The 144,179-nt window shown below is 42.8% G+C and overlaps 1 protein-coding gene across 1 annotated transcript; it reads right to left on the bottom strand.

Annotated features, from left to right (window-relative positions):
* Positions 1–50,300: 50,300 nt before the first annotated feature.
* Positions 50,301–118,592, bottom strand: LOC144797925 (vomeronasal type-2 receptor 26-like). The gene is made up of 3 exons (XM_078668727.1): positions 117,960–118,592; positions 51,329–51,452; positions 50,301–51,214 (listed from the first exon to the last, which is right to left on the bottom strand). The coding sequence occupies exons 1-3, from the start codon at positions 118,590–118,592 to the stop codon at positions 50,301–50,303; spliced, it is 1,671 nt and encodes a 556-aa protein (XP_078524853.1).
* Positions 118,593–144,179: the final 25,587 nt, after the last annotated feature.

Below are 144,179 nucleotides of genomic sequence, written 5' to 3'. Positions count from 1 at the left end.
TTGCCTTGAATGGTGAACTAAAAGAGTAAAAACAAGTATTGCAATAAATCCCTTGAAGGCGCATTTACCTGTTCCTTTGAGAAAGTGGACATTTGTCTGCTCTTACTGCTCTATGTGCCAGCAGCCTGTCTCCAATGTACATATGGTATGGGTGACAGTTACTCTTTGTGCATTCCTTCTAGACAGCTACAAACACAGGGAGGGTAGTTGTGACGGAGAACTCAGCTACATCCTAATGCCTCTTCCTGTGCAGGAAGTGGTGGAGCTGACACACCTAAATAGGCAGTGTCTTGTTTCCCATGCAAAGGGCTTATTACCCCGTAGTGATAGTCTGGAGCCAGGGCTGGGAATAAAGGGCCTACGTGCACTTGAAATACCCTTCTTTGAAGTCATCCTACTTCAAAGGCACAACTGGGTATACGTACTGAGCCTTTGGCCCTACCACAACAGCACACTACAGGACCTGTTGAAAACTCTACCAGTAGTAAAGACAGCTGTGCTACAAGAATTGTCACTCTGATTCACAGCTGGTCTGGAAGAACTGTTTTTTTGTTTTGCTGTGCTGCCCTGCTTCCTGCTGATCTTTTCCCTTCTGAGGGTAAGGACAGGACCCAACTCACTTAAACCCAGAGTGACGCCAAGGGCTTGCTGGCTTGCCCCCTGTTTTGAAGTCTCAGGGCCATCAAAGGCTTCTTTCAAACCCTAGAACACCACCTGGGGCCATATTTTCAAATATGACACACTCTCCTTGTTAGCGCCGAGTGCACCTTTCAAAAGGTGCGCTCAGCGCTAACAAGAAGAGTGTGCTGTTTTATGCTGAATGCGCTGCACCTAGGGCAGCGGCGAAGTCCTGCTGCCCTGGGGGCGGTGCATTCAAGTGAAATACGGTATGGCTGCTTCAAAGCTGCTCCGTGTTTCAGAGTGCAGGTGGCAACCCGCCTGCACTTTAAGGGGGGATTAGAGATCCCCTTGCAGGTGGGTGCAGTAAGTGACTGCACCTGCCTGCCAGCAGATTTCTGGGGGTTCCATAGAACCTCCTTTGCCCCCTCTAGAGGGCTACCATCAAGGGGTGCACTAACAGTGCACCACCTTTGAGGTGGCACACTATCAGTGTGCCTCCTGACAGCTTCTTTGCCTCTGCGTCTACATCTATGATGCGGTGCGGGCGCAGATACAAAGGAATTTCCTCATATGCATGGGGCCATGCCCCCACATAAATTAGGGAGCACCCTCTATTGACAGCGATGGTGCTGTATGTGTGCCAGAGCTAACTGTATTACAGAAAGGACTGCACAAGTATCTGCAGTCCTTTCTGTTATACCAAAGTGCCCCGCTCACGCATATTGCACCCCCAAGCACTTTGTAGAATACAACTCCTAGACTTTGCCATCTGAGAGTTCTGCCCTGCCAAGTGGTGCAAACCAGTCCTGCGCCCTTGAAAGTTGATTTCCGCTGAGCTCATCCATCAAAACTGATGCATCCACGCATTGATTGGAACCAAACGTATCACACTTCGACGCCGATGTAGCTGCCGCTTGACGACATCACTGCAATGGGCAGCTTGGCTTGAATATGACATACTGCTTGGCTCGAAGACAACGCATCACTAGTATCGAAAAGGGGTTCGTCGACAAAGCTTTGCCAACTGTGTTATTGAAGCAGACACATCACCAACATCCAAGGGATTAACGCCAACATCTCGCCTCCTACTCTACTCGCTTTGGTTCTTTGATGTCGATGCTTCCTCCATCCAAGGTACTTTCTTAGTTACTCAAGGTTTGTCTGTGTATCCGACCCCCGCTCATTCACAGTCAACCTTAACTTTGCATTCAACCCGGTCTTGCAGACCAGATGTCACCAATTGGCACCTTATGACTCTAAGCACTATAATTTGATATAATATTTAAAATTCGATAACTTATGTTCTACTTACTATAATTTGGTCATTTCAAGCTTGTCTTACTCTTAAAAGTATGATCTATTTTCCTAACCTTGTGTGTAGTATTTTTGTATTATTTTCATTGTGTTACTGTGTGTGTATGTTGCACTAATAACTTACAAATCATCTCTTTAGATATGCCTGACTGCTCTGTGCCAAGCTATTAGAGGGTGAGCACAGGTTATCATTTAGTGTGTATCTAGCTTCACCTGACTAGAGTGGTTGTTCCTGCTTGTACAGGGTGCATACTCTGACAACCGGAAACCCGATTTCTAACAACCAGTGTGCATGGTTTTTTTATGCAGGCATTTGCCAAAGATGATGAATGTTGTTTTACCTAAGTTCACTAACAGATTTGTGTCTCTAATATACATGTGGAATACACTGAGTGCTCTCTGTAGGCCTGGCTTTGTGTGGTCCATGATCTCAATATCATCTCTGTACTGCAGTATGGGGAGTCTTGATGTTCCCAACCTAGGTGTAATTTGGTTTGCCCCTTCTAGAGCTTTTCCCAGGTTGGCTATATAAAGACTGAAGAGCAGGTGGGGCCAGCAGTCACCAATGTTTGAGGCTGCTGTTAGTTGGAACTTTGGCAGTTGCTGTAGAGGGGTTAGTTTTTAGGAAAACCCAAGACCACTGGTATTGAGATATTATTGCCTTTAAAAGTAGGAGTGGGACCCTACTACCAACAGTTTCTTCCACAGCGTCCCTGGGTCCACCCTGTCGAAAAAGGTAATATAATTGATGAAACAGCAGAACGGTTATCTCCTGGTTGAATGATGTGTCAGGTGGGCAAGAGCAGTAATGTTGTCAGCAGTGGAAGCAGCAGCCTTGAACCCTGACTGGAGAAAGAGAAAATGTAGGGGCATATTAGCAAGAACCTCGTTAAAATTATCGCCGTTTTAGCGGCAGGAAAAGTCCGCTAAAACGGCAATAATGGGCTTGCTAATATGCGAAATAGAATTCCAATAGAAGCCCAGGTTAGATGTGCAGGACATCTAACCTGGGCTTCTATTGGAATTCTCCAATGCATATGAGCAAGCCCGTTTTAGCGGCACTTTCCTGCCGCTAAAACTGCGATAATGTTAATGAGGTTCTTGCTAATATGCACCATAGCCTTATGCCTAGCCTTCCCTTTCAGTTCCAGTAGGGCAATGAGCCGATATTTGGCAGGGTTTGACCTGGTCTCCCATTTTGTGCATTAGAAAGAGGATAGAGCCCCTCCAGGATTCAGGGTTTGTGGCTGTGGAAAATGAAAGATTGTAGAGCAAAACCAGTAGCCTTACCCAAAAATCTCACACTGTGGGGAGGCCATTCAGGCTGGGTCACCCCTGTCCCTAATTTTCGCTATTACTGTTAAAAAGACAGCTTCTGTAATGTAGTCAGTTGGCTGGTCGGTTGGATAAGGGACAATTACTGCCAAGTTGGAGGTTTGATCGCTTACTTGTGTGTTGATGTATAGTTGTTTCTACATAATTTGACCAGTCCCTTTCAGCCACTCCTTTTTCCTTTATCGGAGAAAATTTGTTTTGCTTATTTAAGGGCTCCTAGAAGTAGGATTGATGTTTCTCTCAAAGCAGTGCGAAGATCTTAAGTCATTCTTCCTCAGCTTTATTTTGTTTCCTATACTTTCTGTCTGCGGAGGGCTCTATATGTCCTGACTGCTTGTGCTGAACTTTGTGATTTTGCTTGTTTTTGGGCGAACAGGGCTCTTTGCACGTTACATTTGCTGACAGATAGTTCCTTGGAGTTTGTTTTGTAAGCAGTAGGTCAGCAGAGTTGTCTTTTTCACTAGGCTGCCCCAGATCCTTCGCTGAGGTCATTGCGAAGATATTTCATGATCTCATCCCAGTTTTGTAATAAGGATTGAGCTTTATGTGCAGCAACATTTGCCTGTTTTATCACAATCCAGCTATCCAGTCTTTTACCAGAGATGCCTTTCCACTTGATTCTAGGCAGGACTTAATGGAGTTGTTCGTCAATTGGTTCACCCAGAGGTAGTAACTAGGCTGATTACTTGGATGCAAGCTCCAGAGACAGTTGCAGGGATCTGCAGTCGCTTACAGTCTAATCTTTAACTTCAAAAATACTTAGTCTCAGGATGAATGTGTCGCTTATAAAAACATAGTTGATGGTGGATACATCCCTAAATTTTGGAAGAAAGGTGTGGAGTGGCTCAATTGCTTCCTTTAAGTTTTACTTGGAGACTAACTTATGGGTGCTGATGAGGCTCTAGAGTACGGTTCCATCTGTCACGTTGTGGCTGGTTGGGGTCAGATGGCCTAGGCCCCAGGTTTTAAAGTCACCCAGTAAGAAGGTTTCATGAGTTGAGTAGTGATTTAACACATTTTCAGTTGCCACACATAGTTCTTCCAGAATCTGCCTTTTTGCTTCTGTACCTCCTTGTGGTAACAATTTTGAAGCAGCAGTGACAGTAGTTTGTGCCTGCGTTTACGCCCTTAATGTGAATGGCTTGCAATGATGGCAGGTTGGTGCTGTTTGCTGTTACTTATAGATTGCAATCATGAGTCACATAAATCAGCAGACTGCCTGATGGGCGATCGATGATGTTGCATTTGATGGCTCACAGAAATTAATAGAATTCCGGCAATGACGTCATGCCTGTGGCCCAAGTGTACTGGAAACAAAGAATGTCCCCTGTGTCCAGTCTGTTACAGATTCTCCCTTCTTATCACGCAGAGAGCAGTAAAAAGGAGGGAAAAGGAGGAGAAGGCACATAAAAAGCAGGGGAAAAGCAAGGATAAGGCAGACAATATGAGGGAATAGCAAGGAGAAGGCTCTCAAAAATAGGAGAAGAGTAGGAGAAAACCGTGAAATTGAGGGAAAAACAGGAAGGCACTATAAAAACGGAGGGAAAAACAGGAAGGAACTATAAAAACGGAGGAAAAAGCCAGGAGAAAGCAGTGAAAATGAGGGAAAAGCAAGGAGAAGGACCTCAAAACACAGTAGGTAAAGCAATGAGCAGATGGGAGCAAGAGCAATGCAGCAGCATGGGGAGAGCTGGGTCTGGGCTCTGAACCGTAAATCCATACATATCTCCTTAGCCCTTTTCGTTATAATTAAGAGTTGACTGAAGATTGATGCACTTTCGACAGTAGAGTGAAAAACATGTAATAAGTAGGAAAAAAGGTGGAATCCTACTTCAAGAATTGGAAACAATACAAATTAAATAAAGGTCTTCAAATGCATGCTGGTAGTGAGTTCCTTAAGAAAGATGGTCATTGCAAGTTAGTCTTGGTAAAACTGAGAACTTAAAACCTCAGATGGCTCTTGAAAGGTGGCTCCTTTCACTTTTAATCACAGCCCGTTCATTGTACAAATGTGTCATGGATGATACACAGCTCTACTTGGAAGTATCTCTCACGTCAGAAATCCAATCGATCAAGTGCCAAAACCTGAAGCCTAGCACCTACCTGAAACTTAACACCAACAAGACAGAATTCCTATTATTTGGCAAGAATAAAAAGTAAGAAACTCTACCAACCTGACTCAATGACATGAACCTTGATGACACTGAACCCCAATTTCCACCAAATGCCAAGTCACTTGGATTTACCTAGGGCACGAAACTCATCCTTAAGGAACACATTACCAAAAACATAAAGACGGTCTCATACCAGCTGTCTCTTCTAAATTAAGTGGAACAGTTTCTCACAGAAAGCAACTTCACAATTGCATCTTTATGGTGATCAAGATCTGCTCTATGGTATCCCGGAGTCTACACTGGCCCACCTTAAGGGCATACAACACACTCCAGCACCTCTCATTTAGGGCCTGAAGAAATATGATCGCATCATACCTATTCTTACTGTACTCCACTTTCTCCTCTTGTTGTTCGCATTAGCCTAGAAACAAATCAGCTGTATCTCTTACAAGCTATCTGGCTTGCAAGCACCACATCTCTGGTGGCTATGTTTACACCAACCAACAGGAGACAAAGAAGTGTACAAAAGAAAGAGCAAGGCATCAGCTATTTACATCTATGCACCCTGGATCAGGGGCTATTTCTGCGTATCTTTCATTGCTGTGTCAGTCCTGATTTAATTTAGAAAAATGCTAAAGATGCACCTTTTAAAGAATACTACATTTCAATGCAATAACAGTGCACTTATTCTCCCAGAATACATCTCCTTCTCCAATCTCTTTCTCACTTCATTCCCACCCTTTTTTTTATTTATTTTTTATTAAGTTTTATTGAAATTAATACATAACAGACAACAAATACACTTCACAAGGCAAGAATCAGTGTCGGGATGCATGTAGGAGCGGGGAGCAATCACAGTTCTTATGCATACAGGATAACAAACATCAATTCCAGAATTAGGCGGGGGCAGCAAGGAAACCAGTGAATATATACATTTAAAGTGCGAGAACCAGGAATGTCACTTAGGGAGACAATGGGATATTAAGGGCAAAATCGAGAGGGGGAGCACATATATTCCCACAATAGGCATCCCATTGAGACGAAATTCTGTTCCACTTCTTAGGCCTGCCCCGGGACAAGTACACCGTCTTTCCTCTGAACATGCACCAGTCCATATTTTCCTTCCATGCAGATACAGTGGGCAGCCTGTGGGAACCCCATAATTGTGCAATGTCCCTTTTAGCAATCATGTTACCAAGGGTTGCCCAACAGATCTGTGCAGTATTATAATCATTCGGTTCCCATACATTGAGGAGACAGCGTCTGGCTTCAGGCAGGAGTGCGACCCCCGTAACCCTCTCCATGGTAGTATGCACTCGGGACCAGAACCTTGCCACCTCAGGGCATTCCCACAGTATATGAAGGAAGGTGCCACTCATACCACATCCACGTTTACACAGACCATCCACCGAGTGCCCCATACGTACCAGACTCGGACCAGTGACATACACTCGATGTAGGATCTTGAGCTGGACGAACCGAAGGCGAGCAGGGATAGCCACCTCTTTAGGGGAGGACACGGCCACTTGCCAGTCCTCAGCGTCCAGCTCCAACCCATCAGCAGTCCACAATGCCCTAAGGCGCACAAGCAAGTCGATTCTGTTGTTAATGAGCTTTTTATAAATCAGCGAAATTGTGCTGTCAGGTACGTAGCCATCAAGGATACGGTCCTCCAGAGGCGAGGACTCGGGAATCTCCGCCCCCTTGGGGAAGCCAGACAACAAGGCATGCCGTACCTGGACATACCGAAAAAATTCCCGATCGTCAAGCTCATATTCAATCTTAAGCGCCTCAAAAGTCTTAACATTCCCTTTGGACCAAAGATCATCAATCTTGCTTATACCTATCATGTCCCATTGAACAAAACCTTTCGACCTCCACAAATTGCCCAAACCATCCGAGTCATACAGCGAAGTTGCACGAGTCAATCTATCCTTCCAACCCAGAGCAGCATTCGCATCACGCCACACTCGCACAGCAATTTTAGTGGGACCGGCCAGAGTCTTATAGGGTTCTGTAGAGTACAGCGCCCTGGTGAAATTTCCACCAGGCAGAAGACACTTCTCCATTGCAAAGGCTGGCGTCAAACCGGGGGCATAGGTGGCGTGGTTAATAGCACTCAGTTGAGAGGCCCAGTAATAACGTCTAATGTCCGGGAGGGCGATACCCCCATCGTACCATGGAAGAGTGAGTTTGGAGAGGGCAATGCGCGCACGCCCATCCCAAATCAGCCGCCTCTGAAGGCCTTCCACTTCTCGAAAATAGCCAGGGGGAATAGGATGGTAGGAATTCTGGAGGGCATATTAAAATCGAGGTAGCGACATCATCTTAAAGAGAGCCGCAGGTCCCAAGGGTGACAGAGGGAGCCGGCGCCATCGAACAACATCAAGCTTAAGCCGCTGAAGGGGGCTCGAAGGATACGGTCGTATCGAACGGCGGGATCCAAGGAAACGTAAATACCCAAATATTTAAAGCCGGATGTAGCTAACTGGATCGGGAATCTACTGGGTAGCGGAGGAAGCTCTCCGGCCAAAACATAAACACAAGACTTGTTCCAGTTGATGACAAGGCCCGAGTTCTTCCCGAAGGAGGTAAGGACATCAAAGAGCACATTAAGGGACTTTCGAGGGCACGTGAGGTAGAGGAGGATATCATCCGCATATAGCGAAATTCGGTCCTCAAAGTCAGGAGTCCATCGGATGCCCTTCAACGAGGGCTCCCAGCGAAGCCATTCAGCTAACGGTTCCAAAGCAAGGGCAAAAAGCAATGGGGACAATGGACAGCCCTGCCTGGTACCTTGGCCGAGCGTGAAAGTGCCAGAGACCCTCCCGTTAACAACCACCTGGGCCAGCGGCCTCTCGTACAAAAGCTTGACCCAGGCGATGAATGTCGGACCGAACCCAAACTTAGCGAGAGTAGCCCAAAGGTACAGCCATTCGATGGTGTCGAAAGCCATAGTGGCATCAAGGGACGCCAAAATGGCCGGCTCAGTCAGAGTCCCAGCTCTTGCGAGGACTCCATGGAGCCTCCGGAGGTTAAGGGCGGTGTTCCGGTGCGGAATAAAACCGGATTGGTACGGATGAATCAGATCACCAATCACCCTTAACAAACGAGTGGCCAACAATTTAGCAAGTATTTTGGGCTCGGCGTAAAGCAACGAAATAGGCCTATATGAGGCACAACGATCACGTGGTTTACCCTCCTTGTGAATCACAACTATAGTGGCCAGACGCTGATCGACGGGGAGGACACCAGACTCAAGGGCCTCAAGGAACATGTTCCTTAAGTGAGGCGCCATTTCGTCCGGCCGCAGCTTATAGAGCTCAATGGGCAAGCCGTTAGGGCCCATGGCCTTACCCGACTGGAGGGCTCGGATGGAGACAGCGACCTCGTCCACCGTGAAAGGAGCATCCATTAAGGCCCTATCCTCATCAGAGAGGCAGGGTAAGGCAATATCGCGCAGCAATAACTGAGAGTCACGTTCATCCCTGTCACTGACCGAGGCATACACCGTCTGAAAGTGGTCCACAAAACACCCAACAATACCCAGCGGGTCAGTCACGCACTCACCAGTCAACTTCTCAATCAAAGGCACGACCCGATTCATCCTTTCTTTCTTATCCAACCATGCCATCAACTTACCCGCTTTGTCACCCACATCATAAATTCTACCCTGTTGCTCTCTATTCATGACTTTCGCAGCGTCAGTCACAAGGGCTCTATAGTCCGCCTGTTTCAAACTAAGGGAGTGCAATATAGCAGGGGAGACATCACCATCGAGATCGTTCTCAAGCACAGTAATTTCAGATTTGATGCGCGCAAGTTCTTCACATTTAGCCTTTTTAACAGCAGCAATCAATGACAATGAATGCCCACGAACCACAGTTTTGAACGCCTCCCACAAGGAGATAGAGGAAGAAACAGACCCCACATTTTCAGTAAAGTAACAATCAATAGCCTTCACCAAGGCGGAGCGGGTCGCAGGATTCCGAAGATACCACGGATTAATAGGAGCAACTCTACCTGCATAACCCACCCCAGCCTCAACACTACACCAAAGGGGGGAATGATCAGAGATGTCCCTGGGAAGATGGCGGATCTCCCTAATGGAGGACGCTTGCGATGCAGGCATAAGGAAATAATCAAGCCTGGAAAGGCAACCATGAGCCCCGGAATGGAACGTATATTGTAACTGCGTAGGGTGACCATCTGTTAATCCAAAGGTTTCAATCAGTTCAGTGAGCCACATTTGGGACCTAGGCAAGTCCCTGGGGGGTAACGATCAGAAGTGCCGGAGACCACAGAGTTAAAGTCCCCGCCAAGAATCAGAAAACCATCAGGCAGCCCCAGGAGAAGCCGCCCTAAGTCAGCGAAGGCAGTGGCCTTTAGGCCTGGAGGGACATATGCGGAGACTACAGAAAGCATCTTACCCTCCCATCTCCCAGAAAGCGCAGCATAGCGACCCCTATCATCAAGCATTACATCGTCGATTTTGAGGGGAAGAGAGGACCTTATCAGAAGCCCCACCCCTCTGGAGCCAGAGGTAAATCCGGCATGTGCGACCAATCGATACCCACGTCTATTCAACGCTTGGCAAGCATTCCCAATTAAGTGCGTTTCCTGCAGTAGGACAATATCAGGGGAGTGTCGTCGGAGGAACTGCAGCACCACCCCTCGTTTTATCCTGTCTCCCAAACCATTGACATTCCAGGATAGTATTCTCAACTCACTACCCCCATCCCAAGAAGGAACCAACGCCCCACCCCCACTAAGTCCCGCAGGCGAAGGAGCTAGGCAGATAATACAGTGCCTTGTGAAGGAAACAAAGGAACAAACACACCCATCCCCCACCCCCCAACAAAAGCCTGTTACAACACCCCCCACCCTGCACCCCTGCATACGAACTGGAAACCACCCTAACTTGCAGTGTGCCTGTCGCCCAATCGTTAAACTAGTCTACACAAAGAACCCCAGGAAGAGGAAAAGTCCCCTACACCCTCGCCACCCCTGGGCCCATTAGAAACAATAATAAAGGAGCAATTAGCAAAGCTCAGGCGAAAAACAAGAAAGAACAGACGTCGGGAATCATAATGTCACTCTTGATCCGACGCCCCCCTCGGTTCCACCGGGGTGCTCAGATCGATCATCCCTTTTCGGCAAAGAATCAAGCCAGTCACTGACACTGTCCGGACGGTCAAAGAAGAAGGTGCGTTCCCCATGTTCGATCCGGGGTCGAGCCGGAAACAGCATGTCATACTTGAGGCCCAGGTCTCGTAGGCGTTCCTTCACCCCTGAAACCCCTGTCGCTGTTGCTGGACCTGAGGAGTAAAGTCCGGATAAAAGTTAACGGTGTTATTGTCAAACTTCAAGGGGCCATGTTCCCGAAAATGGAAAATCCTAACAATCGGTCTCGAGGGGGCACCAAGCTTCACCTTCCCGCCCGGGATACGGTATGAACGATATGATACGGTATGAACGCTCAACCGCAAAGAACTTGCTGAGTCCGGCGGGAGCTAGATGATTCAGGACCAGGTCCTCCACCAGGAGATCGACAGCAGAGTTATCGGGATTTTCCGGCACGCCAATGATGCGCACGTTATTGCGCCTGGCCCTATTGTCATGTTCCTCGAGTCGACGGGCCATCGAGTTGTGTGACGATCTCAGGTTGCCGATCTCAGTCCGTACATCCGTGACATCAGCGATTAGGCTGGAGGTCTTTAAGTCCAACTCCTTCACTCTCTCATTAGTTTTGGCCATGTCCGCTCTAATCAGCGTGACATCCACCGCCACAGTGTCGATTTTAGATGCAAGAGCCTCATATTGCTGTCCCATAGAGGCCTGCATGCTGGTAATGGCAGTCATGACTTCTCGAAGAGAGACATCCGCAGGCACGGGCGGGTCAGCCCTGGGGTCGTCAAGAAATACGACCGGTACCACCGGGGGTTCCCATCGGTTGGGTGTATCTATCCATGACGTTAGTCTGGGTATGTCCCCCACGGACCGGCGTCTTTGTCTTGCGCTTCTCCAGCTCTGGTTTGGTGACCATATTGGAAGCAGTGCCCCGAAGGGGCCCCCTAGACCTGGTGAAAATGGCCGAACCTGGTGGGGCCAGTAAAGACAAGAAATGAGCCAAAAGTTGATCAAACGACAGCAGAGCAGGGGGGCCCAAACCCTGAGGAGAGGTAGAGGCCGACAACAAGGCAAAGCCACGCCAAGTCCGGAATTAGAGAGTGTCAGCAACTCGGAGCTCTTCATGTAAAGCGAAACCGAAAGTGGGGATGAGGCCGACCGGGGAGGATCCCTCCAGCCGTTGTTGTTCAACTACTCCCCGGCCAGTGAAACAGCACAGCACCCCGGCTCCGTCCGGGGCAGTCCGGAAAAATGGAAGTCGATATAAAAACAGCTCCCGACGTCCAAATTCAATTTTGAAAAGGATGTTGAGGTCCACGAGAGTTCGTCTTCAAAGGCCCATGGTCAAAATAAGGATATGATAAGGATATTTGCGGAGGGGCGGCACGGGTCTCGGGAGCCCCCTGCTCACGCGACCATCTTGGATGCCCGCGAAGCTCCTCCCTCCCATTCCCACCCTTCACTCTGTAAATCACTCCATTGTTATGGCTAGGTTGGAACCATACAAATACCTCAAACATACATGTTTCCTGGAAAGCATGAACATGAAATACACTGGGTCCTAAAGAAGAATCAGTGGGCTACTGGTAGCCATTCAAGTGCTACAGATTCCAGTGATCTAACATGAAGTACAGACACTGCAGGAGACTTGCAGCTGATGTATGAATCGTTTGCAAGTGAGGCACTAAGGGTGAGTCTGTTGCTAGAACTGAGGTATAAGAACACAAAGTTGATAGGGACTTGAGCCTAATTACAGCTTCCTAGAAAAGGGCATTTGATTTGCAGATGATAGAAGGATTTCACCAGCAATGCTAATGTTATTTATTTTTATTATTTATTTCTGCTTTTTTATATAGCACTCTCAAGAGCCAAGGGTATCAGGGCAGTTTACAACATTGTCAAAGGCAGTAATAGACAACAATTAGTTAAAGTAAATAACTGTGTCAAGAGTAGCATCCATGATTGAAGCTGGTTGAGGAGGAGATCCTTCAATTTTCTTTTAACGTTTGTGAAAGAGAGGTTAGTTCTGAGTTCTACTGGTAAGAAGTTCCAGATTTTGGGGGTATTGCCTGAGAAGGAGTGATCCAGGGCTTTTTGTTTATGTATTTTGTGAGGGATGAGAAGCAGGGTGTTGGTGCTTCTTAGGTTTCTCGTCTGGCCTGCCTTTGTGAGTTTGTCCGTCAGGTAGGCTGGTTTAACAGTGTGAAGAACTTTGTGAGTGAGACAAGAAGTTTTAAAGTAGCAGGGAGCTTCAATTGGAAGCCACGTTAGATCTTTCTGGGAAGAGGAGATGTGATGGTGTATTTTAACTCCTATGACCCTCCTTGCTGTTGCATTCAGAGTTGTTCTCAGGGGGGGGGCTACGTGGGAATTCACAGTGCCTGTGAGGGTAGCATTCCTGTAGTCTACTATGGACTGAACCAGAGTTTGCATTACAGTGTTGAGATCATTTGGATGGAGGAGGGGCTAGATTTTATTTATGAGTATTATATTGTAAAAGGCAGTCTTGGCTGTATTCTTTATGTGTTATCCCCAGGGATTTGGCAGAGCCAGCCAGGGACATTTTTCTTTTCAGAGAATTAATGAAATTAGGCCAATCGGGGGGAGGGGGGGTTGGAGGGAAGGGTCTGTCCGTTGTTGCACAGGAGAAGAATATCCGTATTTTCTTGGTTGAGTTTTAGATGATTGTGTAACAGCCAGTTTTGGATTTTTATGATTCTGACTTTTAGCCGTTGTATGTCATCTAGTGAGGATATATCCAGGTATAGTTGGATGATGTCAACATAGAGTGGGTAGGGCAATATTTGCATGTTTGAGTATGACGGTGAGGGGCTCCATGCTCATACTGAAAAATGAAAGTGAAAGGACTGAGCCTTGGGGGACACCTCTGGTTATATCAACTACAACAATGGCTTTCCATCAGTGACACAACAGCCTGCGATCTTGAATAAGCAGGAACAAGGCCCCCAGTGGACTTACAGCTGCCACACGGTGAGCTCTTCATCTGGTCTGTTGGCAGTGCGGGTGAGACTTCAGTTTGCCCAGGGAGCGCCTGTCGTGGTCCCACACTGGGACGTTTCTCTCTTGATGCCGGAGAACTTGGCTTGGTGGCCACAGATGAAGCTTCATCCCCACCTGCTTCCAGGGGGTGATATCAGAGACTCCACTGACAATGTGTTTTCGGCCAACTTCCCTCTGCTTGCTCGTTGGGGTCACCCACGCTTAGTGCAGCACCTCCCTCTTGCTAGCACTGATGTGGGAGCGCCAGCCCTCATTGGCTTGAGCCGTTGCTTCCCCTGTTGTCAAAAGCTGCTGCAGGGCCACACTTCGCCTCAGCAGGTTGCCCTGCAACCTCTTCCGGCTCAGGGCTGTGTCGGGAGACACCAACGCAACTCCTTCTTTCCACGGCTTGTCGCCCCGGGTGGGCGCATGTGCTAGAGGTGGGGAAGGGGACACAGCACCTTCAAGCTTGAGCTCTCCTCTTGCGGCACATAGCAGGCCTCTCGGGCTGCCACCTGGCTCAATTAGGAACACCTCATACGCTGATTGTAGAAGGTTACCCAATTAAAGCCCTCACCACAAGCTTCCTGGTACACTGTGCCTTTTTCCTCTCCTCCATTTGAGGAAATACAGCGCTCTTTATATGCCTTCCCTGTTTCCCCACCAACAGAAAGGTACCAAGACAGTCCAGTCCTATTCCTATTACAGGCAGGCACAAACACTACAGGCAGTCTAACCCCACACAATTTAGGGGCAGCGCTCCTCATACAACGCATCCTACTCTCCTCTCAGGCAGGTGTATTGTTCTCAGATTGAAGTCTTTTATTTTCCTGAAACTTCCAAGAGGAGGAGAGCATACACAAGCCCTTGGAGATTCTTCTCAAGCAGGATGTGACAGCAGGGCAAACAGAGTCTGTCCTTTTCCTCCACCACATAAGCAGCAACTGCTGGCCAACCCACCCCTCACTCAGAACAGGCAGTACTTCTCACACAGTATTCCTGCTCTTCTTCTTGGCAGTAATCAAATGTCCTGCAGTTTTAGGTGTAATACTTATACCCCAATTTGCCATTGTTCTCTTTGCTGTAAGTTTCTCTGAACCCAGTCCAAACCAGTCATGTCCTCCCTGGTGCAGCATGACCTAAGTGGGCTGAGACAGTATTGTGCAATATGAGACACAGCCTATTCACGTGCAAGCAAAACTCCTCCCACCACTCTAACTGCAGATCAGGCCTATTCAGCCCTGCAAAGAGTCACCCAGGCAAGGCAGAGGACACCTCAACCCCCTCCTGACTGTCTAGAGTGAATGCACATCCCGCTCCTGTCACTCAAACACCAGATGCTGAATTAACAAACAGCCAGAGGCACACAGAATGGTAAAGCAAAACAATGGCAACTTTTTAAAAGTGGCATTTTCAAACACAAAATTTAAAAACCACCTTCACAAAAAGGTGCATTCATAAATTCTAAGTTTAGAGAGCCTAAACTCTATTTTCCTATCTTGTCGCAATTGCACGTAACACATATACAAATGTCACAGTGTAACTCCAATGATAAGCGTATGAGGCAGAGAGCCTTTCAACAGTGAAAAAAAAGTACAGAGTATTTCACTATCAAGACATGTCACATACACCAGTTCATGTGCTACCTTTGACATACACTACTTCCCGCCCATGGGGGTACATTTGGCCTCCCTTAGTGGTGCCTTACATGTAGGGTATGGGAATGTTGGGCCTGGTAAGCGGGTGCACTTGCCAGGACAACATAGGAGTTTACAACTGCGCATGCAGACACAATAATGGTAGGTCTGATACATATGTGCAGGGCTACTCATGTGGATGGAACAACCAGTGCTGCAGGCCCACTAGTAGCATCTGATTTACAGGCCCTGGCACACAATGTGCACTTTACTAGGGACCTACCAGTAAATCAAATATGCCAATCATGGATAACAAATAAATGTCACAACTTATACAGACAGCATGTGCACTTTAGCATTGATCAGGGTAAGAAAAATAGGAGGCAAAAGTCAAAATGTTTTGGGGTGAACCTGTCTAAAAATTATGATATTTTGCATGCAGAGGCAAATTGCAAAGTTAAACTACCCATGGGATTGGTACAAATTATCCATGCTATCAAGTTTAGCGCAGCTGAAATACAGGGCTTGTGGTTTTGCTGTATTTATTCATACAAATAAGGTTTATGTTGTGGCAGCTAGGTACATTGGAAAGTGGTGAAGCATAAACGTTGGTTATGACTTTTAGGTAGCGAGCGAAGCAAGCAAACTTAATGGACAAATGTGGGGTCTGCAGGGGGTCCTCTGCCTGAGACAATATTGAAAAAATTGGCAAGTAGTGCATTTTAAAGCAACCTTTATAAAGCGTGGGAAAATAAAATCTTGAAATATTGAGCACATTAAAAAGTGTGTCATATCTTTCTGTATAATTATGTTCACTAGTTACGGTAATGTGCAAATTGTACAGCCCGACAACTTCAGGCCCTTTAAAGTGTGTGCTTGCCCGGTGTCTTGCACTGCATTCAGCAGTACCTTTGGATAAAAATGCTCTAACCAAGCTTTGGAAAGCACCCATAACTGCTGGCTGCAATCACTCGTATAAAGATGTGTGCAGACTAGTCTCTAAGTGGGATAAAAAAAGTGGGGGCTAAAAGAGAACATGTAAAATTAAACCTCTGCAATTCAGATAGGGTGCCACCCAACCGGTATTTTGGTTTCTCTCTGAGATGTTATTGCATCCAGACATATAAAACAACAACTGACATACACCTAAAACCTGCCAGTACTATTGGGTTTGTCAATGGTTGTTAGGTGTTCATGATAAATGAGCAGCAACAATAATTTGTGTTAAATATTTAACATTGGAAATGTTTCAATTCTGAAATTGTGAGGCTGTGAATTAAACATTATTGTGACTTGTGGAAGGAGCATTGGCCTTCAGTTATGTGTCTTTCTGGTAATACGTATGCCCCTTTTCTATGCACACCTCGCCCACATGCACGTCTTCAACTTCATCTCTTTCCTCTTCAGCACCCTCTTTTCACTCTTACCTGAATGCACTTCCTCGCATCTCCCACACTTCACCACCCAAAACATATGCTGCGCTCACTCACATTTAAAAGCTTTTTTTTGTTTTACTTTAGCCTTGTAAATATTTTGACATCTGTCTACCCCTTCACACACAGATTTACACAGAATTTCAATTGCAACTGGAATACCTTACTATTGTACTCTTTGGTCTGCTTAGAGGCCAACCCAATGACAGGCACTTTGCTTTGGCTTCAGACTCAAAATCAAAGCTCTCAATTAAAATGCCTCATAAACACCTGGAATGACTCATAGTATGCACTATACAAGAGTAATGAGATTCATGGAAAAAATACAGAAACATAACATGATGAAATAGCTAACAGATTTGGGGAAGGTACGCTTAAGTGAAACGTGAAAAAAAGAGGTACTAAATTGCTGACATGCTTTGTCTTAACAGTTTTAACATTCTTTGTTCATAAATCAATCCATGTTTTTAGCATTAATGTAAGGGCATGAAGATAGGGGATGTTTTAACACAATGTAGCAAGTAACTGTCTTTAGTATTAGCACATATTCATCGCTTTACGCTTATCTTGGATATTTGTACCAACTTCACAAAGGAACAAAAAACCTGCTCATCTTTTGGATCAACTTCACAGGTGAACAACAAATACAGCAGATCCACTTGTAAAGGGGCCAGCGACCTGGATCCAGTGCCTAGGTTGTCAAAATGGGTGGTTAGCATGACCAGGGGTCTCAGCACAGTATAGATAACACAGAAATAGCATTATAACACTTACCATTACTGAAGACAGGGAGCCAAATCACATATGCTTGCATCCAGTCCTACTGTGTGACAAATGGGAAGATGTGGGATCTATGCCTGTGAATGACAGACATCTGATCTCACGCATGGATGCAGACTCCAATGCCCGAAAGCGTGACACTGACAGCATCACTGGCCTTCATCGGATGCCACCATACATTACAATTGAAATGAAGGGCTTTAGAAAGTCAAGACATGTGTTGTGTGTCACATTGCAGAAAGTTGAAATACATCTTGGCTTCTGGCTCCTGCTTCATAGAAAGGAGGGGCAGGTGGCCTGGAACAGAAAGCCCAGACTTAAATCCACCAATTTGTTTTGAGATGTGATTTTATCTCTAAATAAATCAATCTATTTAATGTTTTCTTAGGTAAACGTGGGAATTTCAATGGGATGCATCCCCAGACCCCTGCTGGAGGCAGCACCCCTAGGTTTAGGAGAGTAAGAGAGGCCACAGCATGTATCTCCTACCTGACTTCCTCATCGCCAAGTCACAACACATCACTTGACCAGTCATAGTGTTCTGCTAATGTCTCACTTCTCCTGTGTCAATCAAAAAATAAAGGTTTGAGCACTCAGTTTTGTGGAGCTCCATTTGTTGTCCTGTTTCATGCTTATCTCATTCTGGACTCCACAGTTAGCAGTGTTGCACATTGGTGCTTAGGACTCTAAACAGCAAGCAGGAATGCCAGACAAGAATTTGCCATCCACATTAAACAGTTCACATTGAAGAATGACATTAAGATACGTATTTGCCTGTAGCATATGTTCACTGTGTTCCTAAAGATGATGGGTCTTCTCAATATACTGAACCAATTATTTTATGAACAAATTATTTGATAAATTATACATTTTATGGAAATAGGTTTAAGCAATTGATAATCACCTTGACAAACATGCTGGAGTATAACAATAATATTAGGAAAAGAAAAATGGGTTGCTGGATAAGAACTTTTAAATTCCATTTCAATACATGTTCTCTAACAGGTCACTAGCTCAATCAGAATGTAAAGGTGTCTGGATTTGAAAGAAAATGCATAAGTACAGGCTCAGAAAGTTGCACTATCAAGAATGATCTTTCCCTTTCCATGGGCACCAGTCCAGGACTGCAGGTATAGAGTCAATTGACAATGATATTGATCTTGACCCACAGGTCTAGGGATCAGAAGCCCTTGTCATTTGGTGGTTCGATCATTGGACTTTCTGATATAGGAACTGGTTACAGTGGGTGGGAACACGTGGTGCGTTTTCAAAAAGAATCAACTCTTGAAATAACATAAAACATTACCAAAACATACAGAGTCACTATATTATGTAAAGTAACAAAAAACACCAGAGAGATTACCAAAATCAGTTGAGCCCATAAGCAGCACAAGTCAAACTCAAGCACATCCACTGACAATGTTATCATCTGTAACACTGCACTGTACTTAGGCCTCCCTGACTATCTCCTCAGCAGGCTACAGGTGGTACAGATTTCCTCAACAAGACTGCTGCTCAGACTTCCTTCCAGGTCACACATGACCCCTCATCTAAGGGCCCTGCACTGGCTCCCGGTGAAACAGGAGGTCGTGTTTAAAGCCATGGTCCTTATGTTCAAGAGCTTGCATGGGACAGGGGCATCATATCTCAATGACAGAGTCAGTAACTACACCCCGCCTGCACCCTTCACTCTTCTTCGATGCGCCTGACTAAGGTGACCTGTACTGATCACCTCAGAATGGGAGGATAGTCCTTTTCCTATCTGGGTCCTCTCTCTTGGAACAGACTCTCAAAAGATCTTCAGCTTATACACATCCTTGATTTGTTTAAAAACAAGCTCAAAACCTGCCTTTTTAACAGGTAAACCCTTGGTTTGCCCATTTCCCCCTTCGCCAGCACCGGGACACACTTTTGAGTAGACATGCGCTTTATAAATTGCTAAATAAACTATACTGGCTGTTTGAAGCAATTCAAACTGGAAATGGATAAGGGAAGCAGGATTAGGTAGCAGATATTTGGGCCCAGACTAATATAGCAAACATCTGTATATGACGTATATGTATAAAGAAATGGAAAAAGGGCATAGAAATGCTGCAGAAGACCAATGGAACGAGAAAATGATGCAAAAGAAGACAGGATGGTGTGTTAATAAATTGCCACATTTAATCAAATTTCTTTTTTCAATTTAAAAACAATCTTAAAAGATACAAATTCCAATATTTTGCACATGTCAGACACGACAAGTGTGTGGTACAATAAAAATGGCCAAGGACCGCACATGTTATAACAAGGTTATTATCTAGCATCAGTGTTGGGTTTTGTTAAGATCTATCTAAAAAAAAGTATCAACATTAGCTGTGAAGTACAATCAGTGTATAAGACAGTGCAAATTAGATTAAAATAAACAACAGCCTAAAATGTATGAAGTGCAAATGCTTTCATAATTTCCTCCTTTTTCTATTAGTCATTTGTTCTTGGCATAAATGGCGATGCACCTGTTTTATTTGGGATGATAACGTGCATGATCAGTCATATAGATAATATAAGTGATGCAGTGCTAATGTCTCAGCCATGTACCTAGTTTATTTAAAGTCAGTAGAGTGCATGATCAATCATATGGTTGATAAAGTGCTAATGCATCTGCCACACTATCAATATCAAACACAAAATGTACTTTAATGTAAACAATAGATTTCATAAAAAGTGGACGGTACTAGAATCAATTATTAAAATGGTCATTAGTGATTTAAAATTCCAGTTCATATCTCTTACGTATTACATTTATGGCAAAGAAATATCTGCTAAGGCTAAAAACAATTTTCTTCTATGTGTCTGTTTTCAAGATTTGTAATGCTCCTAAGTGTAGACCAAGTACATGTTAATGTCGATAGGCTTGATCCATTTTTTTCGAGAAATTGTATATGCTGGGCAAATGAATAATGTATGCGGTTCATTTACTATGGCATTTAATGTGCCTAAGGTACACATGTCCTCTGTGTTATTAGAATTGTTGAACGTCCACTTAGATGTGTTGAAACTGGTCTGTAATACATCAAAACACAACTTCATATATAAAGTCTTTGTATTTCGTCCATAAAACCCTCAAACAAAGGAACCGGTATTTAGGAACTGCATGTTTAACCTTCCCACATTTGAGTTATGATGTATACTGTCCTAAATGTACTCTCAATATGAACTTTCCACAATTCTTTTTGAATGAAATGTCAGTGATTGGGGGTGATCCCTGTAACTATTTAAACGTAACTTATAAAACCAACAACGCACTCATCGAAACCATGGGAGTGTTACATTATGATCAAGAAACATTATCTCGAATAGCCCAGCTTTGTAATGTTTGAGCTCTTGTATGGTCCTCAGCCGAACCCAAAGTAACAGAGGTCTTAATATGGCAAATTTAAAAATGTTATTAGACAATTTTTTTCTCAGATTCAGTATTTGTGTCAATTTAATTCTGTTGCATTTCATAATTTATAAATTTACATTCCTGTTTCCTCATTTACAATTATCCTTATATTTATAGGGCTCATATAGTTCATCTCTGCCCTGAGCCGGATTTACAGTAGTGAAACTTTTTGCCACTCTCCAGTGCATTTAATCCTTGCTCTTTGCCCTCACTGGCCTTGCACATAACATATATTTATCGTTGCAAACAATCTGATTCAGACATTGAATGAATGCGACCCTATATCGATTCGGTATTTACAAGGGACTTGTTGTGGGCATTCCTTTTAAGTACCGAATCAGTATGCAATTCATCAATAATTTGTAACCAAAATAAAGTCGCAAAACAATGAAAAATTACTGATGTCCGAGATGGGATGGTTATACTTTTGCTAAAGGGAATGGGTTCAGTTGTACCCCTTTTCTTTTGTGCATGTAAAACATAAATTGGGGAGTGGGCAGTAGTCAAGATGACCAGTGGCAACTCTCAACTAACTTTAAAAAAAAGAAACCTTTTCTTTTTCAAAAGGAGCAAATTTCCTTTAAGAATAACAGGTTGCTTTTAAATAAAAAAGTTTATTTATTGAAAGGCAATAATAAACATGGCTATCTGCTGACTCTAGCAGGCCAATATCCTGGTAATGCCCACCAATGAGTTTCAATTTTTGAACTACCTCATTAATATCCATGAGATAGGTCGAATTGTAACCAACGCTGAATTAGAAAATAGCAAACTGAACTATTAGTCAATAGGTTAATTTGGTAAATTCTTTAAGGGGCACAAAAATGTTCGTTGCAAATTGGGGCTGAATTTCTGCAACCAGATCTTTGTGCGTTTGGTCCCTAACCTTTCACATTGGCATCCAGAAGAGCAAAAGGTGGTCTGCATCCTGTCCACAGGTAAGTATTTTGATCCTGAACTAACTGTACAGCATGTTGAACATGTGAATCAGCCTGGCTCCTAATTCTAGGTTTTCTTTAGTAAAAAGGTGCAGGAACAAGCGAATCAGTGTATCCGTAGGGTAAGGTGATCCTGAAGGCACATGTACTGGGCAATGTTAAAGCAGGAATTGTTAGATGAAAACTAATACGTGGTGTCTAATACAATACTGTTCTCATGTATATTCACTTATACACCTGCCTCTTTTCTCATAGGGGGAGGATCCAATTGTTTATGCTTCTTTGGAGCTGGAAACCAGGACAGAAGGGAAGCCCAGCCCCAAATCGGGCCAGAAGAATGACATTGTGTATTCAGCAGTGACGTTCAAATAGAATGACCACAAGCTGATGATTTCCCTTCTTGTTGGACTCTATGGTGTGTGTTGTAAATATGCAGTAAGGCGAGCTCAGGGTGGTCAGTAGCCCTGTGGGCAGGAAGGCAGATCCCATACTCGGTTCAGGTGAATGTTTACAGCTGTATTTGACTGAGAGCATTTTTCATAGCTGATACCACTGAATACTACTAACCTTGCTGATAACTTTGGTGAAACCTTTATATATAATCCTTGTTTTTGCGAATATGTTTATCCTACTTTAAGTTACTTTGTAGCTGCTTTCTAACTATCAAGCGTAGGCAAAGCCAAAAGGTCTGGCTTTAATATGGCAAAGCATATAAACACAGACATTCATAAATGCTGTTTACAAGCATTGCATGCACAAATGCTGCTTAGTATCTTAAACTGTTCCCTGTTGCCTTAGTCAATGCAGGGAAAAGTAGCAACACATCATTATTTTCTCTTTAAAATGCATGCAGGAGATAAAGAGTTAAAGGTGACAAGCACCTACATAATTGAACCCACACTTCATGTGTAAAACAGACTCCAGAGGAAGTGTATCATGAAAGGTGGATAAATAAACCAAATACACAGCAGTTTGAGGTGAGAGAGGGACACTATGGAAACACCCAAACATGACTCTATTTATATTGTAAAGAGTTGTTACCAATATGCTACTCTGTCAACTTAGACTTAAAGAGGTAGTAAAATGGTGTTTCTTTTCAGGGGAGAATAACACTTTGCTTGAGTAGAAGGATGGAATCCTTCTACTTGCATGGGCAAGCAACTACATAGTCTATATGGTGGAGTGCCCATGCAAGTCATGCTACATACATTGGGAGTACCATCTTTGAAGCCAAGAAGAGGATTCTGGAGCACATTCGAGCCACCAAAAACAAAGATCGCTCCAACGCAATAGCAAAACATATAGAGAATCCGCAAACACGCTGAATTGAGAAGTTACCATAGATGAAAAAGAAAACGAAATTAAGAGAACTAATGGGATGACTCACCAGAGAGTCAACAACACGGACATATAAGCAGGACTATCCTCTATGTTTGTTTAAATTATATTCACTACATTAACCACAATGCACCAAATTGATTAAGCAGGAAGTAGCTATGTGCAAACAGAAATAAAAGAAGAACTTTTCTCTGTATCACTTGCTCCCGTGCACAAGGTCAGAGTAACCTGACCGAAACACATAGGGCATGGCAAATAACTACTTTATAAATCCACCTAAACTCAGGAGACGAGTGAGTGCTTTCTTCAATTTTGCTGGAAGGCAAACAACTGGTTCATTGATACTGGCGTGGCTATGCCGGAAATAAGCACAACGCCCCAGTGAGCTGAGCGCCAGTGTCATAATCCTTGGGATGAAAACCGTTGAGATATATACATGTGATCAAGGGAGGGATCTCCCGAAACGCGTTATTGCGGCACTGGCTAAATAAAAAAAATGCACTAAGTTACCGGGTCCACGCGCATCTGTTTGTGTGGGAATAGAAGTGAAGGCGGGTTAGGAGTGATAATATATATATATATATATATATATATATATATTAAGGTATTGTATTAATGATGCTGAGGTTCTACTAACTCACATGAGGTCGAAATTTCCAGGCACTAAATGTCCCAAGAGGCCAGGAGCCACGCCCACTGGGCAGGACTATATGTGATTTAAGTGCAATTTAACAGAACGAACATTTGGCTCACAGCACACAACCATTGATAAAGGGGATTGGAGTCCCAGAAACGCGTCTGGTGTTTGTGCAAGAACTTAATGAAGCTGTTGGTGCACTGCAATTCACAAGCAGTTGGAGTCCAAATAAAAGGAGCTATGAATTTTGCCTGTGGATTCCTTTCTTAAGGGCAACCTGTCGAATGTATATATTAAGGTCTATATATATATATATGGGGAGTAATTTAAAGTAAAACTTTGCTTACCTATAAAAACTTACCTTCACAATATTTTCCTAAATCTACTTAACACGATATAATGTCCCACAATATTTTTTGTTAGATAGTCTGTCTAAACACCTATTTGAGCACTCTTACATGGGGTTAAGATAAACTTCTTAGGTGCACACGTAGAGATCTCAGGAATATAGTAGGACTAAAGAAAAGTGTTGACTAGACAGAACTGAACAATAGTAAAATTCAGGTTTTATATATCTGCTTATTAACTATGAGGAAAAAAAGTAAAGAACCAATAGAGTGTTTCATAGCATAATAAGTCAGATAGAGCTTATGGTTTCCATTTACCTAATGTTTTAGTTGCATGAGGATTTTTGCAAACTTAGAAACAAAAGCGATGAATGGAACGGTTTACTTAATCTTAGCCAGTGATAATGTCTTAAAGACATATTTTTATCTACATTGTTTTGAGTACCATGCTGCTACAGATGGGGATGAACCCTACACAATATTTGGTCCTACTTCAATAGGAAAAGTCCAGTCTATACTGCTAGGTTGAGCTTCAGCCATGTTTGGCATGATCAGTGTGGTACAGCTTGAATGCTAGGCACAATGAGATACAATACTCTAGTCCACCATATCTATTATAATTATGGTGTCTGACTGAGCAAAACAAATAAACTTTTGGCGGAATCTTCAATTAATGTGGTTTAATCTGAATAGAGTGTGGCAACACAAGTTTAGTGAATAGCATACACTGACTGTTTTTGGCAACGTACCCTATCTAGCAAATTCTAAATGATACTCTACTCTTTTACGTAGGTGTATTTAAAACCTGCAAACTTACCACTGTTATGTAACATTGTTATAGTTTTATTTAACAAAACAATAACGTTTCTACTACTACTATTCGCAGTGCACCCAATATTGAATCTTGTCCCTGGATGTATATTTGATTATTTTCTAGTTTGCAACGTATTAAAACAATTTATTCCAAAAGAGATTCATCTGTATACTTGATAATTAGCAAATGCAGAAAAATGTAGCTAAGGCTCTTTGGTTTTCAAATCAATAAATATATATAATAAAACATGGACAGGAAAGGTTTTTGAATTGTCCATATTCATTTTAATAAAAAAAACTCACCTGTTTTAGTCTGTCTTTGGCTGAATGATGCAGATATCTGATGGTTGACTGCAGTATATGCTGAGTCTATTACAGCAAACTACATGTCCAATTTTCACAGTGTTTAAAAATAACAGTGCTTTCTGTGCTTAAAAAACTTTCCTTTGTAGAGACAATAAGTGTCAATGAGGCAGTAAACACAAACACCTATTATGAGAAGGTACACATGAACAGATATGGAAAAATTCCTCAAACTAATATGCATAGCAGGATTTTATTGCAAAAAGATTTGTAACATTCTCTAACAAATGAATTGTAGGTGCCAATACAACTACAACCCTACATAGCTCCTCGAGAAGAAGAACACATTATTAAGATCCTTAGAAGATATTTGTTGTTCGAGGACGCACCTAAATCACACACTAACCCATCACCAACTCTAATTGATAAATTAGAAACATGTAGGAGGTAATTTATTTGGACCTAGCTTCATGCAAAAATGATGGATGAGTTCCAGAAGAGCATTACCATCTCTTTGGGCCTAGATGTGCATAACATCCCTGCGCTTTTTGTAAATGACAAACCTTATTGCCACACTGGCAGTAACAAGCCTAGGGTTTAGCCACATAGCCACTACCAATTCACATCAGTGGATAGTAGTGCCCACAGATACAGCACTTGGGCAGTGTAAAAACAATAGCAAGACATAGCATACATGGGAAAAACAAATTAATGATTGAGACACTCAAGAGAAAGTAAAAAAGACAATCTTCGAATTTATTCATGTCTAAAAACAGAAATCATATACGGTGACTAACGACACACAAAACTATAAAATTGAGAAGATCTATTCTTACGTATCTGACACTCTGTTCTTCTGCAACCAAATTCATTACTAATCAGGGATACAGCTGTCCCTGGGATTGTTTTAATAAACAATACAAATGGGTACTTTTTCTGAATCTATTATTTTAACCCACACGTGTATGTGTAGATGAGGAGAGTGAGACAATTTTCAATGAGAACCAAAGGATTCAGTCTCCCTAGCCAAAAAGAATTCTATCATGCCTTGTTCTTTGCCTAAATATGTTATCTATCTCCAGGTTCTAAAATACAGATGAGCCTGCATTAAATAATTCTTCCTTATCCCTGTTATGAGCATCATGAACATGAATCAAATAAGCACCAATAGGGACATCTCCAGCCAAAGTACAGACAAGTAGGCCTGTCCTCTGCACTAATGCATGTTTATATGAATGAATGTTCATCTATGTGATCACAAAGGGCAGTTGTCTGACTGAAAACGTAGATAGGAAACCAGAAATACTGCAGGCGAATACGAGCATCCAAGGTTGCCCGGATGAAAGCCCATGGCTGTTGAGAAGGGCTGAAACATGTCAACATGCATTAGGGTACAAGGGTGGTAACGTTCCTCTAGATAATACCAACAGAAAAGAAGCATATCACCAATAAGGTGTGTGAAGGTCTATAAAGAACGAGCTTGAGAAAAGGCAGACGCGCACTTCTAAGGCAAATAAGGGTACTTTTGATGATGTACATTTTCTAAATCATCAGCAGAACCAACTGACAACTATTGTATTGGACAGTCCAATTTCTGGTTCCCCAAGAAGCTGCTCCCCAACATTTTCAGGGGCAGGTGAAAAGCGTGGCATAATTTCCTACAGTGGACTGCCAGATCAGGCAGGGTCCTCCAGAATGAGGATTAACTCTGAAACAATTCACATTCTTAACCTTTCCTCCCACATTTTGTTACCCACAGAAATAGCTATTCTCTTTGTCTTTTGTTCCCGTTGAAATAATTATGTTTGGACCTCCAGATTGAACTCCGACAGCTTTTCTCAATTATAATTCCATCCACCCCTCTAATGACACAACATGCCTCTTGTTTCCCTCTACTTTCAACTCTCCCTTTTCAAAAATATTTGAGGAAGTACATACCTCCAAAACTTGTCTCTAATACTGCAGGAGAAAAAACAAAGAAAATGTAATCTCTTTAAATATATGTGTAGGCGAACTCTAGTGGTACAAACAGTGATCTTGGCTTGACTGAATTACTGTAACTTCTTTTATCCTGATCTTTCCAAACCCCTACTGCACTTACTTGTTTACATTCAACTTGCTGCAGCTCACTTGATTCTCAGCTTACCTTAACATTCCTGCTTTTATCAACATATAAAAACACTACACTGGTTTCCTGCACCATCACATATCATGTCCAAATCAATATGTATTGTCCTTTGTGGTGTCCATATCCTGGCTCCAATCTTCTTGCTCCTCAAATTTAAATATTACTCCCTACATGTCATTTGCACTCTGCTGGTTTGAAACTGTTCAAAGTACAAATCATAAAAAAGTTAACATGGAGAAATACTTTTGAAACGTATTTTTTTTCAGAGACATCATTCATAGTACGCAGTCTATACATTCATTCATCATCAACACTTGGTACTACAGAGTTTGTGGGTAGAAATGATCTAGTAATTAAGCTGATATGGGAGGTCGGATTGCATTTCAGAGGATCAACAAATACAAACTCAAAAGTCAATTGAATAACACACAGCATCATACCAAGTTAGGGGGTACTCTTAAAGGAATTATTGGATACTATTTTCCAATTTACTTCAGTAACAAAAGATGTTTTGATTAACTGATGAACTTGACTTCCGAAACAAGTAACATTCTAGTGACACCTATACTTTACATCCTGCCTGTAGCCTAACGACTAGGGCAGTCAATTGCAAATCTTGGGACCCAGGTTTGAGTCTCGGCATCCTGTTATTCTACGCAAGTCACCTAATCTCCTTGTGCCTAACAAAAACAATGAATGCAACTGGTGCTCCTGTAAAAGCGCTCTGATATGCTTCTGGTCAACTTTGTTCTATATAACAGTATGCAAACACAAATGGATTAGCATTTTTGTTACCCTTCACGAAGACCATTTATCTCTGATTGCGGGTTTGAACTGGAGCCCCTAAGTAGATGCATAGAACACTTCATTAGAAATGTTCTAAAACTGACAGAAACCTATATTTGTGATATTATGCTTTGCAATAATATCATAGAAGACCAGTTCTTTGACCTTCCACTGAATTACTGGTGAACCTTGACATTGAGTAACTATTTACCACTATACCCCAAGGAGATGGCATTTTAGTCATCCAAGGTATTTTGAATTCCAGACATTTACCTGTTCAATTGCCGCCCAATTTTATCATCTCTCGTTTACATTTGGTTCTGACCAAACCCAATTTTCAGTTTGACAATCAATATTACCTCCAAATCAAGGGTATGTTTGTCTGGGAAGACTTTCTCCCCAATTTTGTTGAACTGTTTGTTGAGAACATAAAAAAACACTTTATCCTGAATCCATGAGTCTATAAAAAGATCAGGATCATATTTGGAAACCAAATATAGATGATAACTTTATTATTAGGGAAGGAACTGAAGTTGTGCTTACTAAGTTCATTATTTGTTTAAATTATCATTCACACTCCATTGTACTAATTCAACCATTGGGTTCCCTGATTTGAAAGTTAAAATTAACATTACAACCAATATACTAAAAAATACTAAAAGTCAATGGACAGCAAAAATTTGTTACAGTATTCAAGTTATCACCCTAAGTCCATTTGTAAAGAACCAAATTTGCTGCAGTTCAGGAAATCTCTAAAAACACTCCTGTTTAGGGAAGCCCTAGGCTCCACCTAGTGCCATGGCTTTACGTATCTGCTCATCTTGTTTGTATAGTTCTCTTCTGTCAAAAGAGCCTAGAGACCTGACGGTGATTTGGCGCTATACAAGCTGTAGTTAACAATAACAATAACAATAACAATTTGTGAGTCACTTCCCAACACTTCCTTGCAGTCAGTTGCTATGGATCTGGTGTAATTGTAAGCAAACAAAAGGGGCGTTTTCATGAGGTACAACATCTTTGCACTAAGTTGTTGGAGCAATGGTAAACTGGTTGATTAATTTACTGGTCAATCAAGGTGTTGTATGTAGTTTTGCCCTGGAGAATGTCTTTTGACGCCCGTACCCAAAAACCCTGTTTATAATTCGGAGTGTTTTTATACTTTCTGCCTTTTCTTGAACTTTATCACAGACTGCATCAAATATTCATTATAATTGTTCACAGGGAAACTTGCCTTAGCAATCCCTATGTTTGCATTCAGAATGGCAGAATTTGAAATATATTCTCATCTAAGGCTCACTTCCTAACCACACATAATGTACCACCTGTCGTTTGGTATTTCAAATGTAGGAATCGCAATACGTTTAATTTAACAGTGGAAACAAATTTGTTTGTCTTTGTGAATGTATGCATTTCCCTATCTAAATTCGTCAGCTATAACTCACAAAAGGCATTTATGGCACATGGTGTCCTTGTGCCTACTTTGCATTGGACAAACCCACCAGAAAGTTAAAAGGAGAATAGGAGCAGGACTAGGTGCAAGAATCTGAATGCCCTCTTATATCCCACGTTCTATAATGCAATTCGTCTGAGAACAATCTGTTTGGCAAGTGGTTGAGGTTCTAAACACTCCTTTGAGTACAAACTGCTCTACAAGTTGGAACTATGAATATTTTGTGACGCAACACTATCAATGCAGGCGTTAATGCAGCTGAGGATTGGCACACACTACGCTAACAGTCTGGTATGTTTTCTTGCAATAAATTGTATTTCATATGCCTATTGATATAGATTCCTGGATGTGTCTGCGACACTGTATTCTTTAGAGCTGCTACTACTCACAGGATGATTTATAATGATAACTGGATATTGTTCCTGTATTTTTTTAGACTTGTGGTGACATTTTGATTCTGCTTCCCAAATATGATTGTGGAGGAATTTTATTATGTGCCACTGCTGGCAGGTCTTTTCCATATGTGAATAATGGCCTGCATTTCTCAGATTGCTATCCATATAATTCTCTGCTTTAAAATTCCATCTCAAAGTTTGATTAGCCTGGGCTATTGTTTCCTATGCTTGCTAAATATGTAGCTGTGTCTTTTGTCTTGACTAATAAGATCCAAGGAAGAATAAAAATCATCTTGGTACTGTGCTTTTTCAATTTGTTTGGCCACATCACTAAGCCTGACATATACTTTACACTAGTTAGAGTATGTTTTAAATGTATTATATCAATTCCTATTGGCATGATGCTTGTGTTTGAATTACTCCCACAGTACTCTATGATATTTCATATTGCTTGGACCGTTCTCTCTTCCTATGTCCTTCTCACTCTACCCTATGACGTTTCCTATTTTTGAGTGTCATTGATACATGCAATTGCATGAGACTGTATTTGTTCTGATTATCCAAATAGGTAAGAGTCTTCAATATGAGATTCACTACTATATTCGTCGCTTGGGAAGAGACGCTCTCTCTCACACCCATGATCCCACACACACATCAACCTCTGCATCCATTGACATGCTTTGTTCATTACAGGATTACATTATTCAAGTGTTTTCTCTACACATGCACAGATGGCAACAATTGTGGTCTGAGTGCACAAAGTCTGATTTACTCTATGGAAACATGCATCCTGATGCTGACAGATGCTTGTAATACAGCATAACAGTTATTGAAATGTGCGGTTTCATTTTCATTTGACCATCACTTTCCAGACCCACTTAGACGCCAGTGCTTCTCTTGAGGAATTTGTCAAGTGGGCATGCATAGCTCCTGATTGGACTCCCTCTACTTCAAGATCTGTCTCCACGGGTCCTATCTCAACAGTGAGAAACCTTATGATTTGTCACTACCTACATATATGTGGTTTCCATTGTACTTGCAGCCTTCTACTTATTGCTTTTGAGACCCAATTACCTTCAGGAGGCTCTCTTATTGTTAGTATTGCACTACTGTGCATTTCACTCCTGCAACAGTACCCATTCTTTCTCTTCATTTCTACATATTTCGCTCTCCTATAATTATGATTTGGAATCATTGGCCCATTCCTTTTTATGTGTTCTCTACCTTGGTTCTATTTGTCTCTTTAAAATATTTTGAAATAAAAGCCTGTATTTTAGCATGAGGTATTTTCCTCTATATGTTCATATATACAATTGTAACCTGTCAAACTATGTATCTGTGAACCAGTGTTGTTTTGATACTATAATTGCCCTTAGTTCCTCGGTCAAACCACTGGTTACACTATTCTGTTGTATTACACTATATTTGCAGTGGGCATTAAAATAGTATGTGGAAATGTAATTGTCATTATCTATGTACTTTGAATAAATAAAAGTAAAGGCGGACAAACATTACTTTACTTTAATTTGACAAAGTCAAATACAAATGAGGAATGCACTTTTTTAACTAAATAAATATATATTTAAAATATATATGTGGGGGGCATGGAAAAGATTGGGAGCCCCTGCAATAGAACTTGATCATGAATGTGACATGTAATGAGGTCTATTGTAGATAGTCACCATTCTGATCTGAAAAGACGAAATAAACAAACATTGTAAAAGTACCTATATTTATATATTACAGTTACATTTAGCACATAGTAGATATAGAGATGTCAAAGTGCTTTACAAATGTTTGAAGGAGTCAAAGAAAAGAGTCTACAGTGTCCTAAGAGCAAGTGTTAGCGTATATATACAAACAAATGAGTAGGAATGCAGTTTCTAAGACATTATTTGGAGAGTAGAAGCATGGAGTCCTAACTCTTTCTATAGGAAAAAAAAGTATATGCCTTTTACATGGTTTGTAGTATATGTATTTGTTTGCAACATGTTGTTTTACAACTCATTAAGCATTGTCACAACTGATACACACATACATATATATATATAGAGTAAAGAAGGTATAGTTAGTTCAGTAAACTATTGCTTGTGAATTCTAGTGTGTTTTGTTTGAAATTGTAGTTTTTATGTTATCACATGTGTAAATGTATCATTAGTACATTGTTATATACTATATACGGTGCTCAAGTGGAAAAGTCATGTGGGGGCCGCATTAAGTCCCTTGGTCCCAAAATGGTGGCTGCAACATTACTGTTGATGTTGCAGCGAGCATCTCAGATTGTTAATGTCCCACAGTACCAAAGGGCAGACACAAAAAAGCCGTCTTGACCAATCAGATTTTACTATCTATTTAATTTGCGATAATACAATAGTACTTTGGTACTCCTGCGGTATCAACCATTGAAACAACTCAACGGATGTGCCAAATCACAAAAAGCTTGCTTCCTATATAATGCTAGCCATTTTTTCTGCTTCATTTCCCAAAATTCCTATGGAAAGTTGCGAGGGAAATACGCATTTTTAGACACCTCCGCCTCACCACCTCCAGTGAAACCTTCCCCTCCGACTAACACCTGCACTTCCAGATCCAGACCAGATCCGAAGCCACATGACGAGGAACCCTCCTCTACAGACCCCCCGGCCCTGGAATACACTTCGCCACCACCATTACCGACTTCATCACACCCCATGCCATCACCTTAACAAATTATATACTCATTGGAGACCTGAACTTTCACCTCGACAACCCAAGCAACCCCAGCTCCCCTATCCTTCGTGACAACCTCGCCAGCATCGGACTTAAACAACTCATAAACACACAAACCCACAGAGAAGGACAGACCCTCGACCCCACCTTCACGGCAAGAAACAGCGTCCAATTCAGCCACACAATGCTGCCGCCATGGACCGACCACCACTGCTTACACTTTGCCATCAACAAACCCAAGGCACACAAACCAGCCCCACGCCCACCATGAAGGAACTGGAGCAAGGTTACAGATAAGCAACTTAACTCCACCTTCACCCGAGACAACCACACCTGGGCACCCGTTGCAAACGACGCAGACAGAGACCTCCACACCTGGATCTCCAACTGCGCAGACAAGCTCGCTCCGTTACGCAACCCCAACAGACAATGCCCCAGGAAAGCTGTCTGGTTCACCACCACTCTCCAAGAAGCCGGAGGCACCTGCAGATGCCTGGAGAAGAACTGGAGAAACACCAAGACAACCAGAACCACTCCACCTACAAGGACGCCATGACAGACTACCACAACCAGATCAGAGCCACAAAGAGGAACTTCATCCACAACAAAATTCAGGCCAACTCCACCAACTCCAAGGAACTTTTCAGTGTCATTCAAGAATTATCCAACCCATGCAGCAAAGCCTCAGACATCACCCCATCCCAAGACCTCTGCGACAAGCTTGGAACCTATTTCCACCTCAAGATCAAAAACCTCCACAAGAACTTCATCGACCATCCACCAGGCACCACCGATGGCCCACCTGCCCCCCAGAAACACCAGCCAGCCCACCATCTCGAACTGGACATTGATCACAGCTGAAGACACCGCCTCGACCACGAAAAGCATCCACTCGGAGCCCCCACTGACCCCTGACCCCCTCACATCTACCACAGAGCTGCGGCCGCCATCGCACCGGACTACAATGCACCATCAACACCTCCTTCAAAACAGGTACCTTCCCAGATGACTGTAAGCGTGCAGAAGTCAGACCCCTGCTCAAGAAGCCCCCAGATGACCCCACCAACCTCAAGAACTATCGGCCCATCTTGCTCCACCCCCTCGGAGCCAAAGTTGCAGAGAAAACAGCCAATAGGAAACTGACACGATTCATTGAAGAGAATTCTGTCCTCTACCTGTCCCAATCTGGATTTCGAAGCAACCACAGCACAGAGACCACCCTTGTTGATTGGTGCCAAAGTTGTCAGCAAAACTGTTTTCCTTTAGAAACCATAACTACATAGTGGCGATGCCAGTATGTAATGTATTTGTACTCAATATTAAGTTTATATAAGTGTGGACTTGGGTTGTTGCCATGCACTGCTTATGAACTCATATATCACACCACTCATGAAATGTTCTTTGAGATCTCTAATATATTCACTGATGACATGTAAAATGGCATCATTGATGACAACACTGTGCTTTGCCAGGGCACCTCAGTTAACTGTAACCGTTGAATTTCAGTGTCTTTTAATGTTAAAATGTTACGTTTAAACTGACATTTTCACTAAACTATAGGGTCACTTTTCACCTATGGTATTTCAGTGAATATATATTTATATATATTCACTGAAAAGGTAAGTTTAAAGTGACATTATAGTTAAGTGAAATGGAAATGTTTTAAACTCTAAAAACTGCTGAAATTCACCAGTTATAGTTAACAGAAGTAACTATAACTCACACCCCTGCCACACATAGTGTTGTCATCAATGATATAATTTCAGATGTAATAGTCATTTTATCAATGATGTCATAGAACATGTCATGAGTGATGTAAGGTCATAAGCAGTGCATGGCAAGGGTGTGTGTTATAGTTACTTTATTTAACTATAAGTGGTGAATTTTAGTAGTTTAAAACATTACAATTCAACTAATTATATAAGCTCAATGTAATCTTTGTTTTTGCAGTACATTTCTAAGGTTCTTATGAATACCTAAATACAACTGTCTGTAAAAAATTGGGCTATTTGTTGGCAGGGTTGTGAGCCCAGGTCAAGCAGCAACCACAATCTTTATTAGTGTAAGGCACAAGCAGCCCCCAAAGTAACCTGTGCTCATCCCCTTAATAGCTTGGCACAGAGCAGTCAGGCTTAACTTAGAGGCAATTTGTAAAGCATTTGTACAGCACTTCAAACAATAGAAAAGTGACAACGTGCAACAAAGGGAAGCCAGTGTTAGAAAAACAGTGTACGGTTTAACAAATAAAACAAGACCAAAGCAGCAAAAATCCAAATAGTAGAACCGGAGATATTAAATGAAAAACATTTAGGTAAAATAGCGCAAAAAACATGAAGTGGCAACTGGGGATATCTCGTTGCGCCAGACCGGGACAAAGTCACAAGTTCAGGCCAACTACAATGGAGCATGAGCCAACTACAGAGACCCAATTAGGTCTGCTGAAAAGATCACCTTACATTCTGGTTGCGAAGCTTGCATGGATCCACCCCAAACATGCACCCCACAGCGTAAAACAGCCCAGTGATGGGGCTTGCACTGCGAAGGCCAGCGGCTGGGAAGCTTTATGCTGTCTGGGCGATGCATTGGTTCAGAAGGCGCTGTGAGTCTATAATGCGAAGTTTGGAGTCAATTCAAAATATCTTTATTCGATTGTTTAGTGCAATCATAAAAATACAAATAAAATATCAGAAATACATTGTTACATAAATACAGTGTCATTATATTCATTTAAAACCAATTAATTAAAAAGCTAAAAATAATTTCATATGTAAAGTGCAGATTGAGTGTCCCTACGTTTCCTGATAGTTATGACATTTTTTAGGAACATAATTGTTCTTGATACAGATACATGGTTATCTAGAGCTTGAATGCTAATCATCGCCACACGACAATGACGAAGTCCTAGCTCTCTTAATAAAGGTAATAAAACAATTTTCCTCATTTCATCATAAAATTTACAGAAAAGAAATACATGTATCGTACTCTGGGGGGAGGTGTTATCACAGGGCAGAGAGGTAGCTCATGTGTCCAGTTGTTGATCGTGGGAAAGCTAACCAGTCTGTGGAAGATGTTGAATCTGAAACGTGTGAGCAGAAATCGCTCATAGATGCTTGTTACATAAATTAAATAGGGCTGAATCTTAAAAGTTACTAAAATCAGTTGGTGCTGCTGTGTAGAGGATTTTAGGACCTCCGCAGCAGTCCTATTGGAATCCAGAAGGGCTAAACACTCTTTCTTCAGATCTTTCCGAGAAATTACTGGGATATCAGAGGGATTCTGAAAATATTCTTCTCTCCCGATATCTTTAAGAAAGTTATAAACATACTTCACCCATTGGATTTTTGTAGCACCGTCCAATTTCAAAATATCTGTCAGGACATCTCTATTTAAATGTGTCGCTTCTTGGGTCCAGACTCTATGCCATAGTAGAACTGGCTCTATTTTAATAAGATCAGTAATATAAGATAGGCCAAGTTCTGAGTGACAATTGAAATTGGAAGAGCTTTTAGGGAGTGCCAGTATGTATTTTAAGAAAGAATTTTCAGGCACCTGGATGGGTGCGGGGTTAGCAAGACCCCAAACCCCACTGCCATAGATGGTACCAGTTACACATTTAGCTTTATAGATTTTAATCAATTCCACAGGGGGTCTTGTTCCTAACTTGCTAGAAAAGATTTTGAGAGTGGCAGTAGATCTTGAGTTCTCTAGCTTTTTAACAGAAATAGCGTGGGACCACATCTCATTTGAGCAAAATGTAACCCCAGATAGTGTTTAGCAGATTCCAATTTTTGCCCTGCTATAAAAATTGGTCTCTTAGATTTATTTTGCTTACCACAATACATAGTAAAAGTTTTTGATGTATTGACTTTCAGGCCCAACTCCTTCATAAAGCGGCAAAAGCTGTTGACCACACGCTGTAGGCCCACCTGAGTACGTGACATAAGTACAGCGTCGTCAGCGTACAAAAGTGCTGGTATTGGGCGGCCGCCTACAAAGGGGGGATCCGAACTGTCTTTGCACAAGACACCTTCCATCCAGTTAATGTATAAGTTAGAAAGGAAGGGGGCCAGGACACAACCCTGCCTGACCCCGCTCCTGATGGGTATTGTGTCAGTGCGTTCTCCGTTTAGACCAAAGCGTAAGCGGGCCATCGCATTACTGTAAAAACGTTTAAGATAATAAATAATATTATTAGATTCAACCCCAAGATGTTCCAGTATAGACCACAGCTTGGAGTGTACCACGCAGTCAAAAGCAGACGAGAGATCCACAAAGGTCAAAAACAAGTTACCCTGTTTTGCCCTCGTGTATTTCCCGATCAACAGGAGCAAATTCAAACCCTGCTCTACTGTCCCCAGACCTGAGCGAAAGCCATACTGGAGATCGGATAGGACAGAGTTTTCCTCAGCTAATACCAGAAGTCGGTCTAGAATAATTCTGCCCGCTATTTTAGTAAAGGAATCCAGCAGGGAAATAGGCCTATAACAGGCGGGATCCTGTCTATATCCCTTTTTATAAATCGGGACAATTACGGATTACACCCATGTGGGCAAGAATTCGGCAACACAGCTAGCATTGAGCACCTGAACCAGAAGGGGCGCCCACAGGGCTGGGATACTCTTAAAAAGGTCTATGGGTACCCCATCTGGCCCAGGCGCTTTTGCGCCCTTGCTTTTACTCAGCGCCTTTTCCACCTCCTCCAGTGTAAAATACAAATTGCTGTTAAAAGGACAGTTGTCAAGGGAGATCAATGACTCCACTTGGCTTTCTTTATGTTCTTCTCCTTCGTAAACTCTTTTGAAGTGTCTGACCCAATCTGAGTTACAAATAGCAATATCTATTTTCGGACCAGTCTCTTCAGTGAGGAAAGGAGTTCTCACAATTTTCCAGAAATTCACACTGTCGTTAGTTATTGAGGCTGTGTGGAGAGCTTCCCAAGCTTCGGCTTTCAGAGTGTTTTTCCTAGCTTTAATTGCCTTTTTATAATCTTTCCTAAGTCTACGAATTTCCTCTGCTGATCTAGGGTTATTATGCAAAGCCTTTTTTAGCGTTGCATAAGCCTTAGTACATCTAGTATCAAACCATCCTCCCTCTTTCTTTCTGTTCTTAAATTGTCTAGTTAGGGAGTTTTTAATTTTGTTTGATATTACTAGGAAGGATGCGAGGCAAGTATTAGGTGATAAATCTATATCTAAACACTTTTTAATTTCCCCGCAACATTTTTCAACCACTGTTTTGATTATCTCAGCCTCATTTATCATAGCCCATTTTAGAGAATAACCATTGGTTTTACCGATTGTCAAATCGGTATCTAAGCTATTACATTCTCTGTTATTAGTTAGTAATGGGACAGTGGGCAAGAAAATAGACAGACATAATGGAAAATGGTCACTCAACGTTATATCAAGAACATCAAAGGTATTAATTCTGTTCCTACTGTTATTAGAAATAGTAATAAAATCTATGGTTGTAGAACAACCTCTACCATAAAATGTTGGGACTACTATAGGAGCAGAAGTGCACATTTCATTAACAAAGCCTAAATCAAAAATGGCTAACAGATTATTCAATTGATCCCCTAGGAAGTTGTGCTTAAAATGAAGATGTCCCTCGCCTTCATCCTAAGCTAGACCACACCTGTTATCCATAGTTGATTCACACAGGTTGCAATTAAAATCTCCTAACATGATTACCAGCAATTTCTGTTTGAAGACTTTTTCTTGCTTTAGTAAAACCTTAGTCAATTTCCTCGAAATACTCATAACATCATCAGCAGGAATGTTGTTATATATATTAACCACAGCAATCGGAAAGTCACAACCCATATCAAGAACCAGCATTTGAAAATATATATCTTTGACAGGTTCAATAACCTTTCCACACTTAAGTTTGTTGGATAAATAGATACACAGACCACCTTCAGGTCTCCCATGAGGGACGGCTACAGCTGGGGTACAAAATGTTCTATAGCCGTTCAAGTGCACTGGGTCCAAGGTCCATGTTTCTTGAAAGCACAATAAGTCTTGTGATTCAATAAAATCCATCCAAACGGGGTGGTCAATTTTAGATCTAATACCAGCAATGTTCCAAGATGAAATGTTGAGAACCGGTAGATCTTTCAAGGGGGTGGACAAAACTACTGTAGTAGACTGAACTGTTGGAGACAGGATCGTATGAGTAACATGTGGAGGGGGGGCTAACTGAATGTCCTCCCGCCCCATATACTCCTTTGTTGCCAGACCTCCCTCCCCAAGCTCCCCATCTTTACACATAATTGGTATTAATAGCGGGGTATTCTCCCCAGATATAGCTATACTTTCCCTCATACAAGGTTTGTAATGGCGGTCTTTATCTTTACCTTTGACAGTGGAATTAGCAGTAGTTGACTTCAGTCAGTCAATATTTTCCAAACCACTGAGTGTGTCAAAATAGTTAAACGTAGGAATCCCATAGTTTCTAGCCCATGGCTCTTCCAAATTCCTAATCGGATGGCAGACAGGGGGAATACGTCTGTTTGGTCGAAAAGGAGGATAAAAGTAGCCAAGGGGAAGAATGTTGACAACATGTGGGTCATGAGTTGACATGGCCGCTCTCTCCATCACGTTATTCACCAATTGCGGGGACCGAAATGATAGGACTACACAGTCACCTCTCAGTGTTTTAGTTGAAGTGCCTATCCATCTTGCTCGTATAACCATTTTAAACTCGGTGAAGAGATGGCTTTTGAGTCCTACCCTAGATGACAGAAAGTGAAGGGATTTATTTTTCAGAGTTGTCCAGTTTTCGTCAGTATTAGATGAAAGTGGAGGTACTTTTGCCAAGACCACAGTATACTGTGTTGCTTCTGGTGGGAGATTTAAATTAAAAAGGTTAGGCGTTACTCCTTCCTCAAAATGATCTTCTGGTGTTCTATGTTTATGAGATGGTAAAAGCGAAGATGCATTCGGGGCTACAGAGGGTGAATCAACAGGCCCCTTTTCATGAGTAACGTTATCTCCTCTTAAAATACTGTGCTCTGGTCGATCTGTGATTTTTGGGTTAATGTTTTTAGTTTTGGCTATCGCTTTAGATGGAACTGATGTTTTGACCGGAACAGCCACTTTGGGTGGAACTGGCACTTTAGCCGTAGCTGGGGTGCCAGTTTTGGAGCAAGTAGCACAAGGGTGAGATTGGGGCTTGGTCTTACTTGGTGACAACTGTTTAACAAACTTACCCTCGATGTTGGTTAACCTCAGTTCTATATTTGTAACCTTTGAGGAAATTGGTTCCAGGAAAGTCATGAGAAGAGTTTCCATTCATTGCCAAAAAGATTCATCAATTAGGTCCCTATTAGCGTCTAAGTGAGGGACAATCACTGACTGACCATTATCTTCACTTACACTAATCCCGTTTAAATTTCCCGGAACTTTGTTCTCTTTCACTTTAGTGTTCTTTTTATGAGTTTTGTTGGGTTTACTATGTTGCCTTACTCTAGCGGAGTGTTTTTGCTTAGATCTGGCCTTCTGTCCTCTCGTCCTTACAAATGGACTATCACTAATATTTAAAATAGAGGTTGGACTCTCTATATTGTGACTCTCATTATCTATATTCTCCTTGTTCAAGGGAGTAGAGTCATCGTTGTTATGGATACTAGGATGTAGAGAAGGAGTTACAGATAGTCGGGTAGTTGAGGGCAATAGGATACTAACATCTGTTAGGTCACTAATAGGCCTACCTGTCATTGGTGTTATGCTATTTCTCCTGGGTAAAGCAACAAAAGATGGAGCTAGCAGGGATTCCTGGGAATTAGTAGTTAACATAGACATATTGGGATTGGGTAGAAGGGGGTGGGGGTGAAGACCAGGTGGCAAAGACATACGTCTTTCAGTACTTTCGATAGCTGAGGCAACCACCCCAATTGTCTGCTGCAGCATTCGATCAATTGCTGTGAGTGTCGGTAAAGGGGGGTTGACAATAGCTTTAGTCTTTCCAGTTATAGGAGTACTTTTCCCCATGATTTTCGGTGGACGGTCTAAATGTGTATACGAAGGCAATACACTAAGGAGATTATGTCTAAAACCTTGAACAGAAAAGGAGCAAGTTACTACAATGATTGCATCGAATAAATGTTCACAAAATCAAAACAATGATAAAACAGTACAAAGAACAATAAATAAAAACTAGTTACTTGATTTAGGCACAAACAGAGGCTTGTAGGATTATAGGGCGAAAGGGGGGTAGCCCAGCCCAGCCTCGGCCAGCCCCGGACGGCCACAGACGGCCCGCCCTTTGCCCGGGCTTGGCCCGGCGCAGACCCTCGCGCGATCCCGCGACGCGGGACCTGCAGGTGTTTTAACAGTCCTCCGGGCGCAGGGATGCGGTCATCAGGCGGCGCCCGGGTAAAGGATCCTGGGAAATGGAGTCCCCAGCTTGGCGGCCGCAGATAGCAAAGAGCGGCGGCGGGGGGTCTCTCCAGTCAGCGTCAGGTATTTTCGCTGACCTCCAGGCACAGGAACCAGGTTGAGAGAACTAGCACTCAGGGCACCACGAGTTAGGGAGAAGGAGAAGACGCCACCCACTCCGCCGGAACTACACACAGAGCCCCCCCCACACACACAGAGCCCCACACACACACATACAGAGAGCCCCCTCCACACACACAGAGTCCCCCCCACACACACATACAGAGAACCCCACACACACACACACACAAAGAGCCCCCCCACACACACAGAGCCCCACACACACACACACACAGAGCCCCCCCACACACACACAGAGTCCCCCCCACACACACAGCCCCACTCACACACACACAGAGCCCCCACACACAGAGAGCCCCACACACACAGAGAGCCCCACACACACAGAGAGCCCCACACACACAGAGCCCCACACACACACATACAGAGCCCCACACACACACACAGAGCCCCCCACACACACAAACACAACAAGGAACAGGGGGGGTCAGAAAAGCAAGCACAACTAGGAAACAGGGGGGTGGGGGGTCAGAAAAGCGAGCGGAACGAGGAACAGGGGGTGGGGGTCAGAAAAGCAAGCGGAATGAGGAACAGGGGGCTGGGGGGTCAGAAAAGCGAACGGGACGAGGAACAGGGGGTGGGGGGTCAGAAAAGCGAGCGGGACGAGGAACAGGGCGGTGGGGGGTCAGCAAAGCGAGCGGGACGAGGAACAAGGGGGTGGGGGGTCAGAAAAGCGAGCAGGCGAGGAACAGGGGGGTGGGGGGTCAGAAAAGCGAGCGGAACGAGGAACGGGGGGTCAGAAAAGCGAGCGGGACGAGGAACATGGGGTGGTGGGGGGGCAGAAAAGCGAGCACAACGAGGAACAGGGGGCTGGGGGGTCTGACAAGCGACAGTTTGGAGTCGATGTCAAGGAGAGTTTCCTGGGCTGTGGACATGCCATGCTGTTGGGGTGATGCGTTGGTTCTGAAGGATGTGGAGGTGATGCGAGTCTTTGCAACGGGTCAGATTCACTCAGCAGGAGCCACTCAGCAGAGGAGATGTATCGATCCTGATCGGTACACATTGCTCATCAGAGAAGAGGCATTGGTATGGCTGACAAGCACTTTAGGTCCACTTACAAGGGTCCAGGACTAGGGTGGCACCATCTGCCCGGGTAGACTCACAGAAGGCCGAGCCCTGGTGTGGGTACAAAGTTGTCGAAAGCCTTTATTGTCCCTGAGGTTTCACAAAGGCAAGAGAGAACAGGCAGCTGATCAGCACAGCAAGCAGCAGTTGCATCAGAGCAGCAGTCCTACAGAGTGGCAGTCCTTCAGCAGCACAGCATCTTTCTTCCAGGCAGAGTATTCACAGGTCCAGAAGTGGACTGAAGTGGTGGTGAAACTTAAACCTTTATCAGGAGGTGAGCACAATAACATATATAAAGCATACCTATGGACCGTTACCAAAAATGTCAACAATAACTATAATCAAATATTCATTTTATAAATACTCACATTGCAATGTTTATTAATAGTGATTGCAACACAATAATTCCAATAAGGCATTCTTTTAAAAAAACATAAAATGTTTTTAAGATATTTATCACTTTTCAGGACACACAATGCAGCCATAGAATCAACTACAAGTGGTCCCTGCACAACACCTGAAGAGCATGTAGCTCCAACTCTCAGTGCTTTGCAAAAAGTGGTAAGCTCTTCTGGGGTCACAGAGTAAATGACCCAGGAGACCTACTTCATTAAAAAAATATTGCTAAGAGGGCTACTGTGCTCAGGTGTAGCTCTACATGCCTTTACAACATACCCTGTGTGCCCTACTGCATACAATCCTTCAGTACCCCTCTCTGCCTAATACTAATATGGCAGAACCTTTCTTCCCAGAGCTTCTGTGCGCACCCTAGAGATGTGGCCAGGGACAAGAACAGCCCCACCTCTATGGTCACTCTAAACCAGTTCTAGGGGAAGCTCTTCTATCTCTAGGATTGATGCCTGTCTGACCTGGGGAACAGAGAATGACACTGCCAATGTGTCAGCTAACATTTTCCTGTGAAATGGTAGACCTCTTTGACGTTAATAAAGAACATAGCACAACCTAGAGAAACAGAACACCTCGCACACAGCTTAGGCTTCTTTTCTACTCTGGGAGCAGTTTTCACAGCTCATCAAAGAGTGCTATTCTGTTGCCACGTGCCAGTTAGAACTGATGCAAATGGGCCTCCAAAAGCTTTAGGTAGGGAAAAGGTAACTTCTTATTAGTACCATTTACAAATTATTGATAAAAAGTAACTTTTTAGTTTGCTGCCTTTCTGTCTGTCTTAAAAGCTGGAATTTATCTAAAAACTGCTCCTTGAATTTGAGTGTGGTGTTGTTGTTTGTACACTGCGTCTTGCCTGTGACAGAATTCACTTCTGTGCTGCAATTAATGATGACATTTTTTTTGTTTAAACATGTTTTTGCTTCTGTGCTTTTTTCCTCGGCCCTTCAAAGCATTTTACAAAAGAAAGTATCTTCCCAGTCAGCTAGTCTGGTTTGTCTCTGGCAAAAATATGTTTATTTTTTATTTTTGATGTAAATATGTGTATTCTATTCTGCATCGATTCTTCAAAACATCTAGTAGGCTACTGTTCATTAGGTTTGGATAGTTCCTATTCTATTTCGGCTACCTGTTTTAGGATGTTTTCTCTAACACTCCAAGTGCATTTCACTAAAAAACCTAACATTCCTTAATAACTTGCAGTGTGCTGCCCATTCTTATCCATCCAGTATTTATGGATTCGGATTTTGTAGGGAATTCTGATATTCACAGTCCTCTTGTGTTGGACTTGGCCCTTTCTGCAGGGTCAGGCACATTATTAAATTAGGAACGAAGGATGCCAACATTTTTAACATGGAAAATGAGCTAGCAGTGAGTACTAATAGATGAAGTAATGAATTGAGTGAAATAACTCTCCGGTAGTATATCAACTGATAGGAGTCCTGTGGATGATGTAGATATTTGGTTGTATTTATTATTATGATGTATTTGTATTTCTTTCTAATTTGTTTATGGGTTGTGGGAATCATTATGGTGGGACCTATGCAAAGTGTGATACATGCCCACTGTGGGAGGCAAATATTAAATGGGGAGATAACACTTGCAGGAAATTTGAAACTAAATGCAATATACAAAACGGGGTTCTTTATAATGATCTGGCTGATTTGAATGGATGGGTGAGTTTGCCATTGCATTATAGGGTTGTGAAGGGTAAACGCCGTTTACAATGCAATGTTTACACCGCAGGACGTTTAGCATGCTGCCTGAGGAGAATCCCAAGAATAAAGGGATTTGAAACGCGCAGACCACAGATTCTGCCAAACAGTGGGTTTTGTAAATTAGATTTGCTTGTGTTATGCCCAATGTTTGTAAATATTCCATTGACTGTATAGTTGTGTAAATATTGTTTAGGGTGTACATAGAAGAAAAATCCTTTTTTAAAAAGGTTTACCACAGTTTTGTTTGGTTTTCAAGGTGCTTCTTAGGTGAGATAACTGTTACCCCTTGTTGTTTCGCACCAAGTAGGTCAGGTGTGTCTTTTGTGTTTTTGAGAGAGTGGGTTGTGGTAGATTGAATGTGTTTTGAATGTATGTGAATTAGATTTATAATTAGGCTTTGTATTTAAATGTATTTATATGTTATGTTTGTTCATCACTTGTAGCTATGTGTTCCTTGTAAAAAAAACATTTGTGCTATTGAAATAAAAGCTACTAATGAGCTTTTGGGTGTATTGTACTGTGGTCTATGCACCTTTGGTCAAATCAATTTAATCAATGGATCAGTAGTGGCATTTTTCTTGTTGTTTACCATTATTTAGTAGCATGGCATTGCTGTAAGATATGCCCTGTTCATGGTGTGAAAGAGAACCAGCAGCATGGCTGGCGCCGGCTGCCTCTGGAATGCTGGTGGGCACAGAAGGGCTTGCCTTAGGCGCTCATTCGGCAAGCCAGCATCACGTGCCCGAGCAGCGCCATGCCTTTAATTTGCCAGAGCTGAACAAGTGGAGCGCTCACCCATCAAGATGGTGGCCCTCCGTGTCAGCGTTTGAACTCACTAAGCATGGTTCAATTCCTGCCCTCCCACTCCTCAGTCAATTTCCATATCAAAGTATCACAGTTATCAGCACAGTTTTAATAGCAGCACAGGTGAGCACTATTAAAACAATTAAAATAGGATTAAAGTGCAAAGTGTCTATTTAAAATAGTAGTGAATTCAGCAATGATGAGCTAGTGCAAAAGTCCAAATAGGTCCCTTAGTATCAAACTCTGCTTTTGGGAAATATCATTAATGAAAACTACTGTGTTTAATATGAGTGTGTCACCTTCTAGGATAGCCTCCAGTGCCAGATTTACGGAAAAAGTGGGGTGTTGGGGTGTAGACCACCCCTCTATGTCCATGGTGATGGCCCATATACAACCTTTAAAGTTAATACACACTTTAAAAACTGTAATTTGATTTCATGACATTGCAACCTACTATGTGTTGATTTTCAGTCAGATTTAAAACAGAATTAAACTGTTGTACAGGGCTCGGGCTATCATGTGACTAGAACACAACATTTAGGGGCCCATTAGGATGGCGGGCAGATTGCCCCGCCAGGCTGGCAGTAGCCACCGCCGGCCTGGCGGGGGCGAACCGCCTGCCATCCTTGCTGCAATGACCCCCCGCCATATTAAGATGGCTGCGGGGTCCGCCGCTTTTCCGCCTTGCTACCGGGGCAGGAGAGGGTTGTTATGGTCTATCAGACACCGCCAGCCATATTAGTATGGGCTGTAAACAATGCCTTTCCGTGGCGGCAATGCCGCCACAGAAAGGCATGTGGTGACTCCCTGCGGGGGCCCGATGCGGGCCCCCAAGGACTCCGGGGGATGGGGGGTGCACATGGGGGGTACCTATGGTACCCCCCTGCATTTCAAATTACAATGTTGCAGGCAACACGTGGTGCTTGTCACGTTGGGCTTTGAAATGCACAACATGCATTTTTACCATTGCGGCGGGCAATGGTAAAAATACAGGATGCTCCCGCCACTGTGGCGGGTGCATCCTAATTCAAAGTCCGCCCTTCATCCAAATAGATCCCTTAGTATCAAATTCTGCTTTTGGGAAATATCATTAATGAAAACTACTGTGTTTAATATGAGTGTGTCACCTTCTAGGATAGCCTCCAGTGCCAGATTTTTCGGAAAAAGTGGGGTGTTGGGGTGTAGGCCACCCCTCTATGTCCATGGTGATGTTGATATTTAGAAGTATGTGTCCCAAGATTTATTAGTGAATATACCATATGATCATGTCACTGATCCCACAGGCTATTCATGCTGTTGCAATCATTAGTTATAATGATCTACTATCACTCACAAAATAATTTCAAGCTCCAGTATGTTCATGTACATTGCGTTTAATCCCTGTGATAGTGTAAAATACGTGTTTTTGCTAAATCAGGATTCAAAGGATATGCAGCAAATCTTTTAGATGGGGCTGTAATTTAAATAACAATCCACATATGTGTCCGTTGATAGTTAGCCCCACTAGGAGGAATGGAGCCAGGACTATTCACAGAAAGGGGCCCTATGAGCAATAGGTATTCTTTCAAGTTGGGACTATGAATGGGCATACATGTTGATGACAATGTAGGCAGTTGTAACATAGGACATTTTTAGGGAAGTAAATGGAAGGATGGCTGTGCATGAGGTTTTTCTGTTAGATATTATTATTTGGTTGTACAATAAAAAACTCCCTATCCAATTTATGTTAATGTATTTTAGGTGTGATAATTCCAAATATAGAAAATACTCTATTGGTAATTTTTCATACTAAACTACACTGATAATCATTAAAAACATCTTCTTAAATGGTGTGCACATACTGAGAGAACAGTGCAACATCTTAGTTTTTATTGCAAGCCTTCCTGTCATTCATGTATTGCCAGCTAAGCTACACGATTGTAGGCTTAGCTGGCAAGTTTTCAGTGTCTTCATGTGTGACATTACCGTTTTCAGTGTGACATTTCACTTCCTTGAAAGTACAGTGTCCACATGAGAGCAAGCACCCCAACTGCCTGTGATGACTCTGCATAGGGCTAAGCCATCTTACTACAAGATGGCAGATATTTGCATTACATAGGCAGCACTGTCGCTGATGCACAACTGTCAAAGGGAGGTAGGCAATCAACTGCAAAGATGATGGAACAGGACTGTTGTCTTCATTAGGCAAGAACCCACTACCCACCTATGGGTGGAAGAACTTTCTTCCTACCGTAGGTGTACAAATGGAATTGGGAGACACACTTATGCTGAAAGGTACATAGAAAAGCAGTATTGCATTCTAATCAGATCCCAGACAGCTTGGCACCCATTGCAGGCATCAGAGGCATCATGAAATTGCTGGCTCCCACCAGAGAGTGCAAGGTAGCCTAATAAACAATGGAGGAAGCAGAAATCGACTTAGCGATTATTATATTTGTTTCAATACTGCCAAGTAGACTTATGTCATGTGTCCAGACCTAGACTCAATATTATTGCACCCTTCCCCGCACCTCCAAACACCCTTGTATTGGATTACATTTGCATTCTGAATCAACAACACTGTCCATTGTCAGTCCATAGAAAATTCAAATGTTAAAAAGTATTCAAGTCTCTTTTCTGCAAAACATTGGTCCACCAATCTGGTATAGAATATGTAAATGATTTGTTTTTCAAATTTAGTGCACACTAGTTAAGAAGTAATTTGTATGGGAGTACACATTAAAACATGTTTACAACTTTGTAACAAGTGTGTATCATGCCAGCAAACAAATATTTTATTTTTCATTGTTCTAAGAATCCAGAACCTGTGGAGTCTGAAGACCTCATTTACAAGCCCTTGTGTGCCAAAGGAACATTACTTTATCTTCACTGAGTTGGCACTCAGTGAAGCGTCATAATTAGAAGTCCACGTAAAGCCAATCTGCATGGCTTTTCATGGCCTTGTAGATATGGTGTGACATTGCAGTGCAAGTCGCTGCGTTGCCTCACACTGTGATGGGGAGGCGTGCCATGGGTGTTACGGTAGTGCTCCCAGATAACACCGATGGCATTGGACACATTCTCAGATTTTCAACATTCTGTAAACCTGGAAAGCGGTATACAGCCTTTACAACAAAACTTTTACAATGAACTACCATTACAACGCAACTTTTACAACGCAAACCATTACAACGCATAGCGCTGGGGGGCGCTCTAGGATAGGGAATAGGTTTAATGTACTATCCAACACCTTCCCTACTATCCACGGGGACTGGAGTTGGAATAGTAAATTAAACTATTCACTATCCAGCGCCCAAAAGCATTATGCGTTGTAATGGTATGCGTTGTAAAACTTGCGATGTAAAGGTAGGCGTTGTAAAAGTATGCGTTGTAACGTCATACATCCCTGGAAAGCGTCAAAAGCATACTCCTCCCCGTGTTCTATGTGTGGTGCATTCAGAAGTACACATAGAAGGAGGAAATCACCTCCTTTGATTTATTTTGTGCCCCTTACTGCACAAAAACAATCATTCCCACAATGCAGTGCCTGGGTTGGCGCATGGCAGTCAATTCCTCACCAACTCTGGAGGAGAAGCAGCAATGCAGCCTATCTGATATGGCACATTCCTGCCCTTTTCTTTTCTTGTACGGCAGTGCAGCAAGAAGGCTTGCGGTGCTGCCCTACGTCAAAAGTTAGTAAACGAGGTCCTGAGAGTTCTAGGAGCTTAGTGACTGGCATGTGCACTGATGTCATTGTAATAGAGGCATCCATTGATTTTTAGCTAAAAAACCTTAATGTAACCTAATCTTTCCTCAAGATACAGTCCCTGGTTTACTCAGAATTGAGCTTCCCTCACATTAGAGACCCCTACTGTGGTTGTCACTTAGGAAGAAAATAATTTGAAAAGCTCTGGTCATTGTTCACTACCTTATTCAGTCCACATTTATTGCATATAAGTTATGTGTCTATACCCTGACACAATACTTATGTTCTTATGGCAAATTACTTCCGGAAAAACTGTTCAGTTTAGCGATAGAGCTTTCTCTACTGCATTGTTAAGAGAGTGGTACAGCTTTTCCTTGATCATACAGGCACTTTCTTCTTTGATGTATTTATTTCCGAAGGAAATTGAAAACATTTAATTTCTAAATGTTCCTCTTTTTTGTCTTGCTCTGTGGGTTTTAGATTTCAACTTACAAATAGAATATGACATAACATAGCATAACATACAAAGATTGCCTGTTGTTGCTCATGCACCTTGCTCATTCTCAAGTCACACCACTGTACGGATGTATGACGTTACAACGCATACTTTTACAACGCCTACCTTTACAACACATTTTTTACAACGCAACATCCATTACAACGCATTCCATTACAACGCATGCATTTACAACGAATTTTTAAAAACTACCTTTACAACGCATTCCATTACATCGCATACTACCTTTACAACGCATACCATTACAACGCATAACATTACTTTGCATGTAAGGTAAGTATTGGATAATGTAGGGGTAATAATTACTTTTCTAACTCCAGGGGTTGCAACAGTAGGGTAAGTGTTGGATAGTGTGGGGGTAAAAATTACTATTCTAACTCCAGGGTGTGCAACAGTAGGGTAAGTGTTGGATAGTGTAGGGGTAAAAATTACTATTCTAACTCCAGGGGGTGCAACAGTAGGGTAAGTGTTGCATAGTGTAGGGGTAAAAATTACTATTCTAACTCCAGGGGGTGCAACAGTAGGGTAAGTGTAGGATAGTGTAAGGGTACTATGTGTTGTAATGCTATGCGTTGTAATGGTATGCGTTGTAATGACTGCGTTGTAATGACATGCGTTGTAGTGTCATGCGTTGTAATGGTTGCGTTGTAAATGTATGCGTTGTAATGGATGTTGCGTTGTAAAAGTTTCGTTGTAATGGTAGTGCGTTGTAAAAGTTGCGTTGTAAAGGTTGTTCCCCCCAATGTATCTAAAGTATTGAGGGCAAACTGAATCTCAATTCTTTTTTCCTTAGAGCAATGTTGTGCCTGATGAGAAGACAATAAACCCATGTTCCCAGCTGGTAAAACTGTCTTGTAAATACAATGAATAAGCAGGATGCATGCAGACCTTTTTAGAATGGATGCATCACATATTGTTAGCTACACTACATTTATACTGACATCCAGTTTGCCTACATTCTCTGGGCTTTTTCTCTGCCCAACAGATGATGCTTTGTGTTAGTCTCTGGTCGGAGAAGAATGGTGTAACACTTTGTGAAAAATATGCAAGAAACCATAGACCAACTGGAAGTCAAGATTGCAAATATCTCCATGGCTGCCATGTACTTGCCACGAGTGCTCAGATAAGCTGGAATAAATGAAAGCCAGACACTGAGAAAGGCGAGCATGCTGAAGGTGATACATTTAGCCTCATTGAAGCTGTCAGGCAGTTTTCTGGCTAGGAAAGCTACAATGAAACTGATGGCGGACAGAAGTCCAAGATATCCCAGCATGCACCAGAAAGCAACAGGAGACCCTTCATTACATTCAAGTATTATCTTTCCAGGTTGACTGTGGGTGTTATATTCTGATATAGGGGGAGCAATAAGTAGCCAGGTGGCACACATCAGAGTTGGAATGAGTGTTCCGATGCAGATAACCATGTAAGATAATTTGGGTCCAGCCCATGCCCTTAAGTCACTGTTGGGTTTGGTGGCATTGAAGGCGATAACCACTGTAATCGTCTTGGCCAAGACACAGGAAACACATAAGGAAAAAGTAATGCCAAAAGCCACCTGTCGTAGAAGGCATTTCTCAGAGGATGGATAACCAATGAAAGTCAGCGAGCAGAGAAAGCACAATGTAAGAGACACAAGTAGGAGGTAGCTGAGGGAGCAGTTGTTGGCCCGGACAATAGGAGTATTTCTATAGTGGATAAAGAGTGCCAGAATGACTACAGGGATTGCCGAGGAGGATATACTCATAGTAGCTAAAGTGGCTCCAAGAGGATCTTCATAGGAAAAGAACTCAATAGTCTTCTGGACGCAACGTTCTCTACTTTCATTGGGCCACTGATCCCAGGGGCATCTCAAGCACTCACTTGAACCTGAAAAAGAAAGCATCAATCACTTTGCCAAAGAGTTCTAGGTTTTTTTGTATTCATTGTCTTCCTCTCTAGAAACCAATTACAAGCCCCACAAAATTATGCTTGTCATCTTACCTGTTTCATTGGTAATCTCTCCTGGTGGACAGGTGATGCAGTGAAAGCAGCACAATTGCTCTCCTGGAATTGCTACTTTTCTGAACCCTGGTTGACAGCCCGGACTGCATACCGAAACAGGGATCTGAGAAGGAGATGACAGCAAACAAAGAAGAATATGAAATGAAGTTAACCCATGCATATACTTGTTCTACTTATTGGGAATTAAGTGTATGTTCTTACACAGATAGTATGGAGCTGAACTAACAATATGCTATTATGTTCTATTCTGCTAAACCTGTAAAAGCAGTTCACTGAAAGAACAGTGCAATTTTACGTTTGTCTTCTGTATCCCTCCATTTGCCAAACTATGGAAAGATATGCTATCGTTCTGAATCTCACCTGCTTCTCCTGCAGACGTTTATCATGGAATAATGTCAATGCCTCATCCATCTACAGAAGTCTGATGCAATTCTCTCAGAGTACACAACTGGGCATGCCAGAGGGAAGGGGATATTTGGACAAACAGAAACTCTCCTAGGCAGTATAGTAGATACTGAACCAGCTTTTGATTGTGACTCACACAGGGCACTTTACTGACTACTAACTTGGAAGCTGGTACATATACACAAAATAAAACAAGCTCCCTAATAATACTCTGATTTATATATACGGATGACAGTATAACAAATGGACTGACTTTATTTAATTGAATACCTGTCAGATTTCCTCTTTTAACTCAGCGTGGGTTTCTCGGACATCTGACATATTTTTAGAATTGTTTCTAGAAAAAGGTGAATATAAATGTAGGTGTCTGTGTAGAATGTGTATCTATTTCTATTTTAGAAAATTAAATGTGCAATCTTGTTTGAACACAAACCCTTTGTAATAGGAAAGACAACAAGAGCAAACCAAACTTCCAATTTTAAGTGAAGAGTTAAATCTTTCACAAAGGAAGCCTTAAAAAAAGCTTGCTTCAGAGCCTAATTTAGCTCTAGTAAACATGAATTACTGAAATGCTAATCTCCAGCTTTTGCTATACATCATGTCACATAAACCTTTCAGCAGATTAAGAAAGCAATTAAACAAAATAAAATGGTTTCTTCTCTTGAAGAAAAATAACTATAACAAACTGCAACAAGAGCTTCCATAATTTGGGTGTTTCCAAACAAGAAATGTCTGTATACAAGCTGCTTAACCACTTCGGTGCTCATGATGGCTCAAGGCCATCATGAGTCACAGTAGTTGTGTGCTCATTATGGCCTGGAGCCGTCAGAATGTTGCCGCTCCACCCACGCGCAATTAATTCCCCGCCTGTGCGGGCGAATGAATCAGTGGGCAGAGTTCTGACGAGTCCAGGCTGTCATGAGCACACGCCTACCATGACTCACGACGGCAACGCACCCACCCATTCCCCCGCACCGCGGTGAAATTCGCAGTGAAGGGGTTAAATATCTGGAGGTGTAATGAAGTGAGTATTATCTCTCCTTGGTAGACGTCTCAGTGGTATATCTTCACTGAGCTCTACAGAGGCTATGTGATGATTCATACACTCTATTTGTATATTTGGCTGACGGAATAGCAACGTATTGTTTAAAACTTTATTGATATTTCCGAACCTGCCCTGTGCCACTGCCTGTATGCTTGTATTAGCTTGCTTTTTAATTTGTTGTAACACCTTATCTTTTATCTTGCAAACCATCATTCTGCAATTTTTGACTATTTCTCCCTGTGACACTAAGAGCCTGATGAAGATCTGGACAGACGGGTTACTCCGTCACAACGATGACGGGCATCTTGTCCACCGAAATATAAATCCTATAGGATATAATGTAATTTATATGCTATATGATATTCATCATGGTTGTGACAGAGTAACCAGTCCACCAAGATCTAAATCAGGCCCTAAGTTTGCAAAATGTTTTCTAATGCTTAACCTGGCAGTTGTGTTCATGAATCTTTGACTCTAATAGCTATCACATGAAAGGTAATTGATAAGAAAAGGCCGGTGAATAGGGTATCCATTGCCAAAGGTCAATCGCATGTCTTGGGAATTCTTGAATACAATGTGTGCCTCTCCCCAGGAAGCATCAAGACAGTAGTTTTAAGAGACTACCTGTGTTTTACTAATGATGCCTCAGAAAGGCACGGGCCAGTAAGACATCAAACATGTTGTATTTTCTATTCGTGAATGTGCCTGGATTTGAAAAAGGTTGTACAGGTTGTAATTGTTCTTGAAATGGTGACCATGTAGGCTGGCAATGCAGTTAAACATTCTCGTTGGTAAGAGATATATAAAATAAGATGTTCTGTTCATACAAAAACATGTAATGAGCTTCAGTTCTATACTTTTCAGGCCCTGCTTGGCCAAGGAATTGGACAGATGAGGGAAGAAAACGTATCTCTCCATTGAGATAGCATTTTTCGAATTCCACATGATTCATGTTCGTAGACTACATAATACCCTATTTTCCTAATTAAAAATAAACATATATTTCAGATTTATAAAAAGGATTGAAGCATTCCTATGTGCCTGATGGTATCAGTGATTACTATATTGGTAATTCAGTTAATGTGATCATCCAAATTGTGAAGTCAATATTTGCCAAAATTGGATCAATACCATTTCTGAGTCCTAATAGTGATAATGATCAATTGCACAAGTGTGATGTAATGCTCTTAGATTCCTCACAAAGGCCCTCATTATGAGTGCATTGAAAATCATTGAGGAGATACTAGAGCACTAAAAGCTCTGATGCAGGCTAATAACTCTCCACTCACCAAATTCCCAGCAGTTACAACTTTTCTCTCTGGCAAGTGGAATAACTCTACTGATGGTTCCTTTCCATGCAATTTTTGGGGGATTTGGACCTAAAAAAAACTTGACATTTCAGCCAACTCACATTAGGCAGAAACCAGTGTTAATGGCCAGCAGGAGGGGGTGAGGGGGCTTGGGCGGGGTAGAGTGGAGTTTAGTAAGGGTAGGCTCGAGCCAATCCAGAGGGAGCACTGTCTGCACCCATTCGACTGCAGCAGGGTCATCCCCACAGTCGCTGTCCCTTCACTTTCTACACCAATGACCAGTTTTGTTTGTATGATGGTACAACGCATGCCTGAACAATGCATGCATATACAACGTGGTGTCTACCACGACTGTGCCTTTAGCATGCATGCCTTTACCACGCAATTTCATGATAAAGACATAATGGGTTAAGAGACATGCGGGCTGCCCTGTAAACTGTCCCTTTTCCCCTCCCCCTAAAAATTAAACCCTCACCACAAAAACTACCCCAACAACACCCCTTGCCTCTTGCCCTAAACCAGAGGTCTTTTTGATGCCGAGACCCCCTCCTCAAACGTTTTTAAGTGTAAGGATCCCCTCTTGACAAAATATTCTAAAACCTGTCCCTTCAACACCTCCTGTGGAAGTAAGCGTTATACAAATTCAACTACAATTGAAACCACACACTTCACAGCCCAATTGTTCTCTTTGCACTACCACTCAAAAAGAATGCATCTGTGTCATCACACAGCTTTGAATGATTCGATCAATTATAACCAGTACCTGCTTTCAAGCACCCTTTATTTAGATTTCCGCCTAGCACACGTTTGTATTTCTTTCAGTCAAGCTGCTGCACCCTGAGAGTTAACTGTCTGTGGGCTTCCGTTTCACAGCACAACACTCCTTGAATGACACTCCAGCTGAAGCATATTAACTATTAGAATTAACCGTCCCAGGAGGGTTGTCTTTTTCCAGAAAGTAAGGGAACGACTATTTAAATATGTTTGCAAGTGCTTTCACTGCGGAAACCATCTTCATACACGAAAGGACATGTGATTGTACTATATAAATATAACATTTGGCAGAATTGGGGAAACAGCCTTTACAACGAAGTCATTACATCGCACTACCTTTACATAGCAGTCATTACATCACAACATCCTTTACATAGCATGTCATTACAACGCAGCCATTACATTGCATGTCACTACAACGCATGTCATTACAACGCATGTCACTACAACGCAGACATTACATTTCAAGTCATTACAATACATTCAATTACAACGCAAAGTATCCTTACACTATCCAAAATTTACCCTACTATTGCGCTCACTGGAGTTAGAATAGCATTTTTTACCCCTACACTATCCACGACTTACCCTACTGTTGCACTCACTGGAGTTAGAATAGTAATTATTACCCCTATACTATCCAACACTTTAAATGCGATTTTTCGGTATGCATTGTAATGGTATGAGTTGTAAAGGTATAATGCAATGTATTGGAATGCGTTGTAAAGGTAGTTTCTGAAAATGCGATGTAATGGCATGCATTGTAAAAGAATGAGTTGTAAAGGATGTTGCAATGTAAAAACTGCGTTGTAAAGGCATGCATTGTAAATGTATGTGTTGTAACGTCATACATTCGGCAGAATTAGGCCTCAATGAGAGCAAAGAATAAACAATTTAAAGTTAATAGAAATATTAACTTACAAATAATCTTCAAACTTGTATTTGAAAGGAAATATAAATATTCCAGCACCAGGTGTCAAATGCCTTTCCAGTACAGGTTTTTTAGGCACCACAATAAAAAAATCAAAAATCGAAAGTATTTGTGTAGACTAGGTGAAAAAAAAACAGGAAAAATGACAAATATCGAAAAACAGACGGTAAGGAAAGTTCAAAGTTGGGTAGTTCTGGCCTCTGATTTCCATCCCATTTTCCCCTCGCTGAGAACAGCCTGCTCCAGCCCCCCTCCAAGCTCAGATCGCACCTTCCCTTGTATACGCAGTGCATGAATAGGCCCAGCACAAGGTCAATTAAGCTAGTACTTGCCTCCTATAGAGCCTGCCTGCCTCCTATTGGTCATTGTCGCCAAGACCCATCCTCCTTCATCAGCTGGTGAGAAGTGTGCACAATAGGATTGCTCTTTAGATCAGCTCCCAGTACGAGGCTCTCACTGGCACAGCGCTCCGATGGGGAATGCCCCCCCCCTTTCTGTGACTCCACGGCCCACCTGAGGGTCGCGCCCCACAGATTGAAGACCTCTGGCCTAAAATATCCACTACATTCTTAAACTACGCCGACCCTGCCCTGTAAACTGTCCCTTTTCTCCTGCACTAAGCCCTAAAAATTAAGCCCACTCCCCATAAGCTACTCTGACCCAAGCCCCCTGCCCTGAGCCCTAAAGACTAACCCCTACATCCCTAGACTACCCGCCCCAGGCTCTGTGCCCTGTAAACTGACCCTTTTCCGCCTGCCCTGAGCCCTAAAAATGAATCTCATATCCCAAAAATTACCCTGACTCCAGCCCCCCTGCCCTGAGCCCTTAAACACGATTCCCTACCTCCATGAAGTACCCCTACCCAGCCCCCCACCCACTCTGAGGCCTAAAACTGTCCGCTACACCCCTAAACGACCCCGTCCCTGTCCTGTAAACTGTCCCTTCTTCCCTTGCCCTGAGCCCTATAAATTAAATCCAGGCCCCAGAAACTACCCTGACCCTAGCCCCCCTGCCCTGAGCCCTAAAAACTATCCCCTACAACCCTAAACTACCCCGACCCTCCTCCCTGGCCTGTAAACAGTCATTTTGTGCGCCGCACTTTGCCCTAAAAACTGTCCTCCATCCTAAAACCTAACCCAAACCCCTCCTAAGTCCTAAGACCTACCCCACCCCAACCCCAAAAAAACTAACACTCAACCCCCAAAACCAAGCTCCAGCCCCAATTACCTCACCATCTCTTCTCTCGTTTCCTGACAGTTCTTCCTCTTCCTGTCTTACCCTTCCTATGCCTCCTCTCAGACACTAGATAGCGCATTGCCTTACGTAAGCATATGGGTTGTTATGTAACATGCGTGGTTAAGGCAATCGTGCTACAGCTTGCGGGGAAAGGGCACGTGTGGCTCAGCCTGCGTTGTTAAGGTTGTTTCCCCCCCCCCCGTTTCTCTGCAACTGGAATTATGTGGTCTGTAGTTTGGAGATACAATAATTCTGGGCCTGGATACACTCACTGTTGGGACAGACATGTCCATTAAAGATGTACAGTTGTGTTCCCCTGCTCTCAGTGCTCAACTGCATTTTCCTGGTATCCTGTTTTTTTGGGGCCCTAGCCACACACTAAACTAGTGTGCAGAGTCCTAGGCTTTTCCCATTCCCAAGAGTTAAGTCCAGGATCTGTCCTGTGATATGGAAGAACACACCTAGCGTAGTGTCCTTATGCGAAGAGTGGACTAATGTCTTTATAGTGGACTTTTCATTTAGAGTATTAGTGACCAAGAACTTTGTTTTGTGAATTCACAGTTGTGGTCAGACATGTTTACCTGTTTCACTAAAGTGGACGCCTGCTAGCCCACTTGTTGGGATCAGGGGGTGTGTCAGTTAACCCTGTGGTGCCTGAAACATGTTCCAGTGCACGTATTAAAGATTGAGAGGAAACAATTGAGGTTACCAAAGTAAGGAAAAATTAATAATGAATGTGGAAACAACTGAGGTTGTCACAGTGAAAGTTTACATAATTAATAATTGTTTAATTAGAAATGAGAGGAATGAATAAAAATGATATGGGGGAGATTTAAATACAACGTATTTACATGGATGAATATGAGAATACATTATAGTAATAACGGAGAAACTAAAGAAATAAAAAAATAATAATGATAACATTTATTTCAATGGAGTAGCCTTGGTTGCTGTATAATCCAGACAAGTTCTATTAGGAAACCAGTGTTAAGGAGAGACAACATGGGGTAAAGAATAGTGTTCTATTCTTCCATCGAGTTCAGGCCATGTTCAATTGTTCGGCAGTTGATGATCCATTTGCATTCTAATCTGTTTAGAATCTGTTGTTGGTTGTCACTCTACAGTGGGTGTGTAGGACATCAATAACGTGCCATGAGAATCCAATTCAGAATGTCCTTTCTCCAGAAAGTATTCCACTAGAGGTGCTGTGATGATCTTGCAGCAAATCCTGCTCTTGTGTTGTGATATCCTTGTTTTGATATTCTGGGTTGTTTGTCCTATATATAACAATTTGCCTGGGCATGGAATGCAGTATATCACACTGTGAGAGAATGTTTTCAGTGTGTGTTTTACATTTCCATATTAAAAAACTTTTGTATTCTACGGAGAATCACATGCCAGGCAATTGTTACATTTGTAGTGACCCTGTAACGGGGGATGGCTGAGGTAGGTCAGGAGGAAATTATCACTCTGTGTGGGTTTGTGTGCTCTGACCAGGTGGTGTTTGATATTACTGCATCTTTTGAAGGAAAAGAAGTTTCTAAGTCCAGTGTGGCAAGGACTGACCAATGCTTTATAATCATTTTAGTCAGCGTGTTACTCACGGGGCAATATGTAGTGACAAATGTAATCATAGACATGGTCGCTTTATGTTTAGGTTGCAATAGGTATTCTCGGTGCGAGTACCATGCTCATTTCATGGAGCATTTGACTAGGTGTCTGGGGTAGCCTCTGTGAGTGAGTTTCTTACAAAGGGTCTCACCTTCCTTAAAGAAATCTTCCTTAAATGTACAATTCCTGTGAATTCTGAGGAATTGGCCATAGGATAGTCCATCTCTGAGTGCTCTGGGATGGGAGCTATTGTACTGAAGCAGGGTTGTGCGCTCATTCGGTTTTCTGAACAGTGTGGTGTATAGTTCACCATCCAGACTCTTAACAGTCACATCTAAGTAGTCAGTCTGTGTACTGTTGTGATTGTGTGTAAATTTGATGTTGGGTTGTTTGTTATTGATCCAATTACAGACGTTGTGTAATACAGTACTGTCCCCAGCCAGATCATGAACATGTCATCTATATAACTGCGCCATACTCAGAATTTTTTGTAGGTGTAGGTTAAGTGCATTAAGAATGAGTGAGTTCTCTATACTGTCAACAAACAGAATCTCACAATTTGGGGTAAAAACTGCCCCCATGGATGTGACCATGGTCTTGAAATAGGAAATAGGTTTTTGTCAAGGCTATTTGGAGAAGTGAAATAATGAATTTATTGGGGACTTGATGTGCGGATGGACGTTGGTTGAGATGATTCCTGATGACCTCAATGCCCTTGTCCCAAGGAATATTAGTATACAGTGATTCAAAGTCCAGTGTGACAAGTAGTTCTTTTTCATGGTCAAAGGTTTCTGATTCAATTAAGTTTATAAAATGGGGGGTGTCTTTCACATATGTGGTAGTGCATTGGGCCAGGTCACAAATGCAATAGTTAAAGTATGTGCCCAAGGGTTCTAGGATGGAACCGCAGCTTGACAGGATGAGTCTACCTGGAGGAGCATCCAAACTCTGATGTATTTTTGACAGAGTGTATAGTACAGGTGTGCATGGAGTCTTATTGTTAAGGAATAAGAATTCATTGCGGCTGATACAACCATGTTCCCCAACTTCTTTTGTGACATTCAGGATAAGATCTCTAATTTCCTGAAGTGGATTGTGGGTCAATTGTTCAAAATGTGAACTGTTGTCTAGCTGGCGGAAAATCCCATTATCGTAGGCCACTTTGTCCTGTATTACTATACCCCCACCTTTATCACAGGGCTTAATGACTATGTTATCCAGTGTTTTCAGATTGGAAAGGCTCTGTTTCTCCTCTATGCTTGTCCTGGACTTCATTTCTCTTGTTGCAATCAATTTATACCTGGCAAGTGCGCACCAGGTGATTAAGTAAGTATCCCCTCACATCAGGCTCTTAGTAATATGCGCAGATTGCTTCACTCGTCTGCCTAGACACTTTAAGTGTTTTTTGATACAGCCCTCCGGTCTCATTGTTGCGGCCTCCCAATTTTTAGACGCTACCAATGACGCCCACCGCTGTATAACTGATACAATTCCAGCTACTAATTTTACACAGCACCGGCCCTTGCCAGGTGACCTAGTAAGACTACACTACTCCTAATAATGTGCATGCTGATTGAGCACAGACTGATCTCCTCCTGTTCCTTTTCTGGCATCTTCCTGACAGTCTCTTCACGGTGAGCAAGGCCGTGAGAGGACTGAAACGCTTTGGTTGAGGACTGAAACGCGTTGGTTGAGTTGTGCAAAATACACGCAATTCGAAATATCTCTTCCAGAGTGCTGCGTCAATGGTTGTGTAACATATATAATGGATATATATATATATATATGCAGAAATCTCCTTCCAAACAAAAGAAGCAGAGGCCAGGTAGGGGATGTCAGGAACCACTTTATTGAAGTTTTAACTCTTTTCCGGCAGATGCATTTCGGCAAGATAGCCTTTGTCAGCGCCTGGAGTTAATGAGCGTGGTGTGGGCGAAAGATGGTTAAGAACAATGTCCTGTCGCACACCGATAGGATCGCATCTGGCTCCACCTCCAAGATAGTCAATCTACCACACCTGTGGACTCGAGGATGCTGCAGAAACTGCAGATCCCAGAGTGCAGTTCTTCTGTAAGGTGAGTGATGCGGGGGGGAATCAGATGCTTGATGCGGAATTGAGGGCTGTTCACTATCGCTTGCACAAGTGTCCCGCAAATGACTTCTGAAAAGGTGCTCCCTCGGGTCCCCCAGACCGCAAAACCCCCGGAGTGCAGGAAAGATAATGACGGGGGCTCGTCAGGAAATCCAGCTTGCCCAACGTTGTGCATGAATGCTCCAACACCACTAATTCTGCTTCCAACTCCGTTGGTGAGCCTGGTCATTTCAGTATTCTGAAAAACAAATGCGCCGAAGCAGTTGCCAGTGGGTCCCAGGCGACTAGAATGCGGAGGCCTCTGTGGCGCGATACTGGCATTCGCGCTGTAAATGCAGAAATCTCCTTCCAAACCTAAGAAGCAGAGGCCAGGTAGGGGATGTCAGGAACCACTTTATTGAAGTTTTAACTCTATTCCGGCGGATGCATTTCGGCAAGATAGCCTTCGTCAGCACCTGGAGTTAATGAGCGGGGTATATATATAGTGGCAAGGGGATTATTAGGGTTTAGGGTGGATATTGGTTTTTGGGTGCCAAGGGTCTTTTAGGGTTTAGGGAGGATGTGTGTATAGGGGTTGTGGGTTAATAATGTAAGGAATATATATGTGTGTATAAATATGTATCTACATATTCACTGGAAAAACCATAGGTCACTGACCATGTCATGAGTGATGTAATTTGCGACGTCATCAGCAGTGCATTGCAGGGACACGAGTTATAGTTAGCTCAACTAACTATATGCTGAATTTCTATGGATTATATAATTCTGTACAGTGCAACCTTTTATTACATTACTTTGATGCCCCCTGGTCCGAGGGGGAAACCCGCCGGCACCCTACATAGTTAAAGAAGTTAAACTCATTGAACATGAAGTTTGAACAAAAAGGAATACAATAAGAGTGCCACACAAATTGAAATTATTTCAGTTTCCCTCTTAGACATTCCACCAATCTGTAGCTGGACACATTCAGCAGTTCACTGAAAGGTACTCACAGTCAAGTATTGTTTGAGAGCTCTTAATGGGTGTACCAAATCTGACTTTATTCGTGCCCACACTTTTAACAAACCTCTCCATACAAGTCATATAGATTTCATTCTTTTTGATTTGAGACTATGGTCAGCAGTCATTGACATGACCAAATTAGATAGAACTGAAAGCGACCACAATAATTTATCTGCCACTTTTATAGCTTTTTGTGAGACTATCCCCTCAGATCTTCACCTTTCTTCTTATTCTAGGAAAGTCCCTCTGTCCACAGACAAATGCCATCTGAAGTGGTAGCAGATTGTTGTGCGCTCACAAATTTTGGTTGCTATTTATGAGGACCTTAACGCAGTTCTTCACCACATTGTGGAGGCCAAAGACAGTTCTCCTGACCAATTAGTGCTTTTGTATTGGGCATTTTGTGAGCAAATTCTATCTTTTTTTACTGTTTCAAATGTAAGTAATTGGAATAATATAGGTATACATCAATGTTAGTACAACAAAAAATGCAGTACAATAAACTGCTTTTTAGTTAAAGACATAAAAAATAAAGATATGGCAAGTATTCTGGTCCTAAGGAATGAATACAAAAAGGCCATCACTAAAGCAAAAAAAAAACTGGGATGAACAGAGGTGGGCGGCTCTTCTGGCTACATGTTCAGCCAGTGAATTTTCTAAATTGTAGTCATTGGTCTCACGGGGATGTCCCACAGCTGCAATGGATCCTACTAATAATCTTGCTGCTACTGACTGGGTCAACTACTCTCGCAATCTTTATTCTGAGGATTCCATTGATATAACAGAAACAATAGTTACTACTGTGAACATTAAAGCTGTACCTGTATTTGAAATGATGAATATTGGACAGTCCCTAATGCTGTCACATGTTGTGTGCGACTGGCCCAGATGGCATTCCAGCAGACATATTTTTATCTGATATTGAAGCCTGGTCACCCTTCATTTTAGCTTTGGACAATGCTATAGCAGCAGGGGCATCTATCCCTGATTATTGGAAAGGTGCCATTTTAACACCTATACACAACAAGCATTTGCAATGGAATAGGTCTTGCTTTTGCAAGAGTTAGAGTTATTGGCATTGTAAATGGCAATTACTTTTATCCCTGTGTTTTTGTTTGAAGTGTTACTGATGTATGTTGTGTAGAATGGAATTATGTTGGTTGGATTAGAATATGTATTTGTGGAATTGTGTGGGGTGGTATTATATGGTGTGTAATGGAGATATGTAGTGACATTATGTGTCATGGTGAAGAGAGGGGTGAGAGCGGCAGAGAATAGATAGAAAGGAAGATAGAGAAGAATTGGTAGTTTGTGCATGAAGTGGTGAATGAACTCCAGCAGGAGGAGCAGAAAGAGTGTGTGAGAAAGAGTGAAAGAAGTGGACAGCAGTCCTCAGACGTGTACAGAGGGAGCATTTATGGATGCAGAAGACACCCAAAGAAGAGGAGGAGAGCATGGGTTTAAGGGACAGAAACCTTGAAAAGGCACTGGAAAGATATTGTGTGAAAGACCTGAAGTGAACCTTATGAGAGAGGGGGGAAGAGTGTGTGAGCAAGAGAGAGGGGTGAGAGATGGTACGAGAAAGAGAGAGAGAGGGAGAGACAGGGATAAGTGGGAGGGGCCCCCAGGGAAGAGGAGGTGAGAGTTGAACTAGTGCACAGCATGAGGAGGTACCGGCAGGTATTATAGATAGGAGATAGTGAGGGATGAGAGGAGGTCAAGGGTTTGCAAAATGATAGGGGGAGTGAGAGGGAGAGATGAGAGGGGCAATGGGTGTGTTGTGGTGAGATGACAGAGTTTGTAGAAGTGCAAGGGAGAGATGGGTTGTTGTGGAATTGTGTAGCGTGGAGTTCTGTAGTCCAACTATGTAGCATGGTGTGCTGTAGAATTATGCAGATGTTAATTAAATGGCATTAGTTGTAATGGAATGTTGTAGTGCATTGATGCTGAGGTCGTGCTGCATGGTGCTGATGTGGTGTTGAATGTGAATGTGAAAACATATCTCTGTACTTTTGTAGAACTTGTCTGCAATCAGTTTGCTGCTGATCAGTGAGGCTGCCTGCCAACGCTACTCCATCAACTGATCCATCATCAGTGTTCTGAGAGAGCAGGCCTGAGCTTTCCTCCTGTCATTCATCAGTAGCCATGAGCAAGCCCATGTCTGCCCTGTCAACATATGGTTTAAGTCTGTAGACATGAAGTACCCTATGGGGGCTCCTGGAAGTTCCAAGATCTACCAAATAGGTTAACCTCTCCCTTCTGTTCAACAATAGTGTGGGGTCCACACCATTTGTCTTGGAGAGCTGCTGGGGCCACAGGCTCCAACACCCACACTTTCTGTCCTGGCTGGTAAACAGTTAGTACAGCCTTTTGGTCATGCCAGGCTTTCTGTAATTCTTGGCTAGCCTCAAGGTTTTTAGTTGCCTTTTTCATGTACTCAGCCATCGGGGAGCGGAGACTAAGTACATAGTCCACAATATCCTGTTTAGGGGGTTTGAGAGATAACTCCCATCCCTCCTTCACCAGACAAAGTGGTCCTCTGACAGGGTGCCCAAACAGAAGTTCAATTGGGCTGTAGCCCACTCCCTTCTGTGGAACCTCCCTAGATGCAAACAAAAGGCAGGATAGCAGGATATCCCATCTCTGCCTGAGCTTTTCTGAGAGACCCTTAATCATACCCTTTAACGTCTTGTTAAATCTTTCAACTAGACCATTGCACTGTGGATGATAGGGTGTGGTGAACTTGTAGTTCACTCCACACTCCTTCCACATTGCAGTTAAGTAACTAGACATAAAGTTTGCACCTCTGTCTGATACTACCTCCTTAGGGAAACCCACCCTGTAGTGCTCCTAAGGGAAATAGCTTCTGGGTACCTGGTGGCATGATCCACTACCACCAGGATAAAATGTGCCCAGATGCTGTTTGGGGATACATTGGTCCAACAATGTCAACCCCTACATGTTCAAAGGGAACCCCCACCCCAGGTGGGCCTTTGTAGTGCCACCTGCTTTACCACTGGCTTGGTAGGTGACACAGGAGCGACAAAACTCCTTGGTGTCTTCAGACATGAGGGGCCAGTGAAAGTGAGGAACAATTCTGTCCCAAGTCCTGCTAAGGGAATATCACGGGCTAGTGACAATAGGAATCCTCTGAATGCCAAAGGTATGACCAACCTCCTGGAAGCACCAGGCTTGGGGTACCTACTCTCTGAATACAGGAGACCATCATCCAAATACATTTTATGGGTGCCACTTGCATTCCCAGCAGCCTCAGCAGCAGCTTGCTGTCTGAGGGGTTCAAGAGAAGGGCAGCTCAACTGGGCCTGACTCAGATCTGCCCTGGAAGGGCCCCTATCCCCAGAAACTCAACCTGATCAGGCTCAAACTCTTCTGGGACAGTTCCTTCTTCGGGCTCATAATCAACTTCCTCAGAAGGCTGATCCTCACTCTAAAGAGGATGATGGACAGAGCGTTTGAGCAAATCAAACACTCACCCCCAGTCAACTGATCTGGGTTTAATCCATCATCATTCTTTAGCTCACTCCACCACCCCAGTTCAGACATGGCCATATGCAAACCAGTCTGACCCTGCTTTATTTGGGCCTTCCTTCTTCTTATATTGGTGACCCCCACCATTAGAAGCGTTTTGCGGACCTTGTGAAGACTTCTGGTCTTTACCTTTCTCCCCACCCTTTTGATCTTGCTTCTTTTGGTCACCACCTTGGTTCTGTTCCTTCTGCTTCACCCTGGTTCTGACCCATGTGTCTGCCTTTTTTCCCAATTCTTGGGGAGAGGTCAGATCAGAGTCAACCAGATGCTGATGCAACAGCTGGTTCTGACAGTTAATAAGAATCTGTTCTCTCATGATTAGATTATACAATCCTGTATAGTCACACACTTTACTGCCCAGTAACCAGCCCTCCAGAGCCTTAGTAGCACAATCTACAAAGTCAGTCAAGTCCTGAGTCTGTGCCTTCTGGGTGTCTCTGAACTGCAACCTATACTGTTCAGTGTTTAAGCCGAACCAATCTATGAGAGCACTCTTCATGACATTGTAATTGTCAGCATCCTCTTCTCTTACAGTGAGGAGCTTGTCTCTACCTTTGTCTGCAAAGGAGAGCAACAGGATTGCTGCCCACTGTCCCTGGGGTACCTGCTGTACTTTGCATGCCCTCTCCAGTGCAGTAATCCTTTTGTAGATGTCATCCCCAGTCTGATAGGGAGGGACAATCTTGCTTAGGTTTATATGGTGATAAGACGTATCCCTACCACTAGGAATATTGCTGCCACCATGGGGCTCTAGCTCCATCTTTTGTCTCTCTCTTTCAAGTGCTAGGGTATCCTTTTCTAAGGCAATTTCTTGTCTCATTATCCTAAGCTTGACTTCTCTAATTCTAGCTTCATGCTCCCTCTTCTCAGGGGAGGTCCTCCTCCTATGAGAAGAGGCAGACGTCCCTATAGATGTACCAGAATGGTCAGATTCCACTGAAGGTGATTTTTCCTTCTAGGCACACCACCAGGTCTACTTGGGAGGATGGGGGAGGCCCATTCTGGCCTTCCTCACCCCCAGGTAGACTTGGATTCTCTAGGTTGAATCTACTGACATCAATCTGGTCTGCATCATCATCATCAGGGTCCTGGTGGGGCACCCCAATAAGGCTCTCCTCTTCTGATGTCTGCACCCCCTCCCCATTGCCTACCTTATCAGGATCTGATGCTTTTTTCAAGTCATCTAATACTAATATGTCTATAAGGCGTTGGGTAGTGGGACTTTGTTCTTGCATTCATTTTCTTATGGTACACAGACCCCTTAACTCTTGGAAGGTGAATGTGTCATCCTTAGATGTCTGCCCTTGGCTGACATCTGGCAGAGATCCACTAGGTCCTGCCTTTAAAGCCATGCCTAGTGAGGTATGGTGTGTGCACCTACCTACACTAATTGGTTTCCTGCTAAACCTCCCTAGTAGTTGTAGTCGGGGTGTGCTAAGCCCTTACCACCTACAACTTCTAAGTTCAACTGATATTCTCAAGATTATCTGGTAAAACAATGCAAGCTGGAATCCCACACGCTGCACACCAATGTGAGAATTTGGCCTGGAATATGATGTCCACTATTCTAGTGGGCACCTTGCACCAGTCCAAACAACCCTTATTGATGGTAGGTTTAAGACAACCTTTATAGAAAGCTATCCTAGTGGTAGCTGTGGAGAGCAGCCTTCAGGCTAAGTCTTGAAGGAGGGTGCAGTGAGCTAAAAAACGGTGATGGATCAAGCCCTGATCTGTTGACTGGGTAGGAGTGTTCTGATTAACTCAGATACTCTGTCCATCACCACCCCCTTTTTGAAATTATTTTGAAGGAATGTAAAGCAGCTTGTTTTACCAGTCTATAATCTCTTGAATGATCACATGAAAGTACACCACACAAGGTATATATATAAAATATATGTATTTATTCTAAACATAACCCCTCTAGTCTCTTTATGATGCTAGATGCCAAAGTACAATAAAATGAACTTAATTAGCATACAATAAATTGCACAGTATACGTTTTGCCTTAGGGGCCTCACAAACCATATACTAAAATAGTGGTATAAGAATCACGTGATGGATAGAAATCAGGCGTGGGGCCTGTAGAACCATTGGGGTAACCAGGAACCACCCAAGGTAGGGACACAGGAGACCCACGGGGGACGTGTGCAGTGTCTAAACACAGCCGTGAATCACTATTGACTTTCTATGGAGAAAAAACAAGTTACAACTTTAAAGATTAAGGACACTTAGAGGTGAACTAAGATGGAACCCTTTTAGACTTAGACACTTCAAGAGTCAAGACCCACGGAAGCACCGGAGTACTCGTGTTACCTCACCCAGGGAACCCAGGTGCATAGGTGCCTTTTGGTGTCGGGTTTCGACGTCGATTCCAATGGAGAGCTGCGAAGAAGTGCTGCAGGCGACCAGAGGAAAAGTGTTCGGGTGGATCCAAGGGTGGATCGGGGATGTGAAGAACCTGAAAGCAGAAGGGACAGAGTCTGGGTCACTAGCCAGTGACCAGGATGGCGACAGGAAGATGCCAGCCGATGTCGGGTGCTTTCAAGTGAAGTAGGTGAAGCTTGACTCTTCAGCCACGAGGACCAGGAGGCGTCGACGATGATCAAGAGCTGGATTTGAGCTGTCCCATGAAGGATGTTGAGTGCTGCAGCATCAGAATCCGGATTGGACCTCAGAACCCTATACACCAGTTGCCCTATCCCCCCCCTAACCTTTCTCAACTCTTGCCTGGCTCTGGGTTCTGTCCCTTCTTCCTTTAAGTCTGCCATTGTGCTTCCCATCCTGAAGAAAGCTGGCCTGGACCCCTCCCTTCCATCGAATTTTAGGCCGATCTCCCTTCTTCCCTATCTAGGGAAGATTCTTGAGAGCTACGTGACATCTTGCCTCTCCTCTTACATAGAGGAGAATAACATCTTGGCCTCTCACCAGGCTGGTTCCCGACCTGGCCACTCAACCGAGGGTGTGGTCCTTGCGGTCCTGGATGAACTGAAAGGCAAGGCCGATAGTAACCTTCCTCAGGCCTTAGTCCTTTTGGATTTGTCCGCTGCGTTTGACACGGTCGACCATGCCATTCTTCTTGACCGTGTCAGCGCAGCGGGCATCCAGGGCTCTGCCCTCTCCTGGATCGCGTCCTTCCTTCAGGGACGATCACAGGCAGTTCACCTCTCTGATTTCTCCGCACCCCCCCTCCCGGTCACCTGTGGGGTACCCCAAGGCTCTTCCCTTTCCCCCCTTCTCTTTAATCTCTATATCCGCCCCCTCATTTCCTCGCTTCTTGAGCTGGGGGTCTCGGTGTATAACTACGCAGATGACCTCCAGCTCGTTTTCGATCTATCCTCCCCCATTCACTCCCTTCCCAAGCTCAGCTCTACTCTTGTCTTTATTTCCCAGTGGATGAGCTTCAATCATTTGAAGCTCAACCCTGACAAGACAGAGCTCGTTCTCACTGGTGGCCCCTCTAATCCCTGGTCTTCAGCCCACTGGCCCCTTTCTTTTGGTCCTCCCCCCTCCCCTGTCCCTTCTGTTCGGACCCTGGGCATCAAGATCAGCAATGATCTTTCCATGCATGCGCACATTAGTTCTGTTGTGTCCTCCTGCTTCCTCTCCCTCCGCCTCATCCGCAAAATTTCCCGTTTTTTTTCTGTTGATGCCCTCAAAGCTATCATTACTGCCCTCATTACATCCCGCCTGGATTATGGAAATGGCCTGTATGTAGGCATTCCTGCCTACGAGACTCGCCGTCTCCAGGCCATCCAGAACCAGGCGGCCCGTCTTGTTCTCCGTCTTCCTAAATTCTCCCATATCACTCCTGCCCTCAAAACCCTTCACTGGCTCCCCGTTCATTTCAGGTCCCAATTTAAACTTGCTTGTCTGGCCTTCCGGGCGCATGCCCGCTCCGCTCCTTTCTTTATCAATTCTCTGATCTCTTCTCATGCCCCCAGTCGCTCTCTCCGCTCTTCTTCCCTCTCCCTTCTTCACGTCCCCCGTTTCCGCAAATCCCGTACCGGTGGCACCCGTTTCTCTGTGCGGGCTCCTCAGATCTGGAACTCTCTCCCCCTCTCTATTCGCTCCATTCCTATCTTCTCTCACTTTCGGAAAGCCCTTAAAACTTTTTTCTTTCTTCAGGCTTTCCCTGGCTAACTCTGCCCCGCACCTTTTAGGCAGATACTGATGTGATCCTCAGCGCCAGGAAGCCGCTTGGCCGCAGTGCGCTTTATAAGTTTCTTTTCATTTCATTTCATTTCATTTCATTTGGACCCAACAATCCTTGGCAACAGCAACCCACGCAAGATGACAAGATTTGCTTCGTGCAGACCAGCAAGGTTTGAGGAACTCACCCTTTGGAGGGGAGTCAGAGCACGTCTCTCGCAACCAGGAAAGCTCAAGAAACAAAGGATTGTCCTCATGGGGACCCACTAGCCAACGGACTAGGGATCCCAAAGGAGCCTTGAGCTGCGGTGAAGAAAGCGGGCCCACGGAACACTCTTGAAGTGTAGGCCTCTCAGCTTCGGTGCAAAAGGTGCTCGGGGCAAGGGTAACAAATAGCCCAATGCACAACTTCGGGAAAATTCGGGAAGCAGTTGCAAAATTGCAGGATGTACAGGAGTGCGGTCCCACATCTCTTGTGTCAGCTACAGGTCTCAGCTTTGCTGGGAACTAGTGTCAGCCTCGGAGATGTCTGGAAGTCCGTGTCCTGTGTCACAGATTCTTCAGGATCTTGCGGGAGCCTCGAAAATGCAGACCGGCAAGATGCATCTTTGGTGCCTGTTTGAACAGGGGGGGTCACTCTTTAACCCCATGGGAGATTCTTCAGTCTTTCAGTCGAAATGAAATGTCAAAGGTCAAGGATTTCTTCTTCAGAGTTTTGTCCAGGATAATCTAAAGTCCTAGGGACTGGGTTCCAATACTTATACCAAGCTTAGAGGTTGGACTAACTCTAGGATCCCACCTATGGGAGGACCTGGGGAGGGGGTGGTTACACCCCTCTCCCTTTGTCTAGTTTTGCGCCAGAGCTGGGGCAGAGTGCCCCAGGAACCGGTTTGAACTGGGAAATGCATGGAGCACCTTGTTTGTCCCAGGCAGTGTCTGAAAACCATTCGCTGAATGCAACCCAATACACTAAAGCCTGTCTGGGGAGGTGCTCACACCTCCCTGGACAGTTAACCTATTGTCCAGGCCTCCCTTGCCGGAGTTTTGTCCAGCAGCAGGAGGTCAGACTTGTGTCTGTGGAAGCAGCATCCATTTTGTGATGCTGGGACTCTGTTTAACTTTAACCGGGTATACCAGTGTGTACATGTCTTTTCCCTCTAGAAGGGTGGAATGCTACCCCCACCACCAGAACTGGTGGGGGGTAGTATACCAAAGTGTTTGACACCAAACACAACATGTTTTGATAAAGCCAAAGTTAGCATTAACCGCGAGGATTATAATGCACTTAAAAGTATATGGTATGGCTATATCATAGAACAGCTATAAGGAGATATTTCTGAAAGCTTCAGAGGGGCTCAGCTCATGCTAGGGCACCCTCTCACACAAAACCAAGCACTCTGCCTTCGGGATTGTCAAGGCCTGGCATAGGAGTGACTTATAGGTTAATATGTGTCTATATATATCGGTAGATATAGGTATACTATATCTAAGTAAGGGGTGCTAACACCACCTTACCCAGGCTGCAAGTGCAGACCTGTGGTGCCATTTTGAAAGGCGTCTCAGGGGTGGCATAATACATGCTTCAGCCCCTGGTAGGCCTCTGGGGTACCTATGCCCTGGGTACCTAAGGTACCATATACAGGGACTCACAAGGGTAACCCAGTAACCAATCTGGTATGTACCTAAAGTACATGGTATCAATTTAGAGAGAGAACAGCTAGGCTGTGGTCCTGATTAGCAGGGCCACAGCCAGACTAAAGTCGAAAAAACAGTGAAACACAGCAAAAGTGGGGGTAACCATAGGAAGCAGATCCTACTCTCCTACAAGGGTATCCCAGCTCATGTGGGTATGACCCCTGGCCTTGCCTTGATCAATCACAAAAGGAGACTATGCAGGAAACAAAATAATGTCTGTGAAAGTGGAACAGGAATGTTCATAAAGAGGTATAGGAAATGGAGTAGTATGATTGTTTTAATCATGACCATACGACCAGCCAGAGGGAAAGGCAGTTTAATCCAGCAATCTATTTGTACAGCATGGTTTGCCATGCTGGGCCATAATTAAGCTGTAATATTTAGTCCTTGTCCCTATGGACCTAAATGCCAAGGTATCTGGTACCCTCTGTGGTCCATTGAAATGGATATTCTTTTGATGCAAGCTGTTTGGAGTCAGCAAATGGAAAAACAACTCTGATTTGGCCCAGTTACTCTGGAGTCTGGATAACTTGTGAAAACAGACTGTTTCCTACACAAGGGAAGAAAGGTTATCTGAAGGGTGTAGACTAAATAGCAATATATCATGTGCGTATAATGAAACCAAGAGGGGGCCATGGGGATGAATGGTGAGCCTCCATATAGCCGACCAGCGGGTCCATTGTAATAATAAAAAGTAGGGGAGACAGAGGGCAACCCTGTCTGGTTCCTCTCATGATAGGAAATGCTTCAGTTAGAAAGCCATTGACCCGTAGAAGGTCAATCCGATTGGAAAAATGAAATCATGACTAGAGAAAAGGAAGGAGGGAGGAATGCCCAGCTTGCCCTAGCCTGCTTTCAGGAAGGGCCATTTCAGGGACTCAAAAGCTTTTTCAGCATCGAGCAAGGCCACCACTGCTGGTGTTGATGGGGAGATCTCGTTAAGGACAGCAAAAATAGTGCAAAGGTTGAGAGAGGTGAACCTGTGAGCTACAAAATCGGATTGTACAGGACAAATGATCTGCTCCATTAGGAGAGACAAGGTGGTAGCTAGAACCTTGGCTAAGATTTTATTTGTATCTATTAAAAGAGAGAGGGGTCGAAAGAAAGCACAGAGGTTGAGGTCTTTTCCAGGCTTCAATAATAAAATGAGGACTGATTACCTTAAAGAGGGAGGCAAGAAGCTGGTAGTTAAGGACTAGTTGTATAATGCCAGGATATGAGGAGCTAATTGTTGCTCATAACCTTTATAGAAGGCTCTGTTAAGCCATCAAGAGTGTCAATAGCCTGGACGACTTCTTCTAAGGTGAGTGGCTCACTGAGGAACTGTCACTGACCACCCGAGAGCCAGAGCCAGACCATCACAATTTTCAATAGATAAGAAGAGATCTCAGATGGGAAACAACATTTAAAAACGCAATTTTTACAACGTACTACCATTACAACAAAACTTTTACAATGCAACATCCATTACATCGCATGCCATTACAACGCAACCATTACAACGCATGACACTACAACGCATACCACTACAACGCATGTCATTACAACGCATACCATTACAACACATAACATTACAATGCATAGTACCCTTACACTATCCAACACTTACCCTACTGTTGCACCCCCTGGAGTTATAATAGTAATTTTTACCCCTACGCTATCCAACACTTACCCTACTGTTGCACCCCCCTGGAGTTAGAATAGTAATTTTTACCCCTACACCATCCAACACTTACCCTACTGTTGCACCCCCCTGGAGTTAGAATAGTAAATTTTACCCCTAAACCATCCAATGCTTACCATACATGCAATGTAATGTTATGTGTTGTAATGGAATGCTTCGTAAAGGTAGTCTTTTCACTTTAGACATATGGCTCATCACTCCCCAAACATCAATGTCAATATTGAGACTGAGTCCAGACAAATTGTTGATGACTCTGTCCACCTCACTTGTGCAGATCACTGACACTTGACTGCCAGTTCCCTGTTTCGAGTGACCGATCAGGACGGATGTATGACAGAACCACGCAAGCCATTACCATGCCTGGCTTTACAACACGGTCATCACAACGACCGCAACACTACCACACAAGTCTTTCCCATGCATATGCCTTTAACATGCATGCCTTTACAATGACATTTGCATTGTTAAAGCAGGTATGGTAAAGGCATATGCGTAGTAAAATCTTACCTGGTAAGTCTAACCCCACATTATATATATAATAGCGAACTTTGTGGAATATATTTTGGAGTCTGTGCCCCGGTGTTTCATTGATGGTATTGTTGCAATGGGATTGGAGTCTATATATATATATATATATATATATATATACCACCTTAAACCCTAAAAATACCCTTGCAACCCAAAAAACCTATACCCACTATTAACCCGAAAAATCCCGTAGCACCTAAATATGTCTAATCCACCCAAAAACCCTAATCCACCCTAAACAGTATAAATTGCCTTAACACACAAAAACCCACACACACCCTAAACCCTAAAAATTCACTTACCATCCAAAACCCCAAACCCTAAAAGAAACCTTTGCCCAATATATACAAGGCAGGTGTGCCGAAACGCGTTGGAGCGAAAGGAATAATAAACCTAAAAGCTGAATGGCAAAATCTAACTCCTGTGTCGGTGTCTGATTCTTATAGTAAGTCGAAAGTGGTCGGTATATATATATATATATCCAAGAAAGAAGTGACTCAAACAGATATATTCACCAAAGAACAAAAATATATTTCCACTACAACGTTTCAGCTTCCGCCTTCCTCAGGTAGGTTCAAGATGGTAAGCTCAGTGGCTGCACAGATGACACAGCTGAATTTTCAAAAAGCATCATGAGTGAAGATTCCATTTGGAATGTGGAATCAATGCAGTCCTGAGAGTTCTTGAGATATGCAGTAATCAGGATGTATTGTCAGTAATGTTCAGTCCATCTGGATGCAATGATTTTAAACGGTACATCCAGAAGTTTTCCCTGGAGTCCAGTAGTTCTTCCTTTGAGACATGTTCCACGGGGAAAATCTTCAAATCTGATAGTGAATGATCTACAAGGTTAAAATGATTGGCTACAGGCTGGTCAATTTTCTTATTAATTATTGCTGATTTGTGGTTCCTGAATCGTGTGCGGAGGTCATTCATTGTTTGGCCTACATATTGTTTTTTACAGCTTTGCCGTTGGCACTGAATCACATAAATAATGCATGTGGAGCGACATGTAAGATGCTGCCTTATTGCATAGGTCTTTCTGGTAACATAACTAGTAACTGATGATGTTTGTAAAAGGTATTCACACGTGATGCACCTTTTAGAGTCACAGCAATGAACCCCAGCATTTATTACAGCTTGTTTGAGTTCAGCTCTCACAATAAGAGATCGTACATTTGGAGCTCTGCGGTAAGCAATGACTGGCGGTTTTGGAAAAACCTTTTGCAATTTTTCACAAGTGGACAGTAAGGGAAATGTTTTTTGCATTATATTTCTGTAGTTGGGAGCTGATGGATTATAGTCAACTACAAATGGAGTTCTGTCACTTTTGTTTCTGACGTTGGTATTCCAAATAAGTGCTTCTCTGGGTAACTGCAAAGACTTGTCAATTTGTTGCTGTATGATATGCAGAGGATAGCCTCGCCTTCTAAATAATGTAGCAAGCTCCTGTAGATGGTCTTTACAGGTTTCCTCATTGCTGCAGATGCGTCTTATTCTGAGTGCTTGGCTGTAGATGATGCTCAGTTTAGTGTGATGAGGGTGACATGAAGTCCAGTTTAGATACAAATGAGCATCTGTAGGCTTGTGGTACAGATCAGTTGTAATTTTGTGTTCATGAATGGTGACTAGCACATCCAGAAAAGGCAGATGATGCTTCTGTTTGGAATTGCTGCTGGTAAATTTGATGGTAGGATGGATATTGTTGATATTAGCTGTAAATTGTTCCAATGTTCTACTTCCTGCATTCCATATTATAAATATGTCATCAATGTATCGTAGCCATACCAGTGGTTTGATGCTAGAAGTAGCAAGTATACTGTTCTCTAGTTTACCCATGAAGATATTTGCATAGGATGGAGCCATCCAAATACCCATGGAAGTACCTTGTATCTGCAGATAGTGTTTACCATTGAATGTAAAATTGTTGGATTTAAGGATAACTCTAGCAAAGTTGGTAAGCACATTTGTTGATGGTTTTTTCACAGTTCTTTTACTAAGAGCTTCAGATAACGCCATAAGCCCATCCTCATGTGGTATATTGGTGTATAATGATGTAACATCAAATGTAGCCAGAAGAGTATCATCATCAAATGTGTAGGTTTGGTTTAATTTTTCAATAATCTGAAGGAAGTGGTTGGTATCTTTAACAAATGATGGAAGTTCCTGTACAATGGGCTGGAGGTGCAGGTCAACAAATAAAGATAGTCTCTCAGTAGCGGTGTCATTGCCAGAGATGATTGGACGGCCAGGATTGTTCATTTTGTGAATTTTGGGAAGCATATAAAATCTCCCAGGTCTTGGTTGGGGATGAACAAGTATATCTGCTGTTTCATCAATGAGGTTTAAGCACCTGTACCTTACAACCATGTTTTTAATTTCTTTGTTCAAATCTTCAGTGGGATCAGTTTCTAAAGGTTTGTAAGTGTTGGTATCCATTAGTTGTCTCATTCCTTCCTCAATATAATCACTTACTTTCATGGCAACCACTGCACCACCTTTGTCTGCCGGTTTTATAATGACATCCATTCTCTGTTGAAGGAGGTGGAGAGCTTTTCTTTCTTCTTTGCTGATGTTATCAAAAATCCTTTTGGGTGTTGATTCCTTGATGTGTTTGTTGATGGATAAAATGTATGTATCAAGAACAGGATTTCTACCACATTGAGGAGTCCATGATTTGGGATGGCGGAACTTCTTAAATTGATCTGGAAGGTAGCTTGGCAGACCAACATTAGAACTATTGTAAAAGTATTCTGCGAGTCTGCATCTTCTCTCGAAGGTTTTTAGGTCTCTCATCATGTTGGCCGTATTATGGTCCTTCGGTACAGGACAGAAATAGAGGCCTTTGCTCAAGAGGTTCAATTCACCTGGTGATAGGAGCCCTCCAGTCAGGTCAATAACTGACTCAGATGTCTGGAAGGGTTGAAGCTGGCTGATGCTATGCAGTCTTTTTTGTCTTATAAATCTTCTGTTCTTTTTATGCTGTTTATTCACAGGGTTTACACTGACAAGAAAATCTCCGAAAACAGAATGATTTACGAAGTGGTTAGTTGGAAGAGGAGGTATATGAAATCTTAACATATCTCTTTTTAGTTTTTCAGATTTAATTTTAATAGAATTCCTGGCAGTCATCTTTTTTACTACTGCAATCCTCTGTAGTATGTTTGCCACTTCAGAGTCACTTTTTGTGTTCTTTAAAAGTTTCAGTTCTTTTTGTAGCTTGGCTTTAAGCATCTGCATTTTTTGAATGGTTACTTTAATAGATACCAATAGTAGGGCCATTGATGAGTTATGCAGCAAAATATTCCATGTAGCGGACCATTCACAATTAGTTAGTTTAAAAGGTGGCTTAGATTTAATCTCCAACCCCATAGGATAGATGTTAAGTTTTTTATAGATTTGTAAATGTGCTATTGTAAATTGGCACTTACTGATTTTCTCCTGGATGAACAGCGCATATCTAGGATGTAGATTTGTTCTTGACATGGTGGTTGCTTCTGGCTTGAGTGTCGGATCCTGGGAGGATACAGGTTTGTAATCCCAAAAATAGTATACTTGAAGATGAAGGATCACAAGAAAACAACAGCCAGCCAGGGCAAAAATCTGGATCCCAAAGGATACAATGAGTCACAAAGAAATAAAATATCCAAGAAAGAAGTGACTCAAACAGATATATTCACCAAAGAACAAAAATATATTTCCACTACATCGTTTCAGCTTCCGCCTTCCTCAGGTAGGTTCAAGATGGTAAGCTCAGTGGCTGCACAGATGACACAGCTGAATTTTCAAAAAGCATCATGAGTGAAGATTCCATTTGGAATGTGGAATCAATGCAGTCCTGAGAGTTCTTGAGATATGCAGTAATCAGGATGTATTGTCAGTAATGTTCAGTCCATCTGGATGCAATGATTTTAAACGGTACATCCAGAAGTTTTCCCTGGAGTCCAGTAGTTCTTCCTTTGAGACATGTTCCACGGGGAAAATCTTCAAATCTGATAGTGAATGATCTACAAGGTTAAAATGATTGGCTACAGGCTGGTCAATTTTCTTATTAATTATTGCTGATTTGTGGTTCCTGAATCGTGTGCAGAGGTCATTCATTGTTTGGCCTACATATTGTTTTTTACAGCTTTGCCGTTGGCACTGAATCACATAAATAATGCATGTGGAGCGACATGTAAGATGCTGCCTTATTGCATAGGTCTTTCTGGTAACATAACTAGTAACTGATGATGTTTGTAAAAGGTATTCACACGTGATGCACCTTTTAGAGTCACAGCAATGAACCCCTGCATTTATTACAGCTTGTTTGAGTTCAGCTCTCACAATAAGAGATCGTAAATTTGGAGCTCTGCGGTAAGCAATGACTGGCGGTTTTGGAAAAACCTTTTGCAATTTTTCACAAGTGGACAGTAAGGGAAATGTTTTTTGCATTATATTTCTGTAGTTGGGAGCTGATGGATGATAGTCAACTACAAATGGAGTTCTGTCACTTTTGTTTCTGGCGTTGGTATTCCAAATAAGTGCTTCTCTGGGTAACTGCAAAGACTTGTCAATTTGTTGCTGTATGATATGCAGAGGATAGCCTCGCCTTCTAAATAATGTAGCAAGCTCCTGTAGATGGTCTTTACAGGTTTCCTCATTGCTGCAGATGCGTCTTATTCTGAGTGCTTGGCTGTAGATGATGCTCAGTTTAGTGTGATGAGGGTGACATGAAGTCCAGTTTAGATACAAATGAGCATCTGTAGGCTTGTGGTACAGATCAGTTGTAATTTTGTGTTCATGAATGGTGACTAGCACATCCAGAAAAGGCAGATGATGCTTCTGTTTGGAATTGCTGCTGGTAAATTTGATGGTAGGATGGATATTGTTGATATTAGCTGTAAATTGTTCCAATGTTCTACTTCCTGCATTCCATATTATAAATATGTCATCAATGTATCGTAGCCATACCAGTGGTTTGATGCTAGAAGTAGCAAGTATACTGTTCTCTAGTTTACCCATGAAGATATTTGCATAGGATGGAGCCATCCGAGTACCCATGGAAGTACCTTGTATCTGCAGATAGTGTTTACCATTGAATGTAAAATTGTTGGATTTAAGGATAACTCTAGCAAAGTTGGTAAGCACATTTGTTGATGGTTTTTTCACAGTTCTTTTACTAAGAGCTTCAGATAACGCCATAAGCCCATCCTCATGTGGTATATTGGTGTATAATGATGTAACATCAAATGTAGCCAGAAGAGTATCATCATCAAATGTGTAGGTTTGGTTTAATTTTTCAATAATCTGAAGGAAGTGGTTGGTATCTTTAACAAATGATGGAAGTTCCTGTACAATGGGCTGGAGGTGCAGGTCAACAAATAAAGATAGTCTCTCAGTAGCGGTGTCATTGCCAGAGATGATTGGACGGCCAGGATTGTTCATTTTGTGAATTTTGGGAAGCATATAAAATCTCCCAGGTCTTGGTTGGGGATGAACAAGTATATCTGCTGTTTCATCAATGAGGTTTAAGCACCTGTACCTTACAACCATGTTTTTAATTTCTTTGTTCAAATCTTCAGTGGGATCAGTTTCTAAAGGTTTGTAAGTGTTGGTATCCATTAGTTGTCTCATTCCTTCCTCAATATAATCACTTACTTTCATGGCAACCACTGCACCACCTTTGTCTGCCGGTTTTATAATGACATCCATTCTCTGTTGAAGGAGGTGGAGAGCTTTTCTTTCTTCTTTGCTGATGTTATCAAAAATCCTTTTGGGTGTTGATTCCTTGATGTGTTTGTTGATGGATAAAATGTATGTATCAAGAACAGGATTTCTACCACATTGAGGAGTCCATGATTTGGGATGGCGGAACTTCTTAAATGGATCTGGAAGGTAGCTTGGCAGACCAACATTAGAACTATTGTAAAAGTATTCTGCGAGTCTGCATCTTCTCTCGAAGGTTTTTAGGTCTCTCATCATGTTGGCTGTATTATGGTCCTTCGGTACAGGACAGAAATAGAGGCCTTTGCTCAAGAGGTTCAATTCACCTGGTGATAGGAGCCCTCCAGTCAGGTCAATAACTGACTCAGATGTCTGGAAGGGTTGAAGCTGGCTGATGCTATGCAGTCTTTTTTGTCTTATAAATCTTCTGTTCTTTTTATGCTGTTTATTCACAGGGTTTACACTGACAAGAAAATCTCCGAAAACAGAATGATTTACGAAGTGGTTAGTTGGAAGAGGAGGTATATGAAATCTTAATATATCTCTTTTTAGTTTTTCAGATTTAATTTTAATAGAATTCCTGGCAGTCATCTTTTTTACTACTGCAATCCTCTGTAGTATGTTTGCCACTTCAGAGTCACTTTTTGTGTTCTTTAAAAGTTTCAGTTCTTTTTGTAGCTTGGCTTTAAGCATCTGCATTTTTTGAATGGTTACTTTAATAGATACCAATAGTAGGGCCATTGATGAGTTATGCAGCAAAATATTCCATGTAGCGGACCATTCACAATTAGTTAGTTTAAAAGGTGGCTTAGATTTAATCTCCAACCCCATAGGATAGATGTTAAGTTTTTTATAGATTTGTAAATGTGCTATTGTAAATTGGCACTTACTGATTTTCTCCTGGATGAACAGCGCATATCTAGGATGTAGATTTGTTCTTGACATGGTGGTTGCTTCTGGCTTGAGTGTCGGATCCTGGGAGGATACAGGTTTGTAATCCCAAAAATAGTATACTTGAAGATGAAGGATCACAAGAAAACAACAGCCAGCCAGGGCAAAAATCTGGATCCCAAAGGATACAATGAGTCACAAAGAAATAAAATATCCAAGAAAGAAGTGACTCAAACAGATATATTCACCAAAGAACAAAAATATATTTCCACTACATCGTTTCAGCTTCCGCCTTCCTCAGGTAGGTTCAAGATGGTAAGCTCAGTGGCTGCACAGATGACACAGCTGAATTTTCAAAAAGCATCATGAGTGAAGATTCCATTTGGAATGTGGAATCAATGCAGTCCTGAGAGTTCTTGAGATATGCAGTAATCAGGATGTATTGTCAGTAATGTTCAGTCCATCTGGATGCAATGATTTTAAACGGTACATCCAGAAGTTTTCCCTGGAGTCCAGTAGTTCTTCCTTTGAGACATGTTCCACGGGGAAAATCTTCAAATCTGATAGTGAATGATCTACAAGGTTAAAATGATTGGCTACAGGCTGGTCAATTTTCTTATTAATTATTGCTGATTTGTGGTTCCTGAATCGTGTGCAGAGGTCATTCATTGTTTGGCCTACATATTGTTTTTTACAGCTTTGCCGTTGGCACTGAATCACATAAATAATGCATGTGGAGCGACATGTAAGATGCTGCCTTATTGCATAGGTCTTTCTGGTAACATAACTAGTAACTGATGATGTTTGTAAAAGGTATTCACACGTGATGCACCTTTTAGAGTCACAGCAATGAACCCCTGCATTTATTACAGCTTGTTTGAGTTCAGCTCTCACAATAAGAGATCGTAAATTTGGAGCTCTGCGGTAAGCAATGACTGGCGGTTTTGGAAAAACCTTTTGCAATTTTTCACAAGTGGACAGTAAGGGAAATGTTTTTTGCATTATATTTCTGTAGTTGGGAGCTGATGGATGATAGTCAACTACAAATGGAGTTCTGTCACTTTTGTTTCTGGCGTTGGTATTCCAAATAAGTGCTTCTCTGGGTAACTGCAAAGACTTGTCAATTTGTTGCTGTATGATATGCAGAGGATAGCCTCGCCTTCTAAATAATGTAGCAAGCTCCTGTAGATGGTCTTTACAGGTTTCCTCATTGCTGCAGATGCGTCTTATTCTGAGTGCTTGGCTGTAGATGATGCTCAGTTTAGTGTGATGAGGGTGACATGAAGTCCAGTTTAGATACAAATGAGCATCTGTAGGCTTGTGGTACAGATCAGTTGTAATTTTGTGTTCATGAATGGTGACTAGCACATCCAGAAAAGGCAGATGATGCTTCTGTTTGGAATTGCTGCTGGTAAATTTGATGGTAGGATGGATATTGTTGATATTAGCTGTAAATTGTTCCAATGTTCTACTTCCTGCATTCCATATTATAAATATGTCATCAATGTATCGTAGCCATACCAGTGGTTTGATGCTAGAAGTAGCAAGTATACTGTTCTCTAGTTTACCCATGAAGATATTTGCATAGGATGGAGCCATCCGAGTACCCATGGAAGTACCTTGTATCTGCAGATAGTGTTTACCATTGAATGTAAAATTGTTGGATTTAAGGATAACTCTAGCAAAGTTGGTAAGCACATTTGTTGATGGTTTTTTCACAGTTCTTTTACTAAGAGCTTCAGATAACGCCATAAGCCCATCCTCATGTGGTATATTGGTGTATAATGATGTAACATCAAATGTAGCCAGAAGAGTATCATCATCAAATGTGTAGGTTTGGTTTAATTTTTCAATAATCTGAAGGAAGTGGTTGGTATCTTTAACAAATGATGGAAGTTCCTGTACAATGGGCTGGAGGTGCAGGTCAACAAATAAAGATAGTCTCTCAGTAGCGGTGTCATTGCCAGAGATGATTGGACGGCCAGGATTGTTCATTTTGTGAATTTTGGGAAGCATATAAAATCTCCCAGGTCTTGGTTGGGGATGAACAAGTATATCTGCTGTTTCATCAATGAGGTTTAAGCACCTGTACCTTACAACCATGTTTTTAATTTCTTTGTTCAAATCTTCAGTGGGATCAGTTTCTAAAGGTTTGTAAGTGTTGGTATCCATTAGTTGTCTCATTCCTTCCTCAATATAATCACTTACTTTCATGGCAACCACTGCACCACCTTTGTCTGCCGGTTTTATAATGACATCCATTCTCTGTTGAAGGAGGTGGAGAGCTTTTCTTTCTTCTTTGCTGATGTTATCAAAAATCCTTTTGGGTGTTGATTCCTTGATGTGTTTGTTGATGGATAAAATGTATGTATCAAGAACAGGATTTCTACCACATTGAGGAGTCCATGATTTGGGATGGCGGAACTTCTTAAATGGATCTGGAAGGTAGCTTGGCAGACCAACATTAGAACTATTGTAAAAGTATTCTGCGAGTCTGCATCTTCTCTCGAAGGTTTTTAGGTCTCTCATCATGTTGGCCGTATTATGGTCCTTCGGTACAGGACAGAAATAGAGGCCTTTGCTCAAGAGGTTCAATTCACCTGGTGATAGGAGCCCTCCAGTCAGGTCAATAACTGACTCAGATGTCTGGAAGGGTTGAAGCTGGCTGATGCTATGCAGTCTTTTTTGTCTTATAAATCTTCTGTTCTTTTTATGCTGTTTATTCACAGGGTTTACACTGACAAGAAAATCTCCGAAAACAGAATGATTTACGAAGTGGTTAGTTGGAAGAGGAGGTATATGAAATCTTAATATATCTCTTTTTAGTTTTTCAGATTTAATTTTAATAGAATTCCTGGCAGTCATCTTTTTTACTACTGCAATCCTCTGTAGTATGTTTGCCACTTCAGAGTCACTTTTTGTGTTCTTTAAAAGTTTCAGTTCTTTTTGTAGCTTGGCTTTAAGCATCTGCATTTTTTGAATGGTTACTTTAATAGATACCAATAGTAGGGCCATTGATGAGTTATGCAGCAAAATATTCCATGTAGCGGACCATTCACAATTAGTTAGTTTAAAAGGTGGCTTAGATTTAATCTCCAACCCCATAGGATAGATGTTAAGTTTTTTATAGATTTGTAAATGTGCTATTGTAAATTGGCACTTACTGATTTTCTCCTGGATGAACAGCGCATATCTAGGATGTAGATTTGTTCTTGACATGGTGGTTGCTTCTGGCTTGAGTGTCGGATCCTGGGAGGATACAGGTTTGTAATCCCAAAAATAGTATACTTGAAGATGAAGGATCACAAGAAAACAACAGCCAGCCAGGGCAAAAATCTGGATCCCAAAGGATACAATGAGTCACAAAGAAATAAAATATCCAAGAAAGAAGTGACTCAAACAGATATATTCACCAAAGAACAAAAATATATTTCCACTACAACGTTTCAGCTTCCGCCTTCCTCAGGTAGGTTCAAGATGGTAAGCTCAGTGGCTGCACAGATGACACAGCTGAATTTTCAAAAAGCATCATGAGTGAAGATTCCATTTGGAATGTGGAATCAATGCAGTCCTGAGAGTTCTTGAGATATGCAGTAATCAGGATGTATTGTCAGTAATGTTCAGTCCATCTGGATGCAATGATTTTAAACGGTACATCCAGAAGTTTTCCCTGGAGTCCAGTAGTTCTTCCTTTGAGACATGTTCCACGGGGAAAATCTTCAAATCTGATAGTGAATGATCTACAAGGTTAAAATGATTGGCTACAGGCTGGTCAATTTTCTTATTAATTATTGCTGATTTGTGGTTCCTGAATCGTGTGCGGAGGTCATTCATTGTTTGGCCTACATATTGTTTTTTACAGCTTTGCCGTTGGCACTGAATCACATAAATAATGCATGTGGAGCGACATGTAAGATGCTGCCTTATTGCATAGGTCTTTCTGGTAACATAACTAGTAACTGATGATGTTTGTAAAAGGTATTCACACGTGATGCACCTTTTAGAGTCACAGCAATGAACCCCTGCATTTATTACAGCTTGTTTGAGTTCAGCTCTCACAATAAGAGATCGTAAATTTGGAGCTCTGCGGTAAGCAATGACTGGCGGTTTTGGAAAAACCTTTTGCAATTTTTCACAAGTGGACAGTAAGGGAAATGTTTTTTGCATTATATTTCTGTAGTTGGGAGCTGATGGATGATAGTCAACTACAAATGGAGTTCTGTCACTTTTGTTTCTGGCGTTGGTATTCCAAATAAGTGCTTCTCTGGGTAACTGCAAAGACTTGTCAATTTGTTGCTGTATGATATGCAGAGGATAGCCTCGCCTTCTAAATAATGTAGCAAGCTCCTGTAGATGGTCTTTACAGGTTTCCTCATTGCTGCAGATGCGTCTTATTCTGAGTGCTTGGCTGTAGATGATGCTCAGTTTAGTGTGATGAGGGTGACATGAAGTCCAGTTTAGATACAAATGAGCATCTGTAGGCTTGTGGTACAGATCAGTTGTAATTTTGTGTTCATGAATGGTGACTAGCACATCCAGAAAAGGCAGATGATGCTTCTGTTTGGAATTGCTGCTGGTAAATTTGATGGTAGGATGGATATTGTTGATATTAGCTGTAAATTGTTCCAATGTTCTACTTCCTGCATTCCATATTATAAATATGTCATCAATGTATCGTAGCCATACCAGTGGTTTGATGCTAGAAGTAGCAAGTATACTGTTCTCTAGTTTACCCATGAAGATATTTGCATAGGATGGAGCCATCCGAGTACCCATGGAAGTACCTTGTATCTGCAGATAGTGTTTACCATTGAATGTAAAATTGTTGGATTTAAGGATAACTCTAGCAAAGTTGGTAAGCACATTTGTTGATGGTTTTTTCACAGTTCTTTTACTAAGAGCTTCAGATAACGCCATAAGCCCATCCTCATGTGGTATATTGGTGTATAATGATGTAACATCAAATGTAGCCAGAAGAGTATCATCATCAAATGTGTAGGTTTGGTTTAATTTTTCAATAATCTGAAGGAAGTGGCTGGTATCTTTAACAAATGATGGAAGTTCCTGTACAATGGGCTGGAGGTGCAGGTCAACAAATAAAGATAGTCTCTCAGTAGCGGTGTCATTGCCAGAGATGATTGGACGGCCAGGATTGTTCATTTTGTGAATTTTGGGAAGCATATAAAATCTCCCAGGTCTTGGTTGGGGATGAACAAGTATATCTGCTGTTTCATCAATGAGGTTTAAGCACCTGTACCTTACAACCATGTTTTTAATTTCTTTGTTCAAATCTTCAGTGGGATCAGTTTCTAAAGGTTTGTAAGTGTTGGTATCCATTAGTTGTCTCATTCCTTCCTCAATATAATCACTTACTTTCATGGCAACCACTGCACCACCTTTGTCTGCCGGTTTTATAATGACATCCATTCTCTGTTGAAGGAGGTGGAGAGCTTTTCTTTCTTCTTTGCTGATGTTATCAAAAATCCTTTTAGGTGTTGATTCCTTGATGTGTTTGTTGATCGATAAAATGTATGTATCAAGAACAGGATTTCTACCACATTGAGGAGTCCATGATTTGGGATGGCGGAACTTCTTAAATGGATCTGGAAGGTAGCTTGGCAGACCAACATTAGAACTATTGTAAAAGTATTCTGCGAGTCTGCATCTTCTCTCGAAGGTTTTTAGGTCTCTCATCATGTTGGCCGTATTATGGTCCTTCGGTACAGGACAGAAATAGAGGCCTTTGCTCAAGAGGTTCAATTCACCTGGTGATAGGAGCCCTCCAGTCAGGTCAATAACTGACTCAGATGTCTGAAAGGGTTGAAGCTGGCTGATGCTATGCAGTCTTTTTTGTCTTATAAATCTTCTGTTCTTTTTATGCTGTTTATTCACAGGGTTTACACTGACAAGAAAATCTCCAAAAACAGAATGATTTACGAAGTGGTTAGTTGGAAGAGGAGGTATATGAAATCTTAACATATCTCTTTTTAGTTTTTCAGATTTAATTTTAATAGAATTCCTGGCAGTCATCTTATTTACTACTGCAATCCTCTGTAGTATGTTTGCCACTTCAGAGTCACTTTTTGTGTTCTTTAAAAGTTTCAGTTCTTTTTGTAGCTTGGCTTTAAGCATCTGCATTTTTTGAATGGTTACTTTAATAGATACCAATAGTAGGGCCATTGATGAGTTATGCAGCAAAATATTCCATGTAGCGGACCATTCACAATTAGTTAGTTTAAAAGGTGGCTTAGATTTAATCTCCAACCCCATAGGATAGATGTTAAGTTTTTTATAGATTTGTAAATGTGCTATTGTAAATTGGCACTTACTGATTTTCTCCTGGATGAACAGCGCATATCTAGGATGTAGATTTGTTCTTGACATGGTGGTTGCTTCTGGCTTGAGTGTCGGATCCTGGGAGGATACAGGTTTGTAATCCCAAAAATAGTATACTTGAAGATGAAGGATCACAAGAAAACAACAGCCAGCCAGGGCAAAAATCTGGATCCCAAAGGATACAATGAGTCACAAAGAAATAAAATATCCAAGAAAGAAGTGACTCAAACAGATATATTCACCAAAGAACAAAAATATATTTCCACTACAACGTTTCAGCTTCCGCCTTCCTCAGGTAGGTTCAAGATGGTAAGCTCAGTGGCTGCACAGATGACACAGCTGAATTTTCAAAAAGCATCATGAGTGAAGATTCCATTTGGAATGTGGAATCAATGCAGTCCTGAGAGTTCTTGAGATATGCAGTAATCAGGATGTATTGTCAGTAATGTTCAGTCCATCTGGATGCAATGATTTTAAACGGTACATCCAGAAGTTTTCCCTGGAGTCCAGTAGTTCTTCCTTTGAGACATGTTCCACGGGGAAAATCTTCAAATCTGATAGTGAATGATCTACAAGGTTAAAATGATTGGCTACAGGCTGGTCAATTTTCTTATTAATTATTGCTGATTTGTGGTTCCTGAATCGTGTGCGGAGGTCATTCATTGTTTGGCCTACATATTGTTTTTTACAGCTTTGCCGTTGGCACTGAATCACATAAATAATGCATGTGGAGCGACATGTAAGATGCTGCCCTATTGCATAGGTCTTTCTGGTAACATAACTAGTAACTGATGATGTTTGTAAAAGGTATTCACACGTGATGCACCTTTTAGAGTCACAGCAATGAACCCCTGCATTTATTACAGCTTGTTTGAGTTCAGCTCTCACAATAAGAGATCGTAAATTTGGAGCTCTGCGGTAAGCAATGACTGGCGGTTTTGGAAAAACCTTTTGCAATTTTTCACAAGTGGACAGTAAGGGAAATGTTTTTTGCATTATATTTCTGTAGTTGGGAGCTGATGGATGATAGTCAACTACAAATGGAGTTCTGTCACTTTTGTTTCTGGCGTTGGTATTCCAAATAAGTGCTTCTCTGGGTAACTGCAAAGACTTGTCAATTTGTTGCTGTATGATATGCAGAGGATAGCCTCGCCTTCTAAATAATGTAGCAAGCTCCTGTAGATGGTCTTTACAGGTTTCCTCATTGCTGCAGATGCGTCTTATTCTGAGTGCTTGGCTTAGATGATGCTCAGTTTAGTGTGATGAGGGTGACATGAAGTCCAGTTTAGATACAAATGAGCATCTGTAGGCTTGTGGTACAGATCAGTTGTAATTTTGTGTTCATGAATGGTGACTAGCACATCCAGAAAAGGCAGATGATGCTTCTGTTTGGAATTGCTGCTGGTAAATTTGATGGTAGGATGGATATTGTTGATATTAGCTGTAAATTGTTCCAATGTTCTACTTCCTGCATTCCATATTATAAATATGTCATCAATGTATCGTAGCCATACCAGTGGTTTGATGCTAGAAGTAGCAAGTATACTGTTCTCTAGTTTACCCATGAAGATATTTGCATAGGATGGAGCCATCCGAGTACCCATGGAAGTACCTTGTATCTGCAGATAGTGTTTACCATTGAATGTAAAATTGTTGGATTTAAGGATAACTCTAGCAAAGTTGGTAAGCACATTTGTTGATGGTTTTTTCACAGTTCTTTTACTAAGAGTTTCAGATAACGCCATAAGCCCATCCTCATGTGGTATATTGGTGTATAATGATGTAACATCAAATGTAGCCAGAAGAGTATCATCATCAAATGTGTAGGTTTGGTTTAATTTTTCAATAATCTGAAGGAAGTGGCTGGTATCTTTAACAAATGATGGAAGTTCCTGTACAATGGGCTGGAGGTGCAGGTCAACAAATAAAGATAGTCTCTCAGTAGCGGTGTCATTGCCAGAGATGATTGGACGGCCAGGATTGTTCATTTTGTGAATTTTGGGAAGCATATAAAATCTCCCAGGTCTTGGTTGGGGATGAACAAGTATATCTGCTGTTTCATCAATGAGGTTTAAGCACCTGTACCTTACAACCATGTTTTTAATTTCTTTGTTCAAATCTTCAGTGGGATCAGTTTCTAAAGGTTTGTAAGTGTTGGTATCCATTAGTTGTCTCATTCCTTCCTCAATATAATCACTTACTTTCATGGCAACCACTGCACCACCTTTGTCTGCCGGTTTTATAATGACATCCATTCTCTGTTGAAGGAGGTGGAGAGCTTTTCTTTCTTCTTTGCTGATGTTATCAAAAATCCTTTTAGGTGTTGATTCCTTGATGTGTTTGTTGATCGATAAAATGTATGTATCAAGAACAGGATTTCTACCACATTGAGGAGTCCATGATTTGGGATGGCGGAACTTCTTAAATGGATCTGGAAGGTAGCTTGGCAGACCAACATTAGAACTATTGTAAAAGTATTCTGCGAGTCTGCATCTTCTCTCGAAGGTTTTTAGGTCTCTCATCATGTTGGCCGTATTATGGTCCTTCGGTACAGGACAGAAATAGAGGCCTTTGCTCAAGAGGTTCAATTCACCTGGTGATAGGAGCCCTCCAGTCAGGTCAATAACTGACTCAGATGTCTGAAAGGGTTGAAGCTGGCTGATGCTATGCAGTCTTTTTTGTCTTATAAATCTTCTGTTCTTTTTATGCTGTTTATTCACAGGGTTTACACTGACAAGAAAATCTCCAAAAACAGAATGATTTACGAAGTGGTTAGTTGGAAGAGGAGGTATATGAAATCTTAACATATCTCTTTTTAGTTTTTCAGATTTAATTTTAATAGAATTCCTGGCAGTCATCTTTTTTACTACTGCAATCCTCTGTAGTATGTTTGCCACTTCAGAGTCACTTTTTATGTTCTTTAAAAGTTTCAGTTCTTTTTGTAGCTTGGCTTTAAGCATCTGCATTTTTTGAATGGTTACTTTAATAGATACCAATAGTAGGGCCATTGATGAGTTATGCAGCAAAATATTCCATGTAGCGGACCATTCACAATTAGTTAGTTTAAAAGGTGGCTTAGATTTAATCTCCAACCCCATAGGATAGATGTTAAGTTTTTTTATAGATTTGTAAATGTGCTATTGTAAATTGGCACTTACTGATTTTCTCCTGGATGAACAGCGCATATCTAGGATGTAGATTTGTTCTTGACATGGTGGTTGCTTCTGGCTTGAGTGTCGGATCCTGGGAGGATACAGGTTTGTAATCCCAAAAATAGTATACTTGAAGATGAAGGATCACAAGAAAACAACAGCCAGCCAGGGCAAAAATCTGGATCCCAAAGGATACAATGAGTCACAAAGAAATAAAATATCCAAGAAAGAAGTGACTCAAACAGATATATTCACCAAAGAACAAAAATATATTTCCACTACAACGTTTCAGCTTCCGCCTTCCTCAGGTAGGTTCAAGATGGTAAGCTCAGTGGCTGCACAGATGACACAGCTGAATTTTCAAAAAGCATCATGAGTGAAGATTCCATTTGGAATGTGGAATCAATGCAGTCCTGAGAGTTCTTGAGATATGCAGTAATCAGGATGTATTGTCAGTAATGTTCAGTCCATCTGGATGCAATGATTTTAAACGGTACATCCAGAAGTTTTCCCTGGAGTCCAGTAGTTCTTCCTTTGAGACATGTTCCACGGGGAAAATCTTCAAATCTGATAGTGAATGATCTACAAGGTTAAAATGATTGGCTACAGGCTGGTCAATTTTCTTATTAATTATTGCTGATTTGTGGTTCCTGAATCGTGTGCGGAGGTCATTCATTGTTTGGCCTACATATTGTTTTTTACAGCTTTGCCGTTGGCACTGAATCACATAAATAATGCATGTGGAGCGACATGTAAGATGCTGCCTTATTGCATAGGTCTTTCTGGTAACATAACTAGTAACTGATGATGTTTGTAAAAGGTATTCACACGTGATGCACCTTTTAGAGTCACAGCAATGAACCCCTGCATTTATTACAGCTTGTTTGAGTTCAGCTCTCACAATAAGAGATCGTAAATTTGGAGCTCTGCGGTAAGCAATGACTGGCGGTTTTGGAAAAACCTTTTGCAATTTTTCACAAGTGGACAGTAAGGGAAATGTTTTTTGCATTATATTTCTGTAGTTGGGAGCTGATGGATGATAGTCAACTACAAATGGAGTTCTGTCACTTTTGTTTCTGGCGTTGGTATTCCAAATAAGTGCTTCTCTGGGTAACTGCAAAGACTTGTCAATTTGTTGCTGTATGATATGCAGAGGATAGCCTCGCCTTCTAAATAATGTAGCAAGCTCCTGTAGATGGTCTTTACAGGTTTCCTCATTGCTGCAGATGCGTCTTATTCTGAGTGCTTGGCTGTAGATGATGCTCAGTTTAGTGTGATGAGGGTGACATGAAGTCCAGTTTAGATACAAATGAGCATCTGTAGGCTTGTGGTACAGATCAGTTGTAATTTTGTGTTCATGAATGGTGACTAGCACATCCAGAAAAGGCAGATGAGGCTTCTGTTTGGAATTGCTGCTGGTAAATTTGATGGTAGGATGGATATTGTTGATATTAGCTGTAAATTGTTCCAATGTTCTACTTCCTGCATTCCATATTATAAATATGTCATCAATGTATCGTAGCCATACCAGTGGTTTGATGCTAGAAGTAGCAAGTATACTATTCTCTAGTTTGCCCATGAAGATATTTGCATAGGATGGAGCCATCCGAGTACCCATGGAAGTACCTTGTATCTGCAGATAGTGTTTACCATTGAATGTAAAATTGTTGGATTTAAGGATAACTTTAGCAAAGTTGGTAAGCACATTTGTTGATGGTTTTTTCACAGTTCTTTTACTAAGAGCTTCAGATAACGCCATAAGCCCATCCTCATGTGGTATATTGGTGTATAATGATGTAACATCAAATGTAGCCAGAAGAGTATCATCATCAAATGTGTAGGTTTGGTTTAATTTTTCAATAATCTGAAGGAAGTGGCTGGTATCTTTAACAAATGATGGAAGTTCCTGTACAATGGGCTGGAGGTGCAGGTCAACAAATAAAGATAGTCTCTCAGTAGCGGTGTCATTGCCAGAGATGATTGGACGGCCAGGATTGTTCATTTAGTGAATTTTGGGAAGCATATAAAATCTCCCAGGTCTTGGTTGGGGATGAACAAGTATATCTGCTGTTTCATCAATGAGGTTTAAGCACCTGTACCTTACAACCATGTTTTTAATTTCTTTGTTCAAATCTTCAGTGGGATCAGTTTCTAAAGGTTTGTAAGTGTTGGTATCCATTAGTTGTCTCATTCCTTCCTCAATATAATCACTTACTTTCATGGCAACCACTGCACCACCTTTGTCTGCCGGTTTTATAATGACATCCATTCTCTGTTGAAGGAGGTGGAGAGCTTTTCTTTCTTCTTTGCTGATGTTATCAAAAATCCTTTTAGGTGTTGATTCCTTGATGTGTTTGTTGATGGATAAAATGTATGTATCAAGAACAGGATTTCTACCACATTGAGGAGTCCATGATTTGGGATGGCGGAACTTCTTAAATGGATCTGGAAGGTAGCTTGGCAGACCAACATTAGAACTATTGTAAAAGTATTCTGCGAGTCTGCATCTTCTCTCGAAGGTTTTTAGGTCTCTCATCATGTTGGCCGTATTATGGTCCTTCGGTACAGGACAGAAATAGAGGCCTTTGCTCAAGAGGTTCAATTCACCTGGTGATAGGAGCCCTCCAGTCAGGTCAATAACTGACTCAGATGTCTGGAAGGGTTGAAGCTGGCTGATGCTATGCAGTCTTTTTTGTCTTATAAATCTTCTGTTCTTTTTATGCTGTTTATTCACAGGGTTTACACTGACAAGAAAATCTCCAAAAACAGAATGATTTACGAAGTGGTTAGTTGGAAGAGGAGGTATATGAAATCTTAACATATCTCTTTTTAGTTTTTCAGATTTAATTTTAATAGAATTCCTGGCAGTCATCTTTTTTACTACTGCAATCCTCTGTAGTATGTTTGCCACTTCAGAGTCACTTTTTGTGTTCTTTAAAAGTTTCAGTTCTTTTTGTAGCTTGGCTTTAAGCATCTGCATTTTTTGAATGGTTACTTTAATAGATACCAATAGTAGGGCCATTGATGAGTTATGCAGGAAAATATTCCATGTAGCGGACCATTCACAATTAGTTAGTTTAAAAGGTGGCTTAGATTTAATCTCCAACCCCATAGGATAGATGTTAAGTTTTTTATAGATTTGTAAATGTGCTATTGTAAATTGGCACTTACTGATTTTCTCCTGGATGAACAGCGCATATCTAGGATGTAGATTTGTTCTTGACATGGTGGTTGCTTCTGGCTTGAGTGTCGGATCCTGGGAGGATACAGGTTTGTAATCCCAAAAATAGTATACTTGAAGATGAAGGATCACAAGAAAACAACAGCCAGCCAGGGCAAAAATCTGGATCCCAAAGGATACAATGAGTCACAAAGAAATAAAATATCCAAGAAAGAAGTGACTCAAACAGATATATTCACCAAAGAACAAAAATATATTTCCACTACAACGTTTCAGCTTCCGCCTTCCTCAGGTAGGTTCAAGATGGTAAGCTCAGTGGCTGCACAGATGACACAGCTGAATTTTCAAAAAGCATCATGAGTGAAGATTCCATTTGGAATGTGGAATCAATGCAGTCCTGAGAGTTCTTGAGATATGCAGTAATCAGGATGTATTGTCAGTAATGTTCAGTCCATCTGGATGCAATGATTTTAAACGGTACATCCAGAAGTTTTCCCTGGAGTCCAGTAGTTCTTCCTTTGAGACATGTTCCACGGGGAAAATCTTCAAATCTGATAGTGAATGATCTACAAGGTTAAAATGATTGGCTACAGGCTGGTCAATTTTCTTATTAATTATTGCTGATTTGTGGTTCCTGAATCGTGTGCGGAGGTCATTCATTGTTTGGCCTACATATTGTTTTTTACAGCTTTGCCGTTGGCACTGAATCACATAAATAATGCATGTGGAGCGACATGTAAGATGCTGCCTTATTGCATAGGTCTTTCTGGTAACATAACTAGTAACTGATGATGTTTGTAAAAGGTATTCACACGTGATGCACCTTTTAGAGTCACAGCAATGAACCCCTGCATTTATTACAGCTTGTTTGAGTTCAGCTCTCACAATAAGAGATCGTAAATTTGGAGCTCTGCGGTAAGCAATGACTGGCGGTTTTGGAAAAACCTTTTGCAATTTTTCACAAGTGGACAGTAAGGGAAATGTTTTTTGCATTATATTTCTGTAGTTGGGAGCTGATGGATGATAGTCAACTACAAATGGAGTTCTGTCACTTTTGTTTCTGGCGTTGGTATTCCAAATAAGTGCTTCTCTGGGTAACTGCAAAGACTTGTCAATTTGTTGCTGTATGATATGCAGAGGATAGCCTCGCCTTCTAAATAATGTAGCAAGCTCCTGTAGATGGTCTTTACAGGTTTCCTCATTGCTGCAGATGCGTCTTATTCTGAGTGCTTGGCTGTAGATGATGCTCAGTTTAGTGTGATGAGGGTGACATGAAGTCCAGTTTAGATACAAATGAGCATCTGTAGGCTTGTGGTACAGATCAGTTGTAATTTTGTGTTCATGAATGGTGACTAGCACATCCAGAAAAGGCAGATGATGCTTCTGTTTGGAATTGCTGCTGGTAAATTTGATGGTAGGATGGATATTGTTGATATTAGCTGTAAATTGTTCCAATGTTCTACTTCCTGCATTCCATATTATAAATATGTCATCAATGTATCGTAGCCATACCAGTGGTTTGATGCTAGAAGTAGCAAGTATACTGTTCTCTAGTTTACCCATGAAGATATTTGCATAGGATGGAGCCATCCGAGTACCCATGGAAGTACCTTGTATCTGCAGATAGTGTTTACCATTGAATGTAAAATTGTTGGATTTAAGGATAACTCTAGCAAAGTTGGTAAGCACATTTGTTGATGGTTTTTTCACAGTTCTTTTACTAAGAGCTTCAGATAACGCCATAAGCCCATCTTCATGTGGTATATTGGTGTATAATGATGTAACATCAAATGTAGCCAGAAGAGTATCATCATCAAATGTGTAGGTTTGGTTTAATTTTTCAATAATCTGAAGGAAGTGGCTGGTATCTTTAACAAATGATGGAAGTTCCTGTACAATGGGCTGGAGGTGCAGGTCAACAAATAAAGATAGTCTCTCAGTAGCGGTGTCATTGCCAGAGATGATTGGACGGCCAGGATTGTTCATTTTGTGAATTTTGGGAAGCATATAAAATCTCCCAGGTCTTGGTTGGGGATGAACAAGTATATCTGCTGTTTCATCAATGAGGTTTAAGCACCTGTACCTTACAACCATGTTTTTAATTTCTTTGTTCAAATCTTCAGTGGGATCAGTTTCTAAAGGTTTGTAAGTGTTGGTATCCATTAGTTGTCTCATTCCTTCCTCAATATAATCACTTACTTTCATGGCAACCACTGCACCACCTTTGTCTGCCGGTTTTATAATGACATCCATTCTCTGTTGAAGGAGGTGGAGAGCTTTTCTTTCTTCTTTGCTGATGTTATCAAAAATCCTTTCAGGTGTTGATTCCTTGATGTGTTTGTTGATGGATAAAATGTATGTATCAAGAACAGGATTAATACTCATGTATTGGATAGTGCTTACATGGTAAGGAAATATGACACGGGGGTGATTTTCACGGCGGAATCCTGGTCATAACGTTGTGGGGCACTGACCTGCTGGACGCCTTCCTGCTCCTGGGGCCCTGACGCTGTGGTCTCGCCGCTGCCGCGTTTCTACATCTCGCGGCTGGTGGCGGCTGGAGACTACAGCTCCCAGAGGGCCAAGCGACCACTTCCGGCCACTTCCTGCCGCTGCGCGCCCGGAGGCGCTAGCTAAACAGGATGCTCCCTCGGTGGAGCGGGGGGTGATTTTCACGGCGGAATCCTGGTCATAACGTTGTGGGGCACTGACCTGCTGGACGCCTTCCTGCTCCTGGGGCCCTGACGCTGTGGTCTCGCCGCTGCCGCGTTTCTACATCTCGCGGCTGGTGGCGGCTGGAGACTACAGCTCCCAGAGGGCCAAGCGACCACTTCCGGCCACTTCCTGCCGCTGCGCGCCCGGAGGCGCTAGTTAAACAGGACGCTCCCTCGGTGGAGCGGGGGGTGATTTTCGCGGCGGAATCCTGGTCATAACGTTGTGGGGCACTGACCTGCTGGACGCCTTCCTGCTCCTGGGGCCCTGACGCTGTGGTCTCGCCGCTGCCGCGTTTCTACATCTCGCGGCTGGTGGCGGCTGGAGACTACAGCTCCCAGAGGGCCAAGCGACCACTTCCGGCCACTTTCTGCCGCTGCGCGCCCGGAGGCGCTAGTTAAACAGGACGCTCCCTCGGTGGAGCGGGGGGTGATTTTCACGGCGGAATCCTGGTCATAACGTTGTGGGGCACTGACCTGCTGGACGCCTTCCTGCTCCTGGGGCCCTGACGCTGTGGTCTCGCCGCTGCCGCGTTTCTACATCTCGCGGCTGGTGGCGGCTGGAGACTACAGCTCCCAGAGGGCCAAGCGACCACTTCCGGCCACTTCCTGCCGCTGCGCGCCCGGAGGCGCTAGTTAAACAGGACGCTCCCTCGGTGGAGCGGGGGGTGATTTTCACTGGCGGTTTTGGAAAAACCTTTTGCAATTTTTCACAAGTGGACAGTAAGGGAAATGTTTTTTGCATTATATTTCTGTAGTTGGGAGCTGATGGATGATAGTCAACTACAAATGGAGTTCTGTCACTTTTGTTTCTGGCGTTGGTATTCCAAATAAGTGCTTCTCTGGGTAACTGCAAAGACTTGTCAATTTGTTGCTGTATGATATGCAGAGGATAGCCTCGCCTTCTAAATAATGTAGCAAGCTCCTGTAGATGGTCTTTACAGGTTTCCTCATTGCTGCAGATGCGTCTTATTCTGAGTGCTTGGCTGTAGATGATGCTCAGTTTAGTGTGATGAGGGTGACATGAAGTCCAGTTTAGATACAAATGAGCATCTGTAGGCTTGTGGTACAGATCAGTTGTAATTTTGTGTTCATGAATGGTGACTAGCACATCCAGAAAAGGCAGATGATGCTTCTGTTTGGAATTGCTGCTGGTAAATTTGATGGTAGGATGGATATTGTTGATATTAGCTGTAAATTGTTCCAATGTTCTACTTCCTGCATTCCATATTATAAATATGTCATCAATGTATCGTAGCCATACCAGTGGTTTGATGCTAGAAGTAGCAAGTATACTGTTCTCTAGTTTACCCATGAAGATATTTGCATAGGATGGAGCCATCCGAGTACCCATGGAAGTACCTTGTATCTGCAGATAGTGTTTACCATTGAATGTAAAATTGTTGGATTTAAGGATAACTCTAGCAAAGTTGGTAAGCACATTTGTTGATGGTTTTTTCACAGTTCTTTTACTAAGAGCTTCAGATAACGCCATAAGCCCATCCTCATGTGGTATATTGGTGTATAATGATGTAACATCAAATGTAGCCAGAAGAGTATCATCATCAAATGTGTAGGTTTGGTTTAATTTTTCAATAATCTGAAGGAAGTGGCTGGTATCTTTAACAAATGATGGAAGTTCCTGTACAATGGGCTGGAGGTGCAGGTCAACAAATAAAGATAGTCTCTCAGTAGCGGTGTCATTGCCAGAGATGATTGGACGGCCAGGATTGTTCATTTTGTGAATTTTGGGAAGCATATAAAATCTCCCAGGTCTTGGTTGGGGATGAACAAGTATATCTGCTGTTTCATCAATGAGGTTTAAGCACCTGTACCTTACAACCATGTTTTTAATTTCTTTGTTCAAATCTTCAGTGGGATCAGTTTCTAAAGGTTTGTAAGTGTTGGTATCCATTAGTTGTCTCATTCCTTCCTCAATATAATCACTTACTTTCATGGCAACCACTGCACCACCTTTGTCTGCCGGTTTTATAATGACATCCATTCTCTGTTGAAGGAGGTGGAGAGCTTTTCTTTCTTCTTTGCTGATGTTATCAAAAATCCTTTTAGGTGTTGATTCCTTGATGTGTTTGTTGATGGATAAAATGTATGTATCAAGAACAGGATTTCTACCACATTGAGGAGTCCATGATTTTGGATGGCGGAACTTCTTAAATGGATCTGGAAGGTAGCTTGGCAGACCAACATTAGAACTATTGTAAAAGTATTCTGCGAGTCTGCATCTTCTCTCGAAGGTTTTTAGGTCTCTCATCATGTTGGCCGTATTATGGTCCTTCGGTACAGGACAGAAATAGAGGCCTTTGCTCAAGAGGTTCAATTCACCTGGTGATAGGAGCCCTCCAGTCAGGTCAATAACTGACTCAGATGTCTGGAAGGGTTGAAGCTGGCTGATGCTATGCAGTCTTTTTTGTCTTATAAATCTTCTGTTCTTTTTATGCTGTTTATTCACAGGGTTTACACTGACAAGAAAATCTCCAAAAACAGAATGATTTACGAAGTGGTTAGTTGGAAGAGGAGGTATATGAAATCTTAACATATCTCTTTTTAGTTTTTCAGATTTAATTTTAATAGAATTCCTGGCAGTCATCTTTTTTACTACTGCAATCCTCTGTAGTATGTTTGCCACTTCAGAGTCACTTTTTGTGTTCTTTAAAAGTTTCAGTTCTTTTTGTAGCTTGGCTTTAAGCATCTGCATTTTTTGAATGGTTACTTTAATAGATACCAATAGTAGGGCCATTGATGAGTTATGCAGCAAAATATTCCATGTAGCGGACCATTCACAATTAGTTAGTTTAAAAGGTGGCTTAGATTTAATCTCCAACCCCATAGGATAGATGTTAAGTTTTTTATAGATTTGTAAATGTGCTATTGTAAATTGGCACTTACTGATTTTCTCCTGGATGAACAGCGCATATCTAGGATCTAGATTTGTTCTTGACATGGTGGTTGCTTCTGGCTTGAGTGTCGGATCCTGGGAGGATACAGGTTTGTAATCCCAAAAATAGTATACTTGAAGATGAAGGATCACAAGAAAACAACAGCCAGCCAGGGCAAAAATCTGGATCCCAAAGGATACAATGAGTCACAAAGAAATAAAATATCCAAGAAAGAAGTGACTCAAACAGATATATTCACCAAAGAACAAAAATATATTTCCACTACAACGTTTCAGCTTCCGCCTTCCTCAGGTAGGTTCAAGATGGTAAGCTCAGTGGCTGCACAGATGACACAGCTGAATTTTCAAAAAGCATCATGAGTGAAGATTCCATTTGGAATGTGGAATCAATGCAGTCCTGAGAGTTCTTGAGATATGCAGTAATCAGGATGTATTGTCAGTAATGTTCAGTCCATCTGGATGCAATGATTTTAAACGGTACATCCAGAAGTTTTCCCTGGAGTCCAGTAGTTCTTCCTTTGAGACATGTTCCACGGGGAAAATCTTCAAATCTGATAGTGAATGATCTACAAGGTTAAAATGATTGGCTACAGGCTGGTCAATTTTCTTATTAATTATTGCTGATTTGTGGTTCCTGAATCGTGTGCGGAGGTCATTCATTGTTTGGCCTACATATTGTTTTTTACAGCTTTGCCGTTGGCACTGAATCACATAAATAATGCATGTGGAGCGACATGTAAGATGCTGCCTTATTGCATAGGTCTTTCTGGTAACATAACTAGTAACTGATGATGTTTGTAAAAGGTATTCACACGTGATGCACCTTTTAGAGTCACAGCAATGAACCCCTGCATTTATTACAGCTTGTTTGAGTTCAGCTCTCACAATAAGAGATCGTAAATTTGGAGCTCTGCGGTAAGCAATGACTGGCGGTTTTGGAAAAACCTTTTGCAATTTTTCACAAGTGGACAGTAAGGGAAATGTTTTTTGCATTATATTTCTGTAGTTGGGAGCTGATGGATGATAGTCAACTACAAATGGAGTTCTGTCACTTTTGTTTCTGGCGTTGGTATTCCAAATAAGTGCTTCTCTGGGTAACTGCAAAGACTTGTCAATTTGTTGCTGTATGATATGCAGAGGATAGCCTCGCCTTCTAAATAATGTAGCAAGCTCCTGTAGATGGTCTTTACAGGTTTCCTCATTGCTGCAGATGCGTCTTATTCTGAGTGCTTGGCTGTAGATGATGCTCAGTTTAGTGTGATGAGGGTGGCATGAAGTCCAGTTTAGATACAAATGAGCATCTGTAGGCTTGTGGTACAGATCAGTTGTAATTTTGTGTTCATGAATGGTGACTAGCACATCCAGAAAAGGCAGATGATGCTTCTGTTTGGAATTGCTGCTGGTAAATTTGATGGTAGGATGGATATTGTTGATATTAGCTGTAAATTGTTCCAATGTTCTACTTCCTGCATTCCATATTATAAATATGTCATCAATGTATCGTAGCCATACCAGTGGTTTGATGCTAGAAGTAGCAAGTATACTGTTCTCTAGTTTACCCATGAAGATATTTGCATAGGATGGAGCCATCCGAGTACCCATGGAAGTACCTTGTATCTGCAGATAGTGTTTACCATTGAATGTAAAATTGTTGGATTTAAGGATAACTCTAGCAAAGTTGGTAAGCACATTTGTTGATGGTTTTTTCACAGTTCTTTTACTAAGAGCTTCAGATAACGCCATAAGCCCATCTTCATGTGGTATATTGGTGTATAATGATGTAACATCAAATGTAGCCAGAAGAGTATCATCATCAAATGTGTAGGTTTGGTTTAATTTTTCAATAATCTGAAGGAAGTGGCTGGTATCTTTAACAAATGATGGAAGTTCCTGTACAATGGGCTGGAGGTGCAGGTCAACAAATAAAGATAGTCTCTCAGTAGCGGTGTCATTGCCAGAGATGATTGGACGGCCAGGATTGTTCATTTTGTGAATTTTGGGAAGCATATAAAATCTCCCAGGTCTTGGTTGGGGATGAACAAGTATATCTGCTGTTTCATCAATGAGGTTTAAGCACCTGTACCTTACAACCATGTTTTTAATTTCTTTGTTCAAATCTTCAGTGGGATCAGTTTCTAAAGGTTTGTAAGTGTTGGTATCCATTAGTTGTCTCATTCCTTCCTCAATATAATCACTTACTTTCATGGCAACCACTGCTGTTGTTTTCTTGTGATCCTTCATCTTCAAGTATACTATTTTTGGGATTACAAACCTGTATCCTCCCAGGATCCGACACTCAAGCCAGAAGCAACCACCATGTCAAGAACAAATCTACATCCTAGATATGCGCTGTTCATCCAGGAGAAAATCAGTAAGTGCCAATTTACAATAGCACATTTACAAATCTATAAAAAACTTAACATCTATCCTATGGGGTTGGAGATTAAATCTAAGCCACCTTTTAAACTAACTAATTGTGAATGGTCCGCTACATGGAATATTTTGCTGCATAACTCATCAATGGCCCTACTATTGGTATCTATTAAAGTAACCATTCAAAAAATGCAGATGCTTAAAGCCAAGCTACAAAAATAACTGAAACTTTTAAAGAACACAAAAAGTGACTCTGAAGTGGCAAACATACTACAGAGGATTGCAGTAGTAAAAAAGATGACTGCCAGGAATTCTATTAAAATTAAATCTGAAAAACTAAAAAGAGATATGTTAAGATTTCATATACCTCCTCTTCCAACTAACCACTTCGTAAATCATTCTGTTTTTGGAGATTTTCTTGTCAGTGTAAACCCTGTGAATAAACAGCATAAAAAGAACAGAAGATTTATAAGACAAAAAAGACTGCATAGCATCAGCCAGCTTCAACCCTTCCAGAAATCTGAGTCAGTTATTGACCTGACTGGAGGGCTCCTATCACCAGGTGAATTGAACCTCTTGAGCAAAGGCCTCTATTTCTGTCCTGTACCGAAGGACCATAATACGGCCAACATGATGAGAGACCTAAAAACCTTCGAGAGAAGATGCAGACTCGCAGAATACTTTTACAATAGTTCTAATGTTGGTCTGCAAAGCTACCTTCCAGATCCATTTAAGAAGTTCCGCCATCCCAAATCATGGACTCCTCAATGTGGTAGAAATCCTGTTCTTGATACATACATTTTATCCATCAGCAAACACATCAAGGAATCAACACCTAAAAGGATTTTTGATAACATCAGCAAAGAAGAAAGAAAAGCTCTCCACCTCCTTCAACAGAGAATGGATGTCATTATAAAACCGGCAGACAAAGGTGGTGCAGTGGTTGCCATGAAAGTAAGTGATTATATTGAGGAAGGAATGAGACAACTAATGGATACCAACACTTACAAACCTTTAGAAACTGATCCCACTGAAGATTTGAACAAAGAAATTAAAAACATGGTTGTAAGGTACAGGTGCTTAAACCTCATTGATGAAACAGCAGATATACTTGTTCATCCCCAACCAAGACCTGGGAGATTTTATATGCTTCCCAAAATTCACAAAATGAACAATCCTGGCCGTCCAATCATCTCTGGCAATGACACCGCTACTGAGAGACTATCTTTATTTGTTGACCTGCACCTCCAGCCCATTGTACAGGAACTTCCATCATTTGTTAAAGATACCAGCCAATTCCTTCAGATTATTGAAAAATTAAACCAAACCTACACATTTGATGATGATACTCTTCTGGCTACATTTGATGTTACATCATTATACACCAATATACCACATGAGGATGGGCTTATGGCGTTATCTGAAGCTCTTAGTAAAAGAACTGTGAAAAAACCATCAACAAATGTGCTTACCAACTTTGCTAGAGTTATCCTTAAATCCAACAATTTTACATTCAATGGTAAACACTATCTGCAGATACAAGGTACTTCCATGGGTACTCGGATGGCTCCATCCTATGCAAATATCTTCATGGGTAAACTAGAGAACAGTATACTTGCTACTTCTAGCATCAAACCACTGGTATGGCTACGATACATTGATGACATATTTATAATATGGAATGCAGGAAGTAGAACATTGGAACAATTTACAGCTAATATCAACAATATCCATCCTACCATCAAATTTACCAGCAGCAATTCCAAACAGAAGCATCATCTGCCTTTTCTGGATGTGCTAGTCACCATTCATGAACACAAAATTACAACTGATCTGTACCACAAGCCTACAGATGCTCATTTGTATCTAAACTGGACTTCATGTCACCCTCATCACACTAAACTGAGCATCATCTACAGCCAAGCACTCAGAATAAGACGCATCTGCAGCAATGAGGAAACCTGTAAAGACCATCTACAGGAGCTTGCTACATTATTTAGAAGGCGAGGCTATCCTCTGCATATCATACAGCAACAAATTGACAAGTCTTTGCAGTTACCCAGAGAAGCACTTATTTGGAATACCAACGCCAGAAACAAAAGTGACAGAACTCCATTTGTAGTTGACTATCATCCATCAGCTCCCAACTACAGAAATATAATGCAAAAAAAATTTCCCTTACTGTCCACTTGTGAAAAATTGCAAAAGGTTTTTCCAAAACCGCCAGTCATTGCTTACCGCAGAGCTCCAAATTTACGATCTCTTATTGTGAGAGCTGAACTCAAACAAGCTGTAATAAATGCAGGGGTTCATTGCTGTGACTCTAAAAGGTGCATCACGTGTGAATACCTTTTACAAACATCATCAGTTACTAGTTATGTTACCAGAAAGACCTATGCAATAAGGCAGCATCTTACATGTCGCTCCACATGCATTATTTATGTGATTCAGTGCCAACGGCAAAGCTGTAAAAAACAATATGTAGGCCAAACAATGAATGACCTCCGCACACGATTCAGGAACCACAAATCAGCAATAATTAATAAGAAAATTGACCAGCCTGTAGCCAATCATTTTAACCTTGTAGATCATTCACTATCAGATTTGAAGATTTTCCCCGTGGAACATGTCTCAAAGGAAGAACTACTGGACTCCAGGGAAAACTTCTGGATGTACCGTTTAAAATCATTGCATCCAGATGGACTGAACATTACTGACAATACATCCTGATTACTGCATATCTCAAGAACTCTCAGGACTGCATTGATTCCACATTCCAAATGGAATCTTCACTCATGATGCTTTTTGAAAATTCAGCTGTGTCATCTGTGCAGCCACTGAGCTTACCATCTTGAACCTACCTGAGGAAGGCGGAAGCTGAAACGTTGTAGTGGAAATATATTTTTGTTCTTTGGTGAATATATCTGTTTGAGTCACTTCTTTCTTGGATATTTTATTTCTTTGTGACTCATTGTATCCTTTGGGATCCAGATTTTTGCCCTGGCTGGCTGTTGTTTTCTTGTGATCCTTCATCTTCAAGTATATATATATATATATATATATATATATATATATATATATATATATATATATATATATATATATATATATATATATATATATATATATATATATATATATATATATATATATATATATATATATATATATATGTATATATATATATGTAAACAACAATTAATACTTACATATGTTTACCTTTAAAACTTTTACAAGTAATATGCCTTTACCATTCATGTCTTTACAATGACATTCATTGTAATTAGATGTATGGTAAAGGCATATTTATTGTAAAAATGTGTGTTGTAAAGACCTTTTTTTTTTACAAAGTTTTACAAAGCGCAAACTTGACCCTAAGGAATCGAGTTTCAGAGCGCTTTACATAGCACCAGTTACGTTACATGAGGACACATTCATTTTTGTTAGGCATGGGGAGATTAAGTGTTTTGCCCAGAATCACAGGAAGATCAGCTTCATTGCCGAGACTTGAACCCAGTTCCCCATGTTCGAGGTCGACCGCCCTCGCCGTTAGGCCAACTCCTCTCCTCATGACTTGCGTGGTAGTGTTGCATGCGTGGTAAAGCCTGCATGGAAAAGGCATGCAGGGTTTAGGACTTCGCTTTAAATGCTGTTTCCCGATCAGTATGTGTGATTTATGCACCACAACGCTTAATTGAAAAATTATAATTGCCTGTATATTTATATTCATCTGTGTATTTATTCTTGTATTTAGTTATTTGTGTAATTTAAAACGTTATAACTCTTTATTTAACAAAGCAGGAGATGTATTGTCTTGTAAATAAAAGATGGAACTCATTGGGTTCACACCCTACATTGTAGGCCTGTGACATTAGCTATGGAGGGATGAGTTGAAAAGCAGGCTTAGAATGTTTGACTTACACACAGCAGAATAAAGCTGTGTGCAACTACTCTCTGTGTGTGTCTTGGTTATTGGTGAGTACCCAGGGCTGTTACAACAGTGCACATGATGGTTGAAGAAGGGCAAACATAAGGATTTAGCAGCTATGGGTTTTATTCACAATGGTAAACTTACACTTTTGGTGTAAGTTTACTTTTTTTGGCTACTCACAAGTGCAGTGTCTTTATGACTACAGAGACTCCATAGTCTGCACATAAAAAGATATAACAAGTCTATATTTGCATGTGCTGAGGTGTCCACTCCAACTGTGGAGTCTCCAGAATCATAAAGATACCACACTTAAAACTACATTTGTAGATTGTGAATAGCAAAATAATAGTACGTTACGTTTACCTTCTTTGAATTAGTCCTTATATGTCTAAAAATCTCAGTTCATGATAGTGAAAGCAGGATTAGCACAGAGTCATTACAGATGTACCAACAGAAAAAAGGATATGTTATAGGTTAGGAAGGTAGAAATCGAAAAAAGACGTATCTCCCCAGTTATTATAAGTATGCATCCTGATAAAAGAGACAATAAAAGGGACACTTCATCTCAAAGTAAGAAAAGACAAAAAATACCTGAAAATAGCTGACTACTTTCCTCAGAATTGAGAAGAATATCAACACCAACACCAACAAAAATATCTAGGGAAGAACAATGCAGTAAAAATATTCAAAGTTAATGCACAGTCAAGGTATGGCACAAGAAATAGCAAAGAGTGTCTTTTCTCTGTTGTGCTAGGAATGGTGAGGATTTTTGTGCATTTATGTTTTTGTGTTTTAATGGCAACTTGCAGAATGTCATTTATACTCGAGTACACATGCACACACTGATATATTACTATTGTCTTTGAAAAAAATACTATGATATTTAGTAGTGTGTTTTCTTGAGCTTTGTTAACTAGACCTTAAGTTAGGCTTAGAAGCCATCTTGTTTGTAATGAATTTCTTCTATGTCTCTACCCTGCATATTTTAATGTTTGTTATTGCTGCAACACACAGTGAAGCAAAGCCATGTTTGTTTATTTCCATTGCCATTGTTTATGCTGTTCTTGAAGAATCTTCCCCGGCTTGGTCACGAAAATGCAAGTTTACGTCAGAGTCTTCCCGCTAGCTCACTGTACACTATTCGTTCATAATACCTTATTGCTGTTAATGTATCTAGTTTGCCCACCATTTATGAGTGGAATTATAATAGAATGGGTAGAATTAATACTCATGTATTGGATAGTGCTTACATGGTAAGGAAATATGACACGGGGGTGATTTTCACGGCGGAATCCTGGTCATAACGTTGTGGGGCACTGACCTGCTGGACGCCTTCCTGCTCCTGGGGCCCTGACGCTGTGGTCTCGCCGCTGCCGCGTTTCTACATCTCGCGGCTGGTGGCAGCTGGAGACTACAGCTCCCAGAGGGCCAAGCGACCACTTCCGGCCACTTCCTGCCGCTGCGCGCCCGGAGGCGCTAGCTAAACAGGATGCTCCCTCGGTGGAGCGGGGGGTGATTTTCACGGCGGAATCCTGGTCATAACGTTGTGGGGCACTGACCTGCTGGACGCCTTCCTGCTCCTGGGGCCCTGACGCTGTGGTCTCGCCGCTGCCGCGTTTCTACATCTCGCGGCTGGTGGCGGCTGGAGACTACAGCTCCCAGAGGGCCAAGCGACCACTTTCGGCCACTTCCTGCCGCTGCGCGCCCGGAGGCGCTAGTTAAACAGGACGCTCCCTCGGTGGAGCGGGGGGTGATTTTCGCGGCGGAATCCTGGTCATAACGTTGTGGGGCACTGACCTGCTGGACGCCTTCCTGCTCCTGGGGCCCTGACGCTGTGGTCTCGCCGCTGCCGCGTTTCTACATCTCGCGGCTGGTGGCGGCTGGAGACTACAGCTCCCAGAGGGCCAAGCGACCACTTCCGGCCACTTTCTGCCGCTGCGCGCCCGGAGGCGCTAGTTAAACAGGACGCTCCCTCGGTGGAGCGGGGGGTGATTTTCACGGCGGAATCCTGGTCATAACGTTGTGGGGCACTGACCTGTTGGACGCCTTCCTGCTCCTGGAGCCCTGACGCTGTGGTCTCGCCGCTGCCGCGTTTCTACATCTCGCGGCTGGTGGCGGCTGGAGACTACAGCTCCCAGAGGGCCAAGCGACCACTTCCGGCCACTTCCTGCCGCTGCGCGCCCGGAGGCGCTAGTTAAACAGGACGCTCCCTCGGTGGAGCGGGGGGTGATTTTCACGGTGGAATCCTGGTCATAACGTTGTGGGGCACTGACCTGCTGGACGCCTTCCTGCTCCTGGGGCCCTGACGCTGAGGTCTCGCCGCTGCCGCGTTTCTACATCTCGCGGCTGGTGGCGGCTGGAGACTACAGCTCCCAGAGGGCCAAGCGACCACTTCCGGCCACTTCCTGCCGCTACGCGCCCGGAGGCGCTAGTTAAACAGGACGCTCCCTCTGCGTCGCAGGACGCGCGCGGGCGTCACCGGGCTGAGCCCGGGCAGAGGGCGGCCGTCTGTGGCCGTCCGGGGACGACCAGGGACGGGACGGGCCACCCCCCTTATTTCTACTTGTGAGTACCTCCAAGTGGTATATAGTGACACTAACTTCAATTTTATATATTCATTGCTGACTGTCTCCTGATTTACCACCCATTATGTCTATTCAATCCACCTTACCTGATAACTATCTACTGAAGGTAGTTAATAGAATAAATACGGACAGGAGGAAATCTCTTGGGAAAGGCACTTTAGAAAACTCCCCTTTGGTTGTACCACCGGATCTTAATATCGTGGACACTAGTACACCCAGTGATCATGTTACAGTAATTGAGATGGACAACAACAGTACCGCTGTAGATCCTAATGAGGTTACTAATAATGTGATTATAGCGGAAGATGATCAAGATGATCAAGGTGATACTTGTGAGGGTACCCCTCAACAGTCAATGAGGGCCACAAGATTAATGAGAGCTTGTAGGAAAACTGTACCTAAAAGGGGAAATTATCATTCAGGTAGGAAATATAAAAAGGATTTAACTCATAAGGAAAATTCAGAGGATATAGGGACACTAATTAAAGAAAGCTGTGTCTCCATTGATCCTGACCAATTAGATTTGTTGATAGGCACTATAGATAAGAAACTCAAAACGATTATCGAGCCATTACTTGCTAAAATAGAGGGTTTGTGCGGTGAAGTTCTAAGATTAAGGGACGCGGTTGACCATCATTCTATTACCCTGGATAAAACCATGTTAATGATTAAGATATAACACCACCAATCTTAGTATCTACACAGGAAAGGGCTCAACCACGAAACATAAATAGCCCCCCTGTTATTGTTACCACCGGGAAACAACTATCCAAAGAACGTCCTGTTTCGACAACTACTGTTGTTCAGGATAAGGGTAGACCCTCTCAGCAGCAGAGAGCAGTGACATCCAGTATAGGACAGGTCATTTCAAATCAGGATGTAGGACCAACATTATCTTTAAATGGAGTGCAGACTGGTCTAGTGCCAGCTGTGACAGTTCCAGTGGCTGCCACAGGGGGAACAAGTAGGGGCCCAGTAAGAACAAGTAAGTGTCCTGCAGACCTCCCACCTGAATGTGTACCATACGTTGTAGTTCTAACGAATGTCCCACCTATGTCACAGGCCTCTATTACCCAAGAGTCGGCAGACTCATTAAAAAATAAAGCTATCTCTTGGCTAAGTCGACACTGTGGTTATCCAGTTGGCTACTCTGATCAGATTATTTCTATCAGAAGAGTCAACTGGATTGGTAACACCAGAAAAACCTGTGGGGGTGACTGCGTGATTATTAATTTTAAACATCCGCAACACGTTGCGACGGTCCTCCTAAGAGCGGCCTCAATCACGCAGTCAGAGACAGATGTCGTTGCAAGGCCACTGGGATATTTCTACAACCATTTAAACAGGTTGCACTCAGTAAATAGTTGGGAGGGGTCTTCGAATAATATTAACTATCATTCTACTGCAAACAGACCAGGGCCTCACACCTTCTGTTTAGGTCCCCAGGATGGCCCTTTTGTTACGCCAATGCATATGTCGAACTCGGTCCATGGTGGGAATAGATTTATAACACATGCATCTAATTTCCCATCAGTATGCGACAGTGTAATGTCACCTGTTAATGGGATGTTATACCAAGTCCCAACTCAGAATAGGTTTCAGTGACTGAGTTTTCTGGACTAAAATGATTGACATAAGAGTAACCTAGTCCAGGTGAGAGACGATGCTGGAGAGTCAAAAATGTCCTTAACTGAAAACATTAATATTGTGAATATGGATTGTTTGCCTAATGGGGGCGAAGAGGAGCATTTAGAGTTTAACATAGAGCATTTTTATGCAAATAATAACGTGTCCGTATCTAATGATGAAACGCCCAATGTCAGCCTAGAAAGGGTAAAGGCATCCTGTCATATCGCTAGCTGGAACATTGCTGGTTTGACGGCCAAAGAAGAAATGTTGGGATGGAAAGATTTTATCGGTTTATTTGACATTATTTGTCTACAGGAAACATGGTGCAGAGAATATAAGGGGAGTGATGGCTTTGTTTCCTATGAGCTTCCCGCATTGGCCTCACCTCACGGCAGATCTAGAGGAGGTCTGCTAGTTCTGATTTCAGTAAAGTTGCCTGTATTAGTAAAAAAGTATGTAAAAGTGGGGGTTTATTCCCAAATCCTTTGGCTTGCACAGGACGCAGGTAGAAATGTACTGTTGATTAATTTCTACAATAACATATTTGATGGTACTAGGCACACAGCTGTAAACGATTTACACAAAGCAGTGTGTAATCTTGCAGAGAATTTTAATGGTGTTTATGAATTTATTTTTGTGGGGGATTTTAATGTTTCAATTTGCCCCTTATCATCCCAGAATCTATGTGGTGTCTATAATCATTCAGGGGATGCTGAAGTTCATTTTCCTCATCATTTGTATGGTGAAACCCTGAATAACTTTTTGATAGATTATGACATAGAAATCATGGAAAATGTAAAGAATGATCTGGGAGAAAGTATCCCAACTTTCAAAGGGAGGGGGGCCAATACGGTAATTGATTTTATATGCATGTCTACCAACCTAATTCCCATGTGCTCTGAGGTCAAGGTGGTTGATGTAATGTTGAGTGACCATAACTGTCTAACCACTGAAGTTAAGTTATGGAACCCTTCCACCACTCCTAACTCGGGTTCAATCGTTAATATTGAACCACACAGAATTAATGGAGTTAGGTTGAGGTGGAAGGGAGAGAAAGCCGACGAAACATCTGATTCTATCATCAATAGTTGTTTGACGGAAATCTCGGCTATTCTCGAACAGGGGGAGACAGTTGTTGCCAGTATTGACCACTTTGATAAAATTAATTCAATTATTAGTAAGAAGTTTACTAAAGAGGTGGGGCACGTGAATAGACAAAATAGGGGCTGGTTTGACCATGTTTGTTCTAATGCCCGGAGAGATCTTAAAGAAGCTTTAGCAGCCAAACCGAGAGATAAGTGTTTAGTGATCCAACTTAGGCAGGATTTTAAATTGGTCCTTAAGCGCAGAAAGGCTGAGTTACAGCAGGAAGCGTGGGACAATCTAAGCCAAGCAGCAGAACTAAGGAACTGTAATTTGTTTTGGTCTACGGTAAATAGTCCATTCCTCAAGGACGAGAAGGCTCCAGTGCTCACATCTAATGTGAGCATGGAGTCATGGATCCAACATTTTTCGACCATATTTGATTCTGGCAATAGTATAGCCCCCCTTGGAAAAGGATGGCCTATAGTTGCACTAGATATTACAGTAGAGGAAGTTATGGTTAGTATAAGAGGTAGTAAGGGAGGGAAGGCCCAAGGACCCGATGGGGTACCTATAGACGTTTTTTAGACCGCCCTGGAGATCTGGGGCCCCTATTGGTTAAGATCTTTAATGCAGCAGTCTGCTTAAAAATACCACCTACCTGGGCAGAATCAATCATAATCCCTATCTATAAAAAGGGAGACCGGGGCGAAGCAAAAAATTACCGACCAATATCCCTACTTGACTCATCAGTAAAAGTTATGAGTCGTGTTCTATTAGCCAGATTAGAGGAATGGGCAGAGACGAATGAGATTTTAACTAATAGTCAGTTTGGTTTTAGAAAAGGACGTGGTACCATTGAGCAGTGCTTAAATCTAGAACTTTTGGTGGGGGAATATACCCAGGCCAAAAAAGGGTCATTGTACTTATGCTTCGCCGACTTAAGCAGTGCCTTCGATATGGTAGACCACGCCCTACTGTGGGCCAAATTGATTGACATGGGAGCCCCAGACTGTATAATGTACTTTCTAGCTCGCCTGTATGAAAAACTTAGTACTAGTGTCCGATATGGGCCAAATGGGGAATGCACAAGTAAGTTTAGGATTGGGAGAGGTATCAGGCAGGGGTGTGTTTTAGCACCCCTACTTTTTACTCTCTTCATCAATGAGGTGGATGCTGTCCTGCAAACAGTTACGGCAGACGCCCCAAGAGTTAACAACCTTAACATCCCTGTGTTACTCTATGCGGACGACGCTGTGCTGCTGTCTAGGACTCCCCTGGGTCTCCAACGGTTGATGGACAGGTTTGTTCAGTTCATCAAAAACAGGAAACTGGTGATCAATAGGTCTAAAACCTATGTGATGGAGTGTTCAGGCCGAGCTAAGACAAAAACAAAAGTTAACTCCCATTATTTTATAGAAGGTGAACAGGTTCTAAAAGTAGACAATTTCTGCTATTTGGGGATTAATTTCTCAAAAAATGGTAGCTGGGACATCGAACACAGAGCGGTTAAAACTAAGATGATTAGAAGTGCCAATGGGGTTTTCGTTTTCGCTAAGAAACTGGGAAATAGACGCATAGCAGATATGCTAAAAATCTACCAATCTAAATGTCTATCTGCGGCCCTTTATGGGGCAGGAGTTTGGGGTGTGTCATCTGCCGGGTGTCTACAGGTAGAGGAGAATAACTTCTTGAAAAGGCTCCTGTGTTTACCCAAATCTACCTCTAATATCCTGGTTCATAAGGAAACGGGTTCCCACTTTTTGAATGATTTAATCATGTTAAGACCCCTATTATTGTGGCGATCTGTTTGGTTGAATGAAGGCACCTCACTAAACAGAGCTATCATTGAGAATTGCCTCACTTTGGACCAGCACTTGAAGATCCCCTGGATTAAATATAACATTGAACATTTTCAAAAGGTCTTTGGATATAATGTGATCAATGACCGGTTTTGTGCATCTGATAACTCCAAATCAAATATGAAAATTATGTTTTTGAATTTCTGTATAGAGAGGCGTGCCCTGGAAGATTCAAAACTCTCTACTTGTAATCTGTACAATGGCTTGAATGAGTTTATTGGTTTTCATCCTTATTTGACACAGGTGACCAGAGTCTCTCACCAGTTTGTACTTACTAGAATGAGGATGGGAATTGTACATCATCTGGTTGCGTGTCCTAATGTAAAAATACGCCCTGCGGGACCCTGTCCTTGTGACTACAAGAGTGAACAGAGTACTATGCACTTTCTTTTTTCTTGCCATTTGTATAGTGAATTACGGAAAATCTATCTAAAGCCCATCCTGAAAAGATTTGGAGTAAGAACAATTATAGATTCTATGAAATTGCTTTTTAATATGCATCATCCGGACATTTTCTTTTTTACGGCCACTTTCCTACTCAAGGCTATTGGTGTAAGGAAAAGTATGTATTTTTAAGACTGTTTTAACTTATTTATTCCATCCCGCACTGGATAATTAATGTAATATGTGTATTTTTCTTTATTTTTCTTTGCCTCTTTTTATTAATGAAATGTCTGCTTATGTAAATGTATGTGCTTTTATGGACATGTTTTTAATGTTCCGAATAAAGCTCTATAAAATGAAATGACACGGAAATATGGTGTACAAAAACTAGATTTTGGGGGTGAACCAGAATACTTTCATGAAGCCATGGCAGTTGCTAGGGATGCTGTCTTTTTATCTCTTGATTTTATTTCCTTCTTGGGTCCTAGATTAATATTTATTTATTGTTTTTTAAAGTTGTCTTTTTATTAAGCATCAAACAAGACCAAATACAAAAGACAGCCATCTCAAGGGTTCAAGGGGCGTGCAATTGCCCGGGTTGCAATATAGGTAGCTATGATGGGTTCAGCTTAGCATAGTCCCCAAGCCAGTCACCTCCCTGTACAGAGTGTATGATGCCTGTTTCAAGAACATGGAACCCCCCCCCTAGACCAACAACATCCTCCCCCCCTCCTCCCCCCCCATCCGGTGGTGACTAAATAAGAATAAGAACAATAAATAAATAATATAACAGAGACAGAATTGAGCAGCGACATAGATATTAGTGGAGATGTACAGGCTGGACCATAGGACATTCAGGGGATCTTCTAATGCCCATGAGTTCAACAGAAAGCTGCTATAGCTGTAATAGATGCATAGCCCGCACTGATGGCGGACAGACCGCAGAGGGTAAACCCCAGGATAGATAGGACAGCAGAGGCCCCCAGCGTAGTATAAAGTCTTCATAATCCGTCTGGGAAATGTCCACCAGGCATTCCATGGATATGATCCTCCATAGTCGGGCATGCCACAATGAAGTAGCTGGAGCCTCTGTCTTTTTCCAAGCAGCTGCTAAAGTGAGCCCCTAAACAAGTCCACATGATCGCTTTGTCCGCCTTCGTTTGTCTAATCAAGAGGGGATCTCGCAGACCAAGAAGAGCGAAGTCTATGGAAGTTGGAATCGGGTAACCCAACATATCCTTGATATGAGAAAGAATCTCATCCCAAAAAGGACGAATTTTAGGGCAGTCACACCATATATGTCTAAATTCCCCCTGGAGTCCACATCCCCGCCAACACAAGTCTGAGGTGTCTGTAAAGATACGTCGAAGCTTAGTAGGGTATAGGTACCAATCATAGAGGGGTTTATAGTGGGCTTCTCGAAGAGCTAATGATCGATTATGCTTGGAGATATCGCTCCAGACGTGAGACCATTCCCCCATCAGCAATATCCCTCCCCAAGACCTGTTCCCAAAACTGCATATAACGTGCCCGTGGGGGGAAAGTAGTGAAAAGTAGCATCTCATAAATAGCCAAAATGGCTCCCTTCATGGACCCCGCCCGCAGGGCCACAAACTTTTCCAACTCCGTACGCTCCCTAATAGCCGCCTCTCAGAAGGGAGGCGTCAAAACCCAGTGTTTAAGCTGTAAGTAGTGATACTGTTCACTCTGCGGGAGTACAAATTCCTTCCTGCATTCAGCAAACGTCAAAACCTCCCCATCATGAAACATATCAGCTATTTTGAGGCAATCCCCTTTCCTCCAGCAGTCAAATGGCACCTCACGTAGTGCCGGAGGGAAATCTGGATTCAAATGAATGGGCGTCTACAGGGAAGGGAAAGACGTCCAACACGCCCTCTTGGTAACCTTATCCCAGGTGATTAGAGTTGTACAAGTAGGAGTGATAAGATAAGCATTGGAAGGGCGATTCTGTTTGGGCTTCCATAACACATCCCATTTATACCTCCCCACAACGGCGTGGTCCATGTGAAGCCAATGTTTCTCGGACTCCCTGGCTGACCACTCAGTTGCCACCCGCAGTTGAGCAGCCTGTTAGTATAAGGTGAAGTCAGGTAGGGCTAGTCCCCCTTGAACACGTGGGCGTCGGAGTACATGAAGAGGGAGGCGGGCCCATCCCCCCTGCCAGATGAATTTGATGATCAACGTGCGGAGCTTCGGCAACAGAGAGCCGTTTAGTTCTATGGGGAGTGCCTCAAATAAGTATAAAAATGTAGGTAGCACCATCATTTTAACAGCAGTAATTCGCCACAGCCATGAAATGTAAAGGGGCGACCACTGCTTGCAATCCTGTTGGAACTGGGCCTGGAGAGGCAGGTAATTCACTTTGTATAAGTCGCCCAGTTTAGCCGTGAGGCGTACCTCCAGGTAGAGTAGGGAATGTTTAGCCCATTGGAAAAGCGTTGTGAGTTTCAAGCGAAACACCTCTGCAGGGGAAAGAGTGAGTTTAAGTATGAAAGATTTCGAGTAGTTTACCTTAAAACCGGCCACTTGCAAAAAGCTTCGCAGTTCTCCCTGCACCGCTCGCAGCGATTGCGCCGGATTTAAGAGTGAGAGGAGGATATCATCTGCGAACAACAAAGCTTTATGTTCAACCTCGCCAAAAGGGATGCCCCGGATCTCATCATTGGCTCGGAATCTAAGCGCCCGGGGGTTCTATGCTTAGGGCAAACAAAAGGGGCGAGAGAGGACACCCCTGGCGTTTGCCTCTACTCAGAGCAAAGGGGGAGGAGGAACAGCCGTTGACCATCACACCCGAGGAAGGATGGTAATAATTGGCCTTCACCATGTTAATAAAAATGTCCCCAAACCCGAATTTCCGCATGGTTAAAAAAAGAAAGGCCCAGTCAACCCGATCGAAGGCCTTTTCCGCGTCAAGGCCCACTAACACTGCGGGGTTCCGAAATCTCGTGGCCTTCTCAATCAGATGGACTGTGCGTCAGATGTTATCATGGGTTTGTCTGCCTTTTATAAAACGTGACTGGCCGGGGTGGATTAATGTAGGCATCAGCGATTCCAAACGCGCTGCTAAAACCGCAGAATAAAGCTTGGCGTCCAAATTGAGGAGCGCGATGGGCCTATAAGAGCCGCACCTTTGCGGATGCTTACCAGGCTTGGGGATTACAGAAATCACGGCTTCTGCCATTGAACCAGAGACATGCTCATCGGAAGCGACAGCCTGGAACAGGGTGTAAGATGGGGAAGAAGCTCTGCCGAAAAACAGCTATAAAAATGGGCCATAAGGCCATCAGGACCCAGAGCTTTATGCAATTTGAGTCTCGAGATAGCCTCCCCAACCTCCTCTTGAGTGATGGGGGCATCCAACTCTGCAGCCGATGCCTTCAATAGCTGTGGGAGGGCCAGGCCGTCTAAAAATTGTTGTTGCCGTGACGTATCCGGAGTGCTGTCCTGATACAGCTCCCTGTAGAACTTCCCAAACACGTCTGCCTTAGCACTGTTGGAATGTGGGAGATGCCCCTGACGATCTAAAATCCCCCCGATGAAGTCCTTTTCCCTTTGTACCAGAAGCTGGCGTGCTAAGTGTGAGCCTACTTTATTGCCCTGTATGAAAGAGGACTGAAGAATCTTCAGCAGGGTGAACTCTGCCTGATTAGAATATATAGACCGTAATTTGCCCCTGAGACCGGTAAGTTGCCTCTGCAGAGCACGTGTTGGGTTGGCTTTGTGAGGTTGCTCTGCGGCTCCCAATTCTTCCTCTAAATCCTCCCTTTCCCTCGTCCTTTCTTTATTTAGATTCAAATTAAGCTGGATACACATCCCTCGAATCAGGGATTTAAAAGCTTCCCAATTATTCTGGGGGGTTGTATCTTGTGGGTCATTATGTAAAAAGAATTCAGCAATGGCCGCTTGTAGCTCCTCTCTGTCCACTGAATCTTGGGTCAAAGCTAGCGGGAAATACCATCTAGGTGTTCTTGGGGAGGACCCAGCCCAATGAAGACCCAAAGTTATCAAGCTATGATCTGACACTGATATCGGAAAAATCTGAGCAGCCTGGAGAGCCCTCAGCAAGGATTGACTGACAAATATATAATCAATCCTGGAGTACGTCCTATGGACGTAGGAAAAATGTGTATAATCCTTGGTAGTGGGATGAAGTGAGCGCCAGGAATCAATGAGTCCCAAGTCAGTGATTTTCTGTTGCACCCTACGTGGGAACATACTGGTGGCTGGACTGTTGGAGCTAGAACTATCCAGAGACTCCTGCCAAGTGAGATTAAAATCCCCCAACAACACAATGACGCCTTCAGCAAAACCCCCTATTAAGTCAAGAGCTTGTGAAAGGAAGGCAGATTACCCCGAGTTGGGTGCCTATAATTAGACAAAAGTACAGCGCGTGCCCCTCAAGCGGCCCTTGACTAAAAGTAGCCTCCCCTCCTTATCAGATTTAAGAGACTCGAATTGGAAGTTCGCTGAGAAATGGAACAGCAACGCCACCCCATTGTGTTTCGAAGCGGCAGAGGAGGTATAGATCATCGGGTAACTTCTATGGCGTAACCTAGAGACCTCCACCCTCTTAAGAAGAGTTTCCTGCAAGGCTACCACTTTGAATTTGCAATCATTCAAATACTTCCAAATCTTATGGCACTTCTGTGGGGAGTTTAGACCCTTAACATTCTAAGAAGCAATGTTAACCATAAGACAAACGTTCCCCCCTCTTCTCCCTTTACTGCCCCAGGGATCTCCTCCCCTTTGCAGAAGCCCCTGTACACTGGGAACTTGGCCCCTTCCACCACCTTAACCCTGCGCCTAATCGTCCCACCACTGGATGGTTATAAACCTGTCTCACAAAAAAGAACCAACCAAATGCAAAAAGCCACCTCCCACAGTCACGACCGGAATCCCCCCCACTCCCGTAACCTCCCTCCAACATCCCCAAAACCCCGCTGCCGAGGGACCCGAAGGCCCTCGGCACAGACTCCCCCCAACTCCAAGGGAGGAATACTGGGTACCATGGGCAAGGCCCGCACCTCCTGATCGTAAGGCTAAGAAAACTAGGGAACAGTAGAATAGCAAATATGCAAGAGAATAAAAACCTCAGTGTCCTTGGAATGTCAATACAGGCGAACTTCTGCTCTCCAGTGGGCATGCCTTCTGTGGGGTTCAGCCATGGCGCCACTTAGGACTCTGGCATCGCAGAGAAGCCTCAAAGTCGCATGACGAGCAAGCAGCGTGCACCCAAAGGTCCACTAAAGCTGTAAAGATACCAGGTGACTCCACGGACGTGGGTCAAGAGCCGCAGATCTTCTGAGAACCCAATGGCCAACGAAAGAGCGACGATCCCTAGGGGTCTAGACAGCCCTACGTATAGAAAGAGGAACGCAAAAGCCACGAAGAGCGGCATCAGCAGGTCTCGACATTATCGGGCCCCAGCTGAGGAACCCACCAACCGAGAGGCTGTCAATACCCAGGTTTGTTTAGGAGGTTCAGTGGACACTCAGCCGACATCTCCAGGGCCAGAAACAGAGCAAGAAACTTCAACGGCGTCTTGTGATGGTGTGCCACACACTCGAGCCACTCTGCGGTGTCCGCACCGCCGCAGCGGACCCCGTGTCGAATGACTTTTCAGGAAGCGGAAGCCCCAAAACCTTCAAATCTTCCACCAGGTCCGAGATGTGGTGAGTCTTGTGGCCATGCTCGAAAATTATCCCAAAGGGGAAGGACCACCTGTACCGAATCTTATCCTCCTGGACTTTAGTGGTGATAGGACGCAACGTCTGCCGGCGGGCCAGGGTCGCAGCCGCCACGTCCTAAAGAGAGCACCCATACCCCTGAAAGGATACCTCCTTCAGCTTTCTGGAAGCCGAGAGAATGGCCTCTTTTACCTTGAAGGAATGTAGCTTGACTAGGACATCCCACGGGCGCTTGAGATTCCCCGAGTGTAGTGCTCCTACCCGATGTACTTTGTCGATCTTGATCTTAAGCTGCTGGGGGGCGAGAATCTCAGCAAAGAGACCAGACACAAAGGCCTCCAAGTCTGGCCCCTCCGCCCCCTCCTCCAGATTCCGGATCCGAATGTTCTCCCTCCGGGTCCTGTTCTCCAAGTCTTCCGCCTTGAGCAAAACCTGTTGCAGTTGGGCACGGAAGGACTGTTGTGCGTCGTGCATCGTGTCCTGGTTCGACGTCAGACTCTGTGTTTGCCCCTCTACTTCCAGAAGTCGGGATCCCACGGCATCTACATCTTGCCGCAGAGTAGTAAGCTTCTCGGTGAGGTCAGCCTTCAATTGCTCCACAGAGGTTCTTAGGTGTCGTTTAAATTCCCTACAGAGCTCCACCTTAAAATCTCGGAGAGTAGCCACTAGGTCCTCGCGAGTAAGCACCATGTCGGGCAAAGGAGCGGTATCCTCCCGGGAAGTCAACATCTCAGAGGCCCTGAAGTATGTAGAAACTTTATTGGTTTGCTTCTTGGGATGCATACGGTCTCCCGCTGGAACCGTGCTTTGCCTGGCGAGGGGGAACATCCTTTTTAACATCTGTCTCCTAGCTCCGCAAGTTGCACCCGCCGGACAGGGTGCTTCTAGAAGACATCGGACATCTGTGAGGACGAATCTGCCATCCCTAGAGCCCGGGTAAGGCCCACCAACGATCGGGCAAGTGCGGAGCCGAGCGATTTAACAACCGCTCCGCCATCTTACTTGGCCACGCCCCCCCCAGATTATTTTTGATTTTGCACCTACCTGTAATGCCCTATTTGCTGAAAGCCTTCATTTCATTGACTACACACTACATTTCTGCTGAATGTGTGTGAAGGATCCTTTAAACTATTCCACTGATGTAGAGTCCTGTTGCATGGGCCAGGGTCACAGCCGCCACGTCCTGATAACGAGAGCACCCATACCCCTGAAAGGATACCTCCTTCAGCTTTCTGGAAGCCGAGAGAATGTCCTCTTTTACCTTGAAGGAATGTAGCTTGACTAGGACATCCCGTGGGCGCTTGAGATTCCCCGAGTGTAGTGCTCCTACCCGATTTACTTTGTCGATCTTGATCTTAAGCTGCTGGGGGGCGAGAATCTCAGCAAAGAGACCAGACACAAAGGCCTCCAAGTCTGGCCCCTCCGCCCCCTCCTCCAGATTCCGGATCCGAATGTTCTCCCTCCGGGTCCTGTTCTCCAAGTCTTCCGCCTTGAGCAAAACCTGTTGCAGTTGGGCACGGAAGGACTGTTGTGCGTTGTGCATCGTGTCCTGGTTCGACGTCAGACTCTGTGTTTGCCCCTCTACTTCCAGAAGTCGGGATCCCACGGCATCTACATCTTGCCGCAGAGTAGTAAGCTTCTCGGTGAGGTCAGTCTTCAATTGCTCCACAGAGGTTCTTAGGTGTCGTTTAAATTCCCGACAGAGCTCCACCTTAAAATCTCGGAGAGTAGCCACTAGGTCATCGCGAGTAAGCACCATGTCGGGCAAAGGAGCAGTATCCTCCCGGGAAGTCAACATCTCAGAGGCCCTGAAGTATGTAGAAACTTTATTGGTTTGCTTCTTGGGATGCATACGGTCCCCCCCCCTGGAACCGTGCGTTGCCTGGCGAGGTGGAACATCCTTTTCAACGCGGATGTTACCCCGCAGTGCTTTTACGACGCGTCCTTTACAACGCAAGTCGTAACCACGACTTGCGCTGGAGGGAGCTAAAGGATAAAGAATAGTATATTTACTATTCCAACACCTTCCCTACTATCCACGGGGACTGGTGTTAGAATAGTAAATTATACTATTCACTATCCGCGCCCAACAACGCAAGTCGTTGTAACGACTTGCGTTGTTAAAGACGCGCTGTAAAGGCACGTGTTGAAACAGTATGCGTTTTACCGTCATACATCCCCTGGCGAGTGCCCAAGTCCAACCGAAAGCGAGAAGAGTCTAGGGCCGCCCCCGTGGGGTGTTTCCAATGTCCAATGTGTGGGGCTCCTCAACAGCTACTCCCTTAAGTGAATATCACACCAGGCCCCCCACAAGGAAAGCGAGCACCGTCCAGGACCTCCGCCGAAGAATGGGACCCCGTCCAGGCCAAGTTACGCCCCCACTGCACTGTCCGGTATCCGAATATCTCACCACATCACTTCCAGCATTGTTTCAGCGGCTCCACACATCCCACATTGCTGCTGCCACTCTCGGGTCGTCAATCGCCACTATTTTGAGGTCAGGCTCTCTGAGGCACAAGCTCATAGGCGCGGGTAAAATACACTATAGCTTGCCGCCCGGGAAATATCAAGAGAGTGCAGAACCACCACTGTAGCGGCTTGGGGGCCCAAGCGGTGCCCCCCCACTGCCGTTCCCCGCCAGCGGCACCTCCGCTCACCCCGACTGATGTGGGGCCAAAACTGGGTCAGCCCCCGCGGACTCCTTTGTCACACCTCGGCGGCTCCAAATTCTGCACCAGCCACTCCTCACCAAGGTGTCACCATGAGGGGCCCCTCTCAACAGCTGCCCGGGGCTCTCGAATCCAACCAGCGCTCTGCTCTCAGCGCGGGACACCCGGCGCAGATCTTCGCAAAATGGCGCCCGGGGTCCTCAAGCTCCTCCGGGTCTCCCCTCCGGCCACCGTTACATCTGTCTCCTAGCTCCGCAAGTTGCACCCGCCGGACAGGGTGCTTCTAGAAGGCATCGGACATCTGTGAGGACGAATCTGCCATCCCTAGAGCCCAGGTAAGGCCCACCAACGATCGGGCAAGTGCGGAGCCGAGCGATTTCACAACCGCTCCGCCATCTTACTTGGCCACGCCCCCCCCAGATTATTTTTGATTTTGCACCTACCTGTAATGCCCTATTTGCTGAAAGCCTTCATTTCATTGACTACACACTACATTTCTGCTGAATGTTTGTGAAGGATCCTTTAAATTATTCCACTGATGTAGAGTCCTGTTGCATGGGTCCTTGTATATACTTGACGGTTTTCTTTGATATTGTATGTGTTGGGAGGCAAAACAACAATGGGAGAGGTAGGGAAATTCAAGGACACTCTCTCAGTCCCCGGTTAGATCCAAATAAACAAAAGGAGAGAGGTCAAATCAAACTCGAATAAGCCACAGAGACGGAGTAAGGTAAGAAACCCACATCCACTTCGGGTGGGAAGGAAAGCCCTCACACACCGACCTAGTCAGTGTCATGCTTCATCATCGGGCCCCACCAAAGAGGCCGAGTGCCTCTTTGGTGTGCTGCGACGCCAGAAAGACTGCAGAGCTGGTTGTGTGAGAAGGGCGTGCTGTGAGGAAAAATTCAATTAAAAGTGCCAAAAAAGGGTATCAATACAAAAAGTTTAATGAGTGATCCCTAAGGCACATGTGGGAAGTATTATGTGTCTGAATTTAGCTGCCAAGGTTTTAGGATTGGTTAAATTCAGAAATACTTATATCAGTCAACATGTTTCTGCCATACTAGTGGTTTAAGTTTACCAAGGCATTCATCAGGACTAAACCCCGGCGGTATGGACTCTCTAATCGTCCACCCTAACCTGGGACTTGAAAGTGAAAAAAGGTGAAAAAGTGCTAAAAATAGAAGAGCGGGACGCTCATTCTAAAAAATGCTCCAAGTTTTGGAGTATCTCAGCACCTGTGAAGTGAATTAAACAGACAAACACAAACAGACATACACATAATTATTATAAGCAATTGCGTTTGATCATGGTGCTCCATAGTATGTGGCATACATCGTGTTCCCAAAGTAGATACTAGTTTTAACACCATCCAACTACCCTGTAGGGATGATATCGTTAACTCTGGGAAGTGATGTGCTAGGGGTGTATTTAAAACTAAAGTAGGTAGATAATAGGGTTAAAAACACGAAATGTGTACTCCTTATGAAGGGATCAATGGACCAAAGGTCTGTGACCCCTTAGAATGGTAATTTCAGATTAATATCTCACTTTAAAACAGGGCGCTACTTGCACCATGGGTGTCGGGAGGGGGATTGCAGCATGCCTGGCACATCCTATGAAAAAAGAAAGGTTTTATGCAACCTCCATAAAAGCGGGTAAACACTTAGCTTGTTTTTGTAGAATGACAGCGGTCCTGCCGCTGAAGTGCACTCACGCCTTAAACGCTCGCAAACCGCTCTGAACTTGCAGATCGCCTCAAAACCGGACCCCGACGATGGAGAGCGGGCCGGTAGCTGAGTATAAAACTGTTCGTGCTGCAACGCCGCGCTCTTCCGGGTGGGCGTGTCCAACCAAACCGAGGTTTGGAACGCACCCACCCCGTGTGGAAAGGCGCGGCCAAAATCACAAATGAGGCTTGGAAAGAAGAGCCAATCCAGAGTTTGACCGGCGGGATTGCCCGTGTGAAACTATAGAGTAATTCTTCAGGTTTAGTTCCTGGGATATGCATCGTTATCCAAAACGGTTGCAATGTGGAATAGGAGTCTTCAAAAAACGAATATTGGAGGTACTAAGTACAGGTGGTTGGGCTAAAAGGCTAATGCAATATAGAGGTTCAGAATGGGGCGCCTAAAATACGACCTCCAATGGGAGAGGCACAAAAAAGCTGACGGTACACGGGTAGGTAACGTCTATATAAATGTAATAACGGGATCTTATCCACAGGATGGTGATGTTATAATGAACATCCATGGAAAGATCTGTGTGGATGGTCATCTAGGTTACTGAGCACATGGATACATGTACATGTAACACACACAGCGATAACCTAGAAAAGGCGGAATAGACTATTCCAGTGTAGATTAGGAGGTATATAGTTCAGGATAGCACAGTGTTCCACGGGGTGTCATCGTTGAGGCCGTTGGTATTTGTGCCTAAGCGATACACCCAGCGCTGTTCTTTTTCAAAGAGTCTGCTAGTTATGTTAGTTGTGCCATTGACTACCTCAATTATAGTCCACCTCATGTCGTTTGGTGTGTGGTTACTTTCCAGAAACTGACGGCTCAGCTTGGTTGTCACTTTTTTACACCTGACATTGCTCTGATGTTCACAAATACGCTGTTTGACCTTGCGTGTGGTCATGCCTACATAGCGAAGCTGGCAAGGGCAGGTGATCAGATAGACCACATTCATTGTGTTACAGTTTGTGTGTTCTCTCTGTGTCCATATTCTCCCTGCTTCCAGCGACAGTGTTTTCGTTGCTTCTGTTAGATGGCAGACACTGCAGTCGGAGCAAGGGTAATGTCCGGTGATTCTGGGCATGCCCCACGCTGCTGTTACTGTGGGCATAACATGGGGTGGTTTTTCTCTTGGGCGGGTGTGGACCAAGGCATCTTTCAGGCTCCGTCCCTTTTTAAAAGAGAAGAGGGGTTTCTCCCAATTCTCTTTGCAGGATGTTAAAATGTTCCAATGTTTATTGATAGTTTTTTTCATCAGATTGGAAAGGCTGTTATATGTGGTTACACATGTGAGCGGTATTGAGCCAGGATTCCTGATTTTTTCTTCCAGAAGCGCTTCTTTGGGTTGATTTCTTGCTCTCTTAAACCCCTTGGTCAGGATTGGTGCTGGGTAGCCTCTATCTTTGAGTTTTTCTGTAAGACTAGAGGACTGTTCATTGAAATCTGACAAAGTGCTACAGTTTCTCCTTAATCTAAGATATTGCCCGTAAGGAAGATTCTCTTTCAGAGGGCGAGGGTGGAAGCTGCTAAACTCAAGAAGGTTGTTTTTAGCTGTAGGCTTATGATGAGTTTTTGTTGTAAGTCCAGTTCCATTAATCGAGATCACCACGTCAAGGAAGACAATATCTGTTCTACTTTTGGTGTTGGTGAACCTCAGGTTCTGATCTAGGGTATTAATCCATACTAAAAAAGTTTCAAGGTCACTATCACTCCCTGACCAAAGGAGCAGGATGTCGTCTATGTAGCGCTTCCATAGGAGCATTGACGACGAAAACACTGCAGCTGGTGGCAGAATGTATTTGGCCTCGAAATCTGCTACATAGAGCCCAGCCACACTCGGAGCAAAAATACTGCCCATTGATGTTCCTGAGCACTGGAGAAATCGTTTATCTTTGAAAGAAAAGAAATTCTCTTTTAGGGCTTTGGTGGCACACTCAATGATGAAAGCTTTGGATGTCTGGTAATCCCATTCGATGGAATCTAGAGATTCTTCCAGGACTTTGATGGTGTCGTCCTGGGGGATGCTCGTGTAGAGGCTCTCTACATCAAGAGTTACTAGGGTGACTGAGTTCTCTGTGAACGTCACCTCTGATAGTAATCGTAAGAGGCTCTTAGTATCTTTGAGGTAAGTAGGAGTTGATTGTACTAGGGGTTTTAAGAAGTAGTCACAGAACTGTGACAAAGGTTCCAGTACGGACCCAATCCCTGACACAATGGGACGTCCAGGAGGTGGCAACCGGTTTTTATGCATTTTGGGCAACGTATAGAAGTATGGTATGACATTGCTGGTGTTATTCAGAAAGGCTGCTTCGTTTTTAGACAAGTGCCCTTGTTCTTCTGCTTGTTGAACCAGGGTTGTGATCTTTTTTGTAAGGTCTGCAGTGGGGTCTACTGTCAGTGGGGTATAGTTTCTAACGTCCCCAAGCAAATCATTACAAGTTTTCTCGTAGTCTGTGGTATCTTGAATGACAATGCCTCCACCTTTGTCCGCCGGCTTGATTGTTATTGAGGTGTCATTCTGCAGTTGTTGTAGCGCTTGGTATTCAGCTGTGCTGAAATTGCCAAATGTCTTAGGGTTCTGGGAGGATTCCAGGTCTTTAAATACCGCCTGCTCAAAGGCGGTGATAGCCGCAGGTACGGTGTAAGGAGGAGGGGTGAAAGTAGAATTAGGTCTAAATCCTGTGTCACCATTCCTGGTAGCTTCAGTAGAATCTGCTTTACCTTCAAAAAAAGCTTTTAATTTTAATTTCCGAAAGAAACCGGCAAGTTCGCAATGTAGCTTGAACCTGTCAGGTCTCGCTGTCGGAACAAAGCCTAGGCCTTTTTCGAGTATTTGAGTTTCAGTAGGGGTTAGTACCCTTGCAGACAGGTTCGTCACTAGGCTCATACCCCGCTCGTTCCTGGCTGTTGGTTGCTGCGAGTGTGATTCGCTACCGAGTCGTCCTCTTCCCAGGATACTCTGTTGTTGCCTCTCCTCTTGCCTCTGCCCCTCCGGCTGCTCTCTAAAAAAGGCTGTCTGTACTGATTTTGAAAATTCGCAGGGGGCATAAAGCCCGGATTCCAGCCCATGAAGGGGTATTGTGGCGGTTGAAAAGGGTAGGGGGGAGGGCCCATCATCATTTGCGGTTGGTGCCATTGTTGATGCTGGCCCTGGTTACCTTGCCTTCCCCTATTATTCCTGTTGCCACGGTTCCCTCTTCCCTTTGTTTGTTTGAATGAGCTATTACTTGACCCACTGCTGTTAGAGGAGTCATCGTCTGAATAATCAGATTTACTAGCATTGCGTGCTGGTGGAGCAAAGGTTGCTGCAGAGTAAGGATACACCTTTTCAAAGACAAATTTCTTTTGATCTTTTTGGAGTTTGGTTGCTTTTGACTGCGTCAAGTTATCTTTGTACTCATTAAGATCTTTATTGAGTTCATCCAACCGTTTCTTGAACCCAGTAATAGTGGTCTTGAAGTGGGACTCAGTCTCTCTAATTTCCACCATTAGTGCCTCAGAGAGTCTGAGTGCTGTTTTTATTATTAAGACCAACCAGTCGCGCGTGCAATGCCACGCGATCATGGCCCAGTCTTTTCTAAAAGTGGCATCGTTAAGAAAGATGCGGGGGGCATTTGTGACCAGTAAACCTTTTGGCGCTGTGTTGGATACGAGGTATTGCTTGAGGATAGTACCGTGGAGGATGGTATGTATGTGCTCTCTCTTTTTCTCTGTTAGGTTCTCCCATTCAGTGGTGTTAGCTATTGCTTGCGATATGTGAGGATCTGCAAAAAGTGCAGGGTCCGATATTAGTTCCTCAATTTCGGATTCGGAATATGTCAGGCCCATGTTCGCCATGGTGAGGTATCAATGTCAGGAGATAGGAGTACGTGGTTAAAAATAGGCAAAGATAAAATAGGGTATTTATCTTGCTTAAAGTAAAAAAGCTCTCACAGCTATGTGCTGCTAAGATACAAAACAACAATGGGAGAGGTAGGGAAATTCAAGGACACTCTCTCAGTCCCCAGTTAGATCCAAATAAACAAAAGAAGAGAGGTCAAATCAAACTCGAATAAGTCACAGAGACGGAGTAAGGTAAGAAACCCACATCCACTTTGGGTGGGAAGGAAAGCCCTCACACACCGACCTAGTCAGTGTCATGCTTCATCATCGGGCCCCACCAAAGAGGCCGAGTGCCTCTTCGGTGTGCTGCGACGCCAGAAAGACTGCGGAGCTGGTTGTGTGAGAAGGGTGTGCTGTGAGGAAAAATTAAATTAAAAGTGCCAAAAAAGGGTATCAATACAAAAAGTTTAATGAGTGATCCCTAAGGCACATGTGGGAAGTATTATGTGTCTGAATTTAGCTGCCAAGGTTTTAGGATTGGTTAAATTCAGAAATACTTATATCAGTCAACATGTTTCTGCCATACTAGTGGTTTAAGTTTACCAAGGCATTCATCAGGACTAAACCCCGGCGGTATGGACTCTCTAATCGTCCACCCTAACCTGGGACTTGAAAGTGAAAAAAGGTGAAAAAGTGCTAAAAATAGAAGAGCAGGACGCTCATTCTAAAAAATGCTCCAAGTTTTGGAGTATCTCAGCACCTGTGAAGTGAATTAAACAGACAAACACAAACAGACATACACATAATTAATATAAGCCATTGCGTTTGATCATGGTGCTCCATAGTATGTGGCATACATCGTGTTCCCAAAGTAGACACTAGTTTTAACACCATCCAAGTACCCTGTAGGGATGATATCGTTAACTCTGTTGGGAGGCGCCTTACCTTGGTGAAACATTGCCAAATAAAAGTTTAACACTGTCTTTGATTCATTGAAGTTTTGGGGTGTCAAAATTGTGGAGTCCTCCACGCTCCCAGGAATTTCCCAGGAGTTTCTCCAAAAGCTTTGAAAAAAGGGAGCCTACTCATAATAACACTCAAACAAAAATAAGTAAAAGACAACAAATGACAATGAAGGAAGGCCCATTATCAGCCTCACTTGTATGCAATGAATTATAGGAGATACATTATGAACAATCAAAAGAAGCCTTTAGCAAAAATGGTCACTGTCACCAGCTAGTAACAAAATCGATAGAGGGAACATTGAGAAAAAACAACATTGTCAGCTGCATATAGGAGACAGCACAGACCATTCAAAAACGTCATATAGTCTATGTTGAAAAAAGGACTTTGCACATACAAGGACAGGCCTTTCCAATCTTTTTAAGTGTAGAGTTATCTGCTCGAAATGAGTCCCCACAACCGTAAAATTACTATTAGTAATATATGAAACTTGTAGCTTGTGAATGCCAACAAAATAGTAAACTTACACATACGTTTTTATGTTTGTGAATCAGGCCCAACATAATTCCATGTAAGGGCAATTCAGGTGCATTCCAAGATGAATGCGCTGGGTACATGCATACAAACAGGTTTAGAGCGAAGCAATGTTTCAATAACTTTAGGTACTTCAGCTTGGGAAATGCTTGTATGCAAAGATTGTATATTCAACCTAACCAAGAGTTCAGAGTCAGAGGAATAGTTCCTGTTTCTGCAAAAGTTCAGAAATACAGAAGAAATTCAGCCTGATCTGTCAGTATCTTCAGTCTCTAAATGCCCTTTTTGAGATTTTGGAATCCCTTACCTCTGTGCTCCTTGAACTCCACATCATGGCGCTAGCATTGATAAACAGTTTAATCCCCAGTGGTGCGCTACCATTGTAGCCACCCACTTTTATATGTCTGAGGGTGCCTTTAGGTCCTTGCTGCCAATTCAATATGTCATACCATGAAGGGGGATTGCCGCTGCTGTCAAAGAACACCTCAATGCCTCCCTGGGCTCGGAAATGTACTTTCTTGACATAGTAGAGTAGCTGGGAGGAAGCAAAGATATTTTATTACATCACATTCTCAGCTTTATTCTTGTGCATTATTGTCTGCTTCAGATAGGTTACACTACATAAACAGAGCTCCTGGTGGCCATTGTCTATAAAAAAATGCCCACAGTTCTTCCATAATAGGTTAATTGTGAAAGTAATGTTGAAAGGAAATGGCATTTTGAAATATCTTCAAAGTTGAAGGGAAACTTAATCATACTCAGACTGTGTTCCATACATTCATACCTACGTGGTCCTTAAATCTTTTTGGCCCTCCTCAGTGGAAGTGCCAACCAAAAGGTAGGGCATACTTAGAACACTACAGGATTAAGGACAACCAGTCAAGATCCAGCCTGTGGCAGTAAGTGTGAAAGACCTTTCAATGCCTTAGTTCTAGAAACTTGCATTTTTGTGTGTCTTAGGGGTGGTGTCTGTGCATCCTCCTTTATCTACCAGTGCAGTGAAAAAGTTTCTTCCATAGGGATGAAATAGGTGCTTATGTATCCCATAAATGCTCTGCTGTCCTCTCACAGACGCAGGAGAGATGGGGTACTTCCCGCCTGCATGAGTCGCTCTGTTAAACTACTGGCATCTTACAGAGCACTCCTCAGAGCCAGACACCAACTTTCCTTGATGTGTTCCCCCAGCCTCTAGGATTAGATAGTTCTGCTAAAGGTTTAAATACAAACTGTGAAAATAATGGGCCTAAACCGAAAGATTACTATGGCAGGTTCCTCCCTGGTCCCTTCCTGGGATTAATTTACAAGGATGGTCTGGAACCTCATCCATTATACCTTTTCATTCTCAGATTTCCTTGCTACCATTGCCTTGGACCAGCACCCAAAAAGGATTTTCCTGAAGGGCTGTCATGGGTCCTCAGGCCCAGGTAGAGGTTTGGTGGCTTAATGAGACATGCTTCTAATTTACTCTTCTCCTCCAAGACCTAGAGCTTCTGTCATGAGCACTCCTCTTCTACTGAAAGGTTGTGAGGGGCATGCCTCCTTGGGGCTTATGCTCAGAGTCGATGCCGCTCTGATTGTCTCCCTCTTAGCCCAGGCAGACCGCAGAAACTCCCTTCCACCTAACTAGTCATAGAGTGGCATAGATATCAATGCTGGAGGCAGTGCATTAACGGGTAGACCCAGAAGCATGGGGGCTTCTTCGCCCCAATTATGGTTGTATTATACTACTGAATGGGAGAGTACTGGGGCCCTTTAACCTTGCTTGCAGTATAGCCTCTGGCACCCTATCTAGGCCACTGAAAGAAATCAAGCTCTAGCCTCACATACATATGCAAGTATTCACCTTCTTGTTGGTATGGAATGCCTTTTCAGTTACTCTACCCATTAGGCGGTGCGCATTTCACTGCCACTGAAGGGGCAAAACAATTACATGCTTCTGGGGAATTTTGCCATAGATTATTCTATGATGAACTGACATGCACATTGATGAGGATTGTATCACCTAGCTTTAAATTGCTCTCTCGTTTCTCAGATTTTATTTCTAATTTGAATGGATGCTTTTTTTTAAAAAATAACTCTAATTTTTATATTGTATCTATGATGGTACAATAGCCTTCAACTTTTTGGAAGTTGGACGAGGTTTACCTCATGAAAGGTATTCCTCAATTTCAGCGAAGGAAGTACTTGGAGAATGTAAGTGAGAGTGAGAACTCCAATTGACATGTGGGACTACCCAGGACAATGGACACATTGAAATTAGTGTCCTTTGTGTTTATCCAACACCAAAAATACAGAGAATGGGGGTTGGGAGCACACTGCCTCACATTGCAGCACAGTTCGCCCCTTTGCATCCTGGTAAATGCAGTATATTGCTTATTTTAAAATTAGCTCTCTTGACACTTTTTTCTGGGTTGAGCCCTTCACAAGTAAAGAGCAGCAGTATTAGAGAGCAAAGAAAAATCATCTTTGGTTGTTGGAAATGCTGCCCAATTCTTCTCATGTCACAGTACTCCAAAGCTGTCACAGTGTCTCCAAAGCTCGTCTGCTTGCTGGCTCAAAGGTGCCTTTTAAACAGAATGGGGGTTGGGAGCACACTGACTCACATCCCAGCACAGTTCGCACCTTTGCATCCTTGTAAATGCAGTACCCAGTATATTGCTTACTTAAAAATTAGCTTGGGTTTTTCACCAACGTTGGTGCAGACAATGCTGTATATCTCTAGACACTTGTTTCTGGGTTGATCCCTTCATCACTAGAGAGCAGCAACCCCAGAAACATTTCATTTTTCATCTCTACTGATGAAGGATAATATCCAGAAACGCATGTCTAGAGATTCATAGCACTAACCTGCAGCAACTTTGGTGAAAAACTTCAGCAAAAACTCAAGTAAGCGTTTAAAGTGAACTTTACCATAATGCTAAGGGGTGAACTGTGCTGAGAGGTTAAGCAGTGTGTTCCCATTCTCCTTGTGTACCAAAAATACGGAGGTCATGCAGAGCAGGACCATATGATATAGGGTGTACTACTATGATTAAAAAAGAAGGACCTTCATTTCAAAACATTTTACCTAGTACTTAACTTTTAAAACAATAAGTTCAGGGTGCCTCTTTCTTTCACCATCCTCCATATCCTATCTCCTTATCTAATCTCGCAGGCTGTTTTTCATTCCTTCTTTAAACTACTTTCCTCTCTTCTTTTCCTCCTTCTTTCTCTATCTTCCGCCTTTCTCTCTCTTCCTCTGCACCTAAATCTAGTGATGAAAAATAGGTCCTGGCTCATAAACACGAGTGCTGAAGCCTTTTAATCACTAGCGCAGTGTAAGGGCTGATTTACCTATTATGTATTTTTTCAGGATACGAAATGATATTCCCTGTAGGATCACAATTATTACCGATGGGATTTCCTGATCTATATGAGATTGACAAGGCGCATAGAAGTCCACACCAGAACAAACCATGTCAAATGATATTTAAAGTTTGTGCCATCATCATCTACTGCTTATATGGAAGGCATCAGAAGAAATTTTGTTGGTAATGGTTATAACATTTTAATTCACCTAGACTTTGCCAAGGAGACTGGTAAAATTTGCAAAGTGTTCACTGATTTCTGACCAAGACTGAGAAGTTATGGTTTCAAATATGGCTTGTTTGCTCCCTCTACTATGCATATAATGAAGGATGGTTTCTTAAAGTATTCTCAACGTTCTGAAGGATTGCTCTTCCTAGATCAACATTCACAGTTCTTCATGGAAACAAATGAGACTGATACTTGAGCACTAAATTTAAATGTATTTATTGATAGCCTATTTAACCAATTTTTGTATAGGGGCATTTAAAGTTTGGTCATGCTTGTCAAGCATGTGTGTGATTCAGGAGTACTATTTATGTTTCTATGTTGTCTTTTTTTGTATATGTCCATTTTCTCATCTCTCTTAGTAGTAGAGCTACTTTTCATTTTCTCAATCTTTCTGATTAATTCCTCTCTTCTGTCTTCACTCTTCTGTTATGATGTCAAATATTAAAGGTATTATAATTGTTTCTATTAATATTGAAGGTTTACATAATCCTGTTAAACGTACTAAGGTTTTAGATTATTTTGCTCGACACAAGGCCAATATATGTTTACTTCAGGTGACCCATATAGATGATAATGTTTAGGCCTACATGAAGAAAAACTGGGTTGGTAATAATATTTCTTCTCCTCCTATCAATGGGAAATATGGACTTGCTATTCTTTTTGTGAAAATATTGCATCTTCAAATATTACACCAATGTTTTGATTCTAATGGTTATTTTCTTATAGCTAAAATCAAAACCGATAATGTTTTAGATATGAATAATGCATATGGTCCTAAAAAGATTATTCTGATTTTTGTACTCTATTTACATCAGAGGTGTTCAAATTGGGAAATGTTCCACTTACTACTAGAGGAGACTTTAACCTTACATGTGATCCATTATTAGACAGAACTTCCCAAACCAAATATCGTACTTTAAAGTATTACTTCACACTTAAATCTTTTTTTAGAGATTCTAATTTTTTTGATATTTGGCATTTGCATCATCCAACGGACAAACATTTTACTTTGTTTTCTAATCCTCATAATTCCTAATCTTGAATTTATTTTTTATTATCATCCCATCAACTAACACATTCCATTTATGATTCTACTATCCAGAATATTGACATTTTTGATCATGCGCTTGTTTCATACATTTTATGTCCTAACTCGCCTCAACAATCTCAGGGTGGATGGCTCATGAATACCAATGTGGTGCTTATTGAAACAAACACCATTTTATCATTAAAACATGATTATTTTTCTTTTCATCTTGAATGTTCCACTTCAATTGTTAATAGATGGGATAATTTAATCATATGTCAGTGCGGTGTCAATAACTAATATGGCACATAATATTATATCATTTAACTCTAGAATTAAATAACTAGATACACAAATAGCTAAACATGAACAACTTTTTATTATATCTAACCACATTAAATATAATATACAACTACAAAACAGTTGTTATGAATTAAATTCCATATAAAGTAATAGGGCAGGATTGCACATTTCAAATAACAAAGCTAAATTTAGTTTTAATACTAATAGGTCTGGAAGATTATTGCACAACTATCTTCATATTAAGAAGTTTAACAATAAAATTAATGTGATCCACAATTCCAATGGTCAAATCACTTTATCCCATGAAGAAATAGTTCATTAGTGTATGAATTATTATTCATCTTTATATTATGAGCCCATTCCTAATGATACATTAGGTATCAATAACATTTTACAGAAATGTGATTTACCTCAAATTTTATCATCAGTCAAAATTAAATTAGAGATACAAATCACTTTAGATGAAGTGCATTTAGCTATTATATTGCTTAAATTACTCAAATCTCCAGGTCCAAATGGTTTACCCGCTGAATATTATATAGAATTTTCTCTTCATCCTTCATCCCATTAATTTCAACTATTTACTCACTTTAGTAATACAGGATTAACTTCCGTATCTTTTAATGAAGCCTTGATTATAGTTCTCCTGAAACCTAAAAAAAATCTGTCTATTGTTTCAAATTTTCACCCTGTTTTATTAATTAATCAAGACTGTAAAGTTTATGCTAAGATACTAGCAGCTCAATTGGCCTCTGTGCTTCATAAAATCATAAATATTGACCAATCTGGTTTTAAGAAAATTAGACAGTCAGTAAAAAATGTAACATTATCACTCCATGCAATTAAAGCGGGATCATCATTACCTCACCCAGCTAGTGTTCTAGCACAAGATATGGAAAAGGATTTTGATAAAGTCCGCTAGCAGTAGTTTTTCTAAACATTATATGCATATAATTTTGGCACATTATTTATTCATATTTCATATTTCAGCTCTATAATTTGCTCTGTCAGCTAATCCTTTTATTAATAGCTTGATTTCCAATAAACGTTACCTTTTTAAGAGTACAAGTTTACCATTATGACCTTTGCTTTTTCTTCTTGTTATTGAACCTTTATTAATTGTCATTCGAAATTGTATAGAAAGGCCTCATTATAACTAATGGTCCTATTAAAACGTCAGCTTATGCTGATGATATTCTTTTATACATCAGTAATCCAGAATTTTCCATACCTCCAATATTACATTTTATTGGCATTACTCTCATATTTCAGGATATACACCAAGCACTAATAAAACAGAATGTTTTCCTTTCAATGATCACTATATGCCTGCTATACTCCCAAACAAAGAAATTATTTGGTTGAAAGACAAATGTAAATATCGTGGTATATTATTTTCTCACTCCATAAAACAATTAATTTCTTTAAAATGTGATTATATTCTTATTCATATCAAGGATAAATCATAAAAATGGTCTCCACTATATTTATCCTGCTAGGGAAAACTGATGCTATCAAAATGGTATCGCTCCTAAAATGTTTCCTCTCTATGATACCTATTAAATTTCCTCTTAAGTTTTATAAAAATGTGGACACAGTTATTTCTAAATATATTTGGAACTAATCTCCTCGTTTAGCTAAATAAAAAATGTAAATTAGCTAAGAGCAGTGGAGTTTTTGGTTTACCAGATTTTCTTAATTATTTTAAAGACTTCCTTTTAAAACAAAGTACAATATAGTTTCCGAATACAGAGTTTATTAACTCAACTTCATGGCTTCATATTGAACGAAATTTTATATCACCATTTCCTTTACCTCCATTGCTTACTACGACTAGCAATACTACTTTGCTCAAAAGTTCTATTAGACTAAAGTCTACAAAATTAATATTACAAGATTTTGACTCGATATTCCAATTGCCTTTGTCTTTTACATTGAATTCCTCATTATGGTATAATCTTCTGTTATTATTAACTCACCATTCAAAATTTTGGCATTCTTTTCTTGAAGCTGTTATTTAAAAGATATTTATCATAACAAAGCATTTCCAACCATTGATGAATTACAGCAACGATATAGGTGACTCCCGGCAGATATTTATAAATATGACATTTATGAAAATCAATCTTGGTTTCATTTTCACAACATTTTCCTCTAAATGCTACTTATGATTTAGACAAATTGTATAATTATTCAGGGGGCAATATCAGCTTTCTCTCATCTTATTGAAACATGGCATTACCTCATGATATCTGGAGGAAAATGTGGTTGAATAGCATTTCTGGTTGGTTGCCTGTTTCTTTACATCAAACAAATTCCTTCATATTGTTCTATTGTCTGCGGACTGATTAAGGTTAAATAATGCAGCACATTTAAATTCATCTTTTTGTTGGCATGGTTCTTTTCATACAGGCTTGTTGAGGCATGTTTATTTATTCATTTTTGTGTTTTATAGAGTGCAAACGTGACCTGTTAGGGTATCAGAGCTCTTTACAGGAGACATAGCAATGTACAACAGGCTTAGAATCTAAGAGTGCACAACGATTAGGAGGCGGCAGGGAGGTGGGTATATAAGGGATAGAAGGATAGGTATGTACAGTTTACATGTAAAATTGCTCAAGGCGGACCCCAAGTTTCTTTGCTGGTTATGCTTGTAATCCGGGGGAGGCAATAGTCGGGAGCTGTTCAGGGTCTCTGTGGTGGTGAAGGCAAATTCTAAGCATGGAATTTACCCATAAGGAAGGTTTTGGCATCCTTTTTGAAACATGCCAGAGAAGGGATTCTTCTGATGGCGGGTGGAAGAGAGTTCCATTTGTTGGTGCGGCCCCAGAGAAAGCCCGATTGTAAGCTTCTTTTTCCAAAAACGTGCAGGTTGGAGCAAGAGGTCTCTGGAAGACCAAGAGTTTCTGATTCCTCCTGATACCACAAGTTTCTGAGCAAGATATGCAGGGGAGTTTGAGTATAAGGCCTTGTGTGTGATGCAACCCATTTTAAGCTGTATTGTGGCCTCGAGAGGAAGCCAGTTCAGCGCTTTTAGGTGTGGAGAAATGTGGTTGAATTTCCTTCTGCCTGTAAGTAGTCTGGCGGCCGCTTTGAGGCCGGCTTTTAAAGGTGCCAGGGACATTTTGGGTAGACCTGCGAATACAGCCGTATACCAATCTTGAGATAACTAATGCTTGGACTGCCATTTTTAGGTCAAAAGCGTTGAGGAAGGGTTTCAGTTTCCTTAGGTAGCTCAGGTGGAATCTGGCTGATTTGGCCATCGAGTTGATGTGGTCCCGCATGTTCAGGTTGGAGTCAAGGCTTAATCCCAGAGATTTGGCCGAATCCACGATGGTCGGTGGGCAATTTAAGGCTGTATTAGCCTTAATCCATGCCTGAATGTTAGGATTGGTTTTTGTAGGGGAAATTAGGAGAAATTCTGTTTTCTTTGCTTTAAGTTTTAGTTGATTAGAGGCGAGCCATTAGAGAGTAGGTGTCAGGGCCTCATTCAGGGAGAGAGGAGGTTTTGATGTAGATCTGTCATCAGCATATATATGGTAGGAAATATTAGTGGTGCGTAGTACTTCGGTAAGTGATTCTAGGTAAAGGTCGAAGAGGGTGGGGGACAGGGTTGATCCTTGAGGGACTCTATCCGTGACCGGGGCGAGATTAGACGGGTTGCCGTTCATTAGGAATATCTATGATTGGTTTTGGAGGAAGAATCTAAACCATTCAAGAACAGAGCCATCCTAACCCATCCTGAGTTTGAGGCGTTCAAGTAGTTTTTCATGGTTGACCGTGTCGAAGGCCGAGGATAGGTCTAGGAGGAAAAGGAGACAGTATTTGCCTTGGTCAAGGGCTTGCAGGGCATCATCCATGATGTGGAGCATGGTGGTTTCGTTGCTGTGCCCTGGTCTGAATCCGGATTGAAAGTCATTGAGTAGGTGGAAGTTTTTGATGTGTTGACTTAGCTGCTGTTGCACACACTTCTCCAGCACTTTAGCTAAGAGAGGGATGTTGGAGATAGGTCTGAAGTTGTCAGGGGAAGCAGGATCCAGTGACAGCTTTTTCAAAACTGGGAAGGCTTGGCCGGCTTTCAGAGAATTGGGAATCGATCCCTGCTGGAGACAGGCGTTAATTATTGCAGTCCAACTAGGAATAATGGATTGGGCAGCGGCAGCTAGGCAATTGGAGGGGAGCGGGTCATTAAAATGGTTATTAGGGTTTAACGTAGATAGAATTTTAGAGAGAGTCATCATCATAGAATTTGAAGTCGGTCCAGTGTGCTTGATTTTTAGGTGAAGTCAGTGGGAGTAGCGTGGAAGGAGGAGGCAGGTCAGGAAGGGGTTGAGAGTATGTGGTGGAACTGAGTTAGTTTCCTAAGGCTATGAGTTTGCCAGAGAAAAAAGAAGAGAATTCCTCGGTTGATATTAGAGACTTGGGGTATTCTTTTGATGTTTTGGCCAGTTTATTGGATTGATGTTTGACCAGTTTGAAGAGCTTGCGTGGTTTGTACTTGCCGTTCGCCAGTTCAGATCTGAAGAATTATTTTTTTGACTTGAGGATGTTCTTTTTGTAGGCATTTTTGGCCTGGCGGAGAAGTTTTAGATGTGTGGCAGAGGGGTGCTGTCTCCAAAAGTCTTTCAGATTGCCGGAGGGATCTCCTCTCATTGTTGAGGGATCCAGTGAACCAGGGGTTTCTATCTTTGATTTGGGTTCTTTTTAGTTTTATCAGGGCTAGGTCATCCAGAATGTTTGATACTGTCGCAGAGTAGTGATCATTGAGGTCATTGACCGTAGTGAAATACAGGGGGTGAGGGGGGAGGGAGGTCAGATTTGCAGCGAGCATCCAGTTCACTGTAGTCTAGGTTCTTGCTGTCTCTGATTCAGCGTTTGGGAATCACAGGTTGCGGTGCTCTTGTCTTGTGGGTGCCAGGTAATAGGAAGGCAATGGCGTGGTGGTCAGACCAGTCGCATGGGTCATTAGAAATAAGTATGACCGTTGATTCATTAGAGATGATCCAGTCAAGGTTGGCCCCTTTTGAGTGAGTTGGGAGTAAATAGTCGTGAGTCAGGGCTTGATTGGCCAAGAGGTCCTTGATAGCATTGACATAAGGGTCCTTGGGGCCGTTCCAGTGCAGACTGAAATCACCTAGGAAAATATCTGCAGCGATGGGGGAAATCTTAGCTGTGATGATTTCCATGAGGTGGTCAGTTAAGAAGTCGTTCCTGCCTGGTGGGTGGTAAAAGATGTACAGATTGCACAGTTGGGTGGAGTTGCTGCAAATGGAGAGAGAGAGGTATTCGCAGTAGTCGGTACTATCTGCCATAAGTTCAGTGACAAGGAGGTTAGAGTGGTAGATGCAGGCGATGCATCCTCCTTTTTTGCTAGATTGTCTGTCCAGCCGTGAAATGTTATAACTGGGAGTGTAAAAACAGTTTCAATCGGGTCGGGGACAATCGATATTTGCCCGGCGGTATTGCCTCTGTGACCCTCTAGTTATTTAAATCAATGAAGAGGCAGGCGCTGGAGACCGGAAAGCAGGAAACAAGGTTTTTTATTCTCTCCGGAGGAGAACACAACGAAACGGACAGAAGGTATCGTTCAGAGGTGCTCTAACGTACATTTGAGGCCTGGCCCCTTATATACAGTGTTTTACGGTTTTTATTGCAGTTTACAAATATGTGACAAAGCTTTGATATACGGAAAGACATACCCGGAATCCCCCTTTGGGGCCCGTTCCCACACACATTTACAGTTGAAATCCCCACCCCAATCACAACAGGTGGTGAGCATCGCGCAGCTGGATAATCCGCCGATTCACGGGATGAGGGGAGTCTGATTGGATCTCATGGGGCGGGGGCTTTGATCAACCCGGGGATTTCTTTGATGGGGGAAGCTTTCTATTGTACGGGGAGGGGCGAGGGTGGTATCGGCAGAGCTGGGTGTCGGCTTGGGAACGGGGAGGAAAAAACGGGCACACGGGGAAAAAGGGGGTTTGCATCTAAGGGCCGGAGATCATGAAAGGAAAGCAGGGAGGTGTCGCGCTGGGAACAGGATGAGGGCCGGGGGCAGAGCAGCGCCGAAGAGGGGTTTATGACTCCAGGCAGGTGCAAGCAGGGGGGTGGTCAGCGGGCAGGCTTAGCGAAGGCAAAGGGCTATGTCAGGGGCCAGCGGCATGCAAAAGGGTTGGTTCTGATCGGGGCATCTTAAAATGGCGGACGCGCGCAACAAAAGTGTGGCATCAGGGGAAGAGGCAAGATGGCGCAGATAATGTTCACCAAAACGCACTAATTTTCCACAGTCCCTCCTTTAACATATTCAAGACATCTTGTTGGTTCATCTTCCACTCGGGTCTATTGTGGTGAGCATGAGAGAGAGAACTGTAGGAAACCCAAGATAAAGAGTTGTAAACAATACATTTTGAGGTTTCTAGTTTTTAGGAGGTGCACCTATTTGATGAACTTTGATAAATTTGTTCAGCAGGAAAGTCATAGGAATGAAATACAAAAACGGCGAGCAGCAAGTACATATCATAACATAAACTGGCAGGTTAATACATATTTCGGATTCGGATTGGAGCAGGATCAATACAATGGTGGCTGGGAGAGAAATGAGGCGTAGAAAAAAAACGGTGGTTTGAGGATGCCAAATGTTCGAAGTTTACGAGTTCTCATTGTTCTTTGTGATCTTTCGTTGGCGCTGTTGAGCACCGGCGGTGGAGCTACAAGTCCGGCTCTGTTCTAAGTTCTGCGTTGCAGGGCACGACCCTTTCCTCGCGTTTCTGGTCGGAAAGGTCCTTTTCGCCCCGTGTCCTTTGAGGTGATTGTCAGAAAGTTCCGATGGAAGAAGAGCGTTCAAGACAGTCCATAGGGTAGGTCAGAGGAAAAAGGGGGATGGAGCAAGGCCAAATTAGGAACAAACTAGGGGACCGAGAGACTTCAAATAGGCGGGCGTGTGACGGAATTCGGAGAGCGGGGACTTGTCGACAGGCACTGGACGTCGAGCAGGGGCATCAGGTCGACCCTTTCTTTTCACGCTGTCGGAAACAGTGCCTCGTCCTGCAGCTCTTTTCAGTCGTGGTCTCGCCTTGGCTAATGTCGCAGGTGTCCCTTAGTCTGCAGTCGGGCCTCGTGCTCCCACATCCGGTCCTTCTCTCCTCCAACAGCAGTACCCTTAAACAAGTTTGAAAAGACAGTTTTTTAGAAAATTTTCGGATGAAGATAATCAAAAAAGTCTATTTCTCTCCCAGCTCCAGGCAAAGAATGAAAATGTCCGTCATTTTTAACGTTCACAACTGGCATATGAATGACCGGTGGCGGACCTGCTGGATTTACTATGACTTTCCTTCAGAATCATTTATTACAGGCATGACGGTTCGTCTGATGGTAACCCACCTTTGGGGGACAAATCTGGCAAAGATATGCCGTTCTCTAGAGTTTCACATTTACAAAAGGGTACAGTGAGTCGTCAACATGGTACTACACAGGTATTTTGCTGAGAGACGAACATGGCTAAACATTTCCTTTTTATCGGTGCATCCTGTTTTTCAACTACTGCGGGGTTCATTTTGATGATTTCTTTACCTTGGTCTAGTCTGTTAACCTTGTAAAACATCATTCTGGGTCCTACGTAACCTTTTACAGCCCGGTTACTTAACTAGGAGGGACAGGGGTTTTATGGGAGACAACCAGGGACATAGACAGGGGAGGCAACGGGGGTGATCGTTTTTCTGGTTTCGGTATTGCGACGATTCGGGGAGGGGAGGGTCGCGTATTCTGAGGTCCTTGTTTTATACTATAGGAGCCGTTGACATGTAGTTCCCTTATTTCGGGCCAGATTAGGGAACCTCTGTTGTCTTACCTGTCCTTTCCCTTACGGCCCTACCTGGGTTTATTGACTTCTAGCGGAAAAGGAGAGGTAATGACGCGGCCTCAGGGTGATTGCATTAAAGACAAATGTTTGTGCAAATACTGACGGTATTTGAAGCCAATTAGGTGGTGTGCTAGGGGTGGCGATCTGCCAATTTCGGGGCTAACCACTCGGGAGAGTGGTAGTGCAAAAAAAAAGGGAGAGAGAGAGAGAGAGAGAGAGGGAGAGAGAGAGAGAGAGAGAGAGAGAGAGAGAGAGAGAGAGAGAGAGAGTGTGCAACGGCAGGCTAAATAGTGCACGTGCGACGGAGAGGGCGGCAGTGCATTCAAGAAAGGCTATTTAGTGCATTACACAGTAAAGGGTATTCACGAGTCCACGTTTAGAATCTTGTAATCATGCAGTTTGAGCATTAGACAGGGTAGAGGGGACGTGCTTTGGGAAAAGGAAAGAAGAAAAAAGGAGGTACCATTTTGTCGCACTTTCTCGCATTCTCGGTCCTTTGACCAGTTGGGTCAATGTTTCAGTCACACACACACACACACACACTCCCTCACAGTTTCGCATCATACGTGACATGGGTTCATTCTTCCGGTCTGGTTTAAGGGTGGTCATTTTTTTATCAGGTTGTGCTAATATTTCGGGCTTGTTCGATACGTGAGTAGTTTGCAGGCGTGCTTGGGCACTACCCTGCGGCGCTAGTCCGTTTCGTGTATTTGGACATGGCAAGGTCTCAGATCTTCGCCACACCTCGGCTGTAATTTCTGACGTAACCTGCAGAGGGAGGAAAAGAGGGGGGGGTGGGGGAGACAGCATTCGCGCGCATTCAAATACATGGATTCATAAGTCCTTTACTTACCTCTTACTCGTCTTTTCCTCCTTGGGGCAGGGTCCCCGGAGATATGGTTTTCGGAGTCGGGGGGTAGTGTGTTCATGTAGGGCGTGTGCGGGGAAACATAAAAAGGAAACCAGAGGTGCCTAGTGCGAGGTATCTAGTCAAAGGATATATCTTACTATCGGGGTCCTTAAACCTCTTTCGACGCCGTGGCGTTCTAAAGTTCTTCGGTTCTTGGGTCCCTGCTACTTCGGAACGTTGTACTTTACAATATTTACATTATTTCATTTCACCCTCCTTTTATATTCCCTTATTTACACCATTCGTTTTACCCATCCTTGGAAGTCACGTTCTTCCTCTACGCGAGGGTTCATGAGTCAGTCGCGTACTTTTAATGCGGAGCGTCGGGTTGTCGATCCGATCCGTCCTCCAAGGCCGGGCAACCATCTTCTTTTAACCTTAAAGAGAGAGCAGAGTAGGGTGCACAGAAAAAGAACTTTCCTACCCATCCCATATTGTTTTAAAATAAAACATGCAATACCCGTCCATAGTTTAAAAGACTTTAATTTGCAAATTCATTTCAGCATATGGATTAGGAGGGTGTGGTCGTATTTGGTCGGTCGTGGCAATGGCTAAAGTGCGTACAGTGGGGGGTGTCGTTTGCAACGGTAAAAACATCGGAAAGTTTTACTCATTCATTTGTAAGAGACTAAAACGTCTATTAATTGGCTGGGGGTTCGGGGGCATATATTTTCATAATTTAGAAACATAATCATAACGGTTGTAATCAGATTTCCTATATACATACCGTACGCATGTATCGTAAATGAGGTCTACATCAGTTATAAAAATATAATACATTGTATATTTGTAATCAACGTTTGTAACGGGGATCTTTTCATACAGTTCGTCGAGTGAGCTCTCCTTGTCTTTTCTAGCCAAGTGTACAAAGGATCACAAAAATCTCAGAACATCAAGTTTATATTAGTGCGAAGGAACACCACGAGGTGTTCGTAAGTTCCGATTGATACCAGCGCCATTTTGGGCGGGGCCGGCACAGTCCGGAAGCAGCATCAGGGGGAAATGTTTCCATTACTGGCAGTTTGGACCAGAGTCCTTTTCGGCAGTTCTAGAATTCACGCTAACAGAAGGTGTGGCAATGTCATGTTTGTTTCGTTGGCGATCGAAGCAGCCGTCCCTTACCGGAAGCCTGCTAAGGCCGAAGGCTCCGCCGGGGACCTTTGCATGATCTTCAAGGCTGCGGAGATGCTGTCGGAGATGGGGGCTCGTGCTCCATGGGACAAATGTTCGAGTTGTATGGCTGGCCAAAGTTACTCTAGTGGCCGGGGCCCGCCTTCCAGCGGATCCAGACGCCATTTTGAGGCCCTACAGGGGCCACTCTCGTCGAGTTTGCAAGAATGGAAGAGACCCTTTGGAGTGAAGGGAAGAGGTCCCTGTTTTGTGAGAGCGGGACGTTCAGCTGGGGTGCAGCTGTGATGCCCCCACCTGGGGGGGCGAGGGAGACTCGTTCACATCGTCTCCTTCTCCCGGTGCACTCCATGCCGCTCCTTTTCATCGCCCTGCATGAAGGCCTCTCCACATCCGATGTTCCCCAAGCGTCACCATTGTACGTTCGGTGCTGCGCAAATACTGCGGTGCCACCATTGTGTGTTCGGTGCTGCGCAAGTACTGGGGTGCCACCATGGTGTGTCCGGTGCTGTGGAAGTATGGGCACCATCGCCTGACTGGGGGTGTTCGGTGCCGGGCTGGGGGCTGGGAAACCTCCTACCGGTGGAGGTGGGAGAGGCTCGTCCGCGTCGCCTCTCCCTCCCAGTCCAACTTGGACAAATTGTTGTGGAGGTACGTGCAGGACATCCCGCCGTCCAGGACTGCTGCGGCCGTGACGGAAGAGAAAAGGAAGAGGTGCCTCGTTCTCCTCTTGACATGTGGCGGGACTACCTTAGTCTTTCCAGGCCCGTTGCGGCCGGCCAAAGAGACATGTGGCGGGACTACCTGCAAATGCCCAGGCTGCGGGCTCCCGCCTCTCCTCCGGCTCCCCCATACGTTAAGATTTCCTGACCAAGAGTTGGCGGCGGGGCTCGCCTTATATGGGTTGCCGTTGGTTGGGCGTAGCCGTAACCCTACCCTATTTTGGAAGGTTCCAGAATGGGGGGGGGGCGAATGTTCCGTTTGACTTTCATTTTCTACAGTTTATCGTTATTATTCCTTGTTTGTTGTGTTAAATTAAAAGTTCAAGTTTATTAATGTTCTACGGATTTTGTTTTATCATTTCTTTCTTTCCAGGTTGCTTTTATGCTAAGTTTCTGCTAACAGGGGTCGAGTAACACGGAAACACGTGTAAAAGGGATGACGCAGATTTGTACATTACATACACACGAACTCAGACGGGGGACAGTACAAGTACGACATACAAAGACCCAAGACAAATATAAAAACAGTTATCGGTCATAATTATCTCTTTCCGTCTGTAAGTTTTTTAAACGAGGCTGGGTTCCCGTCTTGACATTGCCCGACCTAGGAGAACTTGATCATGCCGCTGAGATTTTCCTGGCGAAATCTGTGCCATCGGGCATAATCAAACGTGGTGGTTCTGTCTGGCCTGTCTATGTAAGTCGGGTTCTTCTCTGTCTCGCGCCTTTTCTCGTACTGTCGGTCTGTCGTTCCTGTCGGTCCTCTGCTCCTACTCACGCTCAGTAGAGTCGGGCATTGGGCTTTCCAGTGTCCGACATACCTACAAAAAGCGCATTGGTCTGACCCTAAGTCTGGTCGTCCTTGGTATAGTGTCGGGGGGTAAGTTGTGGGTAGCGGTGTCCTGGGGTTGTCCTGTCGGTATATTTCCCTACTTGGTTTATCCTCGTCTTTTCTCTGTCGTTGCATAGCCTCTCTGCGCCACATACCGAGACTGTCGAGCATAATTGGCGTTGTCTTATTATTTCGAAGGGCTATTTCTAACGTTTCTATTTTATCAAGGTCGAAGGATCCTGCCAGTGGCCACTGTTTGTCTTGGCTATCTTCGGTATACCTGTGCC

The sequence above is a fragment of the Lissotriton helveticus genome, chromosome 12 (genome assembly GCF_964261635.1).
Source record: "Lissotriton helveticus chromosome 12, aLisHel1.1, whole genome shotgun sequence".
NCBI lineage: Eukaryota > Metazoa > Chordata > Amphibia > Caudata > Salamandridae > Lissotriton > Lissotriton helveticus.
Note: the sequence above shows the minus strand (reverse complement) of the source record. Positions and strands in the feature narration are given on the sequence as shown.

Coding starts and splice junctions, on each gene's coding strand:
- LOC144797925 (XM_078668727.1), bottom strand. CDS start 118,592: ATGCATCCCAAGAAGCAAACCAATAAAGTTTCTACATACTTCAGGGCC. Junction 51,453..117,959: donor CTTCCAGAAAGCTGAAGGAG/GTATCCTTTCAG, acceptor TCTCCTTCTCAG/ATCCCTGTTTCGGTATGCAG. Junction 51,215..51,328: donor AGAGATTACCAATGAAACAG/GTAAGATGACAA, acceptor TTTCTTTTTCAG/GTTCAAGTGAGTGCTTGAGA.